The sequence below is a fragment of the Plecotus auritus genome (assembly GCF_963455305.1).
Source record: "Plecotus auritus genome assembly, chromosome: 7".
Taxonomy (NCBI): Eukaryota; Metazoa; Chordata; class Mammalia; order Chiroptera; family Vespertilionidae; genus Plecotus; species Plecotus auritus.
Genome location: NC_137774.1, coordinates 85,610,332 through 85,715,549, shown reverse-complemented (window position 1 = coordinate 85,715,549; position 105,218 = coordinate 85,610,332). Strand labels below are relative to the sequence as shown.

Below are 105,218 nucleotides of genomic sequence, written 5' to 3'. Positions count from 1 at the left end.
ATATAGGATATTTTTAAAATTTATCCATTAGTCTATCAATGAACACCTAGATTGCTTCCATGTCTTGGCTACGGTGAATAATGCTCCAATTTGGTTTTCTTTGAATAGCCAGAAGTGGTATTGCTGGGTAGTTCTATTTCTTGACCTGAGTAGTGGTTTTAAGGATATTCTCCTTGTAACTCATTAAGCTATGAATCATAAATTCTCTTTACAATCCAGCTCCTGTAATTTATGTTTGATGTGGGGGTTTTTTTATATCTGTTTTATTTTACAATTTTAAAAAGGTTAAGATTATTTAGTCCTTTAATCATTGCTTTCTCAAAAAATTCTGCATGGAACTAAAAGAGATGTGACTTGCTAATGGAGTAGATGGAGGTTGGAGTCAAGGGTGACTTCTAGATTTATGTAACAGGGCAAGGTGAGGATTGCAAAAATATCGTAAGTCCATGCATAGATGGCAGCTAAAAACCAACAAATGTGTCTAGTTTATAGTGAGGAGAGAATACTTCAGCAGAAGATTACTAGGAAGGGCTTTCTAAAGAAGGTGGGATATGAGCCAAATCTTGAGTTAAAATTTGGATACTTGAAAAAGGCATGCAGTACAAGCAGATGGCACAGTATACATAAAAGCAGAGATGGGAAAACACAAAAATATTTTCAAGGAATGTTCTTTCATTCACTAACTTCTCCTCATCCTTCTATTCATTCTCCCAGACTAGGTCAGGTTTTTTTTTTTATATACTAGAGCCCGGTGCACAAGATTCGTGTACTCGGGGGGTCCCTCAGCCCAGCCTGCACCCTGGGAACCCCTGAGGAGCAGGCCTAAGCCGTCATTCAGACATCCTTAGTGCTGCCACAGAGGTGGGAGAGGCTCCCGCCACCACCGCTGCGCTCCCCAGCCATTGAGTCCAGCCGACCGGTCATTCCAGCGTTCGGTCGATTTGCATATTACCCTTTTATTATATAGGACTAGCACTCTCTTAGCTCATTCTCATTTCTAACTCTAACTGTAGTTGTAATTAAATAATGAACTATGAAACTGGTCATTTAGCATCTCTCCCCCTAGAATATAAAGCATCCTGAAAGCAGGGAAATGGGATGACAGTCATATCTTATCCCCACTGCCCAGCCCTTGGCTTTGCATGGTAGACACTGAATAAAAATTTGTTGGTTAATGAATGAGGGAACCCATTTGGCTGGAATAGAGGGTTGTGCAAAAGACTAATAAAGTTGGAAATTTTACAGGTGGCCGGACTGTGAATGACCGTCCTAGAATACTTAGGTTTTCATTGTTTTCTTTTTTTACTTGAACAACATAAATATATTATCTCACAGTTCTGGAGGCTAGAAGTCCAAAATCAATTATATTCACCAATTACAGGTGTCAACAGAGTTGGTTCCTTCTGAGAGCTTTTTTCAGGTCTTTCTCCTTGGCTGTCCATGGCCATCTCCTGCATGTGTCTCTTCACATTGCCTTCCCTCTGTATCTGTGTCCAAACATCCCTCACCCCTTTTTTGTTGTTGTTAATCCTCACCAGAGGATATTTTTTCCATTGATTTCCAGAATGAGTGGAAGGGAAGGAGGGGGAGAGAGAGGGAAACATTGATGTGAGAGAAACACATCAATTGGTTGCCTCCCGCACGCACTCCGACAGGGGCCAGGGATTGAACCTGCAATCCAGGTACGGGCCCTTGACCAGGAATCGAACCTGAGATCCTTCTATCCACAGGCCTACACTCTAACCACTGAGCAAAGCTGGCCAGAGCCAAATGTCCCCTTTTTATCAGTACACCAGTCATATTGATTAGAGCCCACCCAAACAACCCCATTTTTTATATCTTTATTGTTGAAAGTATTACAGGCGTCCCATTTTTTTCCCCATTGACCCCCTCCATCCTGCACCCCTGTGGCCCCATTTTTACTTTGTTTCCTCTGTAAAAAGAATACTATGTCCAAAATAAGGCCACATTCTGAGGTACTGGGGGTTAGAACTCCAACACATCTTTTTTTCTGGAGGAAACAAGTCAATTCATAAAGCATGGCTAATTCACACTCAACATTTAACATTCAGAGGTTTTATTTACTTAACATAGATTTCTCTGAAACTCCCTCTTTTCTTCCTGAGCAGTTTCCTTGTTACATGCCCCTCCAAATGTGTTTACATAATATGTTTGCTTCCCTCTCTCTTGGTATTTATTTAGCAGTATTAATAAGGAACTGCACATTGTCTCTAAGAGGACTCATTAGTGCCTTTAAAAGCAGAGATACTCGCCCTGACCGGTTTGGCTCAGTGGATAGAGCGTCGGCCTGCGGACTGAAGGGTCCCAGGTTCGATTCCGGTCGAGGGCATGTACCTTGGTTGCGGGCACATCCCCAGTAGGGGGTGTGCAAGAGGCAGCTGATCGATGTTTCTCTCTCATCGATGTTTCTAACTCTCTATCCCTCTCCCTTCCTCTCTGTAAAAAATCAATAAAATATATTAAAAAAAAAAAAAAAGCAGAGATACTCTATATTATTTTTGTATTCCATATGCCTAGAACCACTTTTAAAATAAAATCTACAACAATCTATACTTTTCTAAATCTTAATTTACCTTGGTCACAATAGCAAAATAAAATACTTTTAATATTTTTCAAATAAACATATTTCATATTAAATAAACATACAAATCTTTTACTTTTTAATTTTTTAAATTACTTTACTTTTGAATATTGCTTAGGCAAATAGTACAGCTTATATTCTAAAAACAAATTAATCAGCGCTAACCGGTTTGTATCAGTGGATACAGCATTGGCCTGCAGACTGAAGGGCCCCAAGTTTCGTTCCAGTCAAGGGCATATGCCTGGGTTGCGGAGTGGATCCCCAGTAGGAGGCATGCAGGAGGCAGCAGATCAATGATTCTCTCTCATCAATGATGTTTCTATTTCTCTCTTCCTCTCTGAAATCAATAAAAATATTTTTAAAAAATAAAATGAAAACAAATTAGTCAGAATATTGAACTTCATATTCTTAAGTAATAAGATTCCAATTCTTTTTTTTTTTTTTTTCAAAGAAGGGAGAGGGAGAGATAGAAACATCAATGGGAGAGAATCATTGATTGGCTGCCTCCTGCACGCCCCCTACTGGGGATCGAGCCCGCAACCTGGGCATGTGCCCCTGACCGGAATCAAACCTGGGACACGCAGACCCGCCCCCCTCCAACCCCGTCCACAGGCTGATGCTATCCACTGAGCCAAACCGGCTAGGGCAAGATTCCAATTCTTAATTCAAAGGTATATTCTATGTATGATAAGTGGTTTTCAAAGTACATGATCCTACAATCAAAGAAAGTCTAAAGCATAATTGGACTGACTATTGGAATGGGTGCCTGTAGCCCCATTTCCTGCTCTTGAGACCCAGGAGTAGGCTTCTCAAGTTCTCTCTTAGTAGTTTAAAGGTTGAATAGAATGCAGTGCAAAAATTCCTAATCTATAGCACAGAAAGTGAAGACATTAAATATACAGTAGGTCCTCGGGTTACGTCTGAGATCCATTCCTATGGCGCGACATAACGCGAGTAAGTCGGAACCCATGTATATTGCTTTCTAAAAATCCTTGTTTGCTCTATTAACCGAACAAATTATAATCTCTGAATTTTAGTCTATGTATCTTTGTATTCTATATTTAACTTTCTACTGTCATGATCTAATATTATATGTATACAGTTCAGAAATTCAGCTGCCACAATTTAAACCAATGCAATAGTTTCCATTAAACTATTAGAACCAAACACATTCTTGGCATTGTGTTAAGAGTAACTCTGTTCTAGGAGGCTCAGAGCCAAAGTGGTGCTGAGTTTTAACTACACCAATAATCTGGGTTACTATATCTACTCCCTCTGCCTTCCATACCATGGTTTTCAAAAATTTTTTATTGGGGTAAAGTATGCATAATTTACCATTTTAACCATTTTTAAGTGTACAGTTCAGTGGCAATAAGTACATTCACATGGTTGTGCAACCATCGCTACCATCATCTCCAGAACTTTTTCATCTTCCCAAACTGAAATTCTGTACCCATGAAGTAGTAACTCCCCATTTCTCTCTAAGGACTCTGAATCAACATTTCTTCAAAGATATCCAAATGTTCCATAAGCTTGTGAAAGGATGCTGAACCACACTAGTCATTAGGGAAATGCAAATCAAAACCATTGAGATCCACACCCATTAGGATGGCTATTATAAAACAGAAAGTAACAAGTGTTGCTTAGAACTTGGAGAAATTAGAATCCTTGTGCATTGCTTGTGGCAAAGTGAAATGGTAATTATGTAGGTTTTTTTCTTCTTGAGTTGTAGGTGTTTTGTGTGTTTTTTTTTTTATAATATATTTTATTGATTTTTTACAGAGAGGAAGGGAGAGGGATAGAGAGTTAGAAACATCAATGAGAGAGAAACATCGATCAGCTGCCTTCTGCACACCCCCTACTGGGGATGTGCCCGCAACCAAGGTACATGCCCTTGACCGGAATCGAACCTGGGACCTTTCAGTCCGCAGACCGACGCTCTATCCACTGAGCCAAACCGGTTAGGGCTAGGTGTTCTTAATGTATAAAGAACTCCTAGAGTTCACTCTTCCATTGTCTTGGTTCATAAACTAATAATTTCACTCCAAGATTGGTTCAGTAAATGGGGAGCTGACCTTACTGCCTGCCTTGTGTTCCCTCCCGCCAATGCAGGCTTCATATTGCAAGTAGAGTGATCTCATATATGATACAAGCACATCTCCTTACCAAAGAGCTATCTATTCCTAGTTTCCTTTTCCAGTCTCATGTTCTATTACTTCTCAACATCCCAACACAAACATATATCCCACCGTTCACATGCATACACCCCATGACAGGATACTTGCCCCTAGTATCACTGCCCATGACTATGGAAATAAGTCAGGGTAATTCTGGGGATTGCTCATGTCCCTCTAAATAAAAAGGAAAACTGAGGTAAAAAAAAAAAATGGTTCCTGTTTTCATTTTTCCTTTTATTACTTTAGATTAAGTTTGAAGATTGTCTTGATACAAAACTTGTTTATTCCAAAAAAAAAACATATTTACTAGTATAATAAAACTAGAGGCCTGATGCACAAAAATTCGTGCAAGAGTAGGCCTTCTTTCCCCGGGCTGCCAGCACCGGCTTCCCTCTGGCACCCAGGACCCAGGCTTCCCCTCCTCCAGCCGCCCGCAGGCACCCAGGACCTGGGCTGGCTTCCCTCTGCCCTGGCTTCATCAGGAAGGACGTCCAGCAGACGTCCAGTCTAATTAGCATATTATTCTTTTATTATTATAGATCATTGTAGGAGCTCTAAAAAAGGAAAAAATAATTACTTATAAGATGTAGTATAATTTGCAAATATATTCTCCCATTCTGTTGGTTCCTTTTCATTCAGTGTCTTTTGGTGCATGAAAAGTGTTAAATTTTGATGATGGCCAATTTATCTATTTTTTCTTTTGTTGCCTGTGCACATCCAGGAAATCATTGCCAAATCCAATGTCATGCAGCTTTCCCATTTTATAGTTTAAGCTCATACATTTTGGGATTGATTGGAAACATTCTGGAATTAGGTAATGGTGATGGTTGTACAACCTTATGTGATTATACTCAAAAGCACTCAATGGTACATTTTAAAAGGGTAAATTTTATGGTAGGTATATGAAATATATCTTAATTTTAAAAAGATATAAAAGGATCTCCAGGCAGTTTTGCTTCCTTTTATCTCCTTTGTCCATTGTGTAATTAAATAAGGTTGCTGATTCTTTTGGGTATGTGATCCAGTTTACAGTTTACTGAGAAATAATCAATTTACACAACACAGTGTTAATTTGGTTTCAGGGGAGAAAATGATTTAGCAAAGAATATACTGGAGCATTAATTTATTCAACTCTGACAAGGGTACAAGCTCTTGAGAGCTGGTATGGTTACATAATGACTGATTTGGGAAATGGTACCCATTATATTATAAACGAGCCCTGAATAAACGGGAAGTCATCTGAGGTGGCAGTGGGTCATACTGTAACTTAAGCAAAGAGACAAGTTAAATATTTGGGTAAAATCTAACTGGGAGTCAACTTAATTTTTAAACAGCTCAGTAGCACTCTCCTGACAGATAACTAAAAAATCTCTCCATGTTAAAAACCAGAACTTTACCCTAAAAGAAAAATAGAGCCCTGGCTAGGTAGCTCAGTTGGTTAGAGCATCATCCAGATACACCAAGGTTTCGAGTTCAATCCTAGTCAGGACATATACAAGAATCAACTAATGAATGTATAAATATGTGCAAGAACAGATCAGTGGTTTTTTTCTCTCTCTCTCCCTTCTTCTCTAAAATCAATTTTTTTTTAAAACAAACAAAAAAAAAGACATATCTGTTTAAGAAAAAAATTTTGAGAGCCTACAAAAGTCAAATAACAAAGGCTGGTAGACCTAAAAATCTAGTCATTGGGCCAGAGGCTGGCATTAGTTCTCAAAAACCTTACCTTCTTCATATGCTTGTTAAACAGTAACCTTTGAGGATGAAAGTTTTTCTGAAAGGGTTTACTGAGCCAAATGCTAGCCAGAAAAAGCACCAGTTCCTGGTGTGTGTAGCCTAAACCACAAGCAGCAGGGGTAGATGGAGACAAGCATGTCCACCATCCTGGAGCTGACAGGGCTCCTTTATACAGTAAGTTTGGGGAAGAAAGACTTAGAATGTTTTGAAAGAATTTGCATGGCTATAAAGGAATTGGGAGGTAAACCAGAGAAGTTCTGGAATAGGTGCATAGTCCCTAAAAAGAAGTACTTGCTACTTTTGGATTGGTTGTGGGCAACAGCCCAGAAACAAGATGTGGTGGCAGCCGAAGCCGGTTTGGCTCAGTGGATAGAGCGTCGGCCTGCGGACTGAAGGGTCCCGGGTTTGATTCCGGTCAAGGGCATGTACCTTGGTTGCAGGCACATCCCCAGTGGGAGGTGTGCAGGAGGCAGCTGATCGATGTTTCTCTCTCATCGATGTTTCTAGCTCTCTATCCCTCTCCCTTCCTCTCTGTGAAATATCAATAAAATATATTTAAAAAAAAAAAAAGATGTGGTGGCATATGGTGGTTGTCTATTCTCTCTAGATAAAAGTACAAAGTGCAGCCTGGAAGTTGATTCAAAATTTCAACATACATTCAGGAATATGAACAGACATTTGTTGGCTTTGGCCTTCGGCTCTGTTAACTGATTAACCTCCCTGCTCTCTCTCCCATTCTCTGGCCTGCTGCAATTAATTAGGACAGTGGTCGGCAAACTCATTAGTCAACAGAGCGGCAAACCGCGGCTCACGAGCCGCAGTTTGCTGACCACTGATTTAGGACATTTCAGAATGTTTCAGGAGAAACCAAGATGGCGGCATAGGTAAGCACCTAAACTGCTGCCTCGCACAACAATTTCAAAACTACAACTAAAAGACAGAACGGACACCATCCAGAAACACAGGAAAGCTGGCTGAGTGAAAATTCTACAACTAGAAGGAAAGAGAAAAGCTCACAGAGAATTGGAGGTACGGCAAAGGGTCTTTGTGCCCGCAGAGGGAAGGGCGGCTGAGAGCCTGGCTGACTTTCTCTGGCGGAAAGGGTAAGGAAGCCCCCGACCGCACTGAACCCCAGTTCTGACTGCACTGAACCCCAGTTCCGGGCGAGCCCCTAGGGACCCACGCTCTTACGGGGGGAGTCTGGACTCTCGGGCGGAGACTCGGGAGCTGAGGAAGGCAGAGGTCTGAAGGCGTGCACGTACCAGTGCGCACAAAGGCTGCGGAGGTTGCCACAGGCTTTCCCTAGTGGAAGGGAGTCAGAGGCTCCTGACTGCACTGAGCCCCAGTTCTGACAGCACTGAACCCCAGTTCCAGGCAAGCCCCTGGGAACCCACGCTCTTGTGGGGGGAGTCTGGACTCTCGGGCGGAGACTCGGGAGCTGGGGAAGGCAGAGGTCTGAAGGCGCGCATGTGTGCGCAAGGGCAAGGCTGACGGGAAGCCAAGACTGTCTGCTCCGCCCTGAGACTCCACCCCATCCAAGCTGAGCACAGAGACTATTGCAATTTGGTAAGTCTAATCCTATAAGGCTGTCTCCAGCACCGAACTTCTCCCAGCATAGACACAGCTGATCCTTACAGCCAACTGGTCTGGAGGTCAATTCCTCCCAGTGATACCAACAACAATCAAGACTTAATTACAACAAGGTTGTACACACAGTCCACAAAGGGGTGCACCAAGAGTGTCCACCTCAGGTTAACTGGGGAGGCCGATCCACTGGGCCATATAGGAAACCTAGCACACAAGTCTACTCTACCAACTCAGGGAAGCAGTGAAAATGCGGCGTCAAAGAAACAGATCACAAACGAAAGAAATGGAGGAAAACAAACGACTGGATATAGAATTCAAAACCATGGTTATAAGGCTTTTCAAGAATATCCTAGAAAAGGCCGATAAATATAACGAGACCCTCGAAGATATGAAAAAGGACCAACTAGAAATTAAACATACACTGACTGAAATAAAAAATATTATACAGAGACCCAACAACAGACTAGAGGAACACAAGAATCAAGTCAAAGAATTGAAATACAAAGAAGTAAAAACCACTCAACCGAAAAAGCAAAAAGAAAAAAAAATCCAAAAATTTGAAGATAGTGTAAGAAGACTCTGGGACAACTTCAAGCGTATCAACATCAGAATTATGGGGGTGCCAGAAGAAGAGAGAGAGCAAGATACTGAAAACCTATTTGAAGAAATAATGACCGAAAACTTCCCCCACCTGGTGAAAGAAATAGACTTACAAGTCCAGGAAGCCCACAGAACCCCAAACAAAAGGAATCCAAAGAGGACCACACCAAGACACATCATAATTAAAATGCCAAGAGCAAAAGACAGAGAGACAATATTAAAAGCAGCAAGAGAACAACAGTTAATTACCTACAAGGGAGCACCCATACGACTGTCAGCTGATTTCTCAACAGAAACTATGCAGGCCAGACGGGAGTGGCAAGAAATTTTCAATGTGATGAATAGCAAGAACCTACAACCAAGATTACTCTACCCAGCAAAGCTATCATTCAGAAATGAAGGGCAGATAAAGAGCTTCACAGATAAGAAAAAGCTAAAGGAGTTCATCACCACCAAACCAGTATTATATGAAATGCTGAAAGGTATTCTTAAAGAGAAAGAAGAAAAAAGTAAAGATAAAAATTATGAACAACAAATATATATCTGTCAACAAGTGAACCTAAAAATCAAGTGAATTAAAAACCTGAGGAACAGAATAATCTGGTGAATATAATAGAATCAGGGGCATAGAAAGGGAGTGGACTGATAACTCTCAGGGGGAAAGGGGTATAGGGGGTTCAGGAAGAGACTGGACAAAAATCATACAACTATGGATGAGGACAGTGGGGGGGAGGTAAGGGCAGAAGGTGGGGTGGGAACTGGGTGGAGGGGAGCTATGGGGGAGGGAAAAGGAGAAACAATTGTAATAATCTGAATAAAGATTTATTAAAAAATAAAAAATTAAAAAAAAATTTTTAAAAAAAGAATGTTTCTCTTGCCAGGCTGCAGGGCCTATACCAGCTTCCCTGAGTGCTGTCTCTCCTAGTGACAGAGCTGGGCTTCCGCCTCCATGTTTGGGACAAGATTTAACTGTCAACTACACATTCAACAACTTTTACATGCAAATGGACATACTTCTTCCTTTTTAAAGAATAAAACTGGTCACGTGGTCAAAAACTAAAATCATTTTGAGTATAAAATGAAAAGTGATTCTCCTAGACTCCCCAGTTCCCTTCCCAGATGTTTCTTATGTAAATTATGACTTTTTTTCCTAAAATGTTCATTATTAATGTGACAGGAATATTACACAGAATATGGTTCTGATGAAAGATAAGTATTCCAGAGTCTGTGTGGTTTAATCAGAAACTGAGGCTACATTCAGATCCCAAAGGTAGAAACTAAAAATTTTCCTGAAATTCAACACAGAAGTTAGATCTAAGTAGATTCAATTGTTTTCTTAATCACACATTTTAAACTCTAAGTCAGATTTCACTTGATTTCTTTCTATCCACGGCAAAACAAACTCTTCAAGATCTATAAAAATAACACAAGTTGACCCTAGCCAGTTTGGCTCAGTGGATAGAGCGTTGGTCTGCAGACAGAAGGATCCCAGGTTCAATTCTGGTCAGGGGTACACACCCAGGTTGCGGGCTCGATCCCCAGTGGGGGGCGTGCAGGAGGTAGCCAACCAATAATTCTCTCTCCCTCTCTGAAATCAATAAAAAAATATATTTAAAAAAAAACAAGTTGGCAGTCACCTAGAAACAATTTATTATTAAATGGATTAAGCCCTAAATCCATCAAGCAAAAGAATCTAACACACTCATGGTTAAGATGAAATAATACATAAGCACATGTATGCCTTGACTAACAAAAACAGCCCCTGGTAAAATTCCCAATACTCAAGAAAGATTTAAGAATAAATGTCCTGTTCATTTAATGTTGCCTGTAAGCAGATCTCCCTGATCTTTAGACGATAAGGTTAAGACTGAAACAATTACAACTGGGAGAGGGAAGAAGGCAGAGAAAATAAAAACCTAGAAATCACAGGGAATAAGAAGTAATCCAATTAACAGCAGCATTGAAAATATGTAATCTTAAAACAAATGAGTGCCAATTTGGAAAATTAATGTCTATGGGCATTTTCTTCCCCAAATAGGGAGAAGAATCAACGTGGGAAATTAGATTTACTTTCAATATTCCTAGGACCAAAAGCAACCACATATCTGGGAGCTACTAAACTCTCTAATGCTTGTACAAATGAAGCTCACCTGGTCTCCAAGGAGGCACCTGCCCAGGGCAGTAAGAAAGGCAACCAACACTGCATTTCTGTTGCCAGTCATTCAATTTGAAGTGCCTTTTTAGCTGGAATGAGCTGTGCCTGAACATTTAAGACTAAATAGTGGGCCAGTAAACAAAGCCCATGCCTAGAGGAAAAGGGCCTTTAGACCCGATGAAGGGTTGGCAAACCTGTTCTTTTCTTATCTCTGCTGTTCTCGAGGAAAAGATTCCCCTAAGGTGAGCCAAGTTCAGCAGCTCACTTTAACCTAGAGCTGCTCTAGGAGTGATTAGCCATCTAACTGGATTCTGCTAACTCGGTTCTCATCCCAACAACACTCTGCGCCCCTGCTTGGGAAGTTCCTAAGGAAGTAGATGAAGCTAATTAGTAGGACAGTCCCTCAAAGGCAACACAAGTATTGTACTAGCGGCGTATAAAGGACTTTCCCACAATTGTGGCATAGGCCACAAAAGAAATATTTTTCCCACAGAGGGTTCCCCAGTCATTGTCCTCTTTGACTAGGCCCTCCTTTCTTTAGCTCTCTGCCCTGACAACCTCAGCCTGTCTTCACCATGTTTCTTCTCCCGAATGCAAAGTTATTTCTCTCTTCAGCTTATTTTTGAGAAAGAATTATTTTTCTGATTTACCCAACTAACCATGAAATCAGGTCTGTTGGGATAGAGGGTAAAACTAAACAAACAGTCCTCTATGTCTGAAAAACAGCTGCTGGCCTTTCAAGTTCATGAGATGCTTGGCCCAGTTGTGCTCTTCTATGCCGGGTCCTCTTCATCCATTGTCACGTCATAGTCAGTAGTTTTCTTCTGCTCAGCCTCTGGCCCTGCAGGCAGAATGCTTGTGACCGTGTGGAGGAGCGCTTCGATCTGCTCCTCTGTGAGCCGTTCTTCACTCTCTTCCACCATCTGCAGAAGGAAGAAAACCTCCAGGGTTACAAATGAGCCTCCTAGGCTGGGTCACCCCATGTCATTCCCAGTCCCAGCCCAGCCTCTTAGCACAGAGCTTAGGGCCAGTCCAGAGCCACCTCAGGTCTCTGGGTCCTCTCCACCTTGGCTCCACAGGAGGGAGAAGCTAGCTCAAATTTCAGGGTAAGCCAGTGTTAGTGCTCAAAATGGGTCAGTGAAAAAGGAGAGTTGCAGATTAGTATTTTTCTTTAAAGAAAAAGAAAACCCTAACAGTTCTATCCCTATATACACATGTGAATATGTTGTATATGCAAAGAAAAACTCACCTCTGGGGAGTGCATGGTGCTTTATATATTTTTATATTTCACAAGTTCATGTGTAACTTACAAACTGTAGCAACAACTCATCTGATGACTCAGCAGGAGTCTGATGAGTGTCACTGGAAAACAATCCCATACTGCCTCATCAATGGTGCCAAATAGTTTATATATTTTTTCTAATCCTCATTAATCCCACCGCCTAAGAACAGCTCTTTAGGGAGCTATGTGCCTGGTGCTGCACCTTACACTTTATATCCATTATTTCTTTTAACCCTCACAACCATCCTGGCAAGGGGCAAACTAGAAATGCAAGCCAGGCCTATCCAACTTGAACACACACCACTGGGCCTTAGTCTCCTCCTGAGAATGCAGAACAGGAGTCTGATGAGTGACGCTGGAAAACAACCCCACACTGCCTCATCACAGGTCTACTTAAAGTCTGGCTTCCGACACAGTCCTGGAAATCTGAACACACAGCTAACACCCACAATCATGAGCCAGTTTCTAAGCCTCACCTCTGATTCTCAATATGTTATCGAATACAAACATAATGTATAGTCAGCCCCCTTTTAAAAATATGCAGGCAGTCACCATTGTTTAAGCACATTCACTTGGTGGCATTAGCTGTCTACTGCAAACAACTTTTTCAGCAAAAGGTGTCCAGGGTCCTACTCTATGGCATTTCCCAATCTCTGACATCTGGCAAGTAAGACCAAAAGGAATTCTAGAAAGAAATCTGGCAGATTTAAGTAAAGAAAGATGGCAAGCTAGACTTACAATCCTGAAATCAGTCCACTGCCTTACTTTACAAATAACAGTATAGAAACAAAAGAAGTCCGGTGACACATCCAAGATCATACTGCAAACTCCTGACAAAACATTAGTTCCTTCATTCATCTTAGTCCAAAAATGTTTCCACAACTAGAGAATAACCCCGGTCTAAGGTGGGGAGCATACCAAGTGAACCAATGAAGTTAATTCCCATCACACTGTGAAATAAAATGTCCATTGTCTAATGATTCAAAGGCTCAATAAAATGAACAAGAAACAACCCCCAAAGCCCATTTTTAAAATCAGACATGCAAAACTGGGGTCTATGAAAGGACTAACATAGACTGCCACCAAAGAATGAAGTAAGAGGAAGGAGGGATATATCCAATCTGATTTAAAATCCTGAGAAAAGATGATCTCCATTTGAGAAGAATGTCTCCAAGTTTATGAATAACTGTCATATGCAGTTGATGGTGAACTACTTCCTGCCTCAGGTGAGAGGGTGAAGGAGCTCTGAACTACTGTTAAAAGAGTGACAGCCTCCACTAATATCTGTGTAGTGCCCCACAGATTGTGAGGGGCTGTCACATAATCACTGCCCCCAGAACTTCTCAAGAACACTGCACATCAACGCAGGACAAATTTACAGGTAAGTGGATGCTCAGCGTTACAAGGAAACTTGACCTGGGTCTCAAAGCAAGTGGGGGCAAGGTTTTTGACTTTGCATCCCAGCTCTTTCTAGAACACCAGGCCTTCTACTAGGAGGTTCTATCATTTCCTCTCTCAGAGATGCTATGCTGTACGGCAGACTACTGATGAGTGACTCTGGAAAACAACCCCACACTGCCTCATCACAGACTACTATAGAGTCCACTGGTTAATAGTTTGGTTATGTGACCTCTGAGAGGCCTTCCCTCTCCGAAAACCAAACAGAGGGAACCTCAATAGGCCACCTTCTTGCATCCCAATCTCTGGGTTTGGCAGATGCAACACTAAGATCAGGTGTCAGGGAGGTGTGTTCTTGGCAAAAGGGCTGATGAGCTTTCCATTTAGCCAAATTTGCCAGAAGCAGCTTTGATTCGCAAATGATCCTCAGGGATAATTATAGTCAGAAGTTTTCTTTTCAACCCAAGATTCTCAGGCCCAAATAAAGAAGTGCAAAGCACCATCTCAACATTCTAATATCAAAGGTTTCAAGTTATTCAGAATATAAAGGCAAATGAAATTTTAAAATACAAAGTATTTGCAGATGGCTCAACATAAATGACAAATGTCTTTAATCATATACAAAGATTATATCAATACCCAGGAGCTGTCAAACTGAGCTGATGAACTGTTTCTCATTTTAAGCTGTCAGGCCTAACCTCCTACTTTCCTCATACATCTTAAAATCTAATAGTCACTGACACTTTGAGCTATCTGACCCAGGAACAGTTCACTCAACCTCTGTAAATTTCAATTTTCTCTAATATAAAATGAAAGTAATGTGTATAGTCAGGACCAAACAAGAACAAATACTATAGACTATAGTCTTTTGTAAGCCATAAAACTCTATATAATTCAAGACATTTTATAGTCACTACATTATAACAGGCATAGATGGCAGTGCTGTTCAGAGCCATGGCCGGTGAGGTCATGGGTTCACTGTCCTTTCTTCAGACCAGAGGGCTCAAAGGGGAGGCAGAGTAACAGAAACTGGGTGGCTTCCTCTTCTTCAGACAAATCTGAGGATTGCAACAAATCATGGCTGAGGTGCAATTGAAAAAGAGAAGCTTCAGCCCCTAAAACTTGAATACTAACAAATGTTAGATGCTAGGATTACTTCTAAATGGTTGTAAGCTCAAGTCCTCTGCAGTTTCCACTCTCTATGAAAACCCAACTTCTTATTCCACTCTGGTGAGAAGAGATACTGCTACAAGCCTTGGTAAATGATTTGCTATCTTTTACAGCCAAATCCCAGGCTGGGAAAACTCTGGATATAAAATGGCCCAACTACTGGGAAACAACACATAATTTTCACCAAGGAAAGGAGAAGAGAACGAACAGTCTGAGGGGATCCAAAAGTACATGGCTTGGAGGAACACAGTAAGACTTGTGAATTAGACAGACCCGAATCAGCCACTCACTAGCCAAGATTATGGTGGAGGCATTAAAGGTGACATATACAAAGCCCCTAGCACGATGTCTGGCATACAATAGGTATTCTTAATAGCAGCTAATTTTACAAGTAATGATAGAGCTTTCTACAGGCTCTGGGATGAGGTCACATAATCCTCCTCAACTCTTCTCCATCTGTTCTTCAGCCATGAATAACATATGCTGCTGATTAAAGTTGGAGGAGACATGACATGTGATCTTTAACCCAGAGGGAAAGGAATTAGTTTCTTGCTGTTTTGTTTGTTTTTTCTCTTTTCCAAGTTGAATCTCCAACATACACACAGTCGAAAGCATAAGAATAATGAGGGTTTAAAATGGAATCTGTGTATCCTGAAGACCAGTTACCCAGAAAGGCACCCTTTGTGGAAGGAACTTTTCTAAATTTTGAGTACATTCTGAAGGGCAGAAGCAACACTACAAAGACAATAAGTTTTAGTCAAAAATTAAATAACCCATGACCCTTTTAAGGAAAGAGTATTTTTGTTTTGTTTTTTAAACAATTCTAGAGATCATAGGTATTATTGGCCATTTTCTTCCACACTTTTCTGAAGGAAATTTGACAAAGTGCTAAATACTTCTAAAACTGACTTTGGAAACAGTTTTATTCTCATTTTTTTAATTCTCCAGCCAAAGTTTTTCACTGGCAGTTGAATAGCCTGCCTAATATTTGTAGCTTAATGATGCTCTTTGCTCTGTACAACTGAAGGAAACAGCATGCCAATACAGCAACCACTCATCTGTATCACTGGACCTCATTTTCACTTTCTCCTTATACCACCTCAGCTTTCTACTCCAGTTGCCTCCCACAATTCTGAAGCTTTATGCTGTGACTGCAATTTAGACTTTCCAAGTGATGAGGTTCCTCTGAATGGTTTTATGCAGGGAAGTAAGATCATCAAATTTGTGGTTTTAGGAAATGAACTATACAGTGCTGTGGAAGATAGACTGAAGGGGCCAGAATGGAACAGGGAGAATGGTGAGGGGATAATTGCAAGAGCAGAGTTGAGATATGATGACAGAGAGTAGTAATGCAGTGCAGTAGGGAAAGGAAGACTAAGAGACAGAAGCAATAGAACCTGAGGACTAACTGAATGTGATAAAAAGAAGAGAATGACTTCCAGGTTTCTGGCTTAGGAGACTGGGACAGGAGGGTAAGAAAGAGAGCATGTGGGAAAGTGCACATATGCTCCATTAACCAAGAAAAGAAATTCAGGAAGAGCAGTTCAAAGGGTAGGAGTGGGGGAGATGAATTCCAGCAGTCATGTCGAGTCTAATGTTTGTATGCAACATCTGGGTTGGCAATAACCCTACAGGGGAACAATGGCCAGAATCACGTAGGACATCAGGTGAGACAAAGAGCTACCAAATCATAGGCCTAAACCCTGTAGAAGGAATTAAATTTCATCTTCTACTTTACCTAAGTCCATACTAAGTAGGATCAAATTTCACTTATAAAATGGAGTGGCCTGACAGTCTTTTCAAGTTATGTCAGTTCCTGGCTTGTCTGTTGTCAGCCTTTATATCACCCTGTCTACATCTCATACCCATAAATCAACCCACCCACCCCCATTCCCAACACACACACCAGCCTCCTTAACTCACCAGCTGGATCTCAACAGCAGTCATAGGCCTGTGATTCAGCAGCTGAAGTTTTTCAGCTCTGTCAAAAAATAAATAAAAATAAATTACAAAGCACTTAAAACTCTCATACCCCTAAGGATCTTGATTCTTTATCAAGTTGTTTAGAGAACAGTTTGCAAGACACCAAGTGGGAGAACCACTTGGAACATGGCCCTCAGCTTCCTCAACTGTAAAATGAAACTCAAGGGTACAAATGTGTATTAGAATCCTACAGGTCATAGAGGCTTCGACTGTAATAAATATAACAAATATTAGAGATGAAAGTTTAATAAATTTTATTTGGAAAATGTAAAAGAAGTTTTCTTAATTCAGATAATAGAAAGTAAAGATTAATAAAATAATCTTGGTTGGTAATTGCTTGAGAATTCCTTTTTGAGATTAAGATTAACTCTTACTCAAGTCTGACCTATTATCTTAGTAAACAAAACGACTTTAAGGGAGCAGGAGTTAATATACAGAGTAGTACACAGTACGGTCTTCTGCCCTCAAAGAGCTTACAAACCAGTTGGGGAAAGAAGACAAATACAAACAAATTTTAAAAAAGATTTAAGTAACAGTTGAAGATCACTGCCATCTGTCACATGGCACTATGTAGCTCACTGCTCAAGTGGTGGTTGAAATGTGTGGATTCTCAAAGACGACAGGACTTAAGAGAACAACTTAAATTACCACTCTGTGCAGGTAACAATTTCTAAATTTTTCTATCAATCTGACCCTGGAGCTCCAGATACATCTTTAAATTCAATAAATACTTACTGAGTTTAAAGATACTATAGAATAAAAAGATGAGTAAGCCACAAATCCCACAGTCATGTGTTTGGGGAAGCAGTACAAATCACCCAGACTCCCTAAGCCTCAGTTTCATCATTTGTAAAACATGCATGATGATACCATCTCACAAGGGGTGAGGAGGGATGAAAACCTTACCATTTATGGTGGCAGCAACAACCATTTATTGCTTACTTTCCATTAAGAGAAGCACATTTAACTGTCAGACTTAACTGACGCTGAGATTGTAAATAACTGGTCCAAGGTTACACAGCTAGTAAACAGCAGAGCTGGGACTCTACCACCAAAGCTCATGTTCTTAATCATCTGCTTTTAGTGTTCGCAGAGTTCACAATGGTGACTGTCACACAGTAATTTCTCCATAAATAGTCATTACTATTGAAGTTGTAGTACAGTTCTATTCCTCATAATCCCCCAAACATTTACTCTAAACTTGAAAACGAAGACTTCACAGAGAAGACCCTTGCACTGGACACTGCAGGACTTTCTAAGCAGAAAGGATAAACAGAATGGGCAGTCAAGGCAGGAACACACAAGTAAATGCCCAGAAGTACAAACATTCATGGAGCTTTAGGAAATGGCTCCTAGAGCGGTTGTGGGACACAAGGTTCAGAGAGTCTTCTGGGACAAGACTGCTAAGGGTCCCGACTACCAAGAGGCTGGATGTTACTCTGTACTCACAGAGAGCAACCAAAGAAAGGACTGACATGCTCAAGCTGATACTGAAGCAATTCTGGAAGACCTGAGAAAACGGAGGCAAAGACAATGTAATACTCCCAGGTGAGAGAAAACAAAGTCGTGAACTTGGGTAGCAGCAGGGATGGCAAAGGGAGTCTGGACATGTGAAATGCTCTTGGTGACCCCCAGGTCTATCAGTCAACAGACCTGACAACTGCCTAAGTTTGGTGAGGCTGGGGGAAGGCAAGGGAAGAGTTAAAAGTTTACTGTCAGGTTTTTAGCCTGTTTGGAAAACTTATATTAACTGAAATTTAAGTTTGTGGTACTTTTATTGATTGACTGATTGATTGGTTTGAGGAAGGCAAAAAGAGAGAGAAACATCGATTTATTGTTCTACTTATTTATGCATTCAGTGATTGATTCTTATATGTGCCCTGACTGGGGTTCAAACCCACAACCTTGGAATATCAGGATGACACTCTAACCAACTGAGCTACCTGGCCAGGGCCAAGTTTGTGGTACTTTGAAAAAACAACAAATTCTATCAAGCAGACTGTGTAATTTTAGTCTTAATTTGTTCTAAAACTAAAGAAAAAGACCAGAGCTGGATTTATTCTCAAGGAGTTATCTGAAACCATCACAGTGGATAGCATAGCCCAGAGACCAAGTGCAGGGTAAGCGAAGAACCCAGGACAACACCATAAAGCACCTCCATTTAAGGGGCCAGGAGAGAAGGCGGTAAAGGAGAATGAGGAGGAGGAAAAAGCATAGTATATACAGAGTTTGGTACTATCCATGGTTTCAATCATCCACTGGGAGTCTTGAAAAATATGCCCCACAGATAAGGGGAGACTACTGTAAACAACACTGCAAACACTACACAGGAAAGCATCAGGCTACCTCCTGATTCCATGCCTCAGCACATGATCCTTCTACTTAGACAGCATTATCTCACCTGCATCTGGCCAACTCTTCCTTTACATTAAACCCACTGTAATTTCCTAAGACAAATTCTCACATTCTGACACTTCAGTATCTCTTTACTATGTCCCCACACCATAGCACTTAACACTGTATTCATATCTTTGTATCCCCAACAACTGAGACAAAGCAGGCATAAGATAAATCTATATAATAAAAGCCTAAGCGACCATTAAGACAGAACAACCAGAACAACCGGTCGCTATGATGCGCACTGACCACCAGGGGCAGACGCTCAATGCAGAAGCTGCCCCTGGTGGTCAGTGTGCTCCCACAGGGGGAGCATAGCTCAGCCAGAAGCCGGGCTCACGGCTGGCGAGAGCAGCGGTGGTGGCGGGAGCCTCTCCTGCCTCCATGTTAGCGCTAAGGAGCAGCGAGCAAGTAGGCAGTAAGGAGCGAGGGGTCCTGGACTGCGAGAGTGCAGGCCGGGCTGAGGGACCACCCCCCACCCCAGTGCTTGAATGTCATACACGGGGCCTCTAGTATAAGGATAAATTAAAGAAAAGGCTAGGGTAGCACTGACTTACAGAAGAAGTTCAAGGGAGAGACAGCTATTGAACACTGGGGAGACATGAATCAGGATTCCATGCTCTGAAAGCAATCACGGTAACCACACTCCAGATACTAGGGAAACCTGACAACCCTTCCACTCTGAGCTTTGCTGGCCCCAGAGGTCATGTCCAAAATATGGTGGCAAATCCCAAGAGTAATCTGTGCACAGAAGAGTCCCTTTTAGGGACCCAAAGTTATTTACAGACCTGCCTACACTGGGTCTTGAAGGCAAGTCCTTCCTCTATGCCTGGTAGTCATAGCTGTACATCTTAGAGAGACCTAAGTAAGAGACCTGGGCTGTAAGCCAGAGTGTAGGTCTTGAGAATTAAATGCCTTAAGCAAAAAATTAAAATGATTAAAGAACCAAATGCTTTGGAGAAATAACATGCTAAAGAAAATATGACACGGGACTTAGTGTCAAAGTGAATTCAAGTTGAGTCTCAATACTACCATTTTGCTGAATAAAGTTGTGATGTGAAATAAAGAACAGTTCCTACAATACCCTCAGGGTCTCTAGTAATGGAAGTACTTAACCAAATTAATGAAACTCCAGTTTGCACTACTAGATCTGGACCAGTTAAGGGCTAGTATCTTTCATCTCCTTAACATGAAAGAATGGTAGAGAAAAACTCTATTGAGATATCCTATCCTAGATAATATGCAAATTGACCGTCACACCCTCGCACAAGATGGCCGCCCCCATGTGGTCACAATATGGCCACCACAAGATGGCCGGCAAGGAAGGGCAGTTGTGGCCAATCAAGCCAGCAGGGGAGGGCAGTTGGGGGGGACCAGGCCTGCAGGAGAGGGCAGTTGGGGGGGACCAGGCCGGCAGGAGAGGGCAGTTGGGGGTGACTGGGCCGGCAGGGGAGGGCAGTTGGGGGTGACCAGGTCGGCAGGGGAGCGAGGGCAGTTGCAGGGGAGGGCAGTTAGGGGCGACCAGACCAGCAGGGGAGGGCAGTTAGGGGTGACCAGGCCAGCAGGGGAGGGAGGACAGTTGCAGGGGACCAGGCCTGCAGGGGAGGGCAGTTAGGGGCAACCAGGCCAGCAGGAAAGGGCAGTTAGGGGCGACCAGGCCGGCAGGGGAGGGCAGTTGGGAGCGACCAAGCAGGCAGGGGAGGGCAGCTGGGGTCGACAGTTGGGGGCAACCAGGCCTGCAGGGGAGGGCAGTTAGGGGTGACCAGGCCAGCAGGGGAGGGAGGGCAGTTGCGGGGGACCAGGCCTGCAGGGGAGGGCAGTTAGGGGCAACCAGGCCAGCAGGAGAGGGCAGTTAGGGGCGACCGGGCAGGCAGGGGAGGGCAGTTGGGGGTGACTGGGCTGGCAGGGGATGGCAGTTGGAGGGCAACCAGGCTGGCGGGGGAGGGCAGTTGGGGGCAACCAAGCCAGCAGGGGAGGGCAGTTGGGGGAGACTATTAGGGGTGACCAGGCCTGCAGGGGAGGGCAGTTAGGGGTGACCACGCCGGCAGGGGAGGGCTGTTGGGGGCGACCGGGCCGGCAGGGGAGGGCAGTTTGGGGTGATCGGGCCGGCAGGGGAGGGCAGTTGGGGGCGACTGGGCCGGCAGGGGAGCAGTTAGGCGTCGATCAGGCCAGCAGGCGAGTTGTTAGAGGGTGATCAGGCTGGCAGGCAGAAGCAGTTAGGGGCAACCAGGAAGGCAGGCAGGCGAGTGGTTGGGAGCTAGCAGTCCCGGATTGTGAGAGGGATGTCTAACTGCCGGTTTAGGCCTGGCAGTCGGACATCCCCCAAGGGGTCCCAGATTGGAGAGGGTGAAGGCTGGGCTGAGAGACTCCCCGCTCCAGTGAACTAAATTGCCTCTAGATCAGATATAAGGATTAAAGAGCACTTCAACAGTTTCTATTATAAATATGATTCCTGCCTTGAACTGCACTAGCTAGCAAAAGATGGTTCAGGCTCTGACCGGTTTGGCTCAGTGGATAGAGCGTCGGCCTGCAGACTGAAGGGTCCCAGGTTCGATTCCATTCAAAGGCATGTACCTTGGTTGCGGGCACATCCCCAGTAGGGGGTGTGCAGGAGGCAGCTGATCAATGTTTCCCTCTCATTGAGGTTTCTAACTCTCTTTCCCTCTCCCTTCCTCTCTGCAAAAAATCAATAAAATATATTTTTTTTAAAAAGATGGTTCAGGTCTTGATGGTATATGGCAAGCAGCCGCCTGGATCACCAGGCACTGAGGCCAATTAATTCCAATGAACTGCAATGGTTGGCTACCTCCTAGAGGAGCCAGGCCACAGCCACAGTGAAAGAAGCCTGCCTGTCCCCTCTAGTGGTTGGTTTTAGAAAAACACTGCCTGTAGCTTTTGCTTCTGACAGTCATGAATAACTTACACACATGTTAATCTGATCCAGGAATCAACCATTTAAATAAAAGTAAACATGAAACTGTTAAAGACTTTGATTACTTTGGTTCAGTCATCAATTCAAATGGAGACTACAGAGTTGGTGGTACAGTGGTGAGCATAGCTGCCTTCCCAATGGAGACTACAGCCATGAAATCAAGAGAAGGTTGAAACTTGGAAGGGCAGCAATGGAAAAATTAGGAAAGGCTTCTGGTCAAGACTGCAGAGTAGCCCTAACTGGTTTGGCTCAGTGGATAGAGCGTCGGTCTGCAGACTCAAGGGTCCCAGGTTCGATTCTGGTCAAGGGCATGTACCTTGGTTGCGGGCACATACTCGGTGGGGAGTGTGCAGGAGGCAGCTGATCTATGTTTCTCTCTCATCGATGTTTCTAACTCTCTATCCCTCTCACTTCCTCTCTGTAAAAAATCAATAAAATATATTAAAAAAAAAAAGAAGACTGCAGAGCAGATAAATATTGTACTTACCTTCTCCCATGATGACATCAAAATTACAATTAAACTACAGAACAACCATCATTGAGAACCACCTGAAGTCTAGCTGACCAGAAGTCCTATAACTAAGGATATAAAAAAGCAGCCATGCGACTGGATAAGGGAAACCAAGATGGTGGCATAGGTAAACACCTGAAATTGCTGCCTCGCACAACCACTTCAAAACTACAACTAAAAGGCAAAACGGACATCATTCAGAACCACAGGAAGGTTGGCTGAGTGGAAATTCTACAACTAGAAGGGAAGAGAAAAGTACACTGAGACTCAGAGGAGCCGCGGAAGTAAAGTGCAGAGGTACAGAGACATGCGAGCAAAAAGGGGCTGGCGACTGAGTATGCAGTTGTCTTTTTCAATCCACAGGGAGACACAAGCTCCTGACTGCTCTGAACTCCAGTTCCAGGCGAGACTCTGGGGACTCGGACTCACACGGGGAGAAACTGGACTGTCTGGCTTCGGGCAGAACGAGGTTGGCTTTCTCTCAGAGGTGCTTACAGTGATTACCGAGGGACACTGAGACCCAGGGACCTCTTAGGGCAGGGCCGAAGGTCAGCCATTGCTGTTTGCTCCGCCCTGAGACCCTACCCCACCCAAGCTGTGCACACAGGCTTTTGCATATGAATAGCCTGGTCCTTTGAAATCTAAAATTACCTAACAAACTGCAGCTGAGTCAGAGAGACCCAGAACATCCAAAAGAAGGCCCAGGACCCCACAGCAGCTTGCATTACTTCACAGCTGAGCCTATCTGGGCACCTCCAAACCCCAAAGAAGAGGAATCTGCAGATCTCTCCATAGCTCCTGCTGGGTGGCCTCAGGCAGAGGCTAAATTAACAACTCCTTGGAGATCCAAGAGCCAGTGTACCCAGTGGTCAGAGTAGGACCATCCAGATTACAACTCCTCAGATCCATAAGGGACACACTCAGGGGGCAGACTCAGTGAGCACCAAAACCCCACTGAAGCAAGTCTTGCCTCATAAGGGTGTCTCCAGCACAGAAGTTCTCCCAGCATAGACACAGCTGATCCTCACAGCCAATTGGCCTGGAGGTCAATTCCAGTGATACCAACAACAATCAAGGCTTAACTACAACAAGACTGTGCACACAGCCCACAAAGGGGTGCACCAAGAGTGTCCACCTCAGGTAACTGGGGAGGCTGAGCCACTGGGCCCTATAGGACACCTAGCACACAAAGCCACTCTATCAACACAGGGAAGCAGCCAAAATGCAGAGACAAAGAAACAGGTCACAAATGAAAGAAATGGAGGAAAGCAAATGACTGGATATAGAGTTCAAAACCACGGTTATAAGGTTACTCAAGAATCTTCTAGAAACCGCCGATAAATTTAGCGAGACCCTCGAGGATATGAAAAAGGACCAACTAGAAATTAAGCATACACTGACTGAAATAAAAAATAATATACAGAGATCCAACAGCAGACTAGAGGATCGTAAGAATCAAGTCAAAGATTTGAAATACAAAGAAGCAAAAAACACTCAACCAAAAAACCAAAAAGAAAAAAGAATCCAAAAATATGAAGATAGTTTAAGGAGCCTCTGGGACAACTTCAAGCATACCAGCATCCAAATTATGGGGGTGCCAGAGAGAGAGCAAGATATTGAAAACCTATTTGAAATAATGACAGAAAACTTCCCCTACCTGGTATAAGAAATAGACTTACAAGTCCAGGAAGCGCACAGAACCCCAAACAAAAGGAATCCAAAGAGGACCACAACAAGACACATCATAATTAAAATGCCAAGAGCAAAAGACAAAGAGAGAATATTAAAAGCAGCAAGAGAAAAACAGTTAGTTACCTACAAGGGAGGACCCATACCATTGTCAGCTGATTTCTCAACAGAAACTATGCAGGCCAGAAGGAAGTGGCAAGAAATATTCAAAGTGATGAATAGCAAGAACCTACAACCAAGATTACTCTACCCAGCAAAGCTATCATTCAGAATTGAAGGTCAGATAAAGAGCTTCATAGATAAGAAAAAGCTAAAGGAGTTCATCACTGCCAAACCAGTATTACATGAAATGCTGAAAGGTATTCTTTAAGAAGAGGAAGAAGAAGAAAAAGGTAAAGATAAAAATTATGAAAAACAAATACATATCTATCAACAAGTGAATCTAAAAATCAAGTGAATAAAAAATCTGATGAACAGAATAAACTGGTGAATATAATAGAATCAGGGGCATAGAAAGGAAGTGAACTGACAATCCTCGGGGGGAAAGGGGTGTGGGGGGTGCGGGAAGAGACTGGACAAAAAGCATATACCTATGGATGAGGACAGTGGAGGGAAGGAGGTGGTAAGAGCAGAGGGTGGGGTGGGAACCGGGTCAAGGGGAGCTATGGGGGGAAAAAAGAGGAACAACTGTAATAATCTGAACAACAAAGATTTATTAAAATAAAATAAAAAGTAGCCATGCTAAGACTGGTAGGAAGGGCAGAGACATGGAACAAGCAAGCTGGTCCCACACCTACCTGCTGCAGTTAAAAATCGGGAAGAGTATCTCAGCTGTGGAGGTCCCCTTTGAAGAATGAGGAATCCCAGCTCCAAACCATGCCCTCCAGCCCAGGATTCCAGAGCCAGAAAGAGAAGTCCCCATAACTTCTGGCTATGAAAACCAGCAGGGATTATGGCTGAGTGAGATAGAGAGCTGCTGGAGTCCCAGGGGTTCCTCTTAAAGGGCCCACAGAGGCTGACTTGCTCTGAGCTCCAGTGCTGGGGCACCAGCTCAAAAGGCAACATGAACATACAGGAAGGAATTGAATTGTCTGGTTTTCGGGCAAGGGCTGCCATAAAACTTTAGAATCATTCAGCAAAGGATTTGTAAAGGGCACTTGAATTCTGCATATGGCTGTGAGATGAAGTCAATCAAAAGGAGGTATTATAAATGGCACTGTTCAGCATGTCAGCAACTGATTATATATGGCTATTAATACTTAATTTTGCCCAGCCGGTGTGGCACAGTGGTTTCAGGCTCAAGCCTCAGCGGGGACCATGCAAGATGCAGCTGATCAACGATTCTCCATCATCGATGTTTCTATCTCTCTCTCCCTTGCTCTCTGAAATCAACAAAATTTTTTATTAAAATACTTAAATTAAAATTAAATAAAACTAAAAATACAATTCCTCTGTAGCCACATTTAAAATGATTGAGCTGGTGTAGCTCAGTGATTGAGCATCCACCCAGGAACCAAGAGATCCTGGTTGGATTCCAGGTCAGGGCACATGCCTGGGTTGCAGGCTCAATACCCCGAAGGGGACATGCAGGAGGCAGCCAATCAATAATGTTTTTCTCGGAGAAACCAAGATGGCGGCATAGGTAAGCACCTAAACTGCTGCCTCGCACAACAATTTCAAAACTACAACTAAAAGACAGAACGGACACCATCCAGAACCACAGGAAAGCTGGCTGAGTGAAAATTCTACAACTAGAAGGAAAGAGAAAAGCTCACAGAGAATTGGAGGTACGGCAAAGGGTCTTTGTGCGCGCAGAGAGGAAGGGCGGCTGAGAGCCTGGCTGACTTTCTCTGGCGGAAGGGGGAAGGAAGCCTCCGACCGCACTGAACCCCAGTTCTGACTGCACTGAACCCCAGTTCCGGGCAAACCCCTGGGGACCCACGCTCTTACGGGGGGAGTCTGGACTCTCGGGCGGAGACTCGAGCTGGGAAAGGCAGAAGTCTGAAGGCGCACGCGGGCCAGTGCGCACAAAGGCTGCGGAGGTTGCCACAGGCTTTCCCTAGTGGAAGGGAGTCAGAGGATTCTGACTGCACTGAGCCCCAGTTCTGACTGCAGTGAACCCCAGTTCCAGGCGAGCCCCTGGGGACCCACGCTCTTGTGGGGGGAGTCTGGACTCTCGGGCGGAGACTCGGGAGCCGGGGAAGGTGGAGGACTGAAAGTGCGCACGCACGCGCGTGCCAGTGCGCACAAAGGCTGCGGAGGTTGCCACAGGCTTTCCCTAGTGGAAGGGAGTCAGAGGCTCCTGACGGCACTGAGCCCCAGTTCTGACTGCAGTGAACCCCAGTTCCAGGTGAGCCCCTGGGGACCCACGCTCTTGTGGGGGGAGTCTGGACTCTCAGGCGGAGACTCGAGCTGGGGAAGGCGGAGGACTGAAAGCGCACATGCACGCAAGGGCAAGGCTGACAGGAAGCCAAGACTGAGACTCCACCCCATCCAAGCTGAGCACAGAGGCTATTGCAATTTGGCAAGTCTAATCCTATAAGGCTGTCTCCAGCACCGAACTTCTCCCAGCATAGACACAGCTGATCCTTACAGCCAACTGGCCCGGAGGTCAATTCTTCCCAGTGATACCAACAACAATAAAGACTTAATTACAACAAGACTGTACACACAGTCCACAAAGGTGTGAACCAAGAGTGTCCACCTCAGGTTAACTGGGGAAGCAGACCCACTGGGCCATATTGGAAACCTAGCACAAATATCTACCTTACCAACTCAGGGAATCAGTGAAAATGCGGGGTCAAAGAATCAGATCACAAACGAAAGAAATGGAGGAAAACAAACGACTGGATATAGAATTCAAAACCACGGTTATAAGACTTTTTAAGAATATCCTAGAAAAGGCAGATAAATATAACGAGACCCTCGAAGATATGAAAAAGGACCAACTAGAAATTAAACATACACTGACTGAAATAAAAAATATTATACAGAGACCCAACAACAGAATAGAGGAACACAAGAATCAAGTCAAAGAATTGAAATACAAAGAAGCAAAAATCACTCAACCGAAAAAGCAAAAAGCAAAAAAAAAAATCCAAAAAGTTGAAGATAATGTAAGAAGACTCTGGGACAACTTCAAGCGTACCAACATCAGAATTATGGGGGTGCCAGAAGAAGAGAGAGAGCAAGATACTGAAAACCTATTTAAAGAAATAATCACCGGAAACTTCCCCCACCTGGTGAAAGAAATAGACTTACAAGTCCAGGAAGCCCACAGAACCCCAAACAAAAGGAATCCAAAGAGGACCACACCAAGACACATCATAATTAAAATGCCAAGAGCAAAAGACAGAGAGACAATATTAAAAGCAGCAAGAGAACAACAGTTAATTACCTACAAGGGAGCACCCATACGACTGTCAGCTGACTTCTCAACAGAAACTATGCAGGCCAGACGGGAGTGGCAAGAAATTTTCAATGTGATGAATAGCAAGAACCTACAACCAAGATTACTCTACCCAGCAAAGCTATCATTCAGAAATGAAGGGCAGATAAAGAGCTTCACAGATAAGAAAAAGCTGAAGGAGTTCATCACCACCAAACCAGTATTATATGAAATGCTGAAAGGTATTCTTAAAGAAGAGGAAGAAGAAAAAAGTAAAGAGAAAAATTATGAACAACAAATACATATCTATCAACAAGCGAACCTAAAAATCAAGTGAATTAAAAACCTGAGGAACAGAATAATCTGGTGAATATAATAGAATCAGGGGCATAGAAAGGGAGTGGACTGATAATTCTCAGGGGGAAAGGGGTATGGGGGGTCATGAAGAGAATGGACAAAAATCATACACCTATGGATGAGGACAGTGGGGGGGAGGTAAGGGCAGAAGGTGGGGTGGGAAATGGGTGGAGGGGAGCTATGGGGGGAAAAAGGAGAAACAATTGTAATAATCTGAATAAAAATTTATTTTAAAAAATAATAATAATAATGTTTTTCTCATCGATGTTTCTATCTCTTCATCTCTCTCCCTTCCTCTCTTAAAAAAAAAACAAAACACAAAAATATATTTTTTAAAAATAAAAATAAAATGATCAACAGTTATATAAGGCTAGAAGCTACTGTGTAGGATAGAGCAGAGAAATATTGCCATTATCATAGAAAGTTCTACTGGACAGGACTGCTCTGTAGTCTCTATTGATAGTCTACAGAAGAAGTGCAGATTGAAAGAAAATACTGTCACATGAGAAGACGCAGTCCTGCTGAAACTACATGCAACCTCTGTAGTCTGAGATCTCTATCTCTGTGACAAAGTAAATCTAGAAGAAAGGTGATGCATCATTTTCTTCCTCCCTGCTCCCTTCCCCAAGTCCTGATCCCCGCCTTGTGTTTCTATTATCCAAAGCTCTTTGTGTCAATATGGTCACACATGCTTCCAACTAAGAAATGAGAGTAACAAGCATATAGATTGCTTGGAAAATATTAATAAAAAGTTTCCTTGTCTATAAAAAAGAAAGAGCCCATTCGGGTGTGGCTCAGCAGTTGAGCGTCGACCCAGAAACCAGGAGGTCACCGGTTCAATTCCGGGTCGGGGCATACGGCCAGGTTGCAGGCTCAATCCCCAGTATGGGGCATGCAGGAGGCAGCCAATGAATGATTCTCTCTCATCACTGATGTTTCTCTCTCTCTCCCTCTCTTCTCCTCTCTGAAATCAATAAAAATATATATTTAAAGAAAGAGAGCCCTGCCCTAAACTGTTTGGCTCAGTGGATAGAGCGTTGGCCTGCGGACTGAAAGGTCCCAGGTTCGATTCCGGTCAAGGGCATGTATCTTGGTTGCGGGCACACCCCCAGTAGGGGGTGTGCAGGAGGCAGCTGATCAATGCTTCTCTCTCATCCATGTTTCTAACTCTCTATCCCTCTCCCTTCCTCTCTGTAAAAAAATCAATAAAATATATATTAAAAAAAAAAGAAAAAGAAAGAAAGAAAGAGAGAGAACAGACCCTTGGGGACCTATAGAACAATTATCAAAGTTCTAACAGTTGTACCTTTGGAGCTTGGAAAGAAAGGAGAATGAGATTAAAGCAGAACAAATATTTCAAGAAATAATAGACCCAGACTTCACAAATTTGGTAAGAAATAGAAATTTATATACTTAAGTTCAGCAAAAATAAAATTTTTTTAAAAAATCAAATTTCAGAAGACCAAAGACAAGAAAAAATATTAAAAACAGTCCGAGGAAAACAACACATTACGTATTTGCATGATTACAGATTACTCATCAGAAACCATGGCAGTCAGAAGCCACTTTATAACATCATTAAAGCACTGAAAAAAAGACCCTCAACACACTGAAATTATCCTTCAGCAATTAAATAAAATAACAACATTCTCTGTTGAAAGAAAATTTGCAGCCATGTCCTAAAAGAAGTGCTAAAGGAAGTTCTTCAGGCTGAATGAAGTACATAGTAAAAAGTAGACATGAAACTTCAGGAATAAATGAAGAGCAAAGGAATTGGTAAAATTCTGGGGAAACATAAAAGACTATTTTTTCACTCTTAAATTCTTTGAAATATATGAAATTACAGAACGTAAATGTTAAAACACCACTAAATACTATTTCAATGTATGAGCTAGCTGCCAGGGCTGAGATGATAAATTTAATATTCTATGTATTTTACAACTGAAAACAAGACAAACATACACACACACTCATATTCATACACACACATATACGTACACACATTTGAAATATATTTGTCTTTGGAGTTCATTTGGAAAAGAGAGGCAAGGGGAAAAGTGCACTTAGTTTACTGACAGTTTATCAACTGTGAGGCAAATGGTTCCTCCAAAAGAAAATTTTTATTATCCTAAATGAAATAACAAACACTTTTGGAATGTATCAGCTCTGGTATTAATTCTAAAAGACTAAGGGTAGTTTTCTTCTCATGTAAAATCTTGATCTAATTCCTTTTTAATTTTTTTAAAATATATTTTTATTGATTTCAGAAAGAAAAGGAGAAGGAGAGATAGAAACATCATCGATCGGCTACCTCCTGCACACCCCCAACTAGGAATCAAGCCCACAACCCGGACATGTGCCCCAATCAGTAATTGAGCCATGACCTCCTGGTTCATAGGTCGATGCTCAACCACTGAGCCACACCAGTCGGGCTTGATCTAATTATTATTATTTTTTAAATATATTTTTATTGATTTCAGAGAGGAAGGAAGAGGGAGAGAGAGAGATAGAAACATCAATGATGAGAGAGAATCATTGATTGGCTGCCTCCTGCATGCCCCCTACCGGGAATTGAGCCTGCAACCCAGGCATGTGCCCTTGACCGGGATGGAACCTGGGACCCTTTAGTCTACAGGCCAACACTCTATCCACTGAGCCAAACCAGCTAGGGCCTAATTATTGTTTTTAAGTTCTACAAGCCTATCTTATTCAAGAAAGCCACCAAGAAAAATAACTGGGTACTAGAAAAGCAGACAGAATATTATTAAGCCATTTTTGCCCCAAGCCAAAAAACAAATGTCAAATGCCTTAATTGATAAACTTTATAAAAAGCAGTTTAATTTGTGAACCCCATTTTTCAATCAATTTGGTTTGAATACTGACAGGGGTAATGGGACAGATCATAGAACTGGGACTCGGTCAAGGGCATGTACCTTGGTTGCAGGCACATCCCCAGTAGGGGGTGTACAGGAGGCAGCTGATGGATGTTTCTAACTCTCTATCCCTCTCCCTTTCTCTCTGTAAAAGATCTATAAAATATATAAAAAATAAAAAGAACACACTGAGTGTTATTAGAATTCAAGACCCAACTAAATATAAATACACAGTTTCTGAGGGGGCTTTTGTAAGTTATTTTCATTGTGAGTCATTCTTCCTCCTTAAGATAATTTTTACTTACTTGGTCAACTTGTGGCTTTTCATTGCTGTGAGAAATTCCCTGACAATCTCAGGACTCTGGTGACTGCATGGTGTTTTTGATATGTATTTTAATGTCTAGAAAAAAAAAAAAAAAAAAAAAAAGGAAAAAGCAAATCTGAATGAGAAATAATTTAGTATTCTACAATTTTGTTTCAAAAATCTTCTGTAAAACAAATGCCTTCAGGAGAGTCCATCTTCATATAATAGGAATTCCTCAAAAAGTAAACCAGTAGCTATAACAGAAAGAATAATGAAATTTCAGAAGAAAACTTTTCTGATCTTAAAAAGAAAGAAAAAAAAATTAATCTGTCACCCTGGCCGGTTTGGCTCAGTGGATAGAGCATCGGCCTGTGGACTGAAAGGTCCCAGGTTCGATTCCGGTCAAGGGCATGTACCTTGGTTGTGGGCACATCCCCAGTGGTAGGTGTGCAGGAGGCAGCTGATTGATGTTTCTAACTCTCTATCCCTCTCCCTTCCTTTCTGTAAAAAAATCAATAAAATATATTTTTTTAAAAATTTAATCTGTCAATTGCATTATCATATTTCAGACAATTTTTTAAATACAGGAAACTCAAAGAATAAAATAAATAGCCAATCATCTATATGGATATAAATGACTGAATAAATAAATTGATGATAAGTATCAACCATTTCTTATAGAAGAATTCTAACCATTAAACATAAAAGAAATGAGGGAAACAAATCACTATTAGGCAGCTCCACCATAGTAATAATTACTGCAGCGAAGACCCACCAATGAATGCTAAAATTAATAGGCAAAAGATTAAGGAGAGCCCTGGCCCATGTCGCTCAGTGGTTAGTGTGTCAGTCTGTGCACCAAAGGGTCTCAGGTTCGATGCCTGGTCAAGGGTACATACCTGGGTTGCAGGTTCAATCCTTGGCCCCTGTTGGGATTGCCGGAGGCAACCAATCAATGTGTCTCTCTCACATCAATGTTTCTCTCTCTCCCCCTCCCTCCTTCCCTTCTACTCTCTCTAAAAACCAATGGAAAAAAATATCATCAGGTGAGGATTAACAACAACAAAAAGTGCAAACATCAGGTTAGTCACACACTCCTCCATAACAACAAATACTAATAGATCAAGTAATTTGTATAGAGACCTACAAAATAATAGTTGAACCCAAGAGCTCCATATTCAAATGAGTTGTCATTCACATTAAGAACTCCCTTCCGGAAGCACATCCATCCATGCCTTTCTTCCCTCTCAGGCAAAACTCTAAGAGCCCCCATGAGATTTGCAACCAGTGGAGCAATGGGAAGGGCAGCTGTCCTGGGCTAACTCGATGATCCTGTCTCCAAGACCTCTTTTTCTATGAATTTTCAGTGAGCCAAAGTAGCCCCACCTAGGCTTTCTCCTGTTGCTTCTTCTATCCTGAGCCCTTCTTGTGTTTCACTATTCCCAGTTTTAATAAATATACTCTCAAAATAAAATAAAATATTTTAAAAAAAACACACTAGAAATATATTCTCAGGTATAAAAAGTCTCAAAACATTTAGTCCCACAAAAAGTTTTCTTAAGGCATCACGTATTAAAAACAAGAACTTAAGGAGTGGCAATGAGCTTAAACTGCTTAAATGTGTAGTTAAAAGTACATAGTAGCTGCCCTTGCCAATTTTGCTCAAGTGGATAGAGCGTCCGCCTGCGGACCAAAGGGTCCCAGGTTCCATTCTGGTCAAGGGCACGTACTTCAGTTGCAGGCTCCTCCCTGGTCCAGGCCCTGGTCAGGGTGTGTGCAGGAGGCAACCTATCCATGTGTTTTTCTCAGATCGATGTTTCTGTCTTTCCCTCTCTCTTCCACTCTCTCTCAAAATCAATGAAAAAATATCCACGGGTGAGGATTAAAAAAAAGTATTTAGTAGTTTTTTTAAAATTAGTTTATAAAACAAATTGCCAACAAGTATTTTTTTCTTCTTTGAAAGGTATGAACTATATAACGTAAAAGAAGATGAATGAACGACAGGATTTTAAATACATGATTAAATGAACGAAAGTGAATGAGGAATAGTGACAAAAGTGCTAACCTCCTTATTTTCCTTAACGGGGATTATGATAAGCTTAATTCAAATTTAATATCTTTGAAAAGAAAAATTAAAAAAATTAAAACCAAATCCTTTATAGACAAAATCAGAACTGGAAGGAAATAGCAAGGAAACAAATTAAAATGACAGATACAAAATCAAACATCACCGCCCTCGCCGGTTTGGCTCAGTGGATAGAGCGTTGGCCTGCGGACCAAAGGGTCCCAGTTTCGATTCCAGTCAAGGGCATGTACCTCGGTTGTATGTTCCTTCCCAGCCTGGGCAGTGGTCGGCGCAAGTACAGGAGGCAACCAATCGATGTGTTTCTCTCACATTGATGTTTCTCTCTATCTTTCCCTCTCTCTTCTACTCTCTAAAAATCAATGGAAAAATATCCTCAGGTGAGGATTAAAAAAAAAAAATCAAACATCACCTATAACAAATACAATGGCTTAAACTTTCTTTTTTAAAGACAAAGCATAAGGCTGGGAGAGATGTAGCAAAATGTCCACTAGATAGAGATTATGAATTACTTTTTCTGTCTTCTTTATGCTTTTTGGTACATTCTAAATTTTCTAAAATAGTAAGTATTACTTTGTATATAATAAAGAATTTGACATTGCCCAAATCTGGCTTTGACTTCAGCTTCTGGGAGGTAATCTCCAGACTCTTTGGAATGTTATAACTAATAGAAGTATCTTTGTCTCGGGCCTTAGATCATATTGGATAGTCTCAACAATGTGACTTAGGATAGGAGCTTTGGGTCATACAGTATCACTCAACCTGGAGGCTGAGATGAGCTACATGGGCAATTAATTATTCAATCATTCCTATGTAATAGAGCGCTAATAAAATCTTTAGACACTGAAGCTCAGCTGAGCTTCCCTGGTTTACTGGTATAATATTCTGTGCATATTGTCACACATAACCACATTAAGAGAACAACATTCTGTATTAGGTATTTCTCTTGGAATCTGCCTTACTTGCTTCTTCCCTTGACCAATTTTACTCTGCACCCTTTCCCTGTAATAAAACAGTAGCCTAGAATATGACAGCACTCAGTGAGTTGTGAATACTTCTAGACAATTATTGAATCTGAGGGTGGTCTTGGGATCCCTGAATTAAAATTGGTATTAGAAGTGAGTGCAGTCTTATAGACCATTAGAGGCCCGCTGCATGATATTCACGCAAGAATAGGCCTTCCTTCCCCTGGCTTCACTCCCAGCCGCCCAGGAGCTGGCAAGTCCCTGCTCCCTGACCGCCCAGAGCCGGCAAGTCCCCGCTCCTGGGCTGCCCGAGAGCCGAAAGTCTCTGCTCCCAGGCTGCCCAGAGCTGGCAAGTCCTCGCTTCTGACTGAAGCACCACTACCGTAGCTCCCTCCGCTGCCCCCCTTCCCCTCATAGCAGGCTTCACTCCGCTCTGTGCCTGCATATGCAAATTAACCTCCAACTTTGTTGGGTTAATTTGCATACTCACTCTTATTGGCTGTGGGCGTAGAGGAGTGATGGTTAATTTGCGTGTTTCTCTTTTATTAAGTAAGATTCCACTAATTTTATAGTTGGCTAACCCTGGCAAACGGCCAAACTCTTTGCACTTTTATAGACAGAACAACAACAGGATTATAGTACAACTATTCAAATCAGATAATAGGCAATCTTGATTTGGTGGCTAATCATCAGAAGAATGAACAAACCCTCCTCAAAGATAGTTCAGGTAGACCCTCCAGAAGCCTAGGCTTACTTCATACGTGATAGTATTCAAGTTCTGTTGTCCAGTACTGTGTTTATTCTTTCCACTCTCTTTACGCTGTTCTTTCAGATCAGTTAGTAACTGGAACACCTAGGAAGAGATATACAAAAGATTTTTAAATTAGAGAAGTTTGAGAAATAAATCTATTCCAAGGTCATTGATTTTGAAGATAAACAAAATAGTACACCCCAACTCTTGCATTAGAGCACTCTCTGTAAAAATCAATGGGAAAAATATCCTCAGATGAGGATTAACAAAAAAAAAATAAAAAAGGAAGGGGAAAATGCTATAGGACTTGAGTAAACTTTCCCCACAAGGGGAAGAACATGTGTATTAGTGTTAAGAAGAGTGTGGGGAGTATATCTCTCTCCTGTTTTAGAGATTACACAGAAAATTCAGGGAAGTATTATAGGTTCACAGATTCATTACTAGATACAATGCAACTCCTTGCCTGCCTGTCATTTTCAGAAATAGTGGCATGAGACCCAATTAAGGCAATCAATATTTCTCTGATGGATATAACACCCAAACACATAGCAGAGTCCAAACTGGAAAAGGAAATTCCTAAAAGCCAGTGGCTCAACCAACAACCATTTCTTCCTGTTATGAGCAGCAACCATTTAAGATGAATCTTTGGGAAGAGAGGAATATGGCCAACTGTGTTAATTCAACTACCTTCTATATACTAGTATATCACACAGTGGAGACCCAAGTCTCCTACAAGTCTTTAGACTCTGACATATGAAAAATAGACAATGAATGTATGTATGAATGGCTCTTTCTACACTGGGAATTAACCTAGCAGATGATTTTACTAGTACCAAACAAGATCCAGGCAAAATGGAAGGTAGGCAAAATAATGTTATATCCCCCCTCTCACCAACCTTTCCTTCTTTCCTCCCTTCCCCAAATAACCCAACCCTTCAACCCCAAAATCCCCAATTTGTTAGTTCTTACTAAAGTATTGATGATAACGGTGAGTCAACTAAGCTCTCACTTTCAAAATGAAGATTTTAATATTTATGAGACTATTATGAGGATCAAAATAATGACCTAGAAGTATTCTAAAGAGTGGTAATTAAGAAAAAGCATACATATTTTAATATAAACTTTTGCTGATATAGTTCCAAAATAGATGCTTCCACTCTTCATGAAGCCTTCCATATAAAGATCTAAAATTTTCAGATTTGGGGAAGATTGCCTACTGTACACTAAAGTCTTCCCAGTTTTCCTGAATTAATGTAATTTACCAAGCTTAGGATATTACAAGGTCCACCAGATAGTGCCATCTGTCATATTTTAAAATGGAAAATTCAAATTAATTCAGTCATTTCTAACTACAGTTAATTCAATAATCTTCAAAAGCAAAGAACAAAACTATCAAAGAGGAAAATACTTCAAAGCTATTTACCTCATAGTTACTGAGCAGCGCAGAATTGGCATCCTTCCTGCAAAAGAAAAGTAAATTATCATAGTCTGGGTTCAAATCATTTTGTGTGAATTAAATATCTATGTAATAATTCCTCTGTCAAAATTCAGTAGTCCAGCCCTGGCGGGTATGACTCAATGGTTAGAGCATTGGCCAAGGACCAAAGGGTTGCAGGTTCAATTCCCGGTCAAGGGCATGACCTTGGTTGCAGGTTTGATCCCCAGCGTCAGTTGGGTGCAGGAGACAACCAGTAGATGTATCTCTATCACACTGGTGTTTCTCTCTCCTCTCCCCCCATTCCCTCTTCCCTTTCACTCTAAAACATAAAAATAAATGGAAAAAATATCCTAGGGTGAGGATTTTAAAAATTAATTTTTAAAAAATCAGTAGTCCAGTTCAGGAATTTAGGGACTACAACTTTTAGGAGAAATGCCCTAAGTCCCACTAGTTTAGCTGATAATGGACAATTTTAGAGCATACCTTCCTTTTTACAGCCATTGTGTACCACACATCCATCACCAGGTAGGTGATTAAAATACTCTACTTATCCCTAGTCCAGTGGTCTGCAAACTCATTAGTCAACAGCCAAATATCAACAGTACAACGATTGAAATTTCTTTTGAGAGCCTAATTTTTTAAACTTAAACTTCTTCTAACGCCACTTCTTCAAAATAGACTTACCCAGGCCGTGGTATTTTGTGAAAGAGCCACACTCAAGGGGCCAAAGAGCCGTATGTGGCTTGTGAGCCGCAGTTTGCCGACCACGGTCCTAGTCTATGTAGGCAAAAGTTAAGAGAACTCAAACATCAGGGGGTAGTTACAGGAAGAACACTGGGGGTGGGATCAATAAACAGTATGAGGGTGCTAAAATCATCTGGAGAAATAGTGCTGCTCATCCCAGAGCCATGGCCTTTCCCAGTAACATCTGCCTTCCATCAGCTATTGACATCTTGGGCAGCCCAAGTTCTCCTGCTGAATCGCCAGAAATGGGATCCGCAACACTAGCATCACCACTGGGAATTCCAGCAATGTCAGAAATCTTGACAGATATCAACAAAACTACAACAAAGATGTTCATCTTCCATATCAGGTCAACAGGTACAGTTCATGTGTCAAGCAGAGGTCAAAAGCCTAGCACCCCTGTGTAACAGTCAAGGCAAAATGTCATCTTTCATTTATGAATGAGCACAGCAATGTGACTTGCATTAAATTGATCCATTCTATGATACAACAACAGAAAATATTTATTGTTTTTGATAATCTAAAGAAAGTCTAGTATAATAATTATAAACACAGTTTTTAAATCAGACAAATCTGGGTTCATATTATGGCCCAGCTACTTATAAGGTATATGAGTTTTAGTGAGTTAATCAACCCCTCTAAGCTTCCTCATCTAAAACAAATAGGCCAAAAAAAAAAAAAAAAATGGGGATAAACTGGTACCTAAAAGTGCAGCTCCACTGTACATTCACTATGTACATTATAAACTTAGGCAAGTTATTGAGCCTCTCTGTGCTTAAATTTCCTCATCTATAAAATAGCAATTATAGTACCAATCTCATAAGATTGTTTAACAGGACTAAATAGAAATACGTAAAGTACCTGGAACAGAGGTACTTTATGCCATCCATTATCACCGTTACCTGTGCTACTACCACCACCACAACTTCATCCTACCCCATAAAGCTATGATAAGGATGCAAAGAGACAACAAATTTTAGAAGTATAGCATTCTTCTAGTACTTATTAAGATCTCCCTAAATGGAGGCTATTATTTTAAAAATACAAATGTTATTTCACTTAATTCTCATTACAAACCCTGTGACATAGGAGCTATTATTTCTTCTTTATAGATTCAACTGAGGCTCAAAGATTTTAAAACTTGCTTAAGGTCACACAGTAGTAAACTAACTGACAATAATTATGGAATTGTGAAAAGTAAGACTGGACTGTACAAATAGAAACCAGTAATGCAGAATCCTAAAACTTCAGGAAAGAGTTTGGGCTTGACATAATGTGCAACAAAAACTACTGTATGTTCTTAAACCAGGAGTGAGGCTATATAATGAAAATGATGATACAAAATTTCAAAAACATAGGTCAAACAGATGGGTGATTTCCCCAGTCAATAAGTAAAGCAAAACTAGTAGGCAGTTAACACAAGGATCTGACTTAATTAGGCCTTGGTCATCAGCACAGTGATGTCAGCACTGTAATCAAATGAGCATGTGAAGCTTACCAAATGCTACTAGTCATTCAACAAACAGCTGAGATTTCACAAAAGTGCTGCTTGGCCCAAATGATCACTACTGCACTGAGGTCACAAAGAATATCATATTTAAAAAGAATGGAACACAGGAAGGGCAATGCATGATCAGTATATGTGATATGGTTCTTTTAAAATTGAAAATGACAAATCAAATTATATGTCATCATTGCCTACTTAGTCAGGAAGTCAGCCCTATCTTGGCTTGAAATTGAATTACTACTCCCTGTGAGCCCTAAAATACACAGCAACTAAGACATCACTGCCCGGAACAAACTGGACTGGGGAAAAATACAACTGTTATTTCCCCTCAAGGGTAATGGATCCATCCCAGATGCCACTGTTACAACTTCATTTCTAAAACATGGCCCCTCCTGTTATGCAAAATAGTCCATGCCTTAGGAAATCTGTTCCTGGCTCTTCCAAGTTACTGCCTCATTGCCCAAGTCAACATTGTAATGCAAGAATCCAAAAAACATCATCAGCCTATTCTAGAACCAATATCCAAAGGAGAGAAAATCTCTCTCATGTTTTTTTAATGAACCTCTGGTTTTGGTACCAGTAGCACAATGGATGCTTACACAGGTACTGTATCCTGCAGACTATGGCTGGCAGAAGCTGATTTACTCGTTAATTCTTTTACTAGTAAGATAATGTTTTTAAACTCAGCTAATAGAGTAAATGCTAATATATGTTAAGCATTCCTTCATTCAATAAATTGTCAATGAGTGTATAATATCTACCTTTTATGAAGTCCTAAATGAACTATTTACGGAGAAAAAATTTTAAGGCATTTTTTTTTCTGAAGAAGTTATTGTAACCACCACTAAGTGGCAGGTTGTAGGGAAGAGGATATAGTGAGATTTAACAAACATCAACTTAACCAAGCCATCCTGTTTAACAGCACCAATAATGATGATGTGATACACTGAGGAAGACACATCCCTATAGCAATCCTGTCAAAAATTGTTCAAGTTGAATCTAGCCATAAAATTACATTTAAACAAATCCAAACTGAGGAATAGACTTCAAAACAGTAGGCCGGTGTGGCTCAGTCGTTGATCAATGATTAATGATTCTCTCTCATCATTGATGTTTGTATCTCTCTCTCCCTCCCTCTCTGTAATCTATCTATATATATATATATATTTAAAGTTTCAAATATCAATGTCATTTGTCACAATGCCGATATCACACACAAAAAAGGCTAGAAAATTATTTTTAGAGTACATAAGATTAAAGAAACATGACAACGAAACACAATGTGTGATTCTTGACTGGATACTAAATTGGTTTTAAAAAAAACAGCTAGCCCTAGCTGGTTTGGCTTAGTGGATAGAGCATCAGCCTAAGGACTGAAGGGTCCCAGGTTCAATTTTTTAAAAAATACAGCTAAAACAAACATTATTGGGACAACTAGAGAAATGTGAATAGAGACTGTATTTTTTAATATATTTTTATTGATTTCAGAGAGGAAGGGAGAGGGAGAAAGAGATAGAAACATCAATGATGAGACTCATTGATCGGTTGTCTCCTGCACACCCCACAATGGAGATCGAACCCACAACCCAGGCATGTGCCCTGACCGGCAATCGAACCGTGACCTCCTGGTTCATAGGGCAACACTGAACCACTGAGCCACCGCAGCCAGGCATATAGGTTGTATTTTAATAATAGTAATTATATCAGTGCTCAATTCCCTGCGTATGATAATGGTGTTATATTTACATAGGAGAATGAAGGAGGGAGAGAGGGAAAGAGAAAGCATCCTATATAATAAATGCTATATAATAAAAGTCTAATATGCAAATCGACTGAACAGCAGAACAACCAGTCGCTATGACGCACATTGACCACCAGGAGGCAGACACTCAATGCAGGAGCTGCCCCCTGGTGGTCAGTGCACTTCCACAGGGGAAGAGCCACTCAGCCAGAAGCCGGGCTCATGGCTGGCAAGCACAGCGGCGGTGGCGGGAGCCACTCCCACCCCTGCAGAAGAGCTAAAGAGCAGCTAGCCGAGCAGTAAGGAGCAGTGAGCAGGCGGGCGGTAAGGAGCAGTGGTCCCAGACTGCAAGAGAGTGCAGGGTGAGCTAAAGAGCACACAATACACACAACCCCCCCCCCTTGCACAAATTTCGTGCACCGGGCCTCTAGTGCTCACATAAGAGATAAGGTGAATGTATCAAAATGTTAACAAATGCTGACTATGTAAAGAATATAAAGGTGATTGTGGTACTCTTTTTGCAACTGTTCTATGGGTTGAAATTTTTCAAGTTAACATGTTGAGAAAAGTGGAAATGTAAAACTAAAGAATTCCATGGGTTAAAAAAAGACATTAATATAACTTATAACTGAGGATATAAAATGCTTTTTGACCCAATGTTTTTTAGGGTAACTAGAATCCATCAATTGGCATACCTGTCAATCATATTTACAAGCTGTTGATCCCCACTGAGCAGAAATTGTCTACTGCATAGCTAACATTTCAGTATTATGTAATATGTTCACAAGCATACAGACTTCTAGAAACTGCCCATCTACAGAAAACTTCATATTCTCTTATCAGACTTAGAATATTACTGAATTTGTTTACAGGTGTTTAAAGCAAGTATATTTTAAAGACTGTCTAAATCTATACTTACAGGCAGGCAGTCACTTAATTTCCTTAAGTAATGAATTAACTGACTGAAGTTGACTTGCTGTTTGAAATTTAACCTGTACAATTTGCTTAACTTGCTGAGTCAATTTAATGGATGTAAACAACTACTTTGTAAAACCAAATTCTGAAAAACAGAACAAAATGATCTATTAGCAGACTTTCCTTAGAAACACACACAAAAAGCCCATGCAAACAGTGCTACTGATTGCCACACAGTTAACTATTATGAAAGCAGTGACGAATGGAATTGCTCAAATTCTCTTATGTTCAACCTATGTTATCAATGTAAGTCATGTTCTGGAAAACTAAAGTCTGGTACAAGAAAACTGGGTGGCAGTCCATGAACAATTTCACCTGTAGCATTCTCTTGGGAGCTAACAAACAAATATCCTCTTTACAGTCCTGTTACTGAAGGGTTATAGGACCTACATTATTAGCTAACTTCTTTAAACCTCAGTATTTCCAGCTATAAAATGAAGGAAATTCTGACACTATCTCAAAAAGGTGGTACAGAGATAAATACCATCCTTTTTCATAACTATGTATAATAAATTCAATAATAAAAGAGTGAACACAAAGCTTTCCAGGTATATAAATAACCCCAAGGCCTTAAACAAAGAGCAAATACCTTATATATAGTATATAAATACTTATTTTGCTATGAAATTTCTGTATCCTTTTAACTGAGGAAAATAAGTTTCCAAATGATGCTCAAGATTTTATTTTTAAATTCTATCATTCAAAATGGTGATGGAAGGGGACTTGACTTGGGGTGGTGAACACAGAATACACAAATGATGGTTTATAAAATTGTACACCTGAAACCTATATAATTTTATTAACCAATATCACCCCAATAAATTCAATAAAAATAAAAGAGTAGTTAGCAATTTTATGGATATTTAATCATTACTGATGTCTTCTTTAATTTCTTTGTGATCAGAGAACATAGTGTATATTATTTCAATTCTTTGAAATGTACTGGGAATTATTTGATGTTCCAGAAAATTGTAGATCTTTGTGACTATTCCGTGTGCACTAAAAAGAATATGTATAGTGTAGTAACTGGATATAGTATCCCATAGACCTCAACCAGGTCAAATGATTTACACTATAACACAAATCTACATCTTTGTCTATTAATTCTATCAAGTATGAGAGGGATATTAAATTCTCTAACAATGAAAAAAAAATCTGTCATTCAACCAAATAAAAGCACAAATATTCCTCACCTTTAAAAAATTTCTAGTGTATGTCTATTATGTATTATTCACTCAGTAGGTATTTACTCAGTGACTGAAGAAAAAAATAGTAGTAATAACTCAGGGGAGTTTTCCATTCGTGTCTTCTTGCTCCAGGTCCTAGAAGTATGGTATGTTTGCCCTCTCAGAGACTCAGGGTTCTACTGAAGATCCCAAGGACCACACTGCCAGAAGTCATACCTCATGCTGGAGGCCAGACAGGAACTAGAAGTTAGGCCCTTAGACCTTTCCATTTCAGGGGCCCTTCTATTCCCAAATCACATGTCTACCTCAGAAAAACTCAGCTTTCCCATAAACTGCTAGCTTCAAAACTCTTGATTAGCCTCATAAGTCAAAGACTCCTTGGGAAGAATAGATGCTTATAAGAGAAAAAACCCTTGAATCAAACAATTTCACTTAGAAAAATCAGAAAATCGATATGCTAGCAATTAGGAAGCTAGCTAATTAATGTATATTTATTAAATTAATGAAGTATTATCATATTACTTCAGTCAACTAGAATTTGCTGAAGGCCTACTCTGTGCCAGATGCCATGCCAAGCATTAAGTGAATATACATTGGCCCCTGCCTTCATAGACTTACACTCTCATGAGGGAGACACAGCATTAAGTCAACAAACATACAACTACTAGAGGCCCAGTACATGAAATTCGTGCACATGTAGGGTCCCTAGCGGCTGCTGGCTGACGGCTGGGACCTTCCTTTGATCAGCACCACCCCCTAGTGGTCAGCGCACATCACAGCAAGTGATTGAACTCCCAGATGGTCAAACTCCAGAGGGGACACTTTGCATATTAGGCTTTTATATATATAGACAAATTCGTGCACTAGTGGGGTCCAGCCGGCCCGCCCCAATGGGGGCCATTGGGGGCCGGCTGGCTGGGGTGGAGGGGCAGAGGGCCAATCAGGAGCGGGGGTGGGGACGGCTGGGGGGAGGGGCTACGGGCAGTTTGCTGGCCGGCCCTGCCCCCAATAGGGGTGGGGGTGCCTGCTGGGGGGCGGGACCGGCCAGGGCAAGGAACCTTGGCAGTATGCTGGCTGGCCCCGCCCCTAATCAGGGTGTGGGGGCCCACTGGGGGGCTGGGCCAGCCCGGGCAAGGGGCCACAGGCATAACGGTCATTCTGCTATTCAGTCTATTTGCATATTAGCCTTTTATTATATAGGATTTATTATATAGGATTGTAACTGGTAACTATTTAAGGGAAAAGTAAACCAAAGTTGTATGAGAGACAAAAAAGAGAATTATTTTGGATTGAATGAAAGGAAATAAAACATCAAAAAGGGACATTCAACGTCAGCTATCAAAGAGATAAGAAAGCTGGACAAGGGGGAAAGTACACCAGGCCAAGGATACAGCAATGTAAAGGTCCTGAGGTAGGAAAGGGCTTGGAAGGTTACAGAGACTATGTGACTGCCAATGGAAGGTGTGTGGTTTGCGGGGTGAGGACAGTGGCAAGAGATATGGTTAGTGAATATGTGAGGTTATACAGGATCATTCTGGCTGCTGTGTGGAGAACAGAATTGGGACGGGCAAGAGTGAAAGCTAAAGGCTATTGCTTAATCCAGACCAGAGATGGTGGACTAGAAAATTTAACAGTGGAGATGGTGAGAAGTAACAGCATTTCAAATATATTCTGAAGGTGGAAATGATAGGACTGGCTGATGGACTGGCTTTAGGGGTGAGGAAAGTAAGCTAGATTTTTAGTCTACGCAAGTGGATGGATAAGGAAAGAAAAAGGAATCATCAGCATATAGATGGGTAAAGAGAGTGTGGAGAAAAGGAGTCCCAGTACTGAGCCCAAAAGACATTAATATTTAGAAGCAAAGAAAGGAAGGGGAGCTAGGAAAGGAGACTGAGAAGTAGTCTCAGTGACAAGATGGAGTGCTCAGGGAATCGTCCAGACCCCTTTCTGTAGATTAGTGAGGATGAAAGCCCAACAGAATGACAGGGAATGAGGGGATAAACAACATTTCTAAGAAGTTTTGTTGTCATAGGAAGCAGAAATGAAGCAGTAGGTGGACAGGAATGCGGGGACAAGGAAGTTTTAAATATCGATAAATTAAAGCAGGTTTGTATGCTGCCCTAGCCAGTTTGGCTCTGTGAACAGAACATCAGCCTGCGGACCAAAGGGTCCCAGGTTCGATTCTGGTCAAGGGCACGTACCTTGGTTGCAGGCTCCTCCCACCCTAGGCCCCAACCAGGACATGTGCAGGAGGCAACCAATCGATGTGTTTCTCTCATATTGACGTTTCTCTGTCCTTCCCTCACTTTTCTACTCTCTCAAAAAAAAAAAAAAAATCAATGGAAAAATACCCTCTGGTGAGGATTAACAACAACAATAAAACAAACAAAACAAAAAAAGAGGGGAAACTGATCACAATGGCTTGGGCTAGAGTATTATGAATATTTTTCAAGTGGCAGATTAAATTCCATCAGAGGATTGCAAAACCAATTTAGTGGGTCAACATTCAGTGAGTTTAAATAAATAAATGAGAAGAGACTGAGGAAACAGTGGAGGGGAAAAATAAAATGACATCATTTTAACCAAACTGCTAAATTATTAACATTATAAAGGTTGAGGCATGAAGAAACGATTCTTTTTTCTTGTCTTAACTAGACTGAGAACTTACTTTGGAACTTTCCAGTCTTGCATCAATACTCTGATAGACACGGTTTTTGAACATATATCAAACCAACAGATAACCCTCTGACTACGCCCAGGACTCAGGACCAGACCTCCTGGCAACCATTCTCGGACCACGTGACATCTGGATTACCGTGCAGGACCAATCCCAGGGCTAAGAATGCAGGACTGATTATTCTCAAGAATATGACTTTTACTATAAGAATTCAACTTTTCTTTCTTCTTGGGAACACTTATAGGTTTTCCAGTTAGAAACCTCTAAAAATCTTAAATCGTTGTCATTTATTTGTAGCCAAAGCCTCCTCTTTTTGAGTAGGTTTGACACGATAGTATCAGTGTACAGTAAGTATTGTTTCATGAAGCTTTCACTTCAGGCACATATACATATTGTATGTGTATTTTTTAAAATACATTTTATTGATTTTTTTACAGAGAGGAAGGGAGAGGGATAGAGAGCTAGAAACATCGATGAGAGAGAAACATCGATAAGCTGCCTCCTGCACACCTCCTACTGGGGATGCGCCGGCAACCAAGGTACATGCCCTTGACCGGAATCGAACCCGGGACCCTTCAGTCAGCAGGCCGACGCTCTATCCACTGAGCCAAACCGGTTTCCGCTGTATGTGTATTTTTTAAGTGTGAAAAATAGTAGTACATATAACGATTAAATATGAGGCAAAAGAACATAAAGTATGAGTATTCAATTATCAGTGCCAAAGACAAACACAATATCGGTTATGCCTATGAATTAATATCAGCCATGTAAAAACTTTCATTTGCATGCGGTACAACGAGCAACCATGGAAAAGACCATGTGGAGTTAAACTGTTGGAACGACTGTTACTCCCCCAGCACACACACAGCCTCCGTGTCTGCGGTCACAATCCGGGCTCAAGCACTGTCTTCTTCCCAGAAAGCCCGCCCCTTCCCTTGAAGAGCTCACTGCTCCTCCTCACACTTGGAGAGCACCTCCTCAGAGTCAGGGCTCCCCAGGAGCCCACTGCCCTGGCAAAGCGTATCCTTCTCTCCTCCAGGAACCTCCAGGGCCCAAGGCCCGGATACCGGGCCGGGTTCACCACTGCGACCTCGGAACGCTAGCAGATGAATGAGGGGGAAGCGGGAACACTGAAAGGCACGCGGCCCGGGCACCGGGCACCGGGCACCGGATGGGAGGGCGGGCGGCGTTTCAGAGGGGCAGAGCGAGTCTCCTTCTGCCCCGCCTCCCGGCTCGTGGCCCTCCCCACCCGCCGTACGCTAGGTCGCCCAGCCCACGCCTCTCGGCTCCCAGCACCTAGTCGTCCCCCGCTGTGAGCCTCAGCGGACAGCCGGAACGCGCACTGGGTGACTTACACTTCCATGCCGACCCCGCCTCGCCGCCTCCGGCAGTCAGCAAGCCAAGAGCCTCGCTCCCGCCGACCGCGCCACACACTGTGCCGCCGCCTCCGAGCGCCGCGGTGCACGCCGGGATCGCCGCGCTGCACGCCGGGAGTCTGGAGGACCCTGCGGGATCGCGGTGGTGCTGGGCCTCCCCCCTCTCCCCCCCGACCCGCACCGTCTGTCGCTTGTGCTTGCTCTTCGCCCAGCCGGACTTCAGCTTGACTAGCGTTTGCAGACAGGACTTAACTTATGTTTCCGTGTCTAGGTCAGTGGTCGGCAAACTCAGTCCAACAGAGCGGCGAGCTGCAGTTTGCCGACCACTGGTCTAGGTTATACCAAAATATTAATAAACTAAGGTTCCAAAGACGTCATCTCCTTAATAGTCCTGTGAAAGTCCAACCCCTCTGAGAGCAGTGATGCCCTGGAAGTGAGGCGGCTCAGGACTGCTGGAAATGTTCTATTTCATGATCTGAGTGCTGGATACTCGGTGTGATCATTACTGCAAATTCAGTGAGCTGTACACTTATGTCCACTTTTATGTGTATGTGTTATAATTTAATAAAACGTTTTAAAAGGTAAAAAAAATAATCCTAACCTACGTTCTCCCTGTTCCCACTCTTCCGAGAGCTACGGTAGTATTCCACTGTATTAATATAGCACATTTAAAATATATATATATTATTGATTTTTTACAGAGAGGAAGGGAGAGGGATAGAGAGTTAGAAACATCGATGGGAGAGAAACATCGATCAGCTGCCTCCTGCACACCTACCACTGGGGATGTGCCCGCAACCAAGGTACATGCCCTTGACCGGAATCGAACCTGGGACCTTTCAGTCCGCAGTCTGACACTCTATTCACTGAGCCAAACCAGCTAGTGCAAAAATCATAATCTTTCTAAGCCTGCCTCTGTTTCCTCAATAGTAAATTTTGAATAACAATGGAATTTACCTCATATAATGTCATGATTGTATTGTCACTGTAATTAATACTTGTTGAGCACTTAACTATATACTAGGCACATTATAAGGATTACCTAATAGCTCTATGATTTTCAGATTAGGGAATTGAGATTAGGAGAGGTTAAGTAATCTCCCCAAATCAAACAGCCCTTATGAAAATGATGGAGGTAAACAGAATCACAGGCTGACCAACTGCATAGCCGCCACAATATTCTGGAATAATGAAGTGCTTAGCAAGAACCTTGCAAAGAGAATGAGTTTAGTAAATAATAATGGATAGAACTATAACAAAGGAGAAAAAATTAGCAATTAACTCATCTAAAGACACCCACTACTTAATATTTTGACACATTTCCTTCCAGTCTTTTTTTTTTTAAACAGGCACTAGACTTATTTTTTTTAAATATATTTTTATTGATTTCAGAGAGGAAGGGAGAGGAAGAGAGAAATACCAATGATGAGAGAGAATCATTGATTGGCTGACTCCTGCACACCCCCCACTGGGGATTGAGCCCACAACCTGGGCATGTGCCCTTGATGGGAATTGAAACCATGACCCTTCAGTCCCCAGGTTGACGCTTTATCCACTGAGCCAAACCAGCTAGAGCTTCCTTCCAGTCTTTAGGGAATATTTCAAACATGCCAAAAAAAAAAAAAAATCCAGAAGATAACAGATATCAAACTTCCACCCCTGCTTTTTAAAAATACATAAAATGTTATAGATTAGGTAGTTCTACCTCCCAAACCCTTAGGTATTTTATTCCCTATGTGTTATTTTTCTTTACACAACTAGGGTCACACCACATCATTTTCTATCTTTAAAAATCCTATCTTGAGCATTTCCTCAATATACCAAATATGCCACATGACTTTTCATGGCCGCATATTATAGTGTATGACTGAAACATTATTTATAAACTAGAGGCCCGGTGCATGAAAATTCATGCACTGGGAGGGGGTCCCTCAGCCCAACCTGCCCCCTCTCACAGTCCGGGAGCCCTCAGGGGCAGGAGGCGACCCAGCGATCAGGTGAAGGCAATGCCCCATCACACCTCTGCTGCTGCCACGGCCAGCAGCACAAGCCTCTGCTGGTGCTGGTTACCTGGGCCTCGGGCGGCCCTGGGTGGCTGGGCAGCCAACCTCTGAAGCTTGCCTGCGCCTTGGGCTGGCTCTGGGTGGCTGGGGGGCTGAGGGGACTGGGGGACTGCCGAGGCAGGCATGTGGAGTGGCCGGGCCTGCCTAGGGGCAGGCCTGGCCTTACAGCGCACCTGCTGCCCCAGTGGAGCTGAGAGGACTGGGTGCCACCATCTTTGAGGGCAGGGCAGTCAGCATATTCCCTCCTTATTGGCTGTGGGCACTGCCATCTTTGAGGGCAGGGCAGTCAGTTAGCATATTCCCTCCTTATTGGCTGTGGTTGCTACCATCTTTGCAATGGTGTGAGGGTCAATTAGCATATTCCCTCTTTATTAGATAGGATTCCCTACTGTTGGGCATTTAGGCTATTTCCCAGCAAAAACATATCACTACACGTCATCTTTCAAAGCACCTGATAATTCCCTCTGGATAAATTCCTAGAAAGGCCAGAAGGTAAGAGACTGCCTGATGTTAAAGCTCTTTATGCCTACTTTCCCTCCCCCCCCCCTTTTTTCCAAATACCATGTTTCCCCGAAAATAAGACCTACCTACAGGTTTCCTTCTGCGTGAAATATAAGGCATCCCCGAAAATAAGGCCCCCAGGCTCTGTCTCAGAATGAAAATTAATTTACCGTAAACTGGTCTCTAGGGCCGCCCCGACTGGCGTCTAGCAACCAGTGACGTTACGTGGAGTCCTGACGTCACTGCTGTGTGGAGGCGGAGCGGAGGTTGGAGTGAGCGGTGAGCGTGGCGCGGGAGAGAGGAGGAGACTTTCGCAGATGCGTGTAGAAGAACAGGAGGATTAGAGTGCACGGGACGCGCGAAGGTGGTGAGTGCTGGTCTGTCTCTGGTGACACTACCTGATGCTCGCGGCCGCCTTCATGATGACTGAAGGTTCTCAGTCAGTGGCAGACCCTGCTCCAGCCCAGATCCAGGCCCCAGCAAGCCCAGTGACAGTCCCCAGGCAGGCCCCAGGGGGTAAATGTCTGATAAAGGGGTAGGGGGGATGTCTGGTGAAGGTGTTCCGTGGCACAGGGGTGAGGGGAGGGGGATCACTTAAAATGACACAGGAGGATCAGAGGGGACAATCAAAATGACACAGGAGGATCAGAGGGGACAATCAAAATGACACAGGAGGATCAGAGGGGACAATCAAAATGACACAGGAGGATCAAAAGTGGTTACTAAAATGGTAATCCCCCCTCTGATTCTCCTGTGCCATTTTGATTCCCCCCTCTGATCCCCCCTGTGTCATTTTGAGTGATCCCCCTCCCCCCACCTTGATACCCCAATTCCTTTTTTTTACCCCTAGAAATGAGCTCAAAAAGAAAAAGCTACTCCGTGGAGTACAAGAAAGGAATCGTGGAAGACTCTTGGGGCCAAAATCTTACTGCTTTCTGCAAAGAGAAGATGTTGAGTATCCGATTGGTCCGAAAATGGCGAGCAGAGTATGGTAACCTCATTGAACAAGTGGACAAGGGAAATGCTAAAAAGTGCAAGTGTGGATCAGGTCGGCAACCATTATTTTCCGAGCTGGAAGACCTGATCTGTGAATGGGTTGTTGACAGGAGAGCAAAGGCTTTGGTTGTGAATAGGGCTCAGATTCAAGAATTTGCCCTTGCAATGGCACCACAGTTTGACATAGCCCCCCCCCGAAGACTTCAAAGCATCACAACACTGGCTGGATAATTTCCTTCAGCGAAGTGAACTGTCTTTAAGAAGATCTACAACATTGTTTAGGTTGGAACATACTCAAGTTATTAAGCGAGCACTTGCATTCAAGTCCTTTATTGATGATGCTGACTTCTCTAAATACAATCTTTCCAACATTATTGCTATGGATGAAACTGCAGTGTTTATGGGCCAATCATCTCAAACAACAGTTGAACAGCGGGGTGCCTCCTTGGCGTACATTCCCTCCACTGCTTACTAAAGTGCACGTGTTTCCTGTATTTTGGCAATTCGTCTGGATGGCCCTAAAATCCCACCTTTAATCATTTTTTTAAAAAATATATTTTATTGACTTTTTTACAGAGAGGAAGGGAGAGGGACAGAGAGTCAGAAACATCGATGAGAGAGAAACATCAATCAGCTGCCTCCTGCACACCCCCCACTGGGGATGTGCCCGCAACCAAGGCACATGCCCCCGACCGGAATCGAACCTGGGACCCCTCAGTCCGCAGGCCGACGCTCCATCCACCGAGCCACACCGGTCAGGGCCACCTTTAATCATTTTTAAGGGCAAGAAGGAAAAGATTGAACGTGTTTTGGGCGTTTTTATTCTTGAAACTGAAAAAGCCTGGGCCACACAAGCAGTTATAAGGAAGTGGGTCGATTTAATGCTGCCGCTTGTTATGCGAGGGAGCCAAAGAGGTCTGCTAGTCTGGGATGCAGCCAGCACTCACCGCGCTAAAGACATGAAGACATTTCTTCACGAAAGAAAAGTAGATCAGATAATGATTCCCGCAGGAATGACGGCCTATCTCCAGACTCTTGATATTGCAATAAACAAGCCATTCAAAGACAATTTGTGCATGGAAATTAATGACTACGTTGAAAATAGAATGGAGAGAAATCAGCGTGGAAACTTTGTGAAACCTAAACTGCAAGAAGTTGTGACTTGGGTGAAGAATTCATGGGAGAAAATCACTGACAGTTGCATTGCAAATGCACTGCGAGCAGGCTACCTTGACAAGAAGTACTCATTTAAAGACAGTGCTATTGCTAAACATGAGAGATTTGGTCCACTGATTCTGAAAGAAATGGAGTCACAAGAAATTCACCAGGAAATTCAGGAATTGGATTGTTATGATGATGTTCCAGAAGATGATGACATGATTGTCATTGAATAAATGAGTAAATTCTTGATACTGTAGGATTCACAGTTTGTCTGGTTTGTGTTGACAACTACCGTACTACCATACCGTATACAGGTAGTAAATTTCCTTTATTTTCATTTAACAATAAGTGTGTACCGTATTCTTCTTCATGGAAAAATAAGACATCCCCTGAAAATAAGACCTAGCGTGTCTTTGGGGCAAAAATTAATATAAGACACTGTCTTATTTTCGGGGAAACACGGTATCTATAGATATAAAAGCCTAGCGACCCAACGGCAGAACGACCAGAACGACTGGTCGACCAGTCGCTATGATGCACACTGACCACCAGGGGCCAGGCGCTCAATGCAGGAGCTGCCCCCTGGTGGTCAGTGCACTCCCACAGTGGGAGCGCCACTTGGCTGACCGGGATGAGTGGCATTCCCACAGGAGGCCAAACCCTGCAGGCCACACCCCTGACCAGTGCACGAATCCATGCACTGGGCCTCTAGTTTATCATTAAAAAGGAATGGAGTACTGATACATTCTACAACATGATGACCCTCAAAAACATGGTAAATGAAAGAAGCCAGACACAAAAGACCACATATTATATGATTAACTTATATGAAATGGCAAAGAATAGGCAAATCTCTAGAGACAGGAAGATAATCAGTGGTTGCTTAGGGTTGGGAGAGAGATGGTGATGGGAAGTGACAGTTGATAAGAGTTTATTTTGGGGAAACAAAAATGTCCTAAAATTAGGTTGTAGTAATGGTTGCACATCCCTAGGAATATACTAAAAAACACTGAACTGTATACTTTAAATAGGAGAATTGTATGGTATCTGAATTATATATCAATAAATGTATTTAAAATTTTTTACTGGTGTTTGCCTATGTGTATTGGATTGGAAAAGAAGTGAGCGGAATTTTTATTTTTATTTTTTTAAACATATTTTTATTGATTTTTTACAGAGAGGAAGGGAGAGGAATAGAGAGCTAGAAACATCGATGAGAGAGAAACATCAATCAGCTGCCTCCTGCACACCTCCCACTGGTGATGTGCCCGCAACCAAGGTACATGCCCTTGACCAGAATTGAACCCGGGACCCTTCAGTCCGCAGGCCGACGCTCTATCCACTGAGCCAAACCGGTTTTGGCAGAAGTGAGCAGAATTTTTAACATTTCACTCTACACATTCAGAATTTTAAAAATTATAGAATTTTATAATTATAAAAATATTTATTTACTTTTTTAAATGTTTTTATTGATTTTAGAGAGTAAGGGAGAGGAGATAGAAATAGAAACATCCATGAGAGAGGACCATGTGGAGAGTCCCCTGTACCTCCCTGGAGGAGAGTGACCCCCACAAAGACGTGCTGAAGATGCTCATGTGTCATTCACTCAGCAAACGTAGTGATGGCTCATTCGGTGGTGGTGATACAAATGTGAATAATACACACTCCCTGCCTGGCTAGCGGACAGCCGAGTTGGAGAACCAGCTCTGGACATGCAATATGTTGTGTTTAGACGCGATGGAGCAAAAGGGAAATGACTAATGAGGTGGAGAGGCGTCACAAAGCCCGGGGTGTTTGAGCTGGTGCCGGGAGGAGCACACAAAGCCAAATCTTCCGGAATGAGCTTCCGTGGAAGAGAGGCTAGTGCCGCTGAGGGCCCCACCATAAAATGGCTGAGCTCCAGGTGCTCCTAGGGAAGCCACCCCAAGACCTTGGGGATCATATACAGTCACCAACTTATTCCCTAGGGGCAGCTGAGTAGTCAGGAGTGAGGCCTGCTCCCAGGGGAAGGCTGCCCAAGAGCCTGCAGGAAGAGAGAACCCAGCCAACAAAGCTGGGCTAGTCAAGGGCTGAAACCCCAGCCTGGCCTGGCCCCATTCAGGGCCTCCTGCAGCTTTTCTAACTTGAGGCTGCCTAATGAGTCTCTATTCTTTGCCACCCAAAGCACACAAACCAAGTAAAAGGCTTTTTCTTTTTTTCCGTAACAGCTGGCTTTTTAGGCAGAGCTATCAAATATCCACAAAGGTCCAGAACATGAGCAAACCTAAGTCTTCCAAGTGGAAAGTCCTGTTGAACATTGAAGCCATTAGGTCTAGGGCTCAGAAGAAAATCAGCAGACAGAGTTTTTGAAGTAGAAATAAAGTTCTTAAAGTTAAGTCACCCAGGAAGAGTAGAATAAGACTTATTTGGTGGTTAGCTTTTCACATGTGCGTACTCATTTAATCCTCGCAAAGTTCCCATGAGGATGTGTGCCAGGCACGGCACTAGCAGTCTCATTTACTTCTCTCAGGAGTTCTTGAAGTTAAAAGAACTACAATCAGACCTAGCCATTTTGGCTCAGTGGATAGAGCATTGGCCTACGGACTGAAGGGTCCTAGGTTTGATTCCAGTCTAGGGCACATACACGGGTTGCAGGCTCAATCTCTCATCATTGATGTTCCTATCTCTCTCTCCCGCTCCCTTCCCCTCTAAATCAATAAAAATATATATATTTTAAAGTACTATGATCAGCCCATTTCACAGAGCAGAATTGGGAAGTGACAGAGAGGAATTTAGAGAGGAAGCAGTGCAGCTCAGAGAGGAATTAGGAAGTGGCAGAGCTAGGGTTCTCACTCTTCTCTGGCCAACTCCAACACCCATGTGCACCAGCACCACCCCAACTTTACCTCTCTCAGTTTTAGGGCCTGCCAACATTAGGGGTACCTCCCTTTTTTGCACTACACCCTTCCTCGGTTATTTTGATGTACCAGAGGAGAGGCAAAGTTTTCACACTTCTGAGGCAGATAAATCCTGGACAGCACTCAGCCCTCAGCTGAGAATAGGCATCATCCATGGTTGAACAGTCCTGGACCCCAAAGCTGAAAATGAGGATGGACACAGAAAGTGTGCCTATGATCAAGGCCTGGAAGGAAACACCAGCAGAGTAAAATGGAGTTGTGATCCCTTTTTTAACATCCCAGGAGCAGGAATTGTAGACCCTTGATGACATCTACTTATGGGTTATATTCCTAGGACACACAGGAATAAGGCAGCCAAGTGCTGTGGTTATAGGTGTGGGTTCTGAGCCAGACACCTGAGTTAAATGCAGGCTCTATCACTCACTAGCTGTGTGGCCTCAGGCAAGTTTCTTAACAACCTTTCTGTGCCTTGGTTAATTCACCTATAAAACAATATAGAGTTGTTGTGCTTAGAACAGCACTTGACAAGTGGGAAGCATGGAGGGGGGGAATGTTAACTATTATTCTCCTATGTATCCAAAGCAAGGAAATAAGATTTTTAATAAAGAAAGCTCTAAGTATAAGGTGATATGTGCATATCATCTAGTTCTCATTGCAGATATACTGTCCATCTTCTTGGGAAAATCATGGAGTCCTTCATTACCCACCCTTACCTCAGAACAGTTGACATGAGTTAAGTTAGAGGCTTCCAATAAGTAAGAAAATGTGTTACCTGGCAGTGCAGGCTTGGGGTAGGGGGGTTGGGGGGGTAACAGTGGTCAGCCCCATTCAGGAGCATTTTCCTGGAGTCTCTCCGTATGATAAGCAGAATAATGGTTCCTCAAAGTTGTCCACACCCTAAATTCTGCAGATGTGATTAAGGTTATGAACCTTGAGATGGGGAGATTATCCTGTGTCGTTTGGACCGGCCCAATCTCATCACATGGGTCCTTACAAGAGGAAAATCTTTCCCAGCTGATTTCAGTCATGTGTGACTGTGGAAGAATGCTCAAAAAGATACTATGCTGCCAGCTCTAAAGATGAAGGAAGGGGGCCATGAGCCAAGGGATGTAGATGGCCTCCAGAAACCAAAAAAGGCAAAGAAATGAGTTCTCCACTGGAACCTCCAGAAAGGATTGCAGCCCTGCCAACACCTTGATTTTATCCCAGTAAAAGCCATGTAGGACTACTAACATAGAGAATTGTGAGATAATAAATTTGTGGGGTTTTGTGTTATAATTTGTTACAGCAGCAATAGGAAACAGATACACTCCCATGCAAATCCTTTGTTTCATGCAGACTATACTCCTGCTCAGCCGCTCAGACATGTGACAAAGGCAGCCTTTGAAATGACCCAGCCCTCACCAGTGCTTAACTACAACTGCATGACAAACCTTATGCCAGAACCTCTTAGCTGAACCCATTCAACCCCCAGAATGATCCATTCCAAATTAAAAGCACTGAATAAATACTAGTCCTAATTATTTCAAACCAGCATATCCTAGTCCACTAGGGTTTCATTTATTAATAATAGCAAAGACCATTTATTGACTACTTAGTATAAATCAGACATAGTACATATACAACTTCTTCTTCACTCAATGCCCAGTATACAGATATCATTGTCCTCTTTTTAATGAACCCCCAAAAGGTTAAGTCACTTACCTGAGATCACATCCACAGAGTGATGTGGCTGAGGCTCAAACCCTGGCTCCTCTGACTCTCAGAGCCTGTCGTGAAACACACTCTAGTATGGTAACTGCCGCTTGAGCCCTTCCAAAGTGCTGCCCATGGTGAGGCCACTGCCCACGCTGGGTCACCAACTGTCTCCATTAATCACGCACTGGATGGGGCTCTCGCCATCCTCTGCGGCATTCATTCAGGTTCTGCACTCTCAACACTATGTAGGGTTGACCCTAATTCAGCATTTAAAGAGTACAGCAGCCCACAGGCCTCAAGATTCATTGTCCAACTTTTGTTTTCACCACAACGACTGGAAGGACAGTTGATTGTCATGTGAGAGTCAGTAAGGATCATATTAGCCAGTTGTTCTTAACTTGAACCCTCAGGTAATTAATTTCTGATAAATCAACCTCTTGGCATGCTCCCAACATGGACGTTATTGCTGCCCTGCACAGAATGATGGTTTTGTGGCCAGACTGCTGGGGTTCACTCCCCAGTTTGGTCACTTTCTAGCTGGGTGTTATTGGGCAAGTCACTTAATCGCTCCCAGACTCAGTATTCTCATCAGTAGAATGGGAGCAATTATAGTAATGAACACAAGGGGTAGTTGTGAGGATTTAAGGAGATAATCACCTTGTATATAAGATGTTTGGCATAGTGTCTGGCACAGTTAGAGCTCAAGAAATTGTTGTTGAAATTGTTTATAGCGCCCTAGCCGGTTTGGCTCAGTGGATAAAGCATCGGCCTGTGGACTGAAGGGTCCCAGGTTCCATTCCGGCCAAGGGCACATGCCCAGGTTGCAGGCTCAATCCCCAGTAAGGAGGCAGATGATCAATGATTCTCTCTCATCATTGATGTTTCCATCTCTCTCTCCCTCTCCCTTTCTCTGTGAAATCAATAAAAATATATTTTTTTAAAAAGAAATTGTTAATAGCTATCATTGTCATTTTATTTATTGTCCTATTGATATAGAGAAAACACCTCGGTCTACCTCTAAATGTCTTCCTTAACTTTTTTCTCCTTTCCTCAGGCAGGCGCCAGGGCTTGGGATTTCCCAGGATGATGCTCAGGAGATATAATCAGGTGAGAGCCTCTTTCTTTCCTCCCTGTCTCCCCCTTTTCCTGAGAGCACATTTGTTATGTTCAATAATGGCAATGGCAGGACACTTAATGAGGCTGATTATGTAGCTGCCAGACCATCTTGAAATTTTATGTATGTATTATTAACTCAAATTCTCAGAACAAATCATACAAGCTAGGTATTTTTGCTCATTGATTCAGTTTTTTCATTTAACAAACACTTATTGTATTATTTCAGTGTTCTCATTATTTGGAAGACATTAAAAAATGAAACAGACAGCCCTGACCGGTTTGGCTCAGTGGATAGAGCGTCGGCCTGCGGACTCAAGGGTCCCAGGTTCGGTTCCGGTCAAGGGCATGTGCCTGGGTTGCGGGCACATCCCCAGTGGAGGGCGTGCAGGAGGCAGCTGATCAATGTCTCTCTCTCATCGATGTTTCTAACTCTCTATCCCTCTCTGTTCCTCTCTGTAAAAAATCAATAAAATATATGTTTAAAAAAATGAAACAGACAGCCCTGGCCAGCATAGCTCAGTGGTTACCGCATAGGCCCTCATATAGGGTCTCGGGTTCAATTATCAGTCAAAAGCACTACCTGGGTTGCAGGTTTGATCCCCAGCCTGTATCCAGGCACAAATGGGAAGCAACCAATTAATGTGTCTCTCTCACATCAATGTTTCTCTCTTTCTCCTCTCTCTCTCCCCTCCCCACCTCCTTACCACTCTCAATGGAAAAATATCCTAGGGTGTTTCTCTCCCTCTCTCTGCCCCCTTCCTTCCTCTCTTCCACACTCTTTCTAAAACTCAATGGATAAATCTATAATAATAAAAGTGTAATATGCTAATTAGACTGGACATCCTTCTAGACAAAGCCACAGGGAGCTGGTCGGGCTGAGGCAGAGGCGGCAGAGGCCCCCTGACGCAGCAGCGGGAGGGGCCGGGACCAAGGACCTTGCACAAATTTAGTGCATCGGGCCTCTAGTAAATAAATAAAATGGTACAAGTGAGACCTGGCCACATAGTTTAGTTGGTTAGAGTATTGTCTGGATATGCCAAAGTTGCAGGTTCCATCCCTATCAGGGCACATACAAGAAGCAACCATGCCCGGCTGGCATGACTCAGTGGTTGAGCATCGACCTATGTACCAGGAGGTCACGGTTGGATTCCCGGTTAGGGCACATGCCCGGTTTCAGGCTTGATCCCCAGTGGGGGCATGCAGGAGGTGGCTGATCGATGATTTTCTCTCATCATTGATGTTCTATCTCTCTCTCTCTCCCTCTCCCTTTCTCTCTGAAATCAATAAAAATATATTTTAAAAAAAGAACTCTTAAAACACAACAATAAGCAAACAACCCAATTTTAAAAGGGCAAAAAATTTGAACAGACACTTCACTAAAAAAGGCATATGGATAGCAAATAACCACATGGAAAAATGCTCAGCATTAGTCACTAGGGAAATGCAAATTAAAATGATAATGAGATGCCATTATGCACCTATAAGAGTGAATAAGTTAAAAAGACTGACCAGTCTAAGTGTTGACAAGGATGGACAGAACTGGAACTCATATACTTCTGGTGGGAAAAGTAAAATTGTACCACTTTGTAATACTATTTGTTAATGTCCTAAAAAGTTAAACATATGATCTAACCATTCTACTCCTAGGTATTTACCCAAGAGAAATGAAAGCATATGTCCATATAAAGACTTGTGCATGCATGTTTATTTATAACTGCCCCCCCACCCCTAATCCCTGGCAACCACTATTCTGTCCTCCATCTCTAAAATTTTGTCATTTCAAAAATGTCATATTTGTAGAATCAATACTGATGTATTCCTTTGGGATCGGCTTCTTTTTTTTTTTTTCACAAAGCATAAAATTTCCTAGAGATTCAGCCAAGTTGTGGCATGTATAAATTGTTCATTTCTTTTTACTGCTGTGCTATATTCCATGGTATATACTTATACTGTAATTTATTTTTATGGGTCATTTTAAAATACAAAATGATTATCATTATCTGCTGCTTGCAAAGGGCACCAATAATTTATTTTGCAGTTGTTGGGTGGCATGTTCTCTAAATATTATGACATATAACGTGCAAAATATGTGTTAATTGACTGTTTATGTTATCAGTAAGGCTCCCAGTCAATAGTAGTTTAAGTTTTTGGGAGTCAAAAGCTATACATGGATTTTCAACTGTGTGGGGTTCGGCGCCCCTAATGTCCGCATTGTTCAAAGGTCAACTGTAGTTGTTTGTCTACCAGCTGGTTATTTTTTTCTGTCTGTATTTGTGTCATTTATTTCTGGCTTCTTCTGAATTGAGGATATTTTAAAAGCCCATGTTATCTCCTCTATTGGGTTTTTATATCCACATTTTTTGGTGGTTGCTCTGAGAATTACAATATGAATCCCTAACTTATCCCAATGTTCCCTGAATTAAAATCATACCTCTTCCTGTACTAGTATAATGTAAGAACCTTACAACAGTATAATTGCATTGGCATCCCTCTCCACTTGTTATAAAACTAACAATATATTGTTATTATTTTCAAATAGTTATTTGTATTTGAATTTTTTGAAGGATTTTTTTAAAGTCTTCTATGCATAGTTTCCTTGTCTGGTGCTCTTTATTCCTTCTGTAGACCAAGCTTCCACTTGATGTCATTTCCCTTCAGCTTGAAAAACTTTCTTAGCATTTCTTAAAGTCTGTGTCTCCTGGCAATGAAATGGGGCACCTGTCATTTAATAAGGCTTGCTACCATGTCTGTTGCATTATAGGATTCAAACAACACGAGCAATTCCCTGGAAATAGACTCACCCCAGTCCCCAAACCCCAGCAACCTCATCCTGGCAGTCTGAAAAGGAGCTGGGTCTGATGGTGATCAAAGAAGTCCCTGAGAATGAGGCACCTGCAATGGCTTCCCACAGCCAAGTCTTCCTTCCAGTCATGTTCCCACAACAAACTTAGGATCCACCTAAACCTCCCACTTAGAGCAGGAGCAGCTAGGCTGTGTATGGGCTGAGTGTTGTCTCTTTCAGGCCTAATAATGTCATCCCTCAGAGCCCTTTCTCTGATCTCTTTACGGACTGCAGATAGCAGAGAGTGGCCTCCTGGTGGTTAGAGATGGCCAGTCCCTCCTGCCCTCCTCCCTGCACTAGTAACAGACTGGCCCCTGACATTTACACTTCCCTGAGCCTCTCTTAGCCTCCCAGAGGTTTTGCTCAGGGGTCTCAGCTTTTTCAGAGGGAACTTGGCTACTCAGCTCTCATGAGTCTTTTATGGATGTTAACGACGTCTCTTCAAGATTAAGGTCATGGCTCAACCGGTTTGGCTCAGTGGATAGAGCATCGGCCTGCGGACTCAAGGGTCCCAGGTTCGATTCTGGTCAAGGGCATGTACCTTGGTTGCAGACACATCCCCAGTAGGGGGTGTGCAGGAGGCAACTGATCAATGTTTCTCTCTCATCGATGTTTCTAACTCTCTATCCCTCTCCCTTCCTCTCTGTAAAAAAAATCAATAAAATATTTTCAAAAAAAGATTAAGGTCATGTCCACTTTAGTGTCTACTGTCAGAGCCTTAGCTGCAGACTCCTTTGATTGGTTATTTATCCACAAGCCTTTATGCTGCCTCCTTGTCTTTCTCCTTCTCCTGAGTCCCTCTTCCCAACCCTGCAGTGGCCTCCACACAGGCCACGCTTGCTATGTGCAGCAGGCAAACCTAGGATGGCGGCCTCTCTTCTGTCATGTGGTGCCATGGGGGCAGCCAGACTGTGCCCCTCTAACTGGGTGCCCATGAGCACATCCTATAAGCCCTAAGCCCTTGCAGCTTTAGTTTATTCACCTGTTAACAGGACTGTTGTGAAAATGAAATGAGATTAATCATGTGAAGTCTCTTTTTTTAATGTATTTTATTGATTTTTTTACAGAGAGGAAGGGAGAGGGAGAGTGAGTTAGAAACATCGATGAGAGAGAAACATCAATCAGCTGCCTCCTGCACACCCCCCACGGGAGATGTGCCCGCAACCAAGGTACATGCCCTTGACCAGAATGGAACCTGGGACCCTTCAGTCCGCAGGCCGACGCTCTATCCACTGAGCCAAACTGGTAAGAGCAATCATGTGAAGTATTTAGTACAGAATCTGGAACCTGATGAGTTACCCACGTTAGGTATTGTGGTTATAACCCTGCTCTCAAACATTTCCCCAACACCCTTTCCAGCCTCAATTCATTTGCTGAGGGGTTTGGCTCCTGTATGTTCCTGGATATTCAGGAATGTGACCTCATTTTGCAGAGTGCCACTGGCTTTCACATTTGGCCTCCCAGGAAGGGATGTCAGGCCTCAGACACTATCAGGTAGATCCTAGGGACTTGCCACATGCTGTCTCAGTTTTCAGGACCACGTGGCTTTCTCAGGGGCTTTTCTGTCCACCTAGTGGCCTGCTGGGGTCAGAGAGGTAAGATGGGCGAGGCTTTGCTTCCAAGGAGCTCACACCTGTGTGGGGGAGAAAACCCAGAAGCCACAACTACAGCGCTCCCAGTTCAGGGAAAGACTGCCAGATGCTCCTATGCTCAGGATGCCTCAGGAGCACCTGGATCCTGCATCCACCTGGATCAGCTGAGAATCTCCCCGACATTGATGATGCATGGTTAGAACACTGATGGACGAATGGGAGTAGCAAGACAGACAGTGAGGGAAGGGCATCCAGGCATAGGGAAGAGCATTTAAGAAGGCTTGAAAAAGCCCGATACATTACTGGAAGTCCACTCCTGGGTGAGGGCTAAAAACCTTCAATCCATCCACAAGGCATCCAAGACCAAACTCTTTCCCTTGAGTTCAAAGCCCTTCACAATCTTGCCCCACCTTACTCCCCACCTCTCCTCCCCACCCCCCATCCTCAAACCCCGACCCTATATTATAGCCACTCTGATGGTTTCCCGTTCTCCACACCGGCCGTTCTGGCCTCCAGGCCTTTGCCCAGGCTGCTCCCTCTGCAGGGAATGTTCTAATCTTCACTGAGCTAACTCCCTCTCATCTTCCAAAACCCAACTCGGGAGCCATCTCCACTAGAAGCCCTTCCAGAAGGAGTAAGAGTCCGGGGCTACCCCTTGGAAACCAGCCCGTTATTTTTGTTGAATAATTAATCATGCCAAGGAAATATCCCCTGTGGCTTGTGACACGCCCCCACCCTCCGCACACCTTTGCCCATGCTTTGTTAAAGCTTCTTGAGGCAGGCATCATTTCTTATGCTCTTTGGTCTTTCTTCCGTGTCTAACTCTACCTGTCACACAGGAGGGTCCCAGTACGTGTTTGTTGAATGAATAAATGATCGGCATGCCATTTCACATTATATGTATCTTGTGGGCCCACCAGGCCCCGCCCGCGTCTTCGCCTCTCCCCCCAGCTCCTGTCTCCAGTGCCCGGAGCGCTTGCTGCCTGGAGCGCCGCGGCGCAGGCACCGTCCCCTCCGCACACCCTGGGGCCGCCCCGCCCGAGGCCGGGCTGGAGACCGCCCCGCCCACAGTCGGTCCTTTGGGGATTGGTGCCACCGCCGCCAGGAGGCGGGGGCAGGTCCCGGCTGCTGCTGACGCCGACTCCGCCAGAAAAGCCCCGCGGGCTGGCAGGCGGGGAACAGACGGCGCGGCCAGGCGGTGGTGAGTGCGTGGCGGCCGGAGGTGGGGCGGGGCGGGCGGGAGCCGGGGACGCCAAGGACCGAGGCGCGGCTCGCGTCCGCCGCCCCACGTGCTGCGCTCCGCCAAGCGCCGGGCGGGAGCCCAGGGCAGCTCCTCCCTCGAGACCCCGCCTCGGGGCTGAGGAGGTCGTCAGTCCCGTCTTGTCTTCCAGACCCGGAGGATCGAGGCTCCCGGACGACGAGGAACCACCCAACATGGCATCGGAGGTGAGTGGGACCTCGGGGACCCGGGTCCTGCAAGACTCCAGACGAGGGGGAGGGGCGCCCTGCGGGCCAGCCGCAGCCGCGACCTGCGCGCGGGATCTCCTGGTGCCACACCTGCCCTGGCCGCCCTCCTGGTAATGGTCCTTACTGGCTCCAGGCAGTGGGCACCTGCCAGGGCCTGGCAGAGACCTGCGCCCCTTCCCAGAGCCTGTGTGGCAAACCCACCAAAGCACACTGCTCAGGAAGGCGGCCCTGACCCGACCTGCTGCCGAAGCCTTGTCCCCGAGTAGCAGAATCCACATGACTGGCTGTGGAAAGAGCCAGAAGGCGGGGGACCTTGCCCTGCGGCCCCAGTGGCCCCAGTGGCCCCAGTGGCCCAAGCTTCCTCCCTGCCATAGAGCCAGGGGACTCCTGGGTTCTCTTCCTGACCAGAGTGGCAGGAGTCTGAGGCACAGGCTCCTTTTCTGTGCCCCAGTTGATTTATCTGGCAAATGGGGGGATGATAGTTGTCTGCATCCCTCTGTAAGGTACTAGATTATGAGGTCATTGCCTGGAACTCTTCAGGTAAAAGGAACTGTTTGCTTGATGTCATTGGACCTGGGAAGCAGGAGGTCTGGGGCTCAGCCCCTCCTGGCCCTCATTAGCTGGCAAATCACTTCCTCCTCCGGGCCTGTTTGTGCATCTGAATAAATGGAATAAGAATGCCTGCCCTGCCAGCTTCGAGGTCCCGGTGGAGGGCTGGGGGGGCAGGGCCTGGACTTTGGAGCCCAACAGACTTGGTTTCTGAACAGTCACTCGACCTCCCTGAACCTCTTTTCTCGTTTATAAAATAGGAGTAACAGTGCCCACCTCGTAGGAGGGTGTGACAGCACAAATAGAATGCCTAGACAGGGCCAGGTAACAGTAGGTGCTCAATAAGTGGTGGCAGACTATACTCAGTAACATCTCAGCCCAACCCAGTGCCCCTGCCCCTTGCCCTAACAGGATCATTCTGGCCCAGATGTTTGCTGCCTTAGCAGTTCCCTCTCCCACCACATTGGGCTTTCCCGGTGCCCAGGCTGTGGCACCTCATTCTGACATTTTCCTGGGGTCCTTTTAAGCCTGCCAGTGGGGTGGGAGCTTGGACCCAAAGCAGAATAGGCTACTTTCAGCAGACCAGGGTGTCAGGTGACCTCTGCTTGCCCCAGGCCGTCCTGTGGGTTTGGACTAATTGGTTTGGCTGCAGCCCCACTTGTTAAGTAGTTGTTATTACTAACAACCCAGACAGAGAGTCAGGGACCTGCTGGGAGAGGTGGTGCCAGGCTGAGGGGCAGGCTGGCTTCCCATCCTTACTGGCTGGCCCTGGCCCTCTGGCCGCAATAGTTAGGACTGGGACCTCATGTTTTGATGGAGATCAAGGTTTGCTGGGGCAGCAGAGGGTAAGGGGCAGGCCCAGTTCAAAAGGCTGAGGAGGGCGGAGGCAGCTTCTACAAGGGGCCAAGGCTGCTGGGCACTGAGGGGTCAGCTCACAGCCTGGGCCTGAGCATGGCGGAGGCCCATGGTGCACACAGGAACCACGCTAAGGCACACCCTGGCCCACGCAGCCCTCGGCTGCTCCCTTAGTAATACCTAGACTTTACTGAGTCCTTACTGAGTGGCAGGCATGGTGCTATGTATGCACTTGGCAAATTTTATCAAATCGATAGAGGGGCAATCCTGAGGCTTGGAGAGGTTATATAACATGCCCATGGTCAGGTGGCTCGCAGAGGTCCGAGACATTGCAGAGGGACAGGGGAGGACATGTCCCCAGTAGCCATTTAAACCCCACTCCAGGGGAAAGATGCCAGAGAAGTACCATGCACACCTCCACCTTGGCACACTCTCTTCCTCATCCTTGGCACTCTGGGTGCTCAGACTGCTTCAAAGGTGTTCTGCACCCCTCCCCCATCTGTCCCATGCCCTGGCCTATGCCCTCTTTCAAAACAGAGCTGTCTCTATCCCATCTCTCTGCCCTTGGCTCCTGGGGGCAGAGGGGCAGCTCGTGACCTCCTAGAAGGCCCGTGATAACAGGTGTGTCGGAGGTGCTCTCCAAAGAAGTTTTGGGGGTGGACCTTAGGTCCTGCCCCAAGCTATGGGAGGGAGATGCAGGTAACTTGAGCCTGATGGGTCCCTCGGTGCCTTCTTGCCTGTCCTTGCAGCAGAAGTTCAGAACAGCAGAGCCAGCAGAGGTCCTGGCGGAACGTGGGTGCAGAGTGTGCGCGGGCTGCCTTCACACTGCCGGACTGCAGTCCTGGCTCTGCCACCCCTGGCGAGGGCAAAAGACACATAACTGTTCTGTGCTTCAGCCTCCCCCTCTCTGTACCGGATAGATTGGTGCCTACTTCAGAGGGTCGCTGCCAGTACATGCCCAGCATTTAGAAGAGTGCCTGGTAAACTGAGGTGGTAAACCAGGATTGTTATCATTATCACTGGTACCTCAGAGCTGATTCAAACTCTGGATTCCACCTTGGTCAGTGGCAGAAGTTCCGCTGTGGTCTCAGGGGTCCTTGTACCCTGGAGCAGTGTCAGGTGGTGGGAAAGAGCCCTAACTTCACTGTCCAGCCACCGTCCCACACTCACTCCTTGGGCAAGTGCCTGCCTCTCTGAGCCTCAGTTTCCTTATCTGTCCAGTGAGAATAATTCTGCCCGCTGGCTGCCACTGCCATCACATTAACAACCCTCCTGAGGGCCCTTTGTGAGAGGCACTGCCCTTGAGGTTGGGGGAGGGCAGGGAGGTTAATTGCTCCTGATCTCCTGACCAGAGCGGGAAGCTATGGGGCGGCCGGTTTGTGGGCGCAGTGGACCCCATCATGGAGAAGTTCAACGCGTCCATCGCCTACGATCGGCAACTGTGGGAAGTGGATGTGCAAGGCAGCAAGGCCTATAGCCGGGGCCTGGAGAAGGCAGGGCTCCTCACCAAGGCCGAGATGGACAAGATACTCCACGGCCTGGACAAGGTACTGTTCATGCCCCAAGGTCCTTCCGAGGGCCCCTTCCTGTGGCCTCGGGCTCCCACCAATTCCCCGAGCACAGGCTGCAGTGTCACCCTAAGCCTCTCACATCCCTTTGTGGTGATTATACACCTAGAGAGGTGCCCTTTACCCCTGTACAGAGCTCACTGTCTCGCTTCATCCTGAATGCCCCGCAGCACCGTGGCTCAGGGGCAAAGGTGCATAGGGCCTGAGATGCTCCCTTGGGTGGGGGCTGCACAGGCCCCCCCTGGGGAGCACTCCCAGGACTCAGCTCCAATCCAGGGACAGTCAGTGATCAGGGTGAGGGTGGGAACAGGACTTGGCCCTCTTGGCTGCCTGTGCCTGCCAGCCTGACCCCTGGGTGGCTGCCATCCACTACAGGTGGCTGAGGAGTGGGCCCAGGGCACCTTCAAACTAAATCCCAACGATGAGGACATCCACACAGCCAACGAGCGGCGTCTCAAGGTATGACCCCACCCTCCCTCCTCTCTCTCCCACCTCCTGCCCCCGCCTTCCCTCTCCACTTGCCCTGGGCCACTTTGAGCATAAGCACCAAATTTCTGTTCACTTTATCATTGGCACAGTTTGGGCAGGACTTCAGAACAGGAGGCCTCGGCAGAGAGGGCAGTGACTTGGGCAGGACCCAGGGCCTGTGGGGCAGGGAGGGAGGACTCCAGGGCAGGGAGGAAGCATGACCACGTGGGTGGACCCCACTGGGCTTGAGCAGACCCTGACCCATGCCTCCTCCACCCCTAGGAGCTCATTGGTGAAACCGCAGGGAAGCTGCACACAGGACGAAGTCGGAACGACCAGGTACCGCCAGCCCTCCACCCCCACCCTGTGCTTCCCAACCTTGGGGAGCTCAGACAGCAGAGTTGGGGCTCAGCAGCTGTCCTGGCTCCTCAGGGGAGTCACACATCAGTCTCCCTGAGTGCCGCCTCCCCTCCACAGGTGGTCACAGATCTCAGGCTGTGGATGCGGCAGAACTGCTCGATGCTCTCTGCCCTCCTCCGGGAGCTCATCAGAACCATGGTGGACCGGGCAGAGGCGTGAGTCCCCTGGGGACACCCAGGTGGCAGAGAGGGGCACGAGGGCAGCCAGGTCTCTTCTCCCCTGAGACAGGCAGCTTGAATGCCAGCCCTAGGAGGCCCAGGTGAAGAGGGTAGGGGAGCCAGGCCTTGGGTGCAGGGGGTCCCAGAGCTCCTGGACTGAGTGAGCAGAGCAACAGGAGCGGGGCGTTTCTTGTAGTATGCCTTACCCCATGGCAGGCGAGGCAAGCTCACGCTTTGAGGATTCACAAGCAGGAAGCTAAAGCACTGGGCAGATGCCCTGAAGCCTGAGGAAGGGGGCTGGCTGTGCCTGGGGCAGGCAGAGCCGCTCCCCAGCCACCTGTGCCTCTCGTCCCCATTTCTGCCCAGCACGCTGGCAAAGGACAGAGCCAGAGGCTGCCCCCACCAGCCTCATCCCCAAGCTTTGGCTTCTGTGCCTTGACTACTGAGAAGTCCCTATTTGGTGTCAGGGACAGGGTTGACCCCTCCTTTTACCCAACTCCCTGTGACCCCTGTTTCACAGACCACATCACCTGGGGGCAAACCAGGGCACAAGCACCATCACCCTTGGGGGCCAGAGGGTTAAAGAGGGACTGTTGAGGAGTGCTGGCTTCTCTTTTGTGTAGTGAAAGGTTCTAAAATTGATGTGATGGTTGTACACTTTAAATGAGAGAATTGTATGTGAATCATCACCTCAGTAATGTTTACTAAAAAAACAAACCAGAACCACCACCCACAGCACTCTGCCTCTGCCCCGCCCACTCTGATGTGCCCCTGGCTCTCTGGGCTCCTGGGGAGCTTCTGGCTCGCAGACATGGCTCCCACTTCCCAGGTGGTACCCGCTTTGCTGTGAGTTGCAAAGACCCGAGCTGAGGGTCTAATCCACACTTGATCTTGGGTCTGTTCCCTTACAATGATTTATCCCCAGGAGATCACTCGACCCCTCGTGCAGGTAGATCCTGGTAGACCTGCCCTGCTGTTTTCTGGAGGGGCCAGGCCTGCAGGCCCTCAGGCACCTTGCCCCTACTCTTTCCCCACAGGGAACGTGACATCCTCTTCCCAGGGTACACACACCTGCAGAGGGCTCAGCCCATCCGCTGGAGCCACTGGATCCTGAGGTGAGCGGGACAGCGATGGAGGGGCCATGATGGAGGGGAGGCCCCCTGGCTGCCCTGACCTTCCCTCGCCTGGCTTCCCACAGCCACGCCGTGGCACTGACCAGAGACTCTGAGAGGCTGCTGGAGGTGCAGAAGCGGATCAACGTCCTGCCCCTGGGGAGGTGAGTGAGGTCCCAGTGCTCCAAGGGTGGGGACAGGGCTGCTGCCACATAATTAGCATGGCCCTTGGGGATTGACAGGAGAGGAGCCAGCAAGGACCCAGGGGACTGGCCTTCCCATCCAGCGTTCTTCCTACATAGGTGGGCGGGATCTTGCAGGGACACCCAATTCTCTCTGAGGTGTGGACAGCCAAGCTAGAAAGTGTGTCAGAGCAGGGCCAGAGCTCCCCAGAGAAGCCCCTGAGAGCCAGCCAGTTACCCACAGCCTGCCATTCCCTGCACGGGGACAAGTGTCAGGCACCAAGCTGACTGGCCATAGCCCTGGCAGCCAGGGCGCTGTTCTGGGTGTGTATGTGCCAGGGCCTGCTTGCCAGGAGCCCTGGTCACTCAGAATCCCCTGCCCCTGCAGTGGGGCCATTGCAGGCAATCCTCTGGGTGTGGACCGGGAGCTGCTCCGAACAGGTAAGTCCTCCGCCCACCCCCGGGAGATCACCATCAGCTTCTGCCGGGGTCTTGCAGAGAGAGGGCAGGGGTCTGGGTGAATCCTGTTACCTATGGGCCCTGAAGTTAGAGAGGCAAGGGAAGGCCTGTGGCAGGGGTGCATGGCCCTGGGTTCACTCAGGGCTGCTGCCTCCCTCTGGGACCTGTACAAGAGGCCCTCCCCCCCCTTACCCTTCCCTAGTCCTCCTCCCTGAAAGGGGGCCACGCGGAGGTGGTTCAGGGTGGAGGAGGCCCATCCTTGCCCACAGCTCAGCCCTATTGCCTTCCCCTTCTCCCCCTTGTCCAGAACTCAAATTTGGAGCCATCACTCTCAACAGCATGGATGCTACCAGTGAGCGAGACTTTGTGGGTGAGTCCTGGGGGCCAGCCCACTCATCCCCTGTACAGTGCCCCGCCTCTGTCCCCCAGTCCCAGTCCTCTCCAGCCGCCTCCCACTCCCATATGGTGCACCTGGAGTTCTCCAGGCGGGTGAAGAGCAAGAGAGGCCTGGTAACCCGAGAGCCTGCTTTCCCTCCCCCCGCTCCCCCCACAAGCCGAGTTCCTGTTCTGGGCCTCGCTGTGCATGACCCATCTCAGCAGGATGGCTGAGGATCTCATCCTCTACGGCACCAAGGAGTTCAGCTTTGTGCAGCTCTCCGATGCCTACAGGTAAGGCTGCATGCTGGCCTGCCCGGCTCTGCGCCCCGACATGGCTTCCTTCCTCTCCACCCCAGCCAGCAGAGCAGCCAAGGGCAGAGGAGCCCCTTCAGCCCCAGTATCTCTGTCCCTAGCACTGGAAGCAGCCTGATGCCCCAGAAGAAAAACCCAGACAGCCTGGAGCTGATCCGGAGCAAGGCCGGCCGAGTGTTTGGACGGGTAAGATGGGCACGGGAGCAGGGCAAGGCCTCTGGTTGACCCAGAGGGTCCTAGGAAACTTCCAGGACGGGCTCCGAGGTCCAGCCTCCTGACCCTCACTCTGCCCTCAGTGTGCTGGGCTCCTGATGACCCTCAAGGGACTTCCGAGCACCTACAACAAGGACTTACAGGTGTGAGGCTGCGGCGGTGGAGGAGGGACCCCTCTGCATATACGCCACGTACCAGTTCTCAGGGCCCTGGCACTTCCAGGCAGGGGCCCCACAGAATTGCCACGTTCCATCCCGACCCTGACCACCTGAGAGCTCTCTCCTCTCCCTCGGTGTGGGGTGTGGGGGTGCCGAGTGCTCCCAGTGGAAAGCAGTGGGAATGCCTCCGTGAGCGACGAGGCTTCTGAGCCCTCACCTCCTGCCGCGTGCCTCCCTCTCAGGAGGATAAGGAAGCTGTGTTTGAAGTGTCAGACACCATGGGTGCCGTCCTCCAGGTGGCCACTGGCGTCATCTCTACGTTGCAGGTAAGACATGCATCTTCTCTCCCGGTCCCTAAACTCTGGGATGGGCAGAGGGTGATCCTGAGAGGAGGCTAGGGTGGGTGGTCCAGAAGCCCTGGGGCAGGGGGAGGAGGCATGTGCTTGGTCCTGCCTTTGAGGGACAAAACTATGGAAGTAGTTAGACTCGAGGAGTCCCATCACCTGGCCTGACCAGATTTCTTTTTATTATGGGAAATTCCATTATGCAACAGTTGAGAACGTGTGTGATGAACCCCTGTGTACCAACACCCAGCTTTAGCAATAACCATCTCATGGCCGTTCTTGATTTGGCAGCTATCTTCGCCCCACCCCCTTATTTGAACCAGATCCCCATCTGCGTATCATTTCAATCCTAACTAGTTCGGGATGTGTCTAAAGCAGTGGTTCGGGGAACAGCAGCGTCAGCATCACCTGGGAACTTGAGAGAGTGCAATTCTGGGCCTCATTCCAGTAACACTGGATTCGACTCCGGGGATGGGGCCCGGTGGTCTGTATTTGTAATAAATCCTGCAGGTGATTCTGATGTGCACTAAAGATAAGGACTGGAAACGTAACGGCAACCCCTATAGCACCCCTAAAAATTATCAATAATTATGAAAAGACGGCTCGAGCCGGAGAGAGCAAACAGGGTGGGAAAGAGTGGATCTGCCCAGGGCAGGAGACATTCTGGCTGAGGGGTAGGCTTGGAGCTGACAGCTTCAGGCCCGGGGTCCCCAGGGCCCCAAGACTCACCACTTCCCCACCCACATCCCCAGATTCACCGTGAGAACATGGTGCAGGCTCTTAGTCCTGACATGCTGGCCACTGACCTCGCCTACTACCTGGTCCGCAAAGGGGTGAGTGTGGGGCGGCTGGCTGGAGGGGCCAGGGGTAGAGGTGGTTAGGGAGGCACAGGTACCCACAGCAGGGCAGGGAGCCAGGAAGCCTGCTTCAGTGTTGCCCTCCGCTCCACACCTGCAGATGCCATTCCGCCAGGCCCACGAGGCCTCTGGGAAAGCAGTGTTCATGGCGGAGACCAAGGGGGTCGCCCTGAACCAGCTGTCGCTGCAGGAGCTACAGACCATCAGGTGCGGCCCCTTCCCTTCCCTCTGCTGCCTCCCAGGCCCCTGAGGCTGTGTGGCTTGGCTGGGCTGTGCTAGCCCATCCCCTTCCTTCCCCCAGCCACCTGTTTTCGGGCGACGTGAGCCAGGTGTGGGACTACGGGCACAGCGTGGAGCAGTATGCTGCCCTGGGTGGCACCGCCCGCTCCAGTGTCGACTGGCAGATCAGCCAGGTGCGAGCGCTGCTTCGGGCACAGCAGGCCTAGGTACCCCACCCCGCTCCTAAATAAAGTGCGCCTCGAGGAGGCTGCTGCCTGTCTCCTGCCGAGCCTGACTCCCTCCCCGGGGCTTTCTGGGGTCTGTTGGGAGGCAGTGGAGGTCATCAAGGAGGTGGAGAAACTGGACAAGGATGGCGAGTCACGGTGGCCATTGCATCTCATCAGAGCCTCTGTCCTGCTCAGACCCCTCTTCCCTTCACTGGGCGGGGGTGGGGGGTGGGCATCACAGTGACCTCCTGCCCTGGGTGTCTTGGCAGGACTGGCCTCTCTGGAGCCCTGTTGGGACCTGATGGGCTTCATTCGCCAGTCAGTCCCTTTCTATCTCCTTCCTTCCGGTGTCCCCGAGGCTCCCACTCCCATTCTCCCCGCTTAACCCACCTTCCCCGGGCCATCAGGCACAATTGCAGGGTATGGTTGTCCTGAGGGATAGTTCGTGTGCAATGCCTGGCACTAGGTAAGCTTCATACACAGGTTAAGAAGGCACCTCCTCCAATGGGGCAAAGATACTCTAGTCCAGCCGTGGGCAAACTACGGCCCGCGGGCCGGATCCGGCTGTTCTATCCGGTTCTCTTGCTCTCCCCTCCGCTCCTTTACTTTGAATTTATATTAGTTCACACAAACACTCCATCCATGCTTTTGTTCCGGCCCTCCGGTCCAGTTTAAGAACCCATTGTGGCCCTCGAGTCAAAAAGTTTGCCCATCCCTGCTAGTCAATAAATGGTGTTGGGAAAATTGGACAGATACATGCAAAAAAAAGTCATTAAAGCACCTTCTTACAGCATATACAAGAATAAACTCAAAATGGATTAAATGTAAGACCTGAAACCATGAAACTTCTGGAAGAAAACATAGGCAGTGAACTCTCACATTGCTCTTACTAATATTTTTTCTGATCCTTGGTTAAGGAGAACAACAACAACAAAAATAAACAAATGGGACTACATCAAACTAAAAAGTTTTTGCACAGCAAAGGGAACCATCAGCAAAACAAAAAGACAACCTACAGAGTGGGAGAATATATTCGCCAACGATACATCCGATGAGGGGTGAACGGAATTTGGAGGGGACACCATTCAACGCACTACGCTGTGCTTTCCGATTCCTTTACCAGCATTTTCCCTTCCATTTCTAATCTGAAAAGCATGCTCCCGGACAGATGAGATGGGATTAAAATAAGCTGCAGGCAGCTCCTCACTGTCCTTATCTCAAACCCAATTTCAGAAACTCTTACCATTTTAGCTCCTTTTTGTGTTTTTCCTCTCCTGCTCTCTTACTCTAAGCCAGGTCTCCATTTGGCACCGGACCTTCGTTCCTGCTGCCGCTCAGCCAGAGCACATCCTCCCCACCCTCTGAACTCACTTAAAATTGTCCAAGGAGAATTTGGATGTTTCCAGAACCATCCTCTAACTTAGAGCATCTACTTGGTTAACTCTGCAATTGACACTACAACAGCTGCTCACTCTGGGTCACGTCCTAGAGTTGTATGAGTCCCACCCAATATTTGAGACAAAGGATTTTTGCTGGGGATAGGCACCTACTGGGAGAGTGGTTGTGACCTCCAGATGTGAACTGAGAAGGAGTGGGTCAGTTTGACAAGCTTCCTCCTTCGGGTCAGACCCAAAGCAGAGCTTCCACATACCACCTTAGCAGATGCCTGTCCTGTGGCTGACCTTGCAGAATATCCCCACCTGAAGTACCTGTGGCTCCCTAGGCAGCCTCAAGAGGGTTTGATTCCCAGTCATACCTCCTACCTCGGTTGCAGGTTTCAGAGAGGGAGAGATAGAACCATCAATGATGATAGAGAATCATTGATTGGCCGCCTCCTGTGTGCCCCACACTGGGGATTGAGCCCACATGTGCCCTGACAGGGAATCAAACCATAACCTGGTTCATAGGTCGATGCTCAACCACTGAGCCACGCCAGCCAGGCAAATGCCTCATCTTAAGTCCTTGCTCCAATAACTGCTGCTTCCTCTAGCACAGTGGTGGGCAAACCGCGGCTCTGTTCTAATGAGTTTGCCGACCACTGCTCTAGCAGATGGGACATTCCTCTCTCTCTTTGACTCTTGCCCTTTTGAGTGACCTCTGGGTGTCCTCAGGCATCTTTCCTACTGACGGGGCAGCCCTGCAGTCTGGAAATGGGGCAGGAGACAGCCCTGACCCATCCATCGCCCAGCCTTTTGCATCTCAAAGGCGAGCTCAGACCCCAGGCAGGCAGGACCTGGAGATCAGGGGCCTAGATGGTAAAAACTTCAATAAAAGTTCTAAATGTCCTAACTCCCTTGGTGGTTATTTGTACTCCTTTTCATTTTGTCTCCTTGAGAAATAGAGCCTCTGGGCTTCTCTCCAGGGAAGGGAGGATAAAATTTAACTCTGGATTTGCTGTAATGTTCTGCTAATCTTCAAAAACGTATAAAATCACAAGCCTAAAAACACCGATTCCAACTAATTGTGGTACAAAGCAAAATTACAATGTAAACACACTTAATTTCAAAATATGTAAGAGACCACATATTATATAATTTACTTATGTGGAACATCCATAATGGCAAATTTATGCAGACAAAAAGATTAGTGGTTGCTTAGGGCTGGGTGTGAGGGATAGATAGATAGCTAATAGGTACAGAGTTGTTTTTTTATCCTTATTGAGGAGTGAGAATATTTTTTTCATTGATTTTTTGTAGAGTGGGAGGAAGAAGCGGGGGTGGGGGGGAGAGAGAGAGAAACATCATTGGTTACCTCCCACTTGTGCCCTGACCAGGGCCTGGGATTGAACCTGCAACCGAGGTATGAGGTATGACGGAATCAAACCCTCAGCCCTCCAAGGGTTGGTGCTCTAACCACTGCGCTCCGGCTTGGGCGGGTACAGAGTTTCTTGATGAGGTCATTCTGCAAGGGACTCAGCCTCATTGGAAATAACAGGAAGAGGCTCCCAGTCGACAAACAGTGGGGAAGAGAAAGAAACTGGCCATAGTTCACACAGTCTGTTGTCAAGGCACATGGTTGAAGGTACTCCACTGGGCCTCCTTGACAGGATGAGGTCAGTAAATGCTCACTTCCCTATCAACGTCTCTGTTCAGGAGAGTGGGGCTCTTGTTGAAATCTGATAATTTTTGTATATAAAAGAAGAAATCTATTGGGGGAAAGAAAAACAAACCTGTGGTGTTCATATGGGGCCAAGCATTGTTCGTTCAATATCACCAGCCCAGAAAGTTAGTGGCATTGAACTTGTATCAAACTCAGCTGCTTAGATTCAGCAAGCCACAGCAGTTAAACACCAAGGATATCAGAAAAATGTTAGATGTTATCTATGTCTCTGAAAAAGAAACCAATCAGTGAGCCCATGTATAAGATCTAAGAGTTGTCTAGCTGCAAAGAAGATGGTAGATGACTCTCAAAACCTACTTGTCATATATTTTTTTTAAATATATTTTATTGATTTTTCACAGAGAGGAAGGGAGAGGGATAGAGAGCTAGAAACATCGATGAGAGAGAAACATCGATCAGCTGCCTCTTGCACACCTCCTACTGGGGATGTGCCCGCAACCAAGTTACATGCCCTTGACCGGAATCGAACCTGGGACCTTTCAGTCCGCAGGCCAACGCTCTATCCACTGAGCCAAACCGGTTTTGGCTACTTGTCATATTTTTAAAATGCAATAACATTTATCTATTGGGGAAAAGTGTAAAAGGAAGTCTAAACTCGTCTTCGGATCAGCTGAGCCTCCTGTGACTTGCTTGTGGTGCTCAAGGCAGTACAGTAACCCTCCCATCTTTTCAGGGACATTGTGTGTTGCTGCATCCCTCCAGCAGGGGGAGCATAGTCTATTATTTCCTGTCCTAGACATCAGAAGGTCCTTTCAATACAGGGTAATCTGTGGGAAGAAGTGATGTGCCATCAACAATGGTAAATGTAGTTTTGCATGTGTTACCTTGGGCAAGTCACTCCACCTCTCTTAAGTTTCCTCATTTGTAGCAGAGAAAGAATAACTCCATTATATAGTCTTTTGGAGCTGTAGATGCCAGCTAATGTGGGCTACTGTTATTATTGTCATCAAGCAGTAGAAATCCAGTTGGTGCACCCACATGCCCCATATCACCTTTACCCAAGTGATACCCTGTGGGGTGAAGGCCCACGTCATTGTGGTTAGAGAACAAGGTGGTGGATCTGATGCCAGAGAGTCACAGTTTGGCTCAGGCCAGGCAGCCAGGACTCCAGCTCAGGCCCCTGCTACAAATGTAGTAACAGCTGCTGAACCAGGAGGATGGAGAAGGGAGAGGTTCCTTCTGACTGAGGAAACAAAAGAGCTGGCATCTGAACTAAGCTTAGAAAGATGGCTCAGAGAACGGGAGAAAGAGCATGGCAGCCTCCAAGACACGCCTGGGGACATATTTCTGGGCCAGAGGAGCAGGTGCACCAGTTAGAACGCCCTGCGGGATGGGGAAGGTACACAGAAAAGTAGCTTAAGGCAGACATATATTGACATTAAGAACGTCCAAACCTGTAGAGAATTTGAACCAAAACGGATGACAATTGCCAGGAAACAAGATCCCAAAAGCTCCAGAGAATGACAGTTTTGCAATTTCTTCTATGCATTTGAAATTAAGGATGGAATGTAAGGAAAATTACACGAAGGTGGGAGAAGGCAAGAAGGGGATTGGATGACAGGATAATTAACAATTATGTGCTCTCTTGAGGGTGGTTATACTTATTTCAAAGGTGTGTTAACCTACATGCACAAAAACAATGGATAGGGCTTGCTTACGGCAAAGATGAACCTTTTATTAAAAGTTACATGCCTGGGGTGTGACTACCCACCATGACCTAGTTAGTTAGGAATTTATGGTCAGATCACTTTGTGAGGTTACTTCCCATAGAACCTGGTTTCCATACACACTTATTTAGAGTCAAATAGCAGCATAGTGACTCCATCCTTCAAATCTCTATATGTAAAAGGCTAATATGCTAAGTGTCCAACTGTCCGACCATCTGCTATGATTCACACTGACCACCAGGGGGCAGATGCTCAACACAGGAGCTGCCATGACAGGCACTGGCCATTTACAGTGAAATGGCACAGCAGATCTGGCACCCACAAAGCAACACTCAGCTTCTCCCCAGTGGGACACAGGCCCCGCCACCAAATTGAGCCGACGCTGCAGAGACCCCATGGTGCAAAATGTGGCCCAGTCCAGCCCAGAATGGTGGCTGTGGATGATGGGTAATGACGTCACATAGTAACGCCCGGCTTCCTCTCCCTAGCGACTACCTCATTGGAGTTTCTTCAGCCCAGGAATACGACTTGCTTTATAGCCAGATGGAAACATTTTACACTTCAACCAAATATCTGTGAAGCGTCCCAGGTTCAATTCGATCAAGGGCACAAGCCCGGGTTGCAGGCTTGATCCCTGGTGGGGGGTGTGTAGGAAGCAGCCGATCAATGATTTTCTCTCATCATTGATGTTTCTCTCCCTTTCCGTTCCTCTCTGAAATCAATGAAAATATTTTAAAAGAAAGAAAGAAAGAAACTGGGCACAAAAAAGTGTCCTATATCATTCTATTCAGGAAACTCCAGACAAGCCAAATCTAATCTATAGCGACACAAAGCAGAACAGTGGTTGCCTGGGGTCAGGAGTGAGGGTAGGATTGACTGGTAAGGGTCAGGCGGGAACTGCCCAAAATATTGGGAAAATTCTGTAGTATTTTGGTAATAGTGGTAGGTACTTAGGTGTATACATTTGCCAAGCAAGAGAAAAGCAGATAGTTACCTACAAGGGAGTGTCCATAAGACTGTCAGCTGATTTCTCAACAGAAACTTTGCAGGCCAAAAGGGATTGGTAATAAATATTCAAAGTGATGAAAAGGCAGGACCAACAACCAAGATTACTCTATCCAGCAAAGCTACCATTAGATCAAAGGACAGATAAAGAGCTTCCCAGACCCCCTCCCCCCCCAAAAAAGCCAAAGGAGTTCATCACCATCAAACCTGTATTATATGAAATGCTAAAGTGTCATTTTTAGAAGAAGGCCCTGGCCAAGTAGTTCAGTTGGTTAGAGTGACAATCTGATACACCAAAGTTGTGGGTTCGATCCCTCATCTGGGGACAGCAGGAATCAACCAATGAATGCATGGATAGGTGGGAAAACAAATTAATCTCTCTCTCTCTTCCTCTCTCTCTCTCTCTCTCTCTCTCTCTCTCTCTCTCTCTTCCCCTTCTGCTCTCTCTAAAAATAAATAAATAAAAGCAAAAATGGTTAAAAAAAAAAAAAAAAAGAAGAAGAAGAAGAAGAAGAAGAAGAGGCCCTGACCGGTTTGGCTCAGTGGATAGAGCGTCGGCCTGCGGACTGAAGGGTCCCAGGTTCGATTCCGGTCAAGGACATGTACCTTGGTTGCGGGCACATCCCCAGTAGGGGATGTGCAAGAGGCAGCTGATCGATGTTTCTCTCTCATCGATGTTTCTAACTCTCTATCCCTCTCCCTTCCTCTCTGTAAAAAATCAATAAAATATATATTAAAAAAGAAAAGATAAGAAAAATTAACAATAAAATGACAATAAATACATATCTATCAACAATTGAATCTAAAAAACAAAATAAAAGAACAAGCAGAACAGAAACAGACTCATAATTATGGAGAATATTTTTATGGCTGCCAGATGGGATGGGGTATTGGGAGGTGGATATAAAAAGTGAAGGGATTAAGAAGTATAAATTGATTGTCACAGAATAGTCAGGGGTATGTAAAGTACAGCATGGGGAATATAGTCAATATGATTCTAATAACTATAGTATCAAAGGGGTGTGAGATTTATCAGGATGATCACTTAGTATTATAATGTCTAATCAGTGGGTGTACACTTGAAACTAATATAGTAATGTATGTCAACTGTAATTGAACATTTAAAAAAAAGAGAGTTGAGGAAACTTCCAGGTGTGTAATATGATTGATTCTAAATATCCTTCCCAGGACATTAAATTCCAGGTTACCCCACCTCATGACAATGAACGTCTTCCCCACCTCTGTTCCCCAGCCTGGTCTGACATACTCAGTCCGCTCCTTCACATGTTTTCCCCTTTCTGTCAGTGCAGGTTGTCCAGACCCTGCAGTTCTTTCGTCGAGTGAGCTCTTTCCTCGGAGGGGGTCCTGCAGTCCCCTGTGCATGCTATGCTGAGTCCTGGCCCAGTTTTTAATCTGGAGGAGAGTGGAGGAGGCGAGTTTGGATCTGGAGGAGGACATCTTTGTGAGTCAGCCCCCTCAGGTGACATCTTCACCTGTGGTTTCTGACAAAAGGAGGCTACTTCCAAGGAGGTAGAGCTTCTTTAGCAGATCAGAGGATTCAGGTAAATCTGGGAGTTCAAAATTTTCAGGTAGAATCATCCAAATGTCCACATCCCAGTTCCCAGATCCCCAACTCTAGCGGCACTGGCACCTTATGGTTAAGTACTTGGCCCAGTTTTCAATATGTCCTCCTGCAGCTGCAGGATATGAATCTCTTTAAACAGCGCCAAGGAGCTCTTTGGTTTTGGCCGCCGAAGTGAGAGAAGATAGGGAACATCATCATTCAGAAAGCATCGCAATAAGACACCTGTGTTGTGCCGCTGCCGTGGCTCTAAGACCTACCCCCTTCAGAAGTCTCCCTGTGCCAAAGTGGCTACCCTGCCAAGCAGAAGAGAAAGTATAACCTTTGATTTGGTTGTTCCTTTCAACACTCCCCTAGGCTTTTGATTTTCCTACTACCTTATGAGTGCCAAGGCTAGAGATGAAATGCCACCGGGACTGGTCAAATGAGGCACCTAAAAATTGTACACCACAGATTCAGGCATGGATTCCATGCAGGAACAACACCTAAACCCGGGGGCAGCTGTTGCAGCACCCAGTTCATCTTAAGGATTTCAATGATTAGTCATGCAATAAATGTTCTTTTTTAAAAAACAAACAGACAGCCCTAGCCGGTTTGGCTCAGTGGATAGAGCATCAGCCTGCAGACTGAAGGATCCTAGGTTCGATTCCGGTCAAGGGCACATGCCCGGGGTTGCGGGCTCAATCCCCAAGCCAATCAATAATTCTCTCTCATCATTGCTGTTTCTATCTCTCTCCCTCTCCCTTCCTCTCTGAAATCAATAAAAATCTATTAAAAAAAAAAAAAAAAAAAGACAGAAAGCAACACCAGTTCCAAAGAGGCTTCTGGCTTTGACACTGTGCCTGATATTGTTAGTTGGCTGAATGGAGCCTGTGATTCTTTTTCTTCAAGGTTCTCTGGGCACGCAGCAAAACTGGCTAACTCCAAATTCCTTATAATTACTTTTACTCACATTTCATTCAAGTTATATTGCACAACCTACTGTTTCCCCTTCCACCTGTATCTTATCTCAGTTCACAACAGGTAATAAGTAGTCTTTGTAATTATAATTCGACAGCACCCCAGGAACCATCACCCTATACGTGTACTTACTTACTAACCTGACAATCAGGTCCTTGTTGGTGACTAACTGGAAGGTTGACTTGTTCCAGAATCTCATTCTGAGTGAGGGGTGATTTTCTAGAGATGCTTCCAGTTGGGTTCTCTCGAATGCAGAGCCTAAGACAAAGACCCTTTAGACACAGGAAGTGATCCCAGGAATATGGTAGCAGGAAGAGAAAAATGGAGAAGGAATAGCCAATATCAAAGTGCATTATCAAGGTCACACCTTGACATGTCTTCCCAGAGTTGCCATTCCTCCGATGGTTCCTGTGTCCCTTTGGATGAGGTGTATCCAGGTTATTAATACCCATTTTACCCCCCACTTCTCACCTCCACTGAAGATGCGGGATTTAGCAATTTAGAGCCTGCTGGGATGGGATGTTGTTAGCAGGGGCTGAGCCTGAGCTTCCAGGGAACTCAGCTCTGGCTGAAATCAGAGGTTGCTGGGGACGTGGGACGTAGGGCACCAGAGGTACCCATGACACCATGTGAACATTTCCTGGCACCTCTCTTAGGGCCTTAGAAGAAGCTCTGGTGAGTGAGGGACCCTAACGCTTAAACTTTTAGCTTTAGGATTAATCTACCTCTGCAGGGAACTCACGTTTGTCCCAGAGGGAATGATTGAGCAAGAATGCTTCACTCAAGTCAGCTCTACACACAAGAGTTTGCCCTCCTCCCCTAGTGCCCTGCCTGCCACTCTGGATGGAGTCTCAGGGTCTCTCTCAGGTACTTCCTGCGTGGTCCTCTTCCCAGCCCTCGGGAATCCCATGGGTGGGTGCAGGGCAGTCAGGAAGCATAGGTCTTGCCGTGGGCTTTATCGGGTTGTTGCTGAGTTTTAAGAGGCCCTGTGTTAATTGCCTCAGTGAGATAAACTAGAATAAAGATGAAAAAGGCTGGAGTTAGCAATATGCAGACAGGAGGAAATGCCCTGGGGGGCTTATTCCAGGTCAGGGAGGAATTAGTCCCTCCAGGCCACTTCAGATTTTCAAACTGTTCACTGAGGTGGTAGGGGCTAGCTCAGGCAAGGCCCCTGACAGATACTTGGAGGAAAGGCTCAAAATAAAGGCCGAGCTATAGACCAGTGCCTGTGAGAGTCGGAACTTTGTAACTTCCCCATATCTGTTAGCGTGGTTTCCTTTTTCTCCCGCAGGGTTACTGGCAGGTGAGCCCTGAGAAGAGAGTTTGTGTACCTGTATTTGGGAGCAACGAAGAGGACTTCGATCTCATTTCCAGGGCAGGCTTGGGGGCCGGGGCGGAGAAGATGCCCCGGGGATAGGTGGGTGCTGGCCAGTGAGGAAGAGAAAAGGGAGGCAGAGATGGACTTGCTCCAGAATGAAAGCTGTGGAGTACGGGTGGCCCAGGGAGCTGCAGGGCATCGGTGGAAGAGTGGCTTCCAGGCTGAAAAACCAGGAGAGGACAGCTCTATTCAGAAAAAATAGGGAGAGGAAGAAGTGCAGCTCCATCTGGTAAAGGAGCAAGTTTATTGTTGATTTTTTCCAAATATTGCACCCCGGTAAAGCAGAGGGCCAGGGAGGCACGTGTGTTGTTTAGGCGTCAGCAGCACTGTCCTCACTACACGCTCATTGGACAGTAATGCAGCCCCAAGGAAAGGATCGTTAAGGAGCAAGTTTAGGGTAAATGCGGATGGTGAAAAGAGAGGATTGTAGCTGGGAGAAATCTTAGTAGTCGGGGTTCAGAAAATGAAAGTCTACAGTGTGGCCCAGGAAATGAGCAATCATAGGGAGGGAAAGGACTAAGGTCAAGGAGGTCGCAGAGGTCAAGACTCAGTATGGGAAGGCCACTCACAGGCCATGAAGTGGGGTGGAGAAGGGGCCTGGGCCAAGTACCAAATTCCTCAGTGAACTTCGAGTGTGTGTGTGCACGCGTGCATGTGTGTGTGTGTGTGTTGTGCGTGTGTGCGTGTGTGTGCATGTGTGTGTGTTGTGCGTGTGTGCGTGTGTGTGTGTGTGTTGGCAGTGCCCTGGAGGCCTAGGAATGGGAAGATAGAGATGTCTAAGTTGAGTTTGAAGAATGAGAGTCTTGAGGAAGAGTTAACTAGTCAAGGAGGAAGGGCTTCCAGAGCGAGGAAAAGGCACAAAGGCATGCAGGTGGGCGGGCGTCAGATCAGGACAAATCATGCATTCTGGGTGTGTGGCTCTATCCTCATGCCTCCTCTTCATCCTGTACTCACAGTGTTGGGGTGTCTCAGAGATATCTTTTTGAGACAGGCTGAGCCTCTCAAACAGATGGGGATGCTCTTCAGTTATTTATTTATTTTTTTATTTTTTTAATATATTTTATTGACATTTTACAGAGAGGAAGGGAGAGGGATAGAGAGCTAGAAACAACGATGAGAGAGAAACATCGATCAGCTGCCTCCTGCACACCTCCCACTGGGGATGTGCCCGCAACCAAGGTACATGCCCTTGACCGGAATCGAACCCGGGACCCTTCAGTCCGCAGGCGGACGCTCTATCCACTGAGCCAAACCGGTTTCGGCTCTTCAGTTATTTTTTAAGCCTCTCCTACCTAAGTTTAAAGTTCCTCTTCAGGCACTCCCCAAAGAGCTCCTCTGTATCTGCCCCAGTGGAACCTGGAAAGCAAAGAGCTCCACTCTGCCCCTGCGTGAAGAACCCAGCCCAGCTAGCCGACCCTGGCAGAGTCCGGGAGCCACATTCCTCATTAGTGTGTGCTCCCCCATTTAAAAAAAAAAAATATTTCTTTATTGATTTCAGAGAGGAAGGGAGGAGAGAGAGATAGAAACATCAATGATGAGAGAGAATCATTGATTGGCTGCCTCCTGCAAGTCCCCCACTGGGGATCGAGCCCGCAACCCAGGCATGTGCCCTTGGCCAGATCGAACCTGGGACCCTTCGGTCCGCAGACTGACGCTCTATCCACTGAGCCAAGCCGGCTAGGGCAGTGTGTGCTCCCTTGATGCGGCACGCTCCCTCCCTTTCTCCACCTTGTTTTTAGGAAACCTCTTCTTTTGAATCTGTTTCACCGCCTCTCTTGATTTCTATCTTTAGGAGGAGCAAGAACTCCTTTGCCGGTGACATTTTCATCTATTCCCTACTTGCCTTCCTTCTTTCATCCATCCTCAATGCTGACAACTCCCACATTCACATCTCCAGACTCACGTATTTGTACACAGCTGCAGACTCAGGTGGGGAAGGAAACTGGCTGTGGGACTTTACCCACCAGGGTCTGGTTTTCAGGTTCATAATTCTGGAAACTATTTTATCAGTGCTTTATTCTCCTCCTCCCCATTAGGCAGTAGTGTGGAACGAACTCAAAAAGAGTCTGGAGGCTTTGGCTTGAAATAAATGATAACGATTTGTCAATACCCAGAGTGCTTTGAAGAAGAAAGAAAAGCCAAGAGTTCTTATAATAAAAAGTATATTCTTGAGAAGAATCAGTCCTGCATTCTTAGCCTCCGGATTGGTCTGGATCCTGGGTATCAGGTGGTCTGCATATGTGAATATTCGTTCCTTAGTCCAGGGGGTAATCAGAGAGTTACCTGGAGGTCTTCTGTACATCCAGGCATTGACAAGACTGGAAAGTTCAAAAGTTTAAGTTCCCAGGCTGGTTAAAGCAAGAATAGAATAATTTCATCACGCCTCAATCTACTTAATTTAAGTAATTTTTAGCAGCTTGACTATAATGATTCCATTTCTTCAATCTTGCCTCAGTAGAAAATCATCTTGTACATTCCTAGCTGGTTTGGCTCAGTGGGTGGAGTGCTGGCCTGCAGACTGGAGGGTCGTCCCGGGTTCTATTCTGGTCAAGGGCATGTACCTCATTTGCAGGCTCTTTCCCTGGCCCCAGTTGAGGTGTGTGCAGGATGCAGCCAATCTATGCTTTTCTCTCTCTGTTTCTCCCCCTCCCTTCTACTCTCTCTAAAAGATCAACAACAACAACAAAAGAAAATCAGGTTGTACAAACTAAATCTATAAAGGCTTGTGGGTAAATGAAAAATTAATTTATTCATATATAGAGATAGACCTTTACTGATTTTTTTATTTTGTCTATTTGTGGTTTTTAAAAACCTATTGGCTTGATTCTGATTATAAAAATAATGCGTATTCAGGCGCACTCTCCTTCCTGGAAGCATGCCCTCACTTTTCCCTCCCAGCTCCTCTTCCCCCACAGGCGTGGATCCCCTAAACTCCAAGGGACCCCACGAGACTTGCCACCAGGGGAGCAATGGGAAGTGGCAGCTCTCCTGACTAACCCCCTGAACCTGTCTTCAAGGCCCCCTTTTCTCTGACTTTCCAGGGAGCTGAGAGCAGCCCAGCCTTGGCTCACTTCTTTCACTGTGACGGCTCTCAGTGTGCCGAAGCAGCCCCCAGGCTCTCTCCTGTTGCTTCTCCTGTCCTATGCCCTTCCTTGTTTCACTGTCCCCCGCTTTAATAAACGTTCTCTCAAATAATAATAGCCCAGCTGGCGGGGCTCAGTGGTTGAGCATCGACCTAGGAATCAGGAGGTCAGGGTTCGATTCCCAGTCAGGGCACATGCCCAGGTTGCGGGCTCGATCCCCAGTGTGGGGCTCACAGGAGGCAGTCGATCAATGATACTCTCATCATTGATGTTTCTGTCCCTCTCTCCCTCTCTTCCTTCCTCTCTCTGAAATAAATAATGATGATGGTGATGCATGTTCATTATAGATTTTAAGAAATCAGGAAAGTATGAAGAACAACATGGAAATAATCTATACAACTTCAATAATAACAGATAATAACACTTTACATCTGTATTTGTGTGGGGATCATGCTGGATATACTTTTGCATCCTACTTTCTCTTATTTTTATATTGTAAGCATTTGGGGGAAAGCCTTTAAATCTTGGCAGTTCCTAGAATATATTTTATTTTTACTGCTCTGGGATTCCATTTCTAGTATCAAGGTCCACTATCAGAAACTTGCTTAGGTAAGCATGAAATCAGAGCAAAAATGAAAAATAATTTTTTAAAAACTCAGGTAATTGTACGAACAATGATATCCAGACTGGGTTACTGGGGCCATAAGTCCCCTATCCTTGCATTCTTGGCCCCCAGGGTAGGGGTTTGGGGCCCAGGCGGCCGAGGGTCAAGGCTATGGCCTAGTTCCTGGGACTGGTGTCCCCGCGGAGGGGCCCCACCAGGCACAGTGAAGACCTCGTCTGGGCTCACTGGTGTCTGGCAGGCAAAAGCAATGGAGTCTCAGGGCGGGCTCTGAAGAAACAGGTCCGGGTGGGAGTTGGGGGAACTCGGCCTTTTTGGGGGGTCTCGCTCTGGCCTGCGGCCCTGGACCGCCACCCGGGGCGGAGCAGTCCGGGAGGACGGGGAGCAGGCAGTGTCCACGAGAAGGTGGGGAGGGGTAAGGGTAGGGGGCGGGCACCCTTCGGGGTTGCAAGTTCGGGGTCCCTCTTCCCTGTAGTCCACCCTCGGGGTCCCCGCAGCCCTCGGGCAGACAGGGCGTGTCCACCGCAGCGGCTCGCCGCGCCGGTCTCCTCCAGGCCGGGCACCGCCTTAAGCCAAAATCGCGCCGGAGGCTTCAGGCGGGACCCGTGGCCCCGGTCCCGCCCCGCCCCGCCCCCGGCCCCGGCCCCGCCTCCGCCCCGGCCCCGCCTCCCACGCGGCGGCCCCCCCAGCGACCAGAGAGCGGCTGGCGGGCGCGCGGAAACCATGGCGCGGCGGGCGGCGGGGGCTTGGGCCGTGCTCGGCCCGCTTCTCTGGGGCTGCGGGCTGGCGCTGCAGGGCGGGATGCTGTACCCCCGGGAGAGCGCGTCGCGGGAGCGCAAGGAGCTCGATGGCCTCTGGAAGTTCCGCGCCGACTTCTCCGAAAGTCGGCGCCAGGGCTTCGAGGAGCAGTGGTATCGGACGCCGCTGCGGGAGGTGCGGGAACCGGGGGGCGGGATGGGGCCTGGGCGGGAAGCCCCTAGGAGCCCGGTGGGGGCCTGGGAGCCGAGCCCGCGGAGCTGTGGGCCCGGAGGGGTTAAATGGAACCGGCTTGGAGGCGTCGGGGGTGCTCTGCGGTCGCGGAAGGAGCTGACAAGCGGAGGGCGGACCGGAACCGAAAGTCTGTGGGGCGGGCGCCCACCCTCCCGGGGCGGGGAAAGGGCCCTAGTCGAGCCCGGTCAGTGGGTGGGCCGAGCTGGGCAGGCAGCGGGAGGAGGGCGGGCGTTGGACACCTCGGGACCAGCTCTGCTCCGGCAGGCAGGACCGTGGGTCCCAGGTTCAGGTAGAGGTCCAGCCAGGGACCCCACCCAGGTCTCCCCTCTGCCTGGAGTCGGATCGGCCAGAAGTGGGCTGGGACGGGCCTGTGTGCCATGCACCACTAGCCTCTCCCAGATCCTATTTTGGGGGTTGCTGCCCAGCATTCAGCAGGGGAGGAAAAAGGAAGTGGCGGTGGAGGGGTGCTGGGTGCCAGGCATGTGCCCCACTCACAGTTTCCCCAGCAAAGCAGCCCCTGCATGGCCAGCCTTCCTCCTGGGGCGGCCAGTCGATTATCTTCCTCTTAGTCTCTGGGCTCTGCCGATCCTCCTTTCATCCAGGCTGCGTTGTGGTCCTGGGCCACCTCTTTCCCTGGTGCTGGAGACCCTGGTGCTGGAGACCCTGGTGCTGGTTGCCTTGAGAAAGAACTGGCCCCACCATAAACCATCCTAGCAGGCGATCCCTCGTCTGCAAGTTATCCATCCATTCAGCCAATATTTATCCCGTTCCAGAGCTTGTGTCAGACCCTGGGCATAGAGCTGTGAAGGACTGAAGAAATCCCCTCCTTAGAGGTCCCACCTCCCACATACTAGCTGTCCTTAGGAAAGCCAGGCTGTGTCCAGGCTCACTGAGCTCTCTGCCTCCCTCCTGCCTTGCCTTGGACCCGAGGTGTCCACGGGATTCCCTGCCTGGCGGGCTCAGGCTCACCCAATTCTGCAGGTTGTCCTGAGGCAGTATCCCTTGGCCCTCTCCCCAAAAGGCCTTCCCTGACTCCTAAGATAGTCCCCTGCCCCTGTCAGCACGCTCTTCATAGAGCTGACCACCAGCCAGCAGAGGCCTGTTCACCGTTTTATTCCTAGTGCCCAGAGCAACATTGCAGGTGTTCCCTACACTGTCCATTGAATGAGTGAGTGACTCATGTCTACATCATGGAGTTAAATTAAATGAGCTCCACAAAAGACATTGGTCAGTTGCTGGCAAAGAATCACAATGGTGAGGTGGCCTAACTTCCAGGGTCTGGTGAAGCCTTCCTGAAGACAAGGTTGCAGGGGAACTTGGCCTCTAGGGAAGGGGGCTGCCTGGGCCCTGGTCTTAGATTCCCAGGTGGTCTGAACCTGATCCTGGCCCTTCTTTCCCCAGTCGGGTCCCACCCTGGACATGCCTGTTCCCTCCAGCTTCAATGATGTGGGCCAGGATGGGCAGCTGCATGGCTTTGTCGGCTGGGTGTGGTATGAACGAGAGGCAACGTTGCCCCAGCGATGGACCCAGGACCTGAGCACAAGAGTGGTGCTGAGGATTGGCAGCGCCCACTACTATGCCATTGTGGTCAGTACAGCGAGCAGCAGGCAGGGCGAGTGGGCAGGTGCGGCTGCTGAGCACGCATGGGTCTTCCTTGGGGTGCCTGGCTCCCAGCTGTCACCCGACAGCCTGCCTTCTGGAGTGGGTGGGGGGAAACACTCATGCCCCACACTGGGGAGGATTGTCTAATCTCCATTGGAGCTCCATTCCTCCCATCAGGCTGGTGAGGCAGGTAGAAGCTGGTAGGGCACCTCTGTGTGATGGGGTACCTGAGATGGCAGTGGCCCTTCCTCATGCTCTGGCCCCCTCCCCATATTTTCCTGTGTCTGCAGTGGGTGAATGGGGTCCATGTGGCAGAGCATGAGGGGGGCCATCTTCCGTTCGAGGTTGACATCAGCAAGCTGGTCCAGAGTGGGCCCCTGTCCTTCTGCCGCATTACCATCGCCATCAACAACACACTCACCCCCCACACCCTGCCGCCAGGGACCATCGTCTACAAGACGGATACCTCCAAGTGAGCAGAGCCTGCTCCCCCATTCTAGTCCCCACCCTGCCCATGGTCTTCCCACCTGCCTTAGCAGAAGTGAGGTGAAGGCTTCAAGGCAAGACCCCAGTTGGCCACTGTCCTCCCTCTCTAGGTACCCCAACAGTTACTTTGTCCAGAACACAAACTTTGACTTCTTCAACTACGCGGGACTGCACCGGCCAGTGATCCTCTATACCACGCCCACCACCTACATTGATGACATCGACGTCACCACAAGCGTGGACCAAAGCACTGGTGAGGGCTCTGGCAGGATCTTCCCTCCCCCAGGCCCAAAGTGGCTCTGTTCCCAGTTTTGAAAGATGCTCCAGGAGAAAGGCTCTTCCAGCATTTAACCCTCACAGGGTCCCATTTACCTAAGGAGCTAAAATCCAGCCTGTGTAAGCTGGGAAGGGCTTCTGAAATACCATCTGGTCTGACCTCATTTTATCCTATCTAATAAAAGAGTAATATGCAAATTGACCATCACTCCAACACACAAGATGGCCGCCCCCATGTGGCCAAAGATGGCCGCCCCCATGTGGACACAAGATGGCCACCACAAGATGGCCGGCAGGGGAGGGCAGTTGTGGGCGATCAGGCCAGCAGGGGAGGGTAGTTGGGAGGGACTAGGCCTGCAAGAGAGGGCAGTTGGGGGGGACCAGGCCTGCAGGGGAGGGCAGTTGGGGGGAACCAGGCCAGCAGGGGAGGGCAGTTGGGGGTGACCAGGCAGGCAGGGGAGGGCAGTTAGGGGCAATCGGGCTGGAAGGGGAGCAGTTAGGTGTCGATCAGGCTGGCAGGCAGAAGCAGTTAGGGGCAATCAGGCAGGCAGGCAGGCAGGTGAGCGGTTGGGAGCCAACAGTCCTGGATTGTGAGAGGAATGTCCGACTGCCCATTTAGGCCTGATGATTGGGTGCAGGCTGGGCTGAGGGACACCCCCCCCCCCATGCACAAATTTTGTGCACCGGGCCTCTAGTGAAGAAATAAAGCCCAATGAGAAATGGGCTTGCCTAAAATCACATCACTCAGGCTACATGGGGATCCCATGTCCTTTCCCCACTGTGCTGCCCTCAATCTCCTCACTGCAGGTCAAGCTGAAAAAATAAACAGTTGTTGGCTGGGGTCTCGGGGCCTAAGTGGACACCTCAGTGGTGGCTTCAGGGTCCTCTCATCTCTGTGACCCAGGTCACTTCCTTCCTTCTCTCTTTTCTGATCTCTTGTCTCCCACAGGGCTGGTGCATTACCAGATTTCCATCCAGGGCAGTGAACACTTCCAGCTGGAAGTATATCTTCAGGATGAGGAAGGCAATATTGTGGCCCGGGGGACTGGAAGCTACGGCCAGCTGCAGGTGCCCAATGCCCACCTCTGGTGGCCATACCTGATGCATGAGCACCCTGCCTACCTGTACTCATTGGAGGTAATGGTGGTTAAGACTGGGGCTGTGGGAGGCCTTTTGCCCCCTTCCAGCAACCTTACCTGGCTTTAGCAGGTGATTGGACAGGTAGACAGGCAGGCATGGGCCTCTGAGCTTCCTAGTCAATTGGACTGAAGCATTCTCAGCCCGAGTTTTTACAACCCTTGGTGGGGCAGCCCCGATTTGAAGAGCAGGCTCTAGGGGCAGGTGCCGGTGGTCTTGATCCAGAATCTAGAAGGGTTCAGAAATCTGGAGAAGGCGCTGTGTGTAAATTAAATAAGAGTCCAGAGACAAAACATAATTTTGAAAGGCATCATGGGGAGTCAGAGGAGCTGGGCTAAAGAAACCAAGTTCTCTTTGTCTCAGGACCCCATGCTTTTTATTAACACAATTTGTCCTAAGGCAAGGTGGAGATACACACATCAAAGGCCAGGGTTTAGTTCACAGAATCCATTGTCAGATTGGTGAAACTACCTCCATCTGTTCAGGTGTTTGGCCAGGGGGAGGCAATAACATGTAGATTGAGATGCCCTGAGCTGTCTGGCAGCAAGCAGTCATCCTTTTCAGGTTTGGGGAAATGCCCTCAGCCATCTCCAGATGATTCAGCCCTGCTGACATGCTGGAATTGGCTTCCGGCAGGCAGGGTGGGGAAAGGTTCTTCCTTGCTAATGGCAGAAGCCTGTAATTCCTCAATCTCTCTGCTTGTGTCCCAGAGGTGGGCTGCTGTGGTTTTCAGGGGGCCGTTCTACTGCTGGGCGGCTGTGTGGGACTCGGACCATTAAGGATGCCTCACTCCAGTGCTTGGCTTTCATAGGTGAGGCTGACTGCACAGACGGCAGCTGGGCCCATGTCTGACTTCTACTCTCTCCCCGTGGGGATTCGCACTGTGGCTGTCACAAAGAACCAGTTCCTCATTAACGGGAAACCTTTCTATTTCCATGGGGTCAACAAGCATGAGGATGCAGACGTGAGTTGGGGCTCCTGGGTCCCTGTGGGGCTGTTTCTCATCTTTACCTTCCCCATGCCCCCGCAGTGGTTGAGGGCAGCTCAGAGCAGTTAAGCAAACTGCTCAAAACTGCTGCCTGATGGGGTCCGTGCTTGGCTGGGTAGAGGGCTGATGGGTCCAGCTCTAGAAGGAAGTGCATCAGGGACAGGAGGCAGGGGTCACTCTAGTTTGCTGTCCTCTAGATTCGAGGAAAGGGCTTCGACTGGCCACTGCTGATGAAGGACTTCAACTTGCTTCTCTGGCTTGGTGCCAACGCCTTCCGTACCAGCCACTACCCCTATGCGGAGGAGGTGATGCAGCTCTGTGACCAGTATGGGATCGTGGTCATTGATGAGAGCCCTGGCGTGGGCATCGTGCTGAGGTGAGTGCCCACTGCCCATGCTGCCCAGCATGCCACTGTGGCAGGTGGTGACACACTCCCTTTTCTCCCCACCGTAGCCAGAGCTACAACAACCAGTCTCTGCAGCACCACCTTGAGGTGATGGAGGAGCTGGTGCGCAGGGACAAGAATCACCCAGCTGTCGTGATGTGGTCTGTGGCCAATGAGCCCGCTTCCTTCCTGGAACCTGCAGGTTACTACTTCAAGTGAGTGCCCTCTTCTGCCCTGGCCTGGGTCAGGGAAGTGACCCTGCCTTCGGCCCCGCTCAGCCTTGGCCGCCGGCCTCTGGAGAGCTGAGGTCTCCCTGAGGTGGGTGTGTGCTGTAGGGGAGCCAGCATCCAGCTCCCAGCCCAGACTTGAGTGCATCCAGACTTGCTCAGTTCAGGGGACCAGATCCCTACCCACCTGTTGTAATTTCAACCCAGTGAGACTCAGAGTCTGCTTTTCACACCTGAAATGAAACCCAGAGGTAACTTAACCTACTTATACATATAACTTTAAGTTAAAAGAAAAAAATAGTGGCATGGCCTAACTGTGATGTCAAAGAGAGTCATTTATAAAATAATACATGAATACATGGGCCTGACTCCCCAGAAGACCAGTGAAGGGGTCAGATGCTTGCTCCTAGATGCAGAATCCCCTGAAAGCATAACTCCAAAAGCTAACAGCAGTAGTGCCATGTTGGCACTGGTACCCCGAGCAGTTCCCTTCAGTGCCACATATTTCCAAAATGGTGAACCACGCTAGGTAAAGTTCCACATGAAACCAAGTATAATCTTCTCTCACTTTAAAAAAAAATATGTATTTTTATTGGTTTCTGAGAGGAAGGGAGAAATAGAAACATCAACAATGAGAGAGAATCATTGGTTGGCTGCCTCCTGCACACCCCACACTGGGGATCGAGCCCGCAACCCTGGGCATGTGCCCTTGACCGGAATTGAACCACGGACCCTTCAGGCCACAGGCCAACACTGTCCACTGAGCCAAACAGGCTAGGGCTAATCTACCCTCACTTTTAATGGTGTGTCCATTCCTGGGAAACTTAGTATGTGTTAAAACTCAAAAAAAACCCCACCCACTTTGTGATGCTTGGGTTCATCTGTAAAGTGGAGCTAGGCTTCATAAAACCAGCTTATCTGCCCACATAATTATAAACAGGCTTTTCAACATCCAAGTATTCTAAAGTTACATTTGGATAGGACCAGGCCACCTAAAGTTCATGGTTCCGGTAGCTCCTCCCTCCCTGCTCCCCTCTCCCTGCATTGCAATGGAAAGAAACACCACTTGGGGGCAGTGTTTCCACAGTGGGAGGGATCCCCCTTTCCCTGTGTTCCTTGGTTCTGTCTCTTTTTTTTTAATCTTTATTGTTGAGGGTGTTATAGATGTTCCCCGTTTTTCCCATTGTCACCTTCCACCCGGTTCCCACCCCACCCCAGACCTTCACCGCCCTATTGTCTGTGTCCATAGGTAATGCATATATACATGTAAGATCTTTGGCTAATTTCCTCCCCCATGTCTCCCCAGCTTCCCTCTGAGATTTGTCAGTTTGTTCCATGTTTCCATGCCTCTGATTCTATTTTATTCACCAGTTTATTTTGTTCATTAGATTTCTTGTTCATTTATTTTGACTTTTAGATTCAATTGTTGATAGATATGTATTTATTGCCATTTGATTGTTCATATTTTTTATCTCTTTTTCCTCTTCATAAAGAATACCCTTCAACATTTCACGTAAAACTAATTTGGTGGATGATGAACTCATTTAGCTTTTTCTTGTATGTGAAGCTCTTTATCTGACCTTCAGTTCTAAATGACTAGAGTCCCGGTGCATGAATTTGTGCACCAGGGGGTCCCTCGGCCTGGCCTGTGGGATCGGGCCAAAACCAGCTCTCCGACATCCCCTGAGGAGTCCCAGATTGCAAGAGGGTGCAGGCCAGGCCGAGGGACCCCCACCGGTGCACGATCAGGGCCGAGGAGGGACGTGGGAAGTTGGCCAGCAGGGGAGGGACCACGGGAGGGCTCCAGGGCATGTCCGACCTGTCTCGCTCAGTCCCTATTAGCTGGACCCCAGCAGCAAGCTAACCTACCAGTCGGAGTGTCTGCCCCCTGGTCGTCAGTGCACATCATAGTGAGCGGTTGAGCAGCCTTAGCATATCATTAGCATATTACGCTTTGATTGGTCAGACGGATGGACAACTGGACACTTAGCATATTAGGCTTTTATTATATAGGATAGCTTTGAGCTCCTTGCTATTCATCACTTGGTTGTAGCTATTCATCGCTTTGAATATTTCTTGCCACTCCCTTCTGGCCTGCAAAGTTTCTGTTGAGAAATCAGTTGACATTTGTATGGGTGCTCCCTTGTAGGTAGGTAACTGCTTTTCTCTTGCTGCTTTTAAGATTCTCTCTTTAGCCGAAACCGGTTTGGCTCAGTGGATAGAGCGTCGGCCTGCTGACTGAAGGGTCCCGGGTTCGATTCCGGTCAAGGGCATGTACCTTGGTTGCGGGCACATCCCCAGTAGGAGGTGTGCAGGAGGCAGCTGATCGATGTTTCTCATCGATGTTTCTAGCTTTCTATCCCTCTCCTTTCCTCTCTGTAAAATATCAATAAAATATATTAAAAAAAAAAAAAGATTCTCTCTTTGTCTTTAGCATTTTAATTATGATGTGTCTTGGTGTGGGCCTCTGGGTTCCTCTTGTTTGGGACTTTGTGCTTCCTGGGCTTGTAAGTCTATTTCTTTTATCAGGTAGGGGAAGTTTTCTGTCATTATTTCTTCAAATAGGTTTTCAATATCTTCCTCTCTCTCTCCTCCTGGCACTCCCATAATGCACATGTTGGTATGCTTGACATCATCCCAGAGGCTTCTTACACTATTTTCATATTTTTGGATTTTTTTTCTTCTGTTCTTTTGATTGGGTGTTTTTTGCTTCCTCATATTCCAAATCATTGATTTGATTCTCAGAATCTTCTACTGTTGAATCCCTGTAAATTATTCTTTATTTCAGTAGTGTAGGCTTAACTTCTGACCGGTCCTTTTTCATATCTTCAACGTTCTCACTAAGATACTTAAAAGTCTCACTAAGTCCCTTGAAGCATTCTTTGAGTCCCTTGAAGCTCTCATTAAGATCCTTGAGTGACCTTAAAACCATGGTTTTGAACTCTATATTCAGTAGTTTTCTTGCTTCCATTTCTTTCATTTGTGACATGTTTATTTGTCTCCACATTTGGCTGCTTCCCTGTGTTTGTTTCTATGTATTAGGTAGAGCTGCTATGTCTCCTGGAATTTGTAGGGTGGCCTTGTATAGTAGGTGTCCTGTAGGGCCCAGTGGCTCAGCCTCCCCAGTCACCTGAGCTGGGCACTCTGGGTGTGCCCTGATTGCTATTGGTATCACTGGGAGGACTTGACCTACTGCCCAATTGGCTGTGAAGACCAGCTATGACTACAGTGGAAGAGCAGCTGTGCAGATTTCCCTATGAAGCAGGACTTGCTTCAGTGGGGCTTTGGTGCTCACTGAGTCTGCCCCTTGAGTGTGTCGCTTGTGGATGTGTAGAGTTGTAATCTGGTATAACCTGAAGCTGTTCACCTGGTGCACTGGCTCTGGAGCCTCCCAGGAGGTGCAAAGTCAGTCACTGCCTGGGGCCACCTGGCAGGAGCTACAGAGAGATCTGTAGATGGTTGCTACCTATATTGGGCTTGTGAAGTGCCCAGGCAAGGCCCAGCTGTGAAGCAAGGCAGGCTGGTGCTAGTGCCGGGACTGGGGTTCTTACAGTCCTGCCCGTTATAACTTTGCCTGCAGAGGAAAATCATTGCACTTGCTGCAAGAGGCTATCAAAACACTCCCTTAGGCACACTGCATGCCAGTTTCCTGGAGTGCTCTCAGCTGTAGAAGGAGAGCCACATCTGTAGAAGGCTCTGAGGAGTGACCGACCTGGGCAAAATGACCCACAGCTCTGAACACACAGCCCCAGAGTGCATGGGGCCCCATAGTGTGTTGAGCCAGGGCTGGTGGACAGAATTTTTGTTGTGAGGGTGAAAGGATAGGCTCCCAGGAACGGGTACCTGAAGTTCCAGATGGGCTTTTTTGGGAGGTGGGAAGAGGGAGATGCATGGTTTTTGGAGCAGCAGGATGGGGCAGGGTATGGATAGAGCTGCCTGGGCTGGAGGAGCTCAGCTAAGCTTTGAACCTTCCCAGGTGACAAACAGGCCGTTTTGGAGTGTGGATTTGAGGCTTGAGGGTAAGGGGTACAGTTCTGGTGTGTGGAAACCACAGCCTTCGAATGAGAAAAGCAATTATGGGGAGAGGGTGTAAAGGAAAGAAAAGCTGTGAGGAAGGAGTAGAGAAACAGGCTTTAACAGTGATGCAGGTGACCTGCCCTGGGAGACTTCTGACGGTTTCTCTATTGGGAAGCCTCTTCTTGCCATCCCTCCTCGGTTAATGCGATTCAGCATTAATGCCATTTTTTCAGATAGGCCCACACTGACTCCCCCTGTCAATTATGTGCCCTGGGATCGTCTCCTAGAACCACTTGTAGTTGCAGTTTCTCACACCTGCAAGTGCCCCTGCTCCCACTGCTCCACAAAGCTATGGCACAGCTGTGAAGTCTCTAAGTGAGTGCCCCGCACTCAGCACACACCCTGCTACCTAGCACCACTCCCTAATTATTTGTTAAATTAACATCTATTCTAATCAACACCCCATCCAATCCTGTTGTCAAGAGCTTTTTCAGAGATTCAGAAGTTTTTGGCAGTGCCCACCCAGCCCAAGGACCCAGCTCTGCCTGCGAGGTGGCCTCTTTGGAGGAGGGGAAGCTCGGATTTGGGGAGGGAGAAGGAATAATGTCAGGGAACATGATCTCAGACTAGAGGAATATGTTTGCATACCTAAAATACACTTAGAGGAAGGAGGGGGACAGTGGATTTGGCGGGCAGGGGATGGGAGGGAGGGGTTGAGAGGTGGCTGACGGCCCTTCCCAGTTGACAGCAGCCCTGTCTTCTGCTCTCCACGACAGGACGCTGATTGCTCACACCAAAGCCTTGGACCCCTCCCGGCCTGTGACCTTTGTGACCAACTCCAAGTATGACGCAGACCTCGGGGTGAGCCTGGGGGGTTCCCCACACCTCTCTTTTCTTCTGTCCTGTCCTCTAGTCCTTCCTCCTGATGTGGGCCCAGGTCATTAGGGGAACATCTTGTACAGCAGAATCCTTGAGGTGGGAGGAGGGCTCCTGGGCCACGTGAGGGGAAGAACCATGAACCGCCAGTCCAGCATTTTCATAGACGGGCTGTAGGTCAAAGATAACTACCTGCTATTCACTGGGCAGTGTGGCTTCCTAAGTCCAAGGAGGCTGGGCACACGGAGATTTAATTTGTTCTCATTTCAGATTCTAGGTGCCTCAGTTTAATTGCATGCACCTCAGTTTACTGTGCTCATACAATGGCAAAGTTTTAAGGGAGCCTAAAGTCATCATTGTCCGTTGTTTCTCAAACCTGGCTGATCATCAGAACCACTAAGGTGCTGGATGTTGAGATTCTGATTGAGTAGTCCAGGGTGGGAATCTGAGTTGTAAAACGCTCTACAGTGACTCCGGTCATCAGCCAGCTTTGGGAACCATTGACTAGATCTAGATTGAGGATCGAAGTGCAGGATCCCAAAGCTGGCTGGCCCAACAGCCCCCCTCACTGTGCCCCCCTCCTGTGCCCGGGCACAGCAGCCCTTCAGAAACAATGCGTTTAATTGCACTGGAAGCTGAAAAACATGGGCACAAAGAAAATGCTCCCCTGGAGAACTGAAGGCAGTACTTAGGAGGGAAGTGCCATAGAAAGAGAAAGCATCTAAAGAAAGAATGGATGAGAAAACACTACAGAAATATAAATTGTGATCACCAAATGGAAAGAAGCTCGTAGCCCTGGTGCTCCCCTGCCATCTGTCGAGACAACCCCCTCCAGAGAAGCATAAAGATGGTGAAGCACCAGCAGGGCCTCCTCAGGCCGCGAGACTCATATGGCAGGATGTGTGATCATGTACATGTGTCCACCCAGAGGTCCCCCAGCTTCCTCTTCCTCTGCATTTCCCACCACCACAGTTTGGAAAGAGGCTGTGGTCACTTGGGAAAGACAGGCCATACCAGTCCCGGTGCAGGGTCTAAAGGCAAGCCTGGCATTAGAAACTCAGCGTTGGGCTGTCTAGTCTTTGCTGCCGACTCCTGAGCTCTACGTTGGTTAGACTCCAGGCTGTTTCACTCCATCATCTTGGCTACCCTGCTAGGAGAGAATCTTCCAACCACTTTAGGGCCCACAATACAGGCTCAGAAACAGTACGGGGAAAACTGCATCTCAGTTGGGAATATTTCTCCAGGGCCAGATGGGGGAGGACTAGTGACAGGAGCACTAGCTAGAGAAGAACAGAATCCAGTTGGATGGGCCCTGGGCTTCCACTGAGGGCAGCTCCCTCAGCCTCAGCCCTCGCCAGAACCTTAGCCAGGTCAGGAGCGTCCATCCAGGAGTGTAGACTTGTTCATTCGGGTCACTCCTTGACTGCACATGTAAGCATCTAGATCATTTTCCATGTCCCTTTACCTGCTTTGTCAGAATGGCCCCTGAGTAGGAGAGTCCTGACTTCCACCATCTTCTGGTGCAGGGACAAGCTTTCATGCTCTTGTCCTAGGCACCATACGTGGATGTCATCTGTGTGAACAGCTACTTCTCCTGGTATCATGACTTCGGGCACCTGGAGGTGATTCAGCTGCAGCTGGCCACCCAGTTTGAGAACTGGTACAAGACCTATCAGAAGCCAATTATTCAGAGCGAGTATGGGGCAGAAGCCATCACAGGGCTTCACCACGTAAGTAATGCAGAACATTTCTATTCCTTCTTCTATGTCTTGGGCAGTGATGTCACTCATTGCCCCAGGTTAGAAATGTACCTCCTTCCTCGCCCTCACCTGTCCTGACGACCTTCCTGCAGTTCTTCAGTCTCACCCAGCCTGCCCCTCCACATGTACGCTGCCTACCATGCAGGCCTCCCCTCACTTGGTCCTCAGAGGCAGCCTCTTTAAAGCTATTGGCCTCCTTCTGCCTGGAATGCCCTTGTTAGCATCACAATCACCAACCAGTGGTCCCTCTTTGGTGACCTTTACCCCATCTGCCAGGCAGAGGAAACTTCCCTCTGGTTTCCGTCTTGCTGTCTATCACTGTGCACTATCATTATTTCTTTGGCTCTGCCTTGACCAGACTGTGAGCTCTAGGAGGGAGACTGAACCCTATTCATTGTTGCGTTGCCAGCACTAAGCAGTGGTCAGCACACCATGGGTGCTAAACAATGTTTGTTAAGGGAATGCATGAAATCTTGGAGCAAGTTTTAATCACTAGCTCTTTTCTCATTGTTTTGTCCATTTCCTCACCAGAGATATGCTGCTTTGTCTTGTTGCTGGTGGTCTTGATCCAGCATCTAGAAGGGTTCTGTAATCTGGAGAAGGCACTGTGCGTAAATTAAGAGTCCAGAGATGAAACATAATTTTGGAAGGCATTTGGGGTGCCAAATGAGTCTTAGTTCTCCTTGTCTCAGGACCCCTTGCTATTTATTAACACAATTTGTTCTAAGGCAAGGTGGAGATATACACATCAAAGGGTAGGGTTAGGTACAGAATCCATTGTCAGATTGGGGAATTGCCTTCGGCTGTTCAGGTGTTTGGCCAGGAGGAGGCAATAACATGTAGATTAAGATGCCCTGAGCTGTCTGGCAGCAAGCAATCAATTTATGTATCCTTTTCAGGTTTGGGGAAATGCCTTTAGCCATTCCCAGATGATTTAACCCTGCTGACATGCTGGAATTGGCTTCTGGCATCTTGTGGGGACTTTTTTTCATGGTGATTCTTGAACCACAGCCAACCCTTCGTCTCCACCCCAGCCACCTCACACTCCCATCACAGCTATTGGGATTCTTTGTTGCCACACAATCCTTAGTAGGCTGATTCTTGGTATGTCAAACCGCTACCCATATGAACTGTATTATTCTGTTCACACCCTTAAATTCATCTTGCTTACACAGAATAACACTTCTGCAAACTGGCAAAGGAGGGAACTAGCTCATGAAGACAGTGTCTATGCATATTTGTTCTCCCTCTCTGAAAAGGTGCCAACTCTGAATTTTTAGGAAACTCTGAGAGAGCCTAGGTTAGCACTGTCTGCTAGAACCTTTGCAGCGATGGAAGTGTTCTGTATCTGCACTGCCCCCAAGGGCAGTCATAGCCACACCTGGCCTTTGAGGACCTGAAGTGTGACTAGTTTGCCCAAATTGATTTGGTTTAATTTAGATTTAAATTTAAATAGCCATGTGTGACTAGTAGTAGACAATGCAAGGTTATTTCCATTAAAGCAAAGTAAGAAAATCTACATCTTGCCCTGCCCTCAAATTCAACTTTGGACCTGAAACAAAACTGTGCCTCAGTTGTACAGTTGTATTTTCAGTGCTTCTTATACAGCATTTTAACCCTTCTCACTGGAAAAGAAAGGCAAAGCCAACAGGGCTTTGTTCTCTCACAAATGACTGGATTCCGCATCCCTCAGCGTCTAACACTGGAGCCCCTCCCTGCCCCCCCACCGCCCCAGGTTCCCATGAGATGAAAACTTAGACCCAGGAACATCTGAAAGATCTCTGTCTTAGTACAGGACACACAGGAGCTCTTCACCAAGGTTGGATGCGTCTGTTGACGTGGCCTTCTCACCTGGCAGGTCTGGCTTAAATGTTCCTCAGGGGAGTTTTCTGTGGCCCCTGAGTCCATTAGCTCCTTCAGCCAAACATCCCCTGCTCCTTTGCTCTCCCTGCTCACCTCGTTACATTTCCCTGTGTCTTTCTTGCTGGATTGGAAAGACTGTGAGGGCGGGGCCACTTATCTTTCTTGCTTATCACTTCATCTCCAACACCTGCCATATAAACACATACTAAATGATTATTTGTTGAATGGATGAATGTACTAAACAGCGACTACTTACTCAGACCTGATAAAGGTGAGTCTGAGGTGACTAAATCTGAGTCACACACTAGTTCTCAAATTATACAGTGGCAGCTGCTGAAGACTTGAGCTTTAAATTAGTCAGACATTTTTACTTCCAGTGTAGTTCAGCTGGTGAATAGAGATGGAAAAGATAAAGCAAGTATCAAATCATATTGATAAATAAAGTGGTTACTGATTAAGGTTTTTTTTTTTTTTAAATCTTTTTTTACTCTGGGCTTGTCATACCCTGGCTGTCTCTACACCGCCAGCGGCCCACCCTGAGGACAGATATTTTGGTCCTTATCATATGGATCTTTATTTTTATCTGACATTTACAATTCTGCCAGTTCTGATTCTTAAGTTCTCTCTTTGCCTTGAATTCCAGGATCCACCTCTGATGTTCAGCGAGGAGTACCAGAAAAGTCTGCTCCAGCAGTATCATTTGGTTCTGGATCAAAAACGCAAAGAATATGTGGTTGGAGAGCTCATCTGGAATTTTGCCGATTTTATGACTGACCAATGTAAGTGGTAACTTGGTTTATGGAATGCACTGATTCTTAATTTTTTCAGGTCGGCCTCTCAGTTCAGGCCTTTTGGTGGTAGGAACACTGGAAAGGAGAGGGGGAAAGTGGGTCTAATCCATGTAGGCCTCACAGAGCATTTCCTAGGAAAAGTAAGTCGCCTTTAGCAAGCAATAATCGCTTGCTTGCTTCCCCATTTTACAGTAAAAAAGCAAATGGGAGAGCCTACTCTCTTGAGGCAGAATGACTAACTTGCCTTGTCTATTTCATAACAGTATGAGGAAAAAGTGGGCATTGTGGAATATACTCATTATTCCGGAGTACGGTATAAAGCCTGAGAAATGTAAGATATTCACTTGTACGAAGCAGGTTTGCCAAACACAGGGAAGGGTCCAAGCATTTTTTAAAAATATATATTTTTATTGATTTCAGAGAGGAAGGGAGAGGGAGAGAGGGATAGAAACATCAATGATGAAAGTGAATCATCAATCAGCTGCCTCCTGTGCACCCCACTCTGGGATTGAGCCCCCAACCGGCATGTGCCCTGACTGAGAATTGAACTGTGACCTCCTGGTTCATAGGTCGATGCTCAACCACTGAGCCACTTGGCCAGGCATGTCCAAGCATTTTGAGTGTGGGAGTGTTTAAACGTCTTCCAGGAGAATACATCTGTACTCCTTTCTCAAGTGGGATAGATAGGGCTGCTCCAGACCATAAACTTAGGATGGCAATTTGGGGGGTGGGGAAGGGTTTAGTAGTAGTGGGAATTACAGTGCATTACTTAAGGGGAAAGACAGGTCTTTGGAAGGTTAAAGTTTAATTAAAAGTTAGAATGGCCCTGACCGGTTTGGCTCAGTGGAGAGAGCGTCGGCCTGCGGACTGAAGGGTCCCGGGTTCGATTCCGGTCAAGGGCATGTACCTTGGTTGCGGGCACATCCCCAGTAGGAGGTGTGCAGGAGGCAGCTGATGGATGTTTCTCTCTCATCGATGTTTCTAACTCTCTATCCCTCTCCCTTCTTCTCTGTAAAAAATCAATAAAATATATTTAAAAAAAAAAAAGTTAGAATGAAGAGAGTTAAACAGAAGAATGAGAACATGAGCCTCTACTCTGCTTGGCTAATGAGAAGAACGGCTTCTGGAAATACCCTGCATGGCAGTCTAGTTTCCTGAGCAGGTGCCCTGGCTTTGTGTAGTGCGAGTTAGCTTTGTGACCTTAGACTAGTTACCTAGTTTCATAAACCTGTACAGTGGGACAGAGCCCACCAACTTGCAGGTTGATGTAGGGATCCATTTGATGAAGTGCTTGGTACAGTGCCTGCCATTTGCTTACTGTGGAAGAAATCCCTGTTGTCTGAACTTCTTGGTGGGAAAGATCTCCTTTGGTTTTACGGAAACTGGTTTCACAAGGGGTGGAGAGGTGTGCTGAGAGCGCAGCCCTGACTGGCTGTTGCCAGCTCCACTCCCTACAGCTTCAGCTCTGGCAGACCAGCCACCAGGAGTGGGAGCCCAGCTGGAAGGCACCGGGAGGACTTGGGCATCTGCTAGGAGGTCCCACCTAGGCACTTAGGCTAGTCAGGACTCTGGCTCCCACTAGGGAAAGGCAACTTTTCATCTCTGCTCCCTCCAGTTACCAGGCATCTGGGTACCCTCATGTTTTAGACCTTAGTTTGCAAGTAAAAGATAAGCCATTTTGGATAGTTTCCCCTAACAGATGAAACATTGACACCAGGGAGCTAAGGTATTTTGGGGGAACAGTGGGAAATTTTTAACCCATTAAGTGGCCACATCAGACCAAACAACCCTAAACTATAAGGCTATTTCTTAGTGCCCAGTTGGGCTCCAACTTGGCCCAATGGAGTCATCTGAAACATCTCTTGCTTGTTTTTAGCACCGCAGAGAGTACTAGGAAATAAAAAGGGGATCTTCACTCGCCAGAGACAACCAAAAGGTGCAGCGTTCCTTTTACGAGAGAGATACTGGAAACTTGCCAACGAGACTGGGTACCACCGGCCAGCTGAGAAGCCACAGTATCTGGGAAAGAGCCCCTTTACTTGGTAAAGCAAGAACTACCTCTTGGCTGGCACCAGCTGTCAGCCCCTCCTTCCCAGGTGAGGGCTGTGGCTACAGCCGACAGAGAAAGTGCCTCCTGGCCTATGTGTGGCAGAAAGGAGAGTTTCTGGTCTGGATTTTGTAGTCATTTGCTAGAAGGGAACATTAGAAGTGAAAATAAAGGATTTTGTAGTATGGGAATTAAGAGTTGGCTCAGAAGTGACCATTCCATAAATTGAATGATGATCTGTACTGCTGAAAAGCATCTGAAGTTATTTTTGTGTCAAGCTGTTTACATAATCTTAACTGGGTATAGACTTTTGAGAAACTTTTGCTTCAACACTCACACAAGTTCAGAGTTGCTGGTTAAAGACTGCTCCCCTGCCTTAGGGCCGCCCTGCTCACGTACCAAACCAGGCCAGCCTGTAAAACTCCACAGATGAGCTGCAATCCTAACAAATTTACAGAAAGTGATATGCTGAAATAATGAACACTCATACCAGTTGCCACAGGTAAGAGTTGAGGAATGTCAGAATTGGAAGGGAGCTCAGAGGTAAACCAGCTCTTCCAGGACATTGCTCTATCCTGCCGTAGCTTTATTTTTAAGAACACTAGCAAGGTGGCTAACTTTGATCTCCATCTTTCTTCCCCCAAAATATAACACCCTGTAGAAAATGTGGCTCTGGAATTTCAGGGGTGACCTCCCCCAGGACTGCTCAGATGGGGGCAAGAGGCTAACACATAAAACAGCTTTGTACCAAACCCCCAATCATTTACAGTGGAAGAAATACCTACCTAGTTATGGTAGGGTTATGGTAACCAGCACAGTGCCTTCTCAGTAAAAAAAAACAAAAACGTTTCATCATAAATGAACGCCTGGCTGCTTTGCTAGCCTGGTATTCCACCGTTTTGTACCAAAGGAATAAAACTGCAAACCTGATTATTTGTTGCCTAACAGGGATTTTTCTGTCCTTAACAAAAATGAAGGCAAAATAATGAATTAGATCTTCAAGTCTTTTTGTTTTCTAAAAGCCAGAACAGACCATTACCCTTTTACTTTTGCCCTTTAGCACTGCCATTCACTGCAAATTCTCCCCGTGTTATTCCTATTGTTTAGATTGTCCACTTTCTCATACACCTGGTAGAACATTATTTTCATTCGAGGGATGCCTCCAAATTAGACAGGGTATGCTATTTTTTGTTTTCCTGCAGACAGATCATTATTTAGGTAAGTTCTTGATATACTTCAATTCTTGGACCAAAGTATTTTTATCTTTCCCAATCTAGGTGTCCCATTCACTTTTGATGCCTTATCAAAATCACTTCTAATCAGAGTTTTAAGGCTCATTAGAGGCTTTTAGTCATCCTTTATTTTGTTTTCTGAAATGAATATCCAAATTGGGTCAAAGAAAACAGGTAAATTTTGAAAAGATGGTTCTGGTTTTCAGTCTGTAATTCCCACATTGCCTTTCATGTAGAGGGAATGTATCCTCACAAAGAACATTTCAGTGATCAACACAAATGATGTGTCTTTCAGGCCCATTTCTTAAGTCCTAAGGGTCTAGCACAGAACACATTTGTTCTAGTCAATAAAATATGGCTAAACTGTATTCCAAATTGATTCATCTTTCTTGCAGATGTGACTTTTAGAAATCTGTAAAAATGGAGTATTCTAGGTGAGCTAAAGTAGAGCAGTGGAAAAACAGTTGGTTCATACATTCTTTGTGCTTCTGGAACTTGCCAATGAGTCAGGGTACCACTCGCCAGTTAAGAAGCCACAGTATCTGGGAAAGAGCCCATTACTTGGTAAAGTAAGAACTATCACTTGGCTGTAACACCTTTTTCATTCTTAACCACATAAATTATAAACCTACAGAAATTCCAGGAACTAGAATCTCTGAGAATTCTGCTTGTGTATTCTGTAAGTTACATATGATTTAAGAGAAAAAAACCCAACTCAGTATACCTGTAGATGTGAGGTTCCAGTTATGAGGTTACTTTAAGAATAGTTTATGAGTGGATTCGTTTCCGCTTCTTTTTGACCTGTAATACTGCAGTATAAGAATGATGGCAGCACAACTTCCACAGGTAACTTCTACATTTATTTTATACCAAAAAAGTTATGTGCAACAAATAAACATTCTTACATATTTACAATTTTTTTTTTTTTACCAGTTAACAAAACTGTGTCCTAAATCTCTGATAAAGAATATTCCTATCTAATATTAAAGGGGATATCTGCCCAGTGAACTCCATTTTAAATGAATGTTTACCCTGGAGTTTAAAGCACTAGTAATATTTTTGATGGGGCATACTATACAGATCATATACCTCATACTTCGGCCATGCTTAATAGTTCTATAAGAAAACATTTTATCTTTTCTGGGATAATTTGTTAAAAACATGTTTAACCAGTTGGCCTGGGCTCCCACCACACTACACCCCTTTTGTTTTATTGAGGGGTAGTTCTCATAAATGAGGAGTCCTAAGTGCTGCCTAATATGTCTGAGTAGCGAGAGATTTTCCCAGTGTTTGCATATTAGGTGCTCCTTCCCAAATAGGTTACCAAAAAAGGTAGTGGGTTTCTTGTTGGCATCTGTTTAATACTGATTTTCAAGATCTGTCAGCATTCCCTGGTGTCAGGTAGCGATACCAATCTAAGTTACGAAGTAATTGTTGAAGGTAACCTTGCACTTTTGCTGATAGTCTTAAAAGGAAATATAAGCAAACTAAAGGCAACAAATCATTTTAATTTCACTATAGTCTTGGTCCTCTATCCTACCTTGTTGGTCCAAAGATCTCTTGTACCAAAAGATCTTTGTTGCTTAGAATGCAAATAGTCACTGCTTTCACCTCTTTAAAAGTGATGGGTTTAAGGAGAGGCTACATACATCAAGTAAAAGTAATTCCTGGCACACAGCTAGTTAAACCTGAGTAATTTCACTTAGTTTACCCTTACTGACAGCAA

The 105,218-nt window shown here is 46.0% G+C and overlaps 3 protein-coding genes across 6 annotated transcripts; 2 read left to right on the top strand and 1 right to left on the bottom strand.

The window, feature by feature from the left end:
• Window positions 1-10,329: 10,329 nt before the first annotated feature.
• Window positions 10,330-46,681, bottom strand: CRCP (CGRP receptor component). 3 transcript variants are annotated; one of them, XM_080681060.1, is made up of 6 exons: window positions 46,566-46,681; window positions 36,365-36,401; window positions 34,945-35,043; window positions 31,144-31,238; window positions 16,632-16,689; window positions 10,330-11,781 (listed from the first exon to the last, which is right to left on the bottom strand). In XM_080681060.1, exons 1-6 carry the CDS (start codon window positions 46,571-46,573, stop codon window positions 11,632-11,634), a joined length of 447 nt encoding a protein of 148 aa, XP_080537186.1. In that variant the 5' UTR covers window positions 46,574-46,681; the 3' UTR covers window positions 10,330-11,631. The 3 variants fall into 3 exon arrangements, with proteins under 3 accessions (XP_080537186.1, XP_080537187.1, XP_080537188.1); XM_080681061.1 differs by lacking the exon at window positions 46,566-46,681 and adding an exon at window positions 37,064-38,194; XM_080681062.1 differs by lacking the exons at window positions 31,144-31,238; window positions 46,566-46,681 and adding an exon at window positions 37,064-37,933.
• Window positions 46,682-62,426: 15,745 nt separating this feature from the next.
• On the top strand, window positions 62,427-73,683 carry ASL (argininosuccinate lyase). The gene is made up of 18 exons (XM_080681350.1): window positions 62,427-62,653; window positions 62,844-62,898; window positions 65,676-65,870; window positions 66,267-66,350; window positions 66,642-66,698; window positions 66,837-66,934; window positions 67,975-68,052; window positions 68,136-68,213; window positions 68,620-68,672; window positions 68,998-69,060; window positions 69,245-69,359; window positions 69,482-69,566; window positions 69,677-69,736; window positions 69,994-70,077; window positions 70,848-70,928; window positions 71,053-71,159; window positions 71,254-71,398; window positions 72,316-73,683. The coding sequence occupies exons 2-17, from the start codon at window positions 62,887-62,889 to the stop codon at window positions 71,396-71,398; spliced, it is 1,395 nt and encodes a 464-aa protein (XP_080537476.1). The 5' UTR covers window positions 62,427-62,653; window positions 62,844-62,886; the 3' UTR covers window positions 72,316-73,683.
• An 11,809-nt stretch (window positions 73,684-85,492) lies between these two features.
• Window positions 85,493-103,859, top strand: GUSB (glucuronidase beta). Of its 2 annotated transcripts, XM_080681348.1 has the most exons (12): window positions 85,493-85,748; window positions 87,207-87,392; window positions 87,698-87,879; window positions 88,004-88,146; window positions 89,119-89,306; window positions 90,118-90,270; window positions 90,492-90,670; window positions 90,748-90,894; window positions 95,700-95,784; window positions 97,353-97,529; window positions 100,066-100,201; window positions 102,090-103,859. In XM_080681348.1, exons 1-12 carry the CDS (start codon window positions 85,539-85,541, stop codon window positions 102,257-102,259), a joined length of 1,956 nt encoding a protein of 651 aa, XP_080537474.1. In that variant the 5' UTR covers window positions 85,493-85,538; the 3' UTR covers window positions 102,260-103,859. The 2 variants fall into 2 exon arrangements, with proteins under 2 accessions (XP_080537474.1, XP_080537475.1); XM_080681349.1 differs by lacking the exon at window positions 87,698-87,879 and having other exon boundaries at window positions 85,506-85,748.
• Window positions 103,860-105,218: the final 1,359 nt, after the last annotated feature.

What these genes read in the sequence shown, in the direction of transcription:
- GUSB (XM_080681348.1), top strand. Translation starts at nt 85,539, where the DNA reads ATGGCGCGGCGGGCGGCGGGGGCTTGGGCCGTGCTCGGCCCGCTTCTC. An exon ending in GGCGTGGGCATCGTGCTGAG is followed by an intron (nt 90,671 to 90,747) that starts GTGAGTGCCCAC and finishes TCCCCACCGTAG; the next exon opens with CCAGAGCTACAACAACCAGT. An exon ending in CGATTTTATGACTGACCAAT is followed by an intron (nt 100,202 to 102,089) that starts GTAAGTGGTAAC and finishes GCTTGTTTTTAG; the next exon opens with CACCGCAGAGAGTACTAGGA.
- CRCP (XM_080681060.1), bottom strand. An exon ending in CGCTGCTCAGTAACTATGAG is followed by an intron (nt 35,044 to 36,364) that starts GTAAATAGCTTT and finishes ATCTCTTCCTAG; the next exon opens with GTGTTCCAGTTACTAACTGA. An exon ending in AAAAGCCACAAGTTGACCAA is followed by an intron (nt 16,690 to 31,143) that starts GTAAGTAAAAAT and finishes ATTTTTTGACAG; the next exon opens with AGCTGAAAAACTTCAGCTGC.
- ASL (XM_080681350.1), top strand. An exon ending in GACGAAGTCGGAACGACCAG is followed by an intron (nt 66,699 to 66,836) that starts GTACCGCCAGCC and finishes TCCCCTCCACAG; the next exon opens with GTGGTCACAGATCTCAGGCT. An exon ending in GCGTCATCTCTACGTTGCAG is followed by an intron (nt 70,078 to 70,847) that starts GTAAGACATGCA and finishes CCACATCCCCAG; the next exon opens with ATTCACCGTGAGAACATGGT.